The sequence below is a fragment of the Lepeophtheirus salmonis genome, chromosome 9, assembly GCF_016086655.4.
Source record: "Lepeophtheirus salmonis chromosome 9, UVic_Lsal_1.4, whole genome shotgun sequence".
NCBI classification, from domain to species: domain Eukaryota; kingdom Metazoa; phylum Arthropoda; class Copepoda; order Siphonostomatoida; family Caligidae; genus Lepeophtheirus; species Lepeophtheirus salmonis.
The window spans coordinates 21,967,285-22,102,255 of NC_052139.2; the positions used below are offsets into that span (position 1 = coordinate 21,967,285).

Below are 134,971 nucleotides of genomic sequence, written 5' to 3' on the forward strand. Positions count from 1 at the left end.
CTCTTCCAATGGTGAGGGTTAACACATTATTTTTCAAATTGTTTTATTTTGACATACCGGTGATATTTTATACAACTCTACGTATATTGTCCATGCGGAATGCCCCTCCCCCAAACACCCCCCTTAACAAAGTCAGAGGAACATTTTCATTCTTATTACTTTGTACAACGTATAAATTATTGATGTGTATAATATGGTGTTGTTTTCTATTTTTTCTTCGTCATGGATGTCGAAATGTCTTGACAGATAAGAACTATATATTATTATGAATATATTACCTAGTATATATACTGGGTGTGCAAGCTATCTCTACCGCCAAAATGTTTTTTTACACACAATTGTCTCTCCAACCCGTTATCAGATTAAAAACCGATTTTGATTTATTATATTAAATAAAATCCCCTCCTGTCTCAACTATAGTCCATATACGAGGCTGAAAGCGCGAGCAAAGCTTCGCCACTTGGTCCACTGGGAAAACCTGGAATTCCTTCTTGATCCCACAGATAAGTTCGTCTTTGGTGTTGCATGGGTTTTTTTTAGGTTGTCGTTCGATCGCACCCTACATGCAAAAAAAAAAAAAAAAAATAATCCTGCTAGTTTGGAGAACAAAAGTCAGGAGAAATGAAATATTCTTGTAGCCTTTTGATACTTTTTTTTTCTACTCGTGACAAGGAAAGCGGGTCCTGCTGCCGTATGTAAGGCCTTCCATTGGCAGTTATGTAGTTCCAGGGACTCACCTTTGTTTCTAGCACGTCCCGGTAGGCATGAGTGTTTACTCTGATGTCTTGTCAGAAAACCTGACGAGGCATAATTAATCACCCCAAACACCATGAAATTGGCTGAGAACTTCTTCTGCATGCCAACAGACATACCAAATTACCTCCTAGCTTTTTGGGCTGCTTTAAGATATTTTCTTTTTGTCAAGAACGGGCCCTTCCTCAACTTCTATGAGGAAGGAAGGTTTTAATTAATATATAGCTGAATCCATAGACTCTGGCCTACCGGCTTCTTGAGCAATTACCCTGATGGAATTTTCTGGTCCCTATTGACGATTTGCTGGATTCTGGAAACGAAGTCCAGTGTCCGGACACAGTCACTTCGACATCAAGCCACATTGGTGTTACCTAAAATTAGCTTTAGATGCATCAAATTTCCTCCCAACCTTACGAACAAAAGTCTCAGTGAGCCCCAGAATTCAGACAAATAAAATCTCCCTTTGTGGATTATAAGGAGGATTCCATGTCTTTCCAAATATTTGAGACAAATGGATTCGTCATCTGATTTCATTTTTTTTAACTGGTGCAGGTTTGAACAAGCTATCTAACAAAACAAAAAAATCAGCTGTCTCAGTATCTGCGTTTGCCCAAGAGAGTACTGCAAGGTAGCAGCGTAGATAGCTTGCACACTCTGTATATGTTTGGCTTTGTATAAGGAAAGTATTTAAAAATGAATAAAATCTCGCAGGTGCTTAGATCAACTAGTATTTGATACAAGGCTATACTACAAAATATGTATTGATGGCTCATTTTAACAACAAGCAGTTTTAGCTAAGGGCCAACCAGTTAGCACTTTAGAGCAAGTATGGTCAACTTCCATGATCAAGAGGCCCAATTTTTTTCGAGTACTATCATTGTAAGGTTATAATCATTTAAAAAAAAATATTATAGATCTATTTGCAGGCCGCCAGTTGCCCATCTCTAATGTACTCCCTGACTCATCAGCACTGATGCGTAAAATTTGTCATGTCGGTATGTAAAAACTTTAAAATTAATTTACTAATCCTGACAATTTTAAGAACGTTTGAAAGAAGTAAAATAAACACAATCCCACTCCATATCAAGCAAGTATATAGTTAAGAATAACTCAGATATCCATTTTTATCTGCAACAACTCAATTCCTAACAATAACATGAGTCAAAAGATTTTCCAAGAGGAATTAACTATTGTGCACCTTGTATAATCTATGGCTTGTAGCTAATACTGAAAATTATGCATACAAAATCCTAATCTAAAGGGAAAGGAGGAACGAAAGAAAATTATGTTTTTGACGAGGACCAAAATATTTTTCACAGATTTATTTTCTTCTCCCTTTTTTTCTAATGGAGATGTCAAAAATATGATGGTTTTTGTGTAAGGAACAAGAAATTGTTGATAATGATGATAAGATTCAAATTATTTTTTATTATTATTTTCTTGAGTGAGTCAAAATAAACCCCTTTTATAGATAAAGAGTTCATTTTCAAAAAAAAATTATTTTCATGTTTCCGTTTTATTACATTTATTTAGCAGTTTGATGGTATAAGTATACATCATAACCCATTTTTTATATTTCAATGTCAGCTACTATTAGCGGGTGGTCAATAAAAAAATAAAATAAATAAAACTTAGTAATACAATAATTGATAAAGATTGAAGGATTAAAATTAATTCATATTTCGATGTATATTAGAGCATAAACAATTAGTTAAAAAACAAAACTAACCCAAACTCTTTAGGTTACGTACAAGTCGAGAAAATGACACTTGAACGTGATTGACTAAATTCCATTCGCGCAATCCTTGCAGTTAAGTGTCTCTAGAGCCACATTCTACACTGTTAGTTACCCCAAAGTGTTGCAGAATTGACACCTAGCTTCAGCAGGGCCAGACAACCTCGTGCAGATCCAGCTTTGCCATTTACTGATTTTGCACGTTCAATTTACTCTCGCTGGATGGATGAGTGGTACAAGGAAGAAGTTACACCTTCCAACAAGACAATACATCAGCCCACAATCCCAAAAAGTGCAGGATGTCTTGGCGGCTAAATATCTACACTTTTGAAGCCCAGATTTTTGGCCTGCAAACTTCCCAGACCTGAACCCAGGCCATTTTTATCTCAGTAGGAATGTGCCAACTATCATTCGTCTGAAGGTTTTGAAGAAGTCCATTATCCAAACAATGGCAAAGGTAGATCTTCTCGAGGACATTTGGGCCTGCCAAGGCTTCTGGCGACGTGTTGCAGAGGTTATAAAGAGAGAAATATTTTATTATGAATAATTGAATTGCATTAAATGTATCTTTCTAATAATAATATAAGGATGGTTCTATTTCATCTATTTCGTTCGTTATAAGCCTTTAAAGATTTTCTTAGTTTATCAAGACCACCTTTTACACTTTGCAGTTTTGTATACACTCATACATACATAAAAACCAACCTTACTTTGTTAATATGGATGTATGATAGAATATTTTAATTTAATTTAAAATAATATTATAATTTATTAGTACAGTTCTTAATTTTTTACCCTAACTAATTTACTATAGATCAATTCTATGTTTCAGGTCATTTAGATTCATTAATAGAGTACTCCTTTGGAGAATGATATTTTTTGTTAATTCTATAGGTACATTAATGATTATTACAGACACACAACGAGGTTCGAATCTCTAACTGTTGTTGTCAAAGTTGTGCCTTTATCCGTGTAGCGGTTCGTATTCTTGAACCGCTAGAACCAAAACCGACAAAGTCAAAACCAAGGTTCCAATATTTTGCTTTTCGGTCTCGGTTCTTGTGTTTTTGTGCTTCTGATTGTATCTTGAAAAGTGGTTTTAGGCATTTTGCGGTGTAAATAAAAGAGGGAAGGGGTGGGTAGATTATGGATCCAGGTACGCTACTAAGCATGACGAGCACTCTGTAATATGATAACTATAATATATTTTAAGCCCCCGCCCTAGTCTCCCTAACGGCCTCACTTTGAAAACCATGTTCTTAATAAACTTTAGTTTTCGCGGTGGAATCAAGACCAAAACCGTTGAAATGAAAGAACCAGGACGGATATAACCACTGAACTTGAACAAGGCACAACTTTGATAGTAATACTTTAAATAGAGCGTTACATTCACAGTCTAACCTGAAACACACAAAAAATATACCTTGTCTTTTGTTGTCCGCTTCTTTCCCCCGTATCAATGTTTCAAATGTTGATTGGTTGAATTAGAATAAGTTGGCGTAAATCATTGCTAGTCTCGGAGTAGCGTTGAGGATTGAGATTGGAGTAATTCCAGTTAATATGTCCTTGCTATCATTTTCTCGAAACTCCTCAGATATTCCAAAGTAGATAGATTAAAACCCATTGTTTGCTCTATATATATATATATATAAGTAAAATAAATTACATTTTTGTCAAAAAATAAAGCAAATTTTGCATTTCCCTAATAGCAATTCGTACATACTTTTGCAAACTAATTAGAATTGCAGTTTAATTATATATATTAGAATGTCTCTCTCTCTCTCTTTCTCCATTTTTTCCTATCTGCTCCTAGACCTATCCTGTTTGAGACAATCAAAAAACTGACTTTGGGAAAGTTACAAGTCTCTCAAGCAGGATTACGGAGTCGGTACATAAAATGTACCGACTCCAACTCCCACTCCAGTATTTTAAATACTACCTACTCCAAATCCAAGACACAGTTTTATGATAATACATAGCCTATATAAGCACTATTGCGTCATTTGATTGTAGAGACTATATATAGATTTGATTTGTGGGATACTTGTTAGTGAAATGAGGCAAATAATTGTGTCAGGTATAAAAGAAATAAACAATGACATTTTCTATTCTCAGTTCCATTGTTTAGGTATGAGCATTATCCGAATTGAGCATTCTCACTAACACCATTCGGACCTAAGTTGGGTCTTGTACCAAGGGGTTAACCTAAAGTAATTAAAAAACGACATATTTTTGGGCCGAAATTTCAGAGAATACTCATCTCCAAATTCCTACCACCCCATTTATTTACCCATAAAATACTATACAATAATTGTACAATAATATATATAAATTAATATTTGGTAATTATGAACAAGCTCAATAAAATCAAATCAACATATATATGTAATTTTTGAGCCGGACATTCTACAGCACTAATATTTACATCTTTGAATCAGAATATATTGATTCAATGTGTTAATTTGATTTGACCAATTCCAACACACTTTTATATTAATATATTTAGAACATCATGTTTATCAAATCACAGACGTTACACCCTTGCACTCCTCAGCCCACTTGCAGCTATTGTGGGTGAGAAGAAGAGATAACAATGTGCAGCCATATTATATAGGTGACTACAAGTGTTGGGTTTCGGTTTGGAAATCCTGGACAGTTATGGGAACGTTATAGTTTTTGTGGACCGAATTAGTTCGGTCCAACAAAACAGGTCTTATATAAAAATTTAGTTTAGATTGTTCCAAAGGAAAAGTTCGGTCTAGAACGATCCAAAGGAAAGATTTGTTCTGGTTTGATTCATTAAAATTAAGGATAGTCGTATTTCTACTTCCGTGGATTTGTATGTCAACGAGGGACCGACAAATAAATGGACTTAAACCTAAAGTTGAAGAAAATATAAATTAGGGGTACATTAAAATAAAAAAATAGAAAAATGAGGAATTTTAGAAACATAAATCAAGGTTTTGTGAATACAGTAAAATTGTTCCAGTCAAATAAACAAGAAATGAAATAAGGTTTTGTGAATGTAGTGAAATTGTTCCGGTCAAAAGATCAAGAAATCAAATAAGGTTTTGTGAATGCGGTAAAATTGTTCCAGTCAAAGAAACAAGATTATTGGTTGATATAAATTAATATAAAATCGTCCCATCAAATATCAGTTTAAGGACAGTTGAATTGATAATTTTGAATAAAAAAGAGGAGCATTATCTTGGATTGTGTTTGATAAAACAGGGGCACTAAAAATAATTGAGCGCATCGTAGACCCCTAAATTATGATCAACAATCGTGGCGAATAATTATGTCTGATAACCAACGGTACACAGTTATAAAAATAGTCTATATTGACCCAAAAATACAACACCTTTTTTCGAAACTAAAATGGCCTGTTCCATACCATAAATAGCTTTAGAGGCATGATACTTTACCAAACTCTGTGTTTTTATTGTTCCTAGCAGAAACGGTATTTGTGCAGTTAGGAAAAAATAGGGGTTCTAGAACAATTTGACAAAGGACCATTTTGGACTTTTGCTAGAAAAATGATTATTAAAAATACTAATATAGTGAATTGCATTGTTGCATTCTATGTAAAATGATAGTATGGAGAATAGGAGCAAAAATAATTGTTAGAATCTTACGGTCTTTATTTTTTGTTGTATATAAAGCAGAAGAGTTCCGAATTAATTTTGATTTCTTAATGTCTCGGGCAAACCTACTCCAGTATTCATTAATTATCATTAAATAAACACTGCACAGGAGCATGTTATTCAATGACAAATGATGTTGGTAAGGGTACATAGGCAATAAGGAGGTATCTTACAAATAAATATCTATCAAATATTTCCCTTTTAAACCTGTTTTTTATAATAGATTATGGTAAAAAAACCATTTCGATTTCAAAATTATGTCTATAGCTTCAATATTAAGGAACCTTTGTCCAATTTATCTTTGGAATATCCTCACTTTTTTGCCTACACCAAAATGTTTGATCTAATGTGATAATTCTATAAAAAACACAACTTTTTTAAGCATCAAAATACATTTTCAGGAGTTACAGAGTACATTATTGTATCAAAGATGTTACTTTTAAATACCTCCAATTCAAAATAAAAAGATGACAAACTACTTTTATAAAGCGAAGTAATAAAGATTGAAGGTGCTAACATCGTGTTAATTTTTTTGTTTTTCGCATCAACAAATTTACAAGATGCTAGAAAAATATATTAGTTAACGTCCATTATATCTTTTATTAGATCCATAACAGTTTATTAATGATTTTGATGGCTATTTTAAGATGACTTATTTTCCAGCAGTTGGTGCAATTAAACAAAGCAACGTTTGGCTTTTTTTTTTAAAACTGAGTGAAAGATCGAGTATTTATCTAGACTAAATATAAATGAGGTCAACTTGACTTCTCTCATTTAAATAATGAAAATTCAGCACTTCTATGTGTAATTTTTGATGTTAAACTTTTGCATGACCCGGTTTGTATAAGTGTCTTTTTCTTTTATGTTATTGTTTTAATTATAAATGTACAATTAATTACCTTTGTTTGACGTAATTGTAATTAGATTACATGTCTTAAGGTTCTATGTAAAAATAATGAGACAACTCAAAAACAGAAGGAAAATGATAATGAATTGTTGCCTTGACCACTTGTCTTGGGTATTATCTGTGTGCATGAAGATGTAGAATGCTCCTAGAATCTACATTTTACGTGCCAGCTGTAAACTAAACATTTACACACTTTACTGTTTAGACTGATTTGAAAAAGTACAATACTAGATAGTATCTGTAAAATATACAGGGTGTGCAAGCTATATGTATGTTCTGACAAAAAGGATTTTTTTCAAACACAATTTTCTCTCCAACCGGTTATCAGATTTAAAAAAAAAGATTATCTGAAAGTTGATAGATTCTAATTTATTTTATGCAATAAAATCACTTCCAGCCTCAATTAAAAAGTACGACAGGGATATTTTCTGTGGAATTAAATTTTTGTTGTTGTGTTAATGAAGGTTTCAGGTGACATTTCAAGCAATGTTCCGATACATACGTTGTTCTTCAGTGTCAGCGTGACTGTAAGGACAGCCCGGAACATCAGGGTGACCAAGGAGAATTGGAAGGAATCAAAAGGACGGCAGCAAGTGGAGGAAATGGCTTGAAGCGAGATGACACATTTCTCAAGTCCATGGAGACAAGATCAAGGAAGGTCCAACACTGCTTGGTTGACAAGTTCAACGTGGACAAGAATGCCATTAGGAGGGCACTCCAAGATGACCTCGTCCTTACGAGCTTTGTCATGACTCCAAACCATCTCATCACCGACAGCATAAATGGGTTAAGGCTTGAGAGATTCAAAATATTCCTTAATTACCTGAAGAGTGACCCGTCAACTATGAAGATTTTCTCACACAAGAAAATCTTCACAGTCACAATCTTCGAAATCAAATTGCGAAGCCGCCTTAATGACCTTGAATCTAATTTCTGCTGCTCCAATTCAAAAGTAGAACCGAACATTGAGACATTTGTCATGGCAAAACAAATTCATCAGTTCCATTAACTTGTATACGTCTAGTGTTGCATATTTTGTAGGCTTTTTTTCGAGGGCCAAATATTTTGAAAATCTTTTAAAATATATTTTATTTCTATATAATATTAAACTAAAATATCACAAAAAAGCAAGGCGTATATTTACGTAAACACTTTATGGGTTGGATTCGAATTTGTCAATGACAAAATAATGCGATGTAAGTTTGGTAAAGGACTCTATGCAAAGAATGGACACTCGAGGCAAGGAATGTAGGATTAAGTGGTTCTCAACTCTGATTGGCTTAAATTTAGAAGCTATTAAATGTTCTTCCAGGCAGGCAGCCAGTTTGAACAGGATGTCTTCCCCTTGTGAAACGAGAAGAATAGGACGGCTACGTCACAACAATAATACGATATCTTAGGTCGTTGTCAGAAATATAGTCTTCCTTGTTTTTCCCTTGAATTGTTTATTTTTCCGTAGAGTACTTTACCTTTGGATATTTTGCTCACTCATTATGAAAAGATTTTATTATAGTATGTCTATGAACAAGGCATGGCTGAAACAAAAATTAATCACTAAACCTTCCTATATTAACGAGAAAATTAACATTAATTAACAGTCCACATTTTGCTGCTCCGATCCTGTACCTTCCTTCTGAAGGAAGAAAGATGTCCTTTTTGGCTCACATCTCTTCTTTAGGAACAGAAAAACATATTTATTTCATCTAATACCACTAATACTAGAGTATTTTTCGTGTAATTCAATCAAGTCATGAATTGATGTTTTGCTCCACCCAACGGGGGAAAGGTACGTACCTTACACATAAAATATATATATTTATTGTTGATCCAAGTGTGAAAAAGACACAAACATACTTGTTTACTCTTTTTATTTTATCTATGGCATTGATTAGATTACTGATGCAATTCAATCAAATTCCGTGATTATTATCATACATACATAAATTGTAAAGGATTTCACGGTGTGAACTAAAGAGACTATAACTAGGGAAAGAGGCGTGACATAAAAATCAATGTGGAACAACAATGATCCCCTTGAATATTAGTAAAGTAAATAATAGGATCTACTTACATGCTTGAAAAAAACCTCGAAAAATAACATTGTCATCATGAGTTTTTGAGGAATGTTTGGGAGGTGAGGAGCCTAGCTGTCAAAACTTTACGAGGGTCGTTTGAAAAGTCCGTGCAAAGTCCGATAGATGGCACTACTAGCACGAATCCAAGCTATGTTTAGTTAGTAGCATCTCTTGGAAAAACACACACCAATGTTTAGGATAATCCCTATATTTCTTTCTGTTTGGCATTTGTTTGAATCGATGAAGTAGAATAATTTTCAAAAAATGGACGAAAAATAACCTTGTTTGTTGATTATTGAACATTACTTTATGTAAGGTAAAACGCCTCAGTGGACTAAAAAGAAGCATGATAAACATATTTTGGAGACTCTGAACCTTCGATTAGAACAGTTTATAAGTGGTTTCAAAATTTTCGGAGTGGCCATATTGGCACAAGTGACGCTTAATGTTCAGAACGCCCTGTTGAGATTACTCCTATAGAAATCATTAATAAAACCCATCATAGGGCGATGGATGGCATAAGAGTGAAGGTTTTTTTGTAGTCCAATCTTTGGCTTTTTTCTTGTAGCTCGGTTTTCAAATGGTCAATAACGATGAATAATATGCTCCTGTAATGATTTTAACCTCTTCTAGATAGTCATTGAGAATTATTCCTTGCAAATCCAAAATTAAGTTGCCATAATCTTTCCGGCCAATTCCTCAATTCAAATGAATGCCAAAAAGAAAGAAAGAGAAATATCTCATAGAACGGCTTGGGTTTTAGCTGTGCAATGACAGGGAGCTCCGTCTTGAGTGAAGAACAAAGTTGTTCCTGAACTTTTTACTGGGTCAAGGGAATGTATTCTGATCCAGAAGTTCGATGAAAGCATCTGCATTGAGCCTGTCCTTCTTCTCCACAAAAATCGGAGAACAAAACCCAAAGACTGAGGTTCCCTCTCGATTGTTTGTTCTGAAGACACGTTTCACTGAAGCTGAGACATTGGATGATTTTTTATGTAAATAACCTTTCACTTGCATAGAAGACTGATTTAAACAGTTATTTTGTGCTTCAGTACACAAAAATCTTAAAGAAAAAACCAGAAAAGGAGAAAATCCCAGTGTGTTTTTATTCATACAGGGTTGATCTTATCTTGTTCTAAACATTTTATTTTAAAGGAGAATTTAAAGGGGAAGTTTTTTTAGTAGAATTATTTTACAAAATCCTTTGAAATAGTGCTTGGCGCAACTTTTTTTCCAATATGTGAGCCCTCACATCTAATAATTCCTCAAATACGAGGCCTAAATCCCTGGCAGAGCAAGCTTATGTTTTACGAATCGAGCTTAGGACACTCCTTCTTGATGGAAGCCCCTAGAGACTGGATATTCCTGTGAGAAGTAGTACACGCACTCTCTTCCAGACTAGATAGAGTAGCCCAAATGGTTCACGAATGGAAAGGAGGGTGGCCACATGTTGAGGTTCCACAAGTACAGAAATTTGTCTTTCAGGAAGGCCTGGGTCTTAGCACCAGAATGACACAGAGCTCCGTCTTGAGTGAAAACAAAGTTGCCCCCCAACTTTTCTCCAACAAATGTATTATTCAGGATTTCGATGTAAGCTCCTTCTTCTCCACAAAAATGGAAAGGCAGACTCCGCAACATCCAAGACTAAGGTTCCAGCTGGATTTTTTGTTCTGAAGACATGAATCACAGAAGCTGTTCTGGTTATTCACAATGGTAATAAAACTGAAAAAAAAATCATTAGAAAAGAGAAAAATGTTTCCGAATTTTTGTTGGCCTTGAGAAAATTTAGAGACTTCTTTACTCTTTCCAACAGTCTCAGCTTGCTCTGTTTAGAGAAGTCTTCTTGTCCTCCTCTGTGATTTCGCACCAATGTCATTCCGAATTGAAAATAATAAAAAATAAGATCAATCCTGTACTCATCATCTTAAATATCCCAAGCACGCTCGATTTTACATGGCAAAATGCCTCCAAGATTTCCTTCATATGACTACATTGTTATTTCTTAAATAAAAAATAAGATTATGTGTTACATACAAACATACCCACAGAGGTTTATAGATTTTTATATGCATTTAATAGTCAATAAATAATCAAAATATTCAACCAAACTTCTTTAAGAGACCGAATCCGGATTTTAAGACTGGCACCATAACTACTACAACGTATAAAATCTAATCATCGATTGATTTTAAATATTTATTCTCCATTTCTTTTTCATTCCTACCTCCCTTTTTGACATGATTTAAAATATAATTCATTTAAGCACCTAAATCACTGGGGTGGAAAATGTTTTATATATATACAAAAATTATTTTTTCCTCTTGTTGATGCTGAGAGTTATTAATAAAAGATTTTGGCTTTTTTTAATTTATATAAAAATAAATATTAGGCTTCAAAGTTGTTTGTTTATTTTTGTTATCAAGGTGAGTGCGTCTCCATTTATACAAAAAAAAAAATGAGAATATATGTATTTGAGGACATTATTTATGTACCGAGTGGTTCATTAACATCTGAACACTTTGAATTTCAAATTTCAACAAGATATAATATATTAATTAACTATTAATATATGTGTGTCTGAGCTCTCTTAATCATTAATGTAGGCGCCCCTAGTGGCTATATGGCTTCTAGGAGGCGGCAGAATCTCCGTCACTCGCTATTGATGTAGTTATATGCCATGACATTCCAATGCTGGTTGACAATGGCTTTGAGGGCCTCGGTGTTTGGATTATAGACACTTCAGGCCTTTCCCTTGACATGCAGGTTTAGTCAAGGGGATTGTCATCAGGACACTAAGGGGCTCCAAAAATGTCAAAAAGAATTCAAAAGACTCTTACAAAGGAGGAGAAGGATTTCTTTTATTCTGGTGTCAAAAGTGGCATCTCCACAATGATCTCCAATCTTCACAAGGCTTCTTTCATCTGCTTTTTGATAGCTCTTTGGACAGACCCGTGTGAAACCCCAAGATTTATTACATGGGCAAGAATGGGCTTAAAGGATTTGAGAGGTTGGTCCTGTAGGCCCACAAATGCTTGGAATGCGCGAATGGAAATTCGTTCGGTAAAAATTTCTTGACTTCCACGTAAGTTACAGACCTTAAGTTTTTTTTTGTAAGTAATTGTTTATGCTTAAATATATCAGACTATGAATTAATTTGAATCCCTCAAACTTCATTATTTCTTGAATTAGTAGGTTTTCAGGTTTCAAAACAGACTATCCAGAGAGCTAACAAAAATGTGGCGCACAAGATCCTTGTGAAGTTGGAGAGTCTTCTTTTGACAACAACAGTAAAGAAACCCCATTTTCCCCCTATTTTGGCCTCCTTCAGCCCTATTGACATCCCCCTCGATTACACCTTCTGGGTTCATCTGAGACAAAGTCTGGCATTGTCCATCTTCCAAACACCTAGGCCCTCAGATCCACTGTAAATCAGTACAGGGACGCCATGATAGTGGACTATATCCGCTGCGGATTTCGAACTTGCTGACAGAGTCGACGGAGGTCTAGGAAATGCCCAACTGCTTGCAGTGCGTGAATGTAAATTCGAAGATCATCATCATTTTCTCGACTTGTACCTTAGCTAGACAGTTTTTTTTTTTTTTTTTTTTTTTTTTGGTTTTTTTTTTTGTTAACTAATTGTTTATGCTTTAATATATCGAAAAATGTATTAACCTCAATCACTCAACTTTCATTAATTATTGAATTAGTAACGGTTCAGAATTCAATAGACAACATGGTATACTTAGGTATATATTTACTAGCAAAGGGTAAATTAGGAAATCAATTTGACAATGGTCAATTCAGTTCCCTTAATATTTAGATTCCTTCGATGCAGGTGAAGGTTAGGGTATCCCGAAGAATTAAACTGAATGCCCTAAAAATCCAATGCCTAAGGTGTAAACACGAGTACGTAAAATTCTTGGACAATGAAGTGGACCTAGAACGAACTCAAACACATTTACAGAAAAAAGCTCTTTATGTCTGTCATCAGTCCAGAGATGATGGACAACATATTGAGAGAAACAAATCAAAAAGTTAAAACAATTTTTGTGAAGCTTTCAACAATAGCCTCATCCCAAGATACTCCAATGCTTCTGAACGGACAACACTAATACCATTCGAGCCATTTACTAATGTTGAGCTCAATACAGTTTTTGTCTTTCTTATTGCTCCTAGTAAACATCAAAATAATAAAAAGAATCTTGAAAATATGTAGAAAATCGATATTCTACTTCTTATTCACGCAGCTATGTCTCATGACGGCTTCAAGATGATCCCCAGAGTTATTAGATTTGACAGCGAAAACACCCGTACAGATCGTGCCCACAGGGATACAACTACAACAATAAGAGTCCCTTGGCTTCTGATAAATAAACATTTAGAGAGCCGTCAACCCAGAATAATGTAATACAATTATAGAATAATTATTTCGAGGCCATAAAATTTTTACTCGATATACACCATCTTAACAGGGTAAGTATGGTATTAAGATTTATTGGGCTTGTGATATCGGAAAACCAGTAGATGACCCCCAACATGGGAATGTTGGGGAAAAACAGTTTTGGATCAGTATACATCTATAAAGGCTCTGGAACCACCAACAATTTATTTGCAAGTACGGAGCTGGCTAAAGTATTGAACATCTGGGATATGACTCTAGTTGGAAGAGTCAGAAAAAAACTAAAATTTCTGCCAAGTAATATGGTATCAAAAAAGGAAAAGGAAGTTTACTCTACAAATTTTGCACACCATAAAGAGGCAATTTTAGGTTTCACAACAACTTAAGATGAACAAATAAGTTATTAAAAATATATAAAGATGTCTAGAAAAAAAGTTCGACATTCTTTAATATTAGAATGGGTACAATTGTGCCCATAAAGTGCGACGAAAGTTAAAATATTAAAGAATTGGCATTGGAAATGTTTTTTAGAATTGCATCGGAATCGGGATTTTTTCTAGGGATCGTCCCATCACTAATAAATAAACAATATATGTCTTCCCTTACTTTTAACTATTATTTTTACTTTAAAAAACATTTAAAGTATTTGCTTTGTTTTATTGTTATTACGATTACCTTCTTAAGGATTAGGGATTGAAAAGTTAGGAGGAGTTGAAATTGCTTTCTGTTTCTTTCTCTCGCTCTCTTTTTTGGATATAATTTCTAACAATATGTAGAATTAAATATAGATTAAATAGTTTATGTTTTTATTAGCTATATGTTTCTATAAAGAAATACATACTTTTGAACACAATATAATTCAAACGCAAAAAAATACTTTACTTCGTTTTCAATTCATTACATATATTTTGTACGTATTAAGTTATATACAAATACGATTGCCTTTCCAGAGATGAGCGACATTCATTCCCTCATCTTTTGTCCAATCTTTTGTTCTTTGTGAAACTTTTCTCATCTATGCATGTTTACAACATATTTCCATTGTTCTCCTCTGCACAAAGCTGACCCCTCAAACCTTCAGTAAGGTGTATGCTATTTGGTGAAGTTGACCAAATTCAAAACTATTATGAAACACAAGATGATGTGCTTAGGTGAATGTAATGACCTCCTCAATTATTTTTTTCTGTGCCATCAAAAACCGTTACCCTCGAACCAGTCAAAGTTCCAGTGTATCGGAAATACTTCAAAATGAGGCCAAATTGAAAAAAGAAAAAAAAATCTAATTACAATTCAGGCATAAGAAAAGAAACAATTACATATATATATATATATATATTTAATTTGTGAGTAATTTTTTTGAGTTTATTATGTAGTACAGAAATTTATACTATTAATTTTTTTCAAGAACAAATGGGCATAAACACACAAAGTTTTTAAATCTTTCAAAACTCAGTAAATTAATTCATGAAATCAGACTTTTGAAAGGTTTTATTCAATTTTGATCTTGCGTGATTTGTAATAATTGAATTTTTGGGTCTTGATCATATTTTTTCATGGATTCCTTTCTTGTTTCTTTGTTAACTTCACATCAGAAGGATCTAAATGAGGGCTTGACATTCACTCTTGAATTAAAGGCTATAAAGGAACAGCCACCGTTTTTGTATTAAAAGGGAATTAAAAAACTCAAATAATAATTATAAAATTGTGTGTTGACCTAAATAAAAAAGGCTTGCCGTGAAGAAATTTCGCTCCAATGTTGAGGGTATGGCTGAAACTGAAGAATCTTTTGAGGCAAAATATAAAGCGTTTTACAAAAGTGGCGTTGAAAAGTTAGAGCGGTGCTGGAATACTTTGCCTTGCTCTGATGGAGTTAATACTTATGAAGTAAATCGATTTTGAACGAAATAAAACGTGCACTCTATGTTAACCCTGGGACTTCAGCCAATGTATTATTCTAGTCGAAGTAAAAATGCGTGAGCGCTTTTTTTTGCTTTACTTTGACAATAAAATTAATATATATAGGATCCTATGTAAATGGTTCCAAATGGCTAATCTTCAGTTCTTATGCAATGGAATAAGTACTCACATGCCGGTCCAACTCAACCTTTTTCATTATTCTATCGACGTTTTCGACATCCATATTATCAGAACGGAATCATGGAACCATCACTTTGCTGTTGCGTTCGATACTGTATTGGGTCCTTAAAGAGCACATTTTATTAAAATATTTGGTTCCTTCATATTAATATATATATATATATATATATACCGGGCCATGCAGAATTATTTACCGATTTTTGTTCAGAACATATCACGGACAATAATGATATTTCGAATGACTTGAGAAACAATTTATTCATACATTTTTAGAATAATAAAATAGTTTGTGATCAAATTTAATCAATGTAGCCACCATTTGACTCAATGACACTGGTCAGGCCACGTCTGAAGCTGCCACAGACTTGCTGGATCTAATCAGCGTCCATGGAGGTCCAGGCCTTGTTGACAGCAGCCTTTAAGGCATTTATGTTCTTGTGTCGTTTTTTGCAGGCCTTGGTCTCCACGTGCGCCTAGATAGAGAAGTCTAGGTGGTTCAGATCTGAGCTCTGAGGGAGCCAGTAGTCCTTGGCCAAAAGTTCATGCTGTCCTTGAGCCAGTCCTGAGCTTTCTTGGAAGCGTGGGCGGGTGCTTCATCTTGTTGAAAACCCCAACGAGAGTTGCCAATTATGGATTTGATCTACGGAAGGACCTTCGACGCCAGAACCTTCACATAATCCTCTGCTGTTAATCTGAGCCAGTGGGGAACCATACCGGCTTTATGGCCTTCCCGTTGGATCTCCAAAGATCACAATACGGTCATTTTGCCTGTTGAAAACAGGATCGACCGTAAAAGTTTTCTCATCTGAAAAAATGATGATGCGTCCAGATGAGCTTTTGATATCATTCAAGATTTTCTTGCCAGGCTCAAGTCTGACTTCTCGCTGACGTTTAGTTAGCAGAGGGTGTTTAGTACGCCTCAGGGACTTTCCTCCAGCCCTTTTCAATGCCCTTGAAACAGTTGATCTCGACGTTCCCATCTTTTTGGCCATGTGGGCAATGGACCTGTTGGGAGTCCTCTTGAACACTGTCTTTACTTGCCTTGTTGAGACAGTGGGCTTCCTGCCAGCCCCAGGGGGGTGCTTGATATCACCCCCAGCCTCCAAGGGCTTGTAAACGTTGTAAATTGTCTTCAACGAGGCCCCAACCTGTTCCTTAATGTTCTTATGATGCACTCCCGCTCGGAGGAGGGCTGCAATTTCGATCTTCTTTGTTTCCCGATTGGACATGGTCTCACGTGTGGAAGTTGTTACGCTCTCACAGGAAGTATTTTTGTTTATTTTATCAGTAAAAATACGAAACAATCAGATTGGTTTCCATAAAACCTCTTAAAAAGTATATTTACATCATCGGGAAATAATTTTGCACGGCCCGGTATATATATCAACAAAAAGGTAATACAAATATAACACTAATAAAGTCAATGGCAATTATGTACAGAAATTGCCAAAAAAACTAAATTATAGTTTAATGCTCTGGAGTTGAATCAAATCTACTATAACTATACATGCAGAACAAATTCATGAGCATGAAATAAAACCACCAAATTAAATGCAATACGTAAAATCAAAACCGTAAAATAGGATACTATGACAAGCTTTTCCTAAACTTATTGATTATTCAGTTAAAAACTCTTCCTTTGTTGCATCCCATAGATGGAATAAACTTAATCAATTCTGATGCTTTGGACCATGTATCCCTTTCTATGTTCGGAATTTTCAGCAATAAGGTCACATATCTTGTAGACGCAGCCAACATTATACCCCTCACTTTATCCACAACAATCATTTCATATGACGTCAGCCTGCTCGCAATATGAGCTTTTGAGTTTAGCCGAGTCAATTGTTTTGGTTTCGGGGGAAGCTCCTTTTGTCCTTCGTGAAAGTCTAAGCAGCAGAATTGCTTTCTGAAATTTTTCATTTCCACCCATCAAACATTTTTCATTTAATTTTACAAATTACTTTTTTATTGGTTAAAGATGGGCAATCTACAAATCCATGAACTGTGTCATCTTACCAAAGTCCTTACATGACCTCAAGTAAAAAAATACAATTAGTATTCTTATAGACTGCCTACTCGGCCTTTTCACCTTTGTCGTTGTGATTGGCACAACTTTTATTTAGTATATGACCTCTTAGCCAAATAATTGCTTCAATAAGAGTCCTAAATCCTTGGTTGAACTTTATTATGTAGGTAGACTCGAGCTTGGTCCACTCCTTCTCAATGGAAGTCTCTAGAGACTGAACACTCCACAACTCTATATGCGCCTAGATAGAGTAGTCCAAGTGTTTCGTGTCTGAAGATGAAGGGAGCCACATGTTGATGTTCGAAAAGCTCAGAAAGTTGTCTCTTAGAAAGGCATGGGTCTTAGCGGTGCAATGACACGGAACTCCGTCTTGGGTCAAAAAATGTTGTCCCCGAACTTTTTTAAGGCCCAAAGTAGAACTTTCTTGTTTAAAAGTTCGATGTAAGCATCTGCATTAAGCCCCTCCTTCCTCTCCACAAAAATGGGAAGTCAGACTTTGCATGTGTTAGCAACTCCACAACGGCCAAGACCATGGTTGCAGAAAGATTTGTTGTTCGGAAGCTGATTCTGGTGTAGCGGCTGTTCCACTTATTCACAGTGGCATCAATGGTGGAAAAAAAATAAACATCAGAATAGAGCAAATTTTTTCACGAATTTTTGTATACCTTAGGAAAAGTTTAGAATTTTCAGCTTCCTCTGTTCAGTGATAAGATGTCTTGTTGTTTTCCTCCGTGATGTTTCGACAATGTCATTACAGATTGAAAATAATAAACATGTACCACTAGATAGGATCAACCATTTATTCTCAAATATTTATATCTCAAAAATTAAACAATATAGGTCTAAGTTTCCAACGGCATCGTTCTTATCACATATTTTTGTACTAGGAGAGGTTAGGTGATGTCACACAATGAATAGTTATGAATAGTTGACAATCGAACCATTTCTATCTATCACTACTCTTGCTGCTACAAATAAAGACACCTGATTTTCGCTCCTACTTCTTTATCCTGTACATGCTTGGCAAGACAGTTAACGAGATCCCCACATACCTTGTCTGTACCTTCCATAACACCTGCCCTGGCCTCTCCACTATCAAGAGATGGAGGAAGGACTTCGATAGTGGGAGTTTAGCCCTTGAGAAGAGGACACACCCTGGACGTCCTCAGGAGACAAGGGCAGAGGAGAACAACCGGAAGACCCTAATAAAGTACCTGAAATCGACCGGAAAACGCTTCAACAACCTCAAATAGCACAGGATTCACCTAAAGGAGTGTCTCCTGATGTGGTACAACGCCCGTTCTCACGCTGCCGCTGAAACACAGGAGTTTCGGACCCGAAGCGACGTGGAACCGGTCAAACAGAGCCCCTACAGCCCAGATTTGAACCTTTGTGACTGGTTCCTGTTCTATAAGTTTAAGGATCTGCTCTGGAATGACAAGTTTGTGGGACATGAGGAAGCCACAATTGCCGTGCAGCGGGCGATGAAGAGGGAGAGCGAATACAAGCTGTTCGACCAACTCAGTAAGCTACAAGAGCACTGCCACGGAGGGTTTATATATGTGTTTTTATGAATTTGATGAAAATCCTGAATTATAATGGGTCAGGCTCAATATTTATTGTACAACCTCATGCATTTACATTTATACCTCCACAACAAATTCTTCAGTCTAACTTTTTCTCATACACGCTCTTGAGATTTTCAAGAGTTAAATCAAATCTTCAATCTAAGAAAGGTTGTAGTGTGAAGTCTATTCACCATTGATATTCACCATGTTGGGAGCATTTTTACGTCGAACTGGATTCAAAAAGGAAGTACCATGATCAACGGATGGTTTAAAATAGGGTTCCTCTAGGATTGAACTGGGATAGCTTGAACTCTGTCATGCCCCTCTTTAGAGCTATGGGGACTGTAGGAATAATCATTCTGTCTTATTATTTTTCTATCTCCATATGAACAAGAGTTGACCAGCAATATTCAATTCGAACTCATGTCTGAGGAGTGTGGTTTTTCATTAATTTCTAGCATAAAAATAGAAATATATGTAGTTCAGAACGAGATACTGAATCAATAAAAACACTTAACATTAGTTTTATTATTCCTAATTTTAATTTTGGGATTGTTTTTTTAGGGTAAACGATAATAGTCCTAAATGGCTATAATCCCAGATGACTGAGAGAAAAACTGAGATTTGTTTTGGTTTCTGCACTCATAGATAAATTTGTTGTTACAGCTAAGTCCCCTGACTAGAACACTTTTTGAAAAAAGAAAAGCAGGGCAGAGCGATCACCCTAATGGGTATATTAACAGAAACAGCAATAACATCTTAGTATGTCAAATGTATTTATTTTCCATTTTGTTATAAAAACAACTCCAACAACATGAGAGTAACTATCAAAAAATTATGTTTATTTTTATTACATTACATAATCGTCTAGAAACATAAATTGAGATTATTGATAGGAGGACAGTTCCTTCCAATCATAATAGACAGTTTATCTTTAAACGCATCATATAATCAGACATAGCCAGGTGAAAGAGGATCAATAGACAAACTAAACACTCCATGTCCTAAAAAAACACAATCATACATTTTAAGGGGCATCAACATAATTATGTGAACCTTTTTTATTCACTCTCGACCTCAACTGTCAAAAGGGAAAGGAAAAATATGAAAAGTCATAGGGTAGCTACCTATCTTTGTTTTTACTTCTTACCAGCTGTTAATTATTATTTAAGGAATTGTTATTAATCATTATACAAGGTCGTACAGGTAAATTCGAAGGAAAACATAACATAACTTGGTTATTTCAATTTTAAAATGAAAAGTTAAGTGTTAGCTTTAAGTTAATTGCACAACGTTAGTTTCAAAACAATTATTGACAACTGAGTGGATCCGGAACGTCATCATCGAATTGGATTGAGCGGGACACAACTCAGCGTTCATCAAGAAGCTGCTTGGGCCAAATAGGACAAGTTTACGACGTCTAAAACCACTGGAAGTAGGAAGGGTCATATAATGGAAAGCCTGAAAGTGATAAATAACACACTCCCAGACTCCTCGTAGGCCTTAAACTGCCCAAAAAGACATCTACTGGGACTCTGATGGATATATTGAATTGATGCCAAAGAGGAACAAGGAATTTATACCAATGATTTGAAGCCAAGAATATAATTTAGCTTTGAGTGCAGAATCCAAAACGATCTCACTTCTTATTTGGACCATAGTAATTCGGGGCTATTATCGTTCTGAGTCGAGTTTTACGATTAAGTCCATCACTGAAGTAAAGGCCGATGAATATAACTGACATAAAATAGTTTTTTATGATAATAAAATACTTTTTAATTTATTCTATAATTATAAATATAAAAAAATATATTTTATTACCCTTTTACAAATCCAGGTTTGCCACGGTAAAGGTTTTGGTCTTGCATTTTTAATTTACCTCTCCCGGATTACCAACAGAATTATATGAAAATTAATACTTTAGATAGACATGTATGAGTCTGAGCTCTCTTAATCATTAATGTAGCCACTATTTGAGGCAATGATGGCTTCCACGCGGTAGTGGAAGGCCTGGTATCCACTGCAAGTGTAGCCCTCTATCATGGCGTCCCAGTGCTGGCTGACAGTGATTTTTAAGTGAGTCATATTGATTGTAATTTAATTTGATGATCGTCTTACCAGTAAAATTCAACTCTGAACGATAATAGTCTCGAAATACTATAATCTCAGATTTGTTTTAACCCAGATAATCCAAATAAAAACTGAGATCCGTTTTGGATTCTGCACTAAAAGGTCAAGAATGCTCTTGGCTTCATTGCATCGGTAGAAATTTTCATCCTCATTTTGTTCCCCCATGGCATTCCAACAAAAAAACAAACAATTGCTGCATATTATAGTTATCAATTTTACATATTTTGATTTAGAAAGTTCAAAGGGAACGTCAATTTTAATCAAAAATAAACAATAACAACGTATAAACCTCATTAATTTTTATATTAAGGTGAAACATCACCATAAAGCAAAATGGCTTTACGGCAAAATATCCTAAGGCAAAATAGCTTAAGGCAAGATGTCCTGAGGCAATAGTTTAAGACAAAGTTACCCTCGTACAAGGGCAAACCATCCATCCTAGAATCGTTCTTTACAAGTGTCAAGCGAACAGTGTAATGTTTTCATGTTTAATGATTTTCTGCAAATAATATTTTAGAAAATATATCTTTCGGTATAAATATATGCATAACCCCCCCTTACCAAAACCCATAGGAGAAGGGGGAAAAAAAGCACTTGAGAAGGTCCCTAGAAAGCCTTCACTTTTATTGTTATAATATAAAAGTACTTATGAAAAAGGAATTTGTCAAAGTATAGACATAAGTTAAAATGAATGTCTCTATAGCTCCCCATTTCCCCTTCATTTAATCCACTTAATTAATCTTTTAATAAAATTCGAATCCGACAAATAAGTAAAGCTTATTTACAAAATATATATTTTATTCTTTTTAATTTCATTTAATGAGGTTTTATTCTCCTTATTGAGTCATTTTCCTTCAATCACAAGTCTGCCTCTTTTATCTATCTATAACAACAATGGGGTTGTTTACTTCCCCCATGTCGTCAAGGCTCATTAAAATATCTTCCTTCACAAAGGATTTCCCATATTTATAATTATCATGTAGGTAAGTAGGGTTTTTATAGGCTTAAAAAGGATAAATGTCTTACGTCAACATACAACAATTTTGAGCAAACATCAAAATAAAAGGAAATCCTGAATTAAGTTTTTTTTTATACACTTTTGATATATATATTTGAGTCAATTATAGGCATATTATTCAAATTTCTGGGGTGATTTAAAATATTCCAGAATAATAGCTATAGGTAAAAATCTTTATTTTAAAAGACTTATATTAGCTCTGATATAGTCGCTGAAACAAAATACAACCATTTCTAATTCTTTGATTTTGACCATCAGTTTTGGCCACTTTAAGTGTGATTTGGGACTCATTTTAAAGGGTTATTTAGAATAATTTGTTAATAGAAATTGACGATAACTACATAACACAACATTATTTTTACATGCATTTCTAAAATACACATTTAATAACCTTATTTAAGCAATAAAGTCATTAAACCATTAAGATTTTCTATTGTAATAATTATTTACTTTAAAGCCTTTTTTTTAATCAGATTTTCGAGTATAATTTCGATTCAGAGCCATATTTTCAAGTCAAACAACTATGTAAAAGAAAATTTAAAGTAATAAAAACTGATAAAAAACATTCTAGCATTCGCAAAATACATTATTTATTAAGCTGTCCTGAATGCAGTTTCTTCAAAATGTGTCTAAGGATTCACAAATCCAGTAAAATTAAGTATCAAATAAGGAAGCCAATATTTTTTTAATTTCCTTATAGAATATTTAATAAATAATTCATGTAAGGTTGCGTGGAAATGTTTCAAATTAAATACAATTACGTTGATTATCTGACTAATTGTTATAAGTTACTAATAATAGGCTGAGGAAAAAGTAATTTCGGATTTTTCACTTTATTCCAATGATCCATATGAAGTGTTACAATCATCAAATTTAAGCAGAGTATGCCCCGTTCTGTTCCATAACTTGTTGGCAAAGAGTGTACAACTTCCTAATGTCCTTCTCTTAGAAGCCCTTATTGGTAAAAAAAAAAACTCGTACAACCAATTTTCACAGGCCTCTATTGAGTCCGAATTTGTACTCAAAAGTACGATGGCCATAGACATTAAAATGGTATAAGTAACTTGGTGCTAGGTACTGATTGAAGAGTGGATGCATAAAAACTTTCCATCCGAACTCTCAGACCTTCTGGCGAGTCATCCAATATGTGTCCACCCTTGCGTTGTCTTGAGGATGTCATGTTGTCTCCTATTCACTATTGCTGGTGCTTCAATCCGATCGCCAGCTTCAAAGTCTCAAGTTGTTAATGGTAGAGGGCACAATTGAGGGGGGATCGCTATAAACCAATGTTGTACTACACGAATACGAATCCCCGTAAACATTGTCAATTTTCCTTTTCACGTAGTACAATTGTGAAATATGGTGAATTTCTTCCTTTGAGTTCTCTCTACTGGACGCACGATAACTCACGACTAAAAGGGTCAAGTGCAAACCTCTCCAAAAAAGCGTTCATATCATTTGCATATATACTTTTTACTCTGGAGCGAACCCTCATCGTTACTCTCTATTTTTCCTATGCCCACGCCCTAGTTATTGATGCAGTAATGATTACGGTAGCATTTGTCTAGCTCGCCTGTTCTTTTTGTTACTTGCCAAACTAAAGAATGAATCATCTCTTTCTAAGCCGTTCTCATTATTACTTGATTCCTGAAAAGTTAAGTTTCTTGTCTTTTAAATACAACATATCATTGATGAATACGAAGCTGGGTACGTGTACTCATAAAAAAAAAAAGAGTTGCCCTGAAGATTTGTTCAGGAGTTATAATAGTAAGCCCTTGTTGGACTGGGAGACGTCATGATAGCTACGCCTCTATGAAACACTTTTCATTTTGTCAGGGTTACCATGTTGATTTTTGGTTGTTATTCCATCAACATTCGAGCAGTTCATATTATTTTCAACGATAGTAATCACTATAAAAAATGTCTTACTGGGATTTAAACATAGGATAAACAGAAAGTTAAAATTGTATTCCTGATAATTCAGAAAATGTTTAGAAGGAGAACAGCTACGTTGTCATGGTGTTTCATTCGATTAGCTCCAAGCTGCTAAAGATGAAGGAAAATTATACAAATTCCACTCCGTATCTAGTAAAGATGTAGGCAGAAATGGCTACAATGCCGCTCCTCAGCTCTACTCCGAGTCCTTTAATAACTTACATTCGAAACTCTTCAGGGTTACTCTAATTTTTACACACCCTGGGGATTACTTTACCCAGTGCTTTATTTTTAAATTGACGCTTAAAGAATTGCTCACAGCTCTCATTTTATTTGAACTACAACAAAAAACAGGTTGTATTATATTTTAATAATCATTGCAATTTTTTTTATAAAAAAATATTGGCTGTATCTTCAAAGACGACAAAATGGAGCCAAAAATAACAATTATGCTGGCGATAATTGCGGGCCAGAAACCCCCGACCGAGATTACTAATGAATTCAAAATCAGCAAGACGGCCATGTGTATCATTAAAAGTGATTTGTAATCCAAGGAACAGTCGCCATAAAGTCTAAGCAAGGTCGAAAATGAACACTAAGAACAAAGTCTATGATGACAAAAATTGCCTTGCTAAAAATCCAGTGAGGATGATTCGCAGTATACCCAAGTTCATCTTACCTCCCAGATAAACGATTTTTATCCTTTGTATAATTCCTTTCAGGGACAGGTCGAGTAAGCTGCCTGCAACAAGCCTCGTGGGTCTGTGAGATCTTTGAAGTCCGCCATCAAGGCTACATAGGCTGACTTGTAATAAGACTTCATCTATAAGGTTTGTACAGTCTTTAGGAAGAGGCTCTCATTGAGGCTGAGGGAGGATATATTGAAGAAAAAATATCTATTTTAGTTATAGTTCACCAGAATTATACATAATTTTTCTTTTGACTGACTTCACGAACTAGTTTTTTAAACAAAGGGGTATACTTACATGTAAATTGTGCAAATATTTAAAGGCTTATATTAAATGAATTGTATAGGGTAGATCCATAATTTTTTTATTTATTAGAAGCCATATTTAATGAAATCCAATTATCTATAATGAGATCCTTCTCTCTGGTTAACCATAGCATCACGGTGCTGAAAGCTTTGGCCGGTCCGACAGATAACCAACATTGCCGTTGTATAGGTAATGGAGGGGTCCATGACCTTCACAGACGAATGATACTTGATGCAGGCTTCATGCTCGACCTTCTCCCAGAGACTTATTGTATGTCCAAAATCCAGGCTTAAAAACGGAGCACTTTTGTGGTCAATACATCCTGCACTTTTTTGCCTGCACTGTCCTTTTGAAGGCTTTATCTCTTCATTGGGCTACTCCATCCATCCAGCGAATGTAAATCATAAGTGCAACCCCAGAACCAGTACATTGGCAATGCTGGATCTGCACAAGGTGATCCGAGAATACCAAAGCTTCCGGGTATGGGTGTCTGAAGTTATCAAAAAAGGCTGATCTCATTATGAATAATTGAATCCCATTAAATGTAGCTTTCAAATAAGACAAAATTTATTATTCTACCCTTTTAAAGAGTTGCCCAATTTATCTGGGCCAGGGTGTATATGTTCCATTCTCAAGAATGATAATTATAAGAGCTTTAGAAAATCAAAAAGGTTGATATAATTTCTAGCTAGAAAAAGCCGCTACTAGGGTACATTTTATGCATCTCTAGTCTTTCATTACTCACTTTTTCTGTAGGCAGGGAGGAGTCCAGGACGTTCATCAATTTTTGGAGCATGCCTTTGTTTCTTTGACTTGCGACTTTTTCTTTTTTATTCTTGTTTTTAAAATAAATCCATGCAGCTTTTTAATATTAAATATTATTTTTCTCCGTTGTTAAGTATGTTTAGTTCTCCGGAAAATATTAATATGATGTTCATTTACAAACAATACAGAAAAAATGCAAAAAAAACCCTTAAGGATTCGTGCACATGGATGTAATAACATTATATGTACATTAGAATATTTATGAGTAATGTCTCTTTGACCATATGAGGAAGAGATATGAGAGGAATTATGAGTACATATCCTTGTGCTTTTTCTCTTCATCTTTGGGTATTTAAAAAGCCTATGATGCTATTTCTATTTATTTTAATGATGTGTAAGAGAGACAATATCCTATTCAGGGGCGTCAGCAGGGTGTGGGCTAGAAGGGCTGTAACCCCTCCCTTCCCCCCTAAATTAATGAATTTTTGCTTTTTACTATAATTTTTTTTCCATAAAATTTAATAAATGAATTTTTTTCCAAAAATAATTAAATTTTCCAAATTTTTTTCCAAAGAATTTAGTATTTGAAATTTTTCCAATAAACTTAGTTTTTTTTTTAAAATGACTATGAATTTTTGGAAAAAATAAATCTAAAAATATAATAATTGAAAAATAATTTTGGAAATTTTGAAAAAAGAAATATAATTTTTCTTTTTTTTCCAAAAGTTATCATTTTTGGCGAATATCTATGGCTTTGGGATTTAAAAAAATATATAATTGATTTTTTTTTTTTCAATAACATTAATTTTTTGTGTTTAGCTTTGGATTTTTGAAACATATTAAAAAAATATTTTTTAGGATTATAAATATATATATATATATTTATAATCCTCTGAACGCCCCTGTAATTTGCTTTTAATTGAGTATACAAAATGAGTATTTACAAACGAATAAAAAAAAATAAAGTAATAATTTTTTCAAAAACAAAATTGAACACAAATCAAAAAATAGATAAAGTTTCAATTATTCAAATGCATGTGATGAATTCAGATGCCCAAGAATAAAAACTTTAGTCTAGAATCTCTCTTTTATGTAATAGACTTATATATGCCTAATAAGGTCCTCTCCAAATAAAATCTGTTATGTCTCATTATTAAATTTTGATTTTCAATTTTGTCTACTTAAAGGGCAATTTACGGGGCCTTTAATGAGTGAATAGGAATGATTTGTTTATAGAAATTGACTATAAGTCATCACGGATTACGAAAGTAATAGAAACATTATTCTAGCTTACTTTTGTGTTGACAGTCCCCATATAAATACTAGTCAACCTTTCATGACATGCAGAGTTGATCTTATCCAGTGGTACACATTTATTATTCTCAATCTGGAATGAAATTGGTGCAAAATCACGGAGAAGGACAACAAGACCTCTTATCTCTGAACAAAGCAAGTTGCAACGGTTGGAATGAGGGGAAAAGAATCTTCTCTTTAGTGACAAAAAAATTGTCACCGTTGTTACATTATAATGAATGATAAATTAATATATATATATTTTTTTTTTTCAAATAAGGCATATCAGAAACTAATATTAGCTTCTTAAAGTAAATAAAGGTTTGAAACTCTAGCTCCAATTCTTGGATATCTTAACCCATTCAACAAAATTGAATAGTAAGTCAGTAATTGACGCAATTATATCTATTAAATATTGGAAGTAAAATAATAATGAGTGTTTTCTACTTTTTTAGATTTATATTCAAGATTTTTTTATGTTGACACAAAACATTCTGTGAAATGTTATTGAAATATCTTAATATTTACCTCAAGCATAAAGACGATGATTTTTTTTTCTTTTAAATTTTCTCATATATGTAAGTATTATTTTGGTGCCGGATTTTAAATTAGTCTATATTACATCTGTACATATCTAATTTAAAAAACATAGAGTCAAAATGAAATGCACAGATATGTTCATAAAGTATTTAATAAGATTAAGCTTTTCGGAAATCAAGATGGCCCTAATACATATTTACAAGTCTCAACATTAAAACAAGTTTCATCACAACTTATTCAAATTCATGACTTTTGGCTATATGTGTGTACCCAGTCCATATATTTGTGTGTTTATGTTTTTCCAAACGAATTATTAAGGTCACCTTAATTTTATCACACAATTATTGACAATTCTTCCAACAGAGTCTTCCACATGGGGTGGGATGAAAGCGTTGTAGGCCTTCCTCCAAATATCTAAATTTCAAAAAAAAAAAAAAAAAAAAAATTCTTCAATTTTTTGTGAAAAGCTATAGATTTTTGAATTATTTTTTTCCCCCCTAAAATTATATATTAAAATTTTTTTTGTAGTAATATTAATATTGCTATTTTTTATTAATGATTTTAATATTTGAATTTTTTTTCGCAATAATTTTAATTTCTTATGAACAGTTGTAAATTGGTGAAATTCCAAAAAATATAATTTTGTATGAATAGCTTAGATTTTTTAAATTTTTTTTTTCTCCAAAGAAAAATAATTTCATTGTGAACTACCGTAGAGTTTTCAAATTTTACGTAAAAATTCATTTTTTTGTGAAATGTTATAGATTTTTGAACTTTTTCCCATAAAACACAATATTTGCATTTTTTTTGGTTTTTTTCAAAAAATTCAATTTATTGTGCACAACTGTGGGTTTGTCGAATTTTTTTCCGAAAAAAATTAATATTTGATTATTAATTTTTAATTTTGTTTGTGTGTGTAAATAGCTACGGATTTAAAAAAAAATATTAATTTGTGAATTTTTCTTTTACTTAAAATAATATATTAATTGAATTATTGTCTTTTGGCGGGAAAAGAAATAAAGTGCCTTTTGCCAAATTCCTGACATCATTTAAAGCCTTTGAAAAAGATTCTAAGACAATCTAAAATGTAAATTTGAGGCTTGTTTTTAGTATTTTCATCAATTCTCTTAGTTTTATAGTAAATGTTGGGGATTTTTTCCTCCGATAGCATTGATTTTATAAGTTTGACATATATATTTTTTCCCGTAAACTTTGGTAACATTGTGATGTTATCTTACTCTGAAGCTTTAAATTTATACGAAAATGCTTTTTTAATTATATATTTTTTACATAACTGATTTGGTATTAGAGTGTAAGAACAAAATACTATTAAAATTCGGGACCTTATCTACATCATTCTTTTTAAAAGCAAAAACCAATCCGTTTTCTAGGCGTACATACAACAGGTCATGACCTACATTTATATCTTCCCCCTTTTATAAACGATAAGGTCATTTGCATGGTGCGATTGGTTTTATTTTTGCAAAAGCACTGCGAGTGCTTATACACATAAGGAGCACACTAATCTATGTGTCATTGATATTATCATTCTATAAACACGAAAGAGGAGGCAAAAAAAAAAAAAAAAGAACAGATGGGGAAAGAAAATATAAGTCTGCTGGAGTTGCGCCAGAGAAATGGGTTCTTCTTTTCTTTTTTATAAGAAAAAAGGAAGAAACATACATACAAATAAAAAAATCGGCAGTAAGTGAAATTCATTAGAAGTGAAAGCATCTCTCTTCCCTTTTTTGAAAGGAAGGAGGAAAAAAAAAAAAAGGGAAATAGAAAAGAAAAAAGGAAAAATTAAATAAAAAGGAGAAGAGTAAACGTACGATCACTGCTACTTTATTTGAAAAAAAACAACAGGCAATTGACATTGAAGATGGAGTGTCCTGGATGAAAAACGACGTGCTCAGTATGTGAATACGCGTGTCTCTGTGTGTGACTCTCTCTCTTTCTGCCTTTAGTTACTGTACGACAACCCCTAAAGTAGTATATCAAATAAGGAAGAAAAGGGAAAATGTAATTAATAATTAATTTGATTTGCCAATTTTGTAAAAGTCATTTTATTTGGAAAAATCTTTTTATTTACTTGGGAGTGTTTTGGTGGATTTTTTATCCTTTTTGGTGGCGTATAGAAGGACACATGAGGACTAGACATCATGTGGATGGATAGGGACATGGAGGAAACTCACATCTATGACCACAAAACCTCCTCTGCATCATCATCCAATAACCACCATAATAATAACAACAACGGGTCCTCCCTCCATCAAGCTGCCCACACCCACGAATCAGACCCCTTCAACGACCTCCCTCCACCCCCTCCACCCGAATCCAATAGCTTCTCTCTAGCAGATAACTTTAGTGCCACACTTCCCCTAGGAGATCATAGCTATGCAGAGACATCCATGATGGTTGGTGGCTCATTGGTGGGTATTGTGACGGATGGTGGAAGTGGTGGTGACTACTATCGCCACCGCTCTGGGAGTGAAGTCCATATGAACAGTAGTAGTAACATGAACAATAATAATGGAGGTCTTCTTGTGCCGCTTACGTCAACAGATGACATTAAACTCCCTTCTGGGAAGAATGCTAAAAAGAACTATTTGAAGAAACTTGCCGGAAAGTTGGGGGTGAATGATCGTGGCTGTTATTTGGCCTGTGCTCTCCTTATCATCACATTTTTTCTACTCATCATTATTATAGCCATGGGAGCGAGTTGGCCAGGTAAGGGATCTACTAAATTTGATTTTAAAAAAGTTACAAATTGTTCGTTCATACAGTCCTATTTAATGACTACAATACCAGTCATTTCAAGTAACAACCAATCATTTCATGTTGATCTAATAAAATTAGGCATTTATGGTCGTTCGTTATTTAGGACCACAGTCCAGTCCCATTTGTCGGTCCACACTGAAGAAAAATTGATCTCTCGTGTCGTCATTGAGGGTGTTTTTTTTTTGGGGTTTTTTTGTAATTATTCAGTTATATATTCGAATAAATTATAGAACTAAGTAACAATATAATATAATATGTTCCCATTATATTATATTATAATAAAAAAAAAAGAATATTTTTTGCAAGATATATACAATAATCTTAATACATGCCCCATGAATCTGATTCGCCTTAATAAACCATCTACATTTTTACGGAAAAACCGAACCGATCCCAATGACCAATAGTCCTATAGACCGCTTGTAAGGGCTGATAGTCCTAAGGATCTGTAGTAAATGTCGTAAGAATGGACTGAACCGAATAAATAAGTACTGACACAACAATAGTGGGTATCCAAACTTAACAATCTACTACAGAATACTTTTATTTATTTTTTTAAGTAAAAAAATATGTAACTCATTTATTGATTGACCTATGCCCATCCATAGAATATTCCATTATTGCATTAACCTTTTACAGGGTCGTCCGGGTACATTTGTACTACTATTAACTAAATCCTGATAATTAAGGAAAGCGAGTAGAGGTTTGAAATTTTATTTACAAAGTCCAATAATTCAATGTGTTTTCCATCTTCCCCGTTCATTCAGTCAATACAAGGCCTAAATGGTTTGCAGGTCTTGACCATGTCCGTGGGGGAGACTTTGTCCCAGTGCTTGATGATGGAGGCATTCAAGGAGTCGATTCTGTTTTGTGAATTGGTAGATATTTTCCTCACTAACTATCCCTAAAAGATGTAATCCGTGGGATTCATATCAGAGGAGTTAGAGAGCCGGGTCTGGGGTCCCAAAATGGTAACTTCTCTTCTTTCAAAATGTTCTTGGTCTTGTGGGCCTTGTAAGAGGGGGCTGAGTCTTGTTGAAATAGGAATCCGATACCATGACACTTGGTTAGATGGACGTTCAGATTACCTGTCGGGACACAACCTCTCTTTTGGCTAAAAGGGAGGGTGTGAATGGCACTGCCGTTGCTTCTAATGACCCAATGCTCCCGGTTGCTACTAGAGAAGGAAATACACTTTACGTATATTGACTTCAAAGAAGATTCCTTAGTCAGATGGAGTAAAAGTAATTCTATAATGTTTATTTAAACTTAATCACTGCAACTCTATATGACCAAATAAAACAGAGGCTGGCAACGTTTTTGAGAGTAGAGGCCAAACAGTTTTGTAGTGTTCTCCAACAGGTCCAAACAACTGCAGAGTGCTGGGGGGGATTAGAATGGCTATATTAAGATGATAGTCAATGATAACAGGGCGGGCCAGTCAAAATTTACTCCGGGCCCAGGAATTGCCGACCTCTGAAATAAAAGAATTCAAAAGCAAAACTCACAATTTACATAAAGGATAATGTGGTCCGTCAACAAAAAAGTTACCTAGAATCATCAAAATAAAGTCTTAATTTCATTGGTATTCTTCGACAAATTAACGTTCATTTTCAACCAACAAATTAGTCCGATTAACCCTTATGGTTTGCTGCAAATTGATCGTCACAATAAAAGGATGAGAAAGTGATAGATTCTATTAGAAAGGGACCATATTGGGGACAATATAAGTCTTTTAAATCTAATATAGATTCTTTAAAATATATAAAATTATTTGTTATCTTAACCCATCCCACAAATTTGAATACAAGCTTATTATTGACTCAAATATGTCCATGAAATATTAGGCTGTGTGTACATATGACATGGTTAAATATTTGACCCAAGGTTTCACTACCAAAAGTGTGAAAAAAAAAAATATGAGGTTGAAAATAAGAATCGAGAAATATTTAATAAGTCATTTCTAGGCTAAACATGTATGTAGATTATGATTTTTTACGTTTCAATCCTGCATTTTATGTCGTTAAGCCAAGAAATTTGAATTTGTCACCAATTTTCCCCAAAAGATGTCTGTTTTACGTGACAAATTTTTGAAATCCCAACTTTTTAGACCTGTAGAATCTACATTGTTCATTTAAAAGACTATTATTTATGATAAAATGATAAATAGTGACTAGAACTTTGAAATAAAACTGTTTGTTCAGTTATCTCTTCCATAACTTTTGTGCAATGACCATTTAAACGATATGTCTCAAGTGACTACCCAAAATCGAAAAATCACACTTTTCAATAAATGCCTGGCTTTCAATGGCCATATCTACCAATAGGAAACCCCTAAAGGCTTTATTTACCTATTTAATAACCTTTAAATTGATAATAATTTATACTATTTCTTGTACGTTTAAAAATAAATATAAATATTACAGTCATTAAAATGGATCGTACAAAAAAACGTTAGGAGCTATATACTATAACTTTTTAATGTTTTTACCTGAAATAGTATCCTTTATGATGATCTTTTTATTTTTAAATTAGCATATGAAATATATTCTTTTTTTATTTACAATAAAAGTATTTAAAATTTTACGCAAAATTTCGAATTACGAGAGGCCGCAATAAGAATAACAAATGAGGGATATACGTGAAAAGTGAATCGATTATGCTCGGGATATACTTCTCTATGAAAATGATACCTAATTTGAATCAAACTACTTATTATTTCCTAGAACGATTGGTTTATGAAACAGAAAATACTCAATTTTTGAGCCAAATATCCATGTTTCGGAACATGTCGAGCAGCTAATTGATATTGACTACATCAAGGTAAAATTTGCCTTAAAAAACTCCAAGTACTCAAAACCACAGTACTTTTACTAATTGATAGCATTTGTAGAACATGATAATGCTGAAGGATATTTTTAGGGTCCGTCACATTAGCCGTACCTTTACAAAAATGAGAATATCTAAAAAACAAAGCAAAAAAACATTGCATATTTTGTTTTCTGACTTCAAATTTTAATTGTACATAAAAACTTTATTAAGAAAAAATATATGTCTTTTAGGAATCCGAAACTTTATATTCTCCCAATTTTAACACTGAAACCAGGGTAGAATCTCAAATTTATCATGACGTTATCAAAGAAAAAAAAGGATTTTCCCCATTTCTTATATTTTTATGTTACTCCTTTCCATATTTGGATTCATCATCAATCATCCTCCATTTCCATAAACAAATAGTTCGTATTAACCCTTTGACTGCGCTTCAAATTGCACTCAAAGTATCCAAAATTAATCATCAAAATAAGATAAAAATGATAGATATTATGATTGAGAGGGATCATATTGAGGCCAACTTAAGTCACTAAGATCAAATGAAGGATTTAAAGTATATATCTAAAATTCTTAAATATCTTAATTGTAACTCATCCACCAAATTGGAATACTGAGCCTGTAATTGACTTAAATATGTCGATGATATATTGAGCTCTATGTATATAGGGTTGATCTTATCTATTGGTACACAATTTACTATTTTCAATCCGGAATGACATTGGCGCAAAATCATGGAGGAAGACAACAATACATTTGATCTCTGAACAGAGCAAGCTGAGACGGTTGGAAAGCCGAAAGAAGATTCTAAATTTTCTCAAGGCCATCAAAAAGTAGGACAAAGTTTTGCTCTTTTCTGGTGAAATTTTTTAACCCTTGAGACGTATACTAATCAGTAGAACAGCAGCTACATCATAATCCAACGTGGACATTTTTGTGGATAGGAAGCATCGGTTCAATACAGATAGTTACATCGAAATTCCGGATAAAGTGTTACCTGGGACCCGAGAAAATTTCAAGGAGAACTTTATTTACACTCAAGCCAGACTTCCAGTAATTGCACCGCTAAGACCAAGGGCTGTTCGGAGAGACGACTTTCTGCCATTTTGGGATCTCAACATGTAGCTCCCCTCAACTACAGACGCAAACCCCTTGGAATACTATATCTAGGCGCGTCTGGAGGAGATGAGGTGTGCAACTCCTCACATGACTCTCTATTTCATAGAGGCTTTCATCAAGAAGGAGTGACCAAAGCTAGAGTTAAAGTGCATAGCTAAGGTCTACAAAAGATTTAGGCCTTGTATTCAGGCAATTATTGGAACCACGCTGTGCTGGGTACTATTTTTAAATGATTTTGTATAATAGATGTCCTCACAAAATCTTCAGTTCAAATTTTACTCTTGCAAAATTGAAAAAAAATTAATGTGTACCATGCTCTAAGATGAGCCCTGTATGAATTAAAAAGCATATATTGGAATTGTCTCCTTTTCTTGAAGATTTTTATTATGGTGACGAACAGCCTATCTGTTTAAATCAATCTCCTAAGTAAGTTATGAAAGGAAGTATTTTAATTTTCAAATGAATAAATAACTTGTCAATGGTTAACATATCTTGAGTCCTACAAATATACACTTTTTTTTTTTTTTTAAAGTCTTTTGATGATACATGTTCATTTTGAAATAAAATATATTTGGGGGAAAAAAAAAAAAGTAGCGAAAACTATTTTCTAATCTTTATGTATTTGTATCATACTAGTTCATCCCTATATTTGTGGTGTGTTAACAAAAAAACAATCTTGAACAAAAATCAAGAAAAAGAGAAAATCCTAATTTGTGTGGGTTAGTTTTAACTTCATATACGGGGTTGATCTTATCCAATGGTGCACATTTTATTTTTTTTAACCTTTCACAATTGCCAAAAGAATAGATTTTTTGTTCTGAAGACATGTATCAGGAAAGCTGAGACATTGTCGTAATGTAGCGACTGGGTTGCTTATTCACAGTGGCATCAACGCTGGAAAAATGTGTACCACTAGATAAAATCAACCCTATATATATTAGGTCGTGCAAAAATTTTGTGTGGGAATTGATATTCGTTATATGACAATGATGTTTAGGTTTGTGTTCTTTTAATATCCAAAAGAGTATTATTTAAAATAAGGATAATTAATATTGAATATGAAGCCCGTAGGCAGGAATAGGTAACGGCTTCCAGGCTGTGGTGGAACTTACCACATGTACTTTTGATGTTGGCCTCTGATTCATGTGTCCACTGTACAATGACAGAATCCTTTAAGGCCTCAACATTTGGCTCAGCTGATTCTAAAGACTCTACTTACCACCAAATGCTATCCATCACTGGATTCAGATATGCTAATGGGGAGGTCAAGAGTTCAGCAAAAAAATCTGGAACAGATCTGTTGGTTCCCTTGCTGTCAGAAGTATGTAGTACTTTTTTTGCTCGTAGAGAGACACCAACAGCCTTAAAACGCCTTGATACATTGACGTCCATTGTCATATCCGTCTTTGAAAGATCCAACTTATCTGTAAAGGGATTTGCTACAGTTTTAATTGTCATTTTCTTAGACAACTGCTTCTCTGAACTTTTTCGAAATTCCCACCCTTATCCAGGAGCTCATTGACACAGTAGATGCTTGCTATTGAGCCATTTTTGGCCGCAATAACTGCTTTGGGGACATTTTCACCTTTGTTGTTCTTACGACATGATGACAAATTTTAATGCCATTTAGTTTGACGCAGACAAAAAGAAGAGACTCTGGGCTCTCTGAAAAGAGAAATAAGGTAAAATTGTTTAAGTGTACGCCATGTGATTCAGCTTTGACAATTATCTCAAAACTTTTGTAATACCTGGTACATACAACCCAAAAGTTCATAGACATACTGGAGGTAATTCTAGTCTCATTATTCAAATTAAGTAGTGTTTAAGTAGGTTCATTTGAGGTGCCTTCAAAGTGTTGATAATAATAATCATTTGTTGATATGAATTAATGATACTTTGTAGAAGAATACAAATGTGTACCAAAAAATAATTTTAGCTTGTTTTTGTTTTGACTGGCAACATATACATTTACCTAAAGGGTCGGTCAGGTAAATTTAAACCACCTAACTGTATCCTTATCAATAATAAAAGCAATAAAAAGTATTCAAGTCATATTTTTTTCTCAGTACTTGAATATAGAGGCCTTCAAAGTGTTGAGGTTCTTGTGTGACTTGTCAGAGACCTCTAACTCCCCTTAAAAGAAATATAGTCCCTGGGATTCATATGGAAAGTTTAGAGGACCAAATGCGAGGGTGTCAAAATGACACCTTCTCTTCTTTCAACAAGTCTTGGATCTTGTAGGCCTTGTGAGAGGCGGAGGAGTCTTGTTGAAGTAGGAGCTCGAAACTATTGGGCTCAGCTTTCATGTAAGGTCAGGAAGGAGTTCACAGTATCTGTCGGCAACCATGCTCTCTTTTGGCTCGCTCGAAGAAGATGGGGGTTATGATACCACCATTACTACAAATGACCCCATGGGTCATGATACTGGCTGGAAACTTGGTTTTAAAGAACTGGGGGACACTAACGTTGATCAAATTCTTTACTACTTGCTTTTGTGTTGTGTTGTGCACATATATATATAGACAATTGTGTAAATATATTTGGTGTTTTTGAACTGAAAATATATTTTTAAGCTTTTTTTCAAATAACAATAAACATGGAGTTGTACCCTGAATTATGGGTAGCGAAAGCTGAGTATATGGAAGGCTTTAAAGTCATGACATACCAAACATATAACGGAGCTCATTCCATCATCGTTTGTTCAGAAATAAAATATTTACAATATTTACACTTAAAACTCCTTGTCTATCCACCCAGAAGCCATTTCACTCTTTCAGTTAGTGTTGTGTTTTTTGATGGATGGGTTTGTTGTTCGTTTTGTTCAGATTCTGTGTATATATTTTGTTTTTGTTGTTTTAAAAAGAAAGAAGTTGAAAAAAAAAAAAAAAAAAAACATGAAAAAAACTCTCTCTTTGATACAAAGTGAATGAATAATTAACAATTGCTTGAGCTGTTAATCCTAACACAAATGAAACAGAAAATCAACATGGTATTTTGAAGAAGTTTGGGAAACGTGGAGCTTAGCTGTCATGACGTTCCATTAGATTAGCAGCGTGCTGACGTCAACTGGCAGACGGGAATGACTAATAGGACCTTCTACAATGTTAAGAAGAGGCTAGACCACAACGAAACCATAGATTAGAAGGAGGCGTAGTAATCCATCATTAATGTGGATGCTCTTAAGGACACCCCTGATTTTGTTCCTGGTGAGTTACAGGCTCACATCAGCAACGTTTTCAAAGCCTACCTGATCCCCTGGGCCCAGGTAAATTTCCCGACGGCAACATGATGACAATCGTAGCATTTTGGGTGTGTTAGGAAGAAAGAACCCGTAAATCAACATGGTAGCCATGAATATATAAGTAATGTTTTGAAGGAGTTGCCTTTGCAGGCATGACGTTTCATTGGATTAGCTGCATGCAGCTAATCCAAAACAAAAGTCCACTCCGTATCAAGTAATGATATTAATTCCGTCTTTCGATCTACTCTGAGTCCCAAAAGAATTATATTTAGAGATGTAAATTGGTTGCATTTTGGTCATATTAAACAAAAGAACCCATAAATGAACATAGAAGCCCTGACAATTTGAATAAAGTTCGATATAAGCCTTTAAATATCTGGATCACCCTGTAGCTACGAGTATTAGCCTACTGCAAAACATCAAAAGAATAAGTTTTTATACATCTGAGTACATGCTTGAAGAAGCGAAAGTTTATTTGTACAAAAATGACTCTACCTTCCACTAAGGTAGCTAAAGTCTTTGAGGGATCATTCAAAACAATTTACAATTTTATTTTATTTTGAAAAATTAGGATTTTAACCTTAGAGAAAAATATGTTGGGGATAAAGTAATTTCGTATTCCTTACTTTTTTTATTTTTTTATCTAAGTATATCTTGTTCATTATTGGTCACATCGGATCATAGGATAAGACGTTGTAAAGGTATGAGTATATAATACTTCACACGCTTTTGGATACTCGTGAATCATCGTGGGTCGAGTATGGAAGTCTCAAAGGAAGAAATTCGTAATATTTTACATTTTTACTACCTGAATGGGAATAACGCGTCGAAGGCAACCAAGAAAATTTGTGATGTATACAAGGTTCACACTCTTTTGTTTCGTGGTGCACAACAGTGGTTCAAGTATTTTTTTTCCCCCTCTCGACACTCCCCTCTACTATGAACATCTCTACCGTTAGAAGATGGCAATCGAACAGAAGCAGAATAGGAGAAACAATACATCAACAAGACAACATCAGTCTACAAACATCTTTGATGGCACGCCAGAAGCTGCAGGAGCTGGGATACGAGGTTTGTATACATACACTCAACAGAGCATGTCACCAAGTGGCTACCACCTGTTTCTGTCTATGGCCAAAGCACTTGGGGCTACAAAATTTGCCTCAATAAATACCTGTGAAAATTGGTTGTCCGAGTTGTTGTTTTTTTGCAAATAAGGAGAAGGCCTTCTTTCGATAGGGGCAGTCTGAAGTTGAATTCTCGTTGGCAACGCTTTATTGAACAAAAAGGTGCATATTTGGCTTAAATTAGATAATTGTAAAACGTCTTATAAAGTATTGAAATATAGCGAAAAATACGAAATTACTTTTCACCGGCATCGTATTTAATGACAATGTTAAATTGCTTTCAAAAATGATACTTTTGTCTGATTATCAGTTGATTTTGTTCTATAAAATCTCAAATATATTTTATACTTGATAATCATGTCGTTACAATTATTTTCCCGAAAGGAAATACAAAAAAAGGCCCAAAATCAGTTTGTACATAGGTAATTCTTCTCAATTATGGAACTATTGTTATATTATTGTGAGAATTGCAGATAATTTAACAAGAGCTCATTCTAATTCGATCAATCAACGTTCAGAACACTGATTAGGTTGAGGGGGGGTGGGGGAGAGAAACATCTATAGCTCACTTACAAAATATATATTGTTACATTAAAAAGAATGACGAAATTGATACATATACAATTTGAAAGGGGCATCATTCTTAACAAAACAGGTATCTTAAATCAAATAAGGGTTCTTAACTATACCTAAATTATTAGGCATCTAACTCAATCCGCAAATTTGAATAGTTCCAAGTCATATTGATCTGACTGTATAAGTATATAACGATGTAATCGATGCCTTTATCATTGTAAGGGTAATAGACTTCTTCAGGGCCTCCAATGAGGATTAATGACATTTGTTTGATTCTCCATCTGAGAAAAAAATCGGAAGGTCCAATCTGTTTGCAGGCCAAAAATCCATACCCCAAAAATGAGGACATTAGTTGGCCAAGACATTCAGCACTTTTTTGGCCTTCTGTGCCGGTGCACTGTCTTGTTGGAAAGTGTAATTTCTTCCTTGGGCTACTCCATCCATTCAGGGAATGTAAATTGAAAGAGCAAAACCAGTACAATGGCAATGCTGGATCTGCACGAGGTCATCCAGACTTGCCAAAGCTTCTGGCATCATGTTGTCGATATTATCAAAAGAGAAAGTTAGGCTTCTACCACATCTGGTTTTTTCGTTGTAAGCCTTTAAAGATTTTCCCTATTTATCTGGACCACCCCATTATAGACAATTATTTCTTATTGACCTTTGGGGTGTGCTGCAAATTGCACTCCTTAAAATAGTCGCCATTACTCGTCGGAATATAAAATTAAAAAATTGAAACATTTTATAGTTAAAATATTGGGGTCTAATGAGGCATCAAACCGTGTTTTAAAATATTGTTATTTTTTGGGGGTTTCTTAACTCATTCCACCAATTTAACGCCAAAGCCTATAATAGGCATAAATATTTGGACTTACCCCTATGTGTGATATTTGTTCAGGATTATTTTTATATAGACGCATCACAATTGTTTAGTAGGTGTAGGTTTCTCAATGGAGTCAACGCACGGTTGTGTATGTTAAATAAAGTCGGAGAGAATCTTTACTTAAGACCAAATATATATATATATATATATATATTAGTGATACAATGTACTTCATTTATTTATAGGACAAAATATTCAGAAAAAAAAAAGAAGTCTAATTTACTTTTATTGCTGTTTTGCATACATGTTTTTTTTTTTGTTTTTATATATACATAATATACATACTTGTTTTACAAGTATATCGGTAGAGCTTTATTGTATACACACTTTAAAGACAAAAGAAGTCACGAAACATGAGGAATTATTATTTCCAAGTTCCTTCTCCCCCCCAATTTTCTTACACCAACAGCTGTCTAACTAACCATAATCAATCAGAAATGAAAATAAGTAATATTTTGACAAATTTTAATTTGTATATTCATTACGTAACTAGCTTTTTTTATCGACTCTCAACTAAAGTTGAGTTCGGTACAGACCCGAGCCTGAAAGCCACTCGTCTGAATCTCATTTTGCACAGCTCAAAGAGCCTCACATTTATTTTGAATGTAAAATCATTCCTTTACAACTATGTCATCGATTTCATACCTAATAAAAAATAACTTGACGATGAGGTTATTGATTATTTGTAAGAAGTGTTGGATCGGTCGAAGTAAACTAATAAGACGTCAGTCATTCCGGTACCCATTTCTTTCTTTTTCAATCCTAGTACCGGCCCTTATTGTTTTTTTTTTTTTGTGATAACTACAACTGCTGAAATTACGTAGTTACTACTAACTACGTCACACGAGTCGCTGAAGTTACTTCATAATTAATAATCTCTTTCAAAGAGACAAGATACCCGTAGGAGAAATTTGACTACAACGTATTATTATACAAAAAATTATCGCTCATTTTCATTTATTGCGCAATGAATTGATTTATTTTATATCACGACAGGCCTATTGCTCGGCCTAAAAAATATGGGGTTTCGTTCTAATTCGGGATACGAGGTGTAGGACCTGTCTGTTGGCTTTCAGGTCAAAATGTGAGAATCTATACTGTTAACTGTTTAAAAGATTTTTCAGCGTAGGTTGACTAGATTTTTCCTTAGATCTCTCCAGTTCTTTAGTATGTTCTTTCTTGGCATGTCTCCATAGTGTGGACGTATTTCCCTATTGATATGATATTCCCTGGAGTATATTTTACATTTCTCTGTTCCATTGATCCCGGCAACTTTCTCAAAAATTTTACATGAATACCAGATGAAAAGAGAATTGCTAAAATATAAAATGTTTCGTACCGACTTCTGTGCAAGATAGGCAGATTTTGACAAAACGCCCAACCACCCATAGTCTATGGTGTGACTACTTTAAAAGCGTGGTGGAAGTCAAACATCAGTAGTACACGTGTTATGGTATAGATTAGCCTTGCCTCCCCCCTCAAATTTCGATGTCCAACCATTTCCATAGAATTACCCAAATTTTTACCCATAGATGAAAAGTTTAGATGGTTTGTGTTGTTCCAGAGAGAATAAGAGTCCTCGAGAACCATTATAATGTAATATAAAAATGAAAACACCGTTCTACCGTTTTATTTCTTCCCAATTTTTCGTCCTTTCCGGAGGACATTAATGTTTGTATGTTATCAATTGTCATTTATATTTATAAGTGTAACACTTACAAATAGTGTTGGATCAGTCTAAGGACTGATCCCCTCATCAGTCCTTTTCTCCCACCTCTTTCAGTCCGATCTTTTTTACCATTCAACGGTCCTAAGGACTGATACACCCGTCTTTCAGTCCTACAGCCCAAGCTATCTTTTTATTTCCTTCCCTCATAGCTAGCATTTAAGAATATAAGAACTAGGAAAGTAATTAATTATAGGTAGAACGTACAATACGTTCTAGTCACACATCTCTTATGGTCTCTTTGAAAGAGGATATGAATTATGATGTAACTTTAGCGACTCAAGTGAAGTAGTTAGTAGTAACTACATACTTTCAGCATTTGTAGTTGTCATAAAAGACCAATAAGGACCGGTATTAGGAGTTTTTTAAGACGGATTCAACACCAAGTATGATAGACAACGGACGGGTAATTGAATCAGAGAGCCTGAAGGAATTCCATTGTTTCTAGTTGTGGTTAGAGCTGAGAAGAAAGGTAAAAAAACATCTCTATAGCTCTCTCAGATCCTTTAAGCTCTCTGTGAAGAGGAACATGTCCCGATTCAACAAAAAAGATAAAATAAAGCCTTAATATCCCGTTTACAGTAGGGGATCAATGCTGAGGGGGATTATATTGAAGGATACAACAGCTAATTGTTCTCTTTTAATTTCATATTTGATAAGTTTTGTCATAATTACCATCTACTATTATTTAAGCTTAGTTGAAGAAATTGTCCGAATACTTCTGCCACTCCCCTGTTTAAATAAAGTAAAACAAAAAATTAATAAGAATTTTCTCTCCTTTTTTGATTTTTCGTCAAGATGTTTTTTATGTTCACATACATAAATATAAAAGTCGGATTTAAAAAAAAAACACAAAAGAGAATATACACTACAGACAGTAATATACAAAAAAGACGAAACAAATAATCAATGGAATTCATCTCTGATTTGTTCACGAGATTTGATTAACTTTTGCTTACATATATTTATTTTTTATTTTGTAAATGAGAAATATAATAGTGGGGACGAAAAGGAGGAAAATAAAAACTCAATTAAAAGTTTTTTGTATTTTGTGTGTCTTTGTTTCTCTTTCTTTATCGTTATAAATATGTAGGGGAGCCGAATGGGTTTTTAGCCAACATCAAAAAAGCTACAGACATAAAATTAACGATTCAACGTAATTTTTGTTGCCGAAATTTGACCCTGATAAAGTGTTAGTTAACTCATAATCATCCTGAGCAAAAAAATCAAGGAAAAGAGAAATACTCGATTTTTTCCCCTCAGTAACTAATGTTGTATATAATATGACATGGAACGCGTGTGATACTTTTTTCCGTGGTGGTCCATTAAAATCTGAACACTTACTAATTCAATAATTAATGAAGTTTGAGTGATTGAAATGATTCATATATCGATATGTTAAAGCATAAGTAATTGGTTACGAAACAAAACAAACCCGTACAAAATGGCACTTGAACATGTTTGACGAATTTCCATTCGCACACTCCATGCAGTCTCCAGGACCAATGTCTACGCCGTCAGCAAGTACGAAACATTGCAAAGGAAAAGGGCTCTGTCAAAACTGGATCTGGAAGAGTTAAAGAGAACAGCCCAGGCCAATCCCCTCAAGTCCAAGGGTCCCATACAACATATCTCAGGGTTTCATACAAGACTGTCCAGAGAGCTATCAAAAAAGTTAGTGGTAGAATGTGCCTTGTAAGGGTGAAGAGGCCACTTTTGACACCAGCAATGAAAGAAACCCATCTTCTCTGTTGCAAGACTCTTTGAGTTCTTTAGAACTACACCTTTTTGGTGCATGTCGAGACGAAGTCATTCAAGTCCCTCAATGCAACTATCAGCCAGCACTGGCACGCTATGACACAGGACTACATCCGCAGTTAGTTTCAGGCCTTTCACCATCGCCGCCTCGAAGCCATCATTGCTGCTAAGGGCGGTTGTATTAATGATTATGAGAGCTCAGACATAAATAATCTATTTGAAGTATTAATTTTCTTGAAATTCTATTGTGAATTAATAAATTATGTAGTGTTGAAGTTTAAAATTCAAAATTTTTTGCTTTTTAATGGACCACTTGGTATTATTTTCATTCATAATTATAAGCGTAAGTCCCTATTGGAGAGATGACATCCAAGTATAAAGTAGTAACGAAACCGTGTGTTCAAGAAAGACGGATAATTTGCTCGGGAGTTTGAAAAGTAAGCATTTGTAGAACTCAAAGTAGAATTGAGGATTAACATCGGAGTAATTCCTCCCCATATCATTTTTTGATACGGAGTGGGGTTTTGTGTTTATGTCCTTTCCTTCACATCGTGAGACCTACACTTGAGGATTAGGTCGTTCATTTTCGGTTTCTGGCAGATCATAGAATTTTCATCACTGCGTATGGGAAGTTAAACAATATTATTCTTAAAAAAAACAAAAACGAACGACCTCGTGGTGATACAAGCCCTATATGTTTTCCTCAAAAAAAAAATACATTTCCGACTCCAACTCTTCCCCCATCTATCCTACTCCATATAATATTTGCATGATCTTATCAGTACGAGCATTATTTTATGAATAAATCTCTAATCAATTTCCTATTTATTTTTTTATGCTCCACTTTGGAACAAAGTTTATGTTGTATAACAAATTAAAAGAATGTTTATATATGTATACAATAATAACTACTCATCCTAATTCAATTTTCGCCTTGAGGCAAAGACAAGCAAAAACCCTTTAGGGGCCATTAATTTTCACATTTCTTATTTTTAAATATTTATTCATTAAATGAAAAACTTCTTTGTATTTGTTTCTCTCTTCCTTTCTTATTAAAGTCAATAGTCATCATAAAAGCGCGTTTATCTTTCCATCTATGAGTCTATACATACCATATATTCGACTACACAAACGGGAGAGGAATCTCATTATGTGAATGATTTTGAAAGTAAATAAATAAACCAACTAAAGATTAATTTTTATATCTTTTATCATTTCCCATAAAATATTTATACTCTTCATCATCATCAAAAATAAATACATAAAAACAACATAATTCCCCACAGAAAGAGACGGAGAGAGTTATGTCGTTCTCATATATTCACCATTCATTTGGTCTATACGTGCCCTAAAGTATTTGCGTGCCTTGACCACGTCCTTGCTTGGAGAATTTGTCCCAGAACTTGATGATGAGGCCTTCAAGGAGTCGATGCTGTTGTGTGAATTGTCAGAGACCTTCCTCTCTAACTCTTCCGAAAAGAAGTAATCCATGGGATTCACATAGGAAGAGTTAGAGGGACAGTTGTGGGGGATGTTAAAATGACAATTTATCTCCTATCAACAAGTGTTGGGTCTTGCGGGCCTTGTGAGAGGGGGATGATGCTTATTGAAACTGGAAATCAACACTGTTGGACTCAGCTTTCATCCTAGGTATCGCTTGCTCCGACAGGAGTACCTGTCGGACCCACCCTTCACTTTTGACTCAAAAAAGATGGTAGGCATCACACTGTCATTACTTCTAATTACCCCAAGGTTCATGATGTTGGACGGAAAATTGCTTTTAAAGATGTGGGGACATTAAATATCTGTCTGTGGCCAACCATATGTTGTTGCTGATGTTGTGGGGCCAGTCGATTATCCATTGTTTCTCAAAGGAATGAAAGATAATTTGGTTACCATGGGTCTTCAAATTGTTCAGGAAATTCCTTTCATAGGCGCCCTGGATGACCTTCATTTTGTATGTAGAGGGGCATGACTTCATTCTCAGTTAAGTGTTTATGGCCCTGGAGACTATTGCACGGCTTCTTTGGCACTTTTTGGCAGGAAAATTAATCAGAGTCTCAGGAGATGCCTTCACGGACCGTTTTAGCCCTACGAAGAATCTGAGAGGGTGTGTTTTTATCATTCTGGTACCCGTGGGATTGTCTCTTATATGTTCCTCCTTCTTCCAGTGATCTTAGATGTCATAGACTGTTTACTTTGGATATTTGAGTATTTTCTTGATAAAGGCTGGGCTGTGTCCCATACAAGACCATTAGATTATGGTGTTCCTCTAGGTCTCCTCCATCGTAAATACAAAAGTGTATGGCGAGAGGAAATAAATGATATCGATGAAGAAAGTATTTATTCCTCAATCGTGGATATTGTCTCATCCACGCCGGATGAGACAATATTGAGATTGAAAACTTCTTAGGTCTGTACAAATCCCTTTTCTGGAGAGCCAAGATGTAACTGGATGATTCAGGAGGTTATTATTAATCAACATAAAAGCATTCTGATCACAAGATGAGGTCAGATTTTTTATGACTTTGTTAGACTCCGTATTTGACCTTCAAGCTCACCGGACCTCAAGCCATTGTCTGGGGCACAGTTGAGTGACATACCAACAGATCCTCCTACAACTCAAAATTGGAGCTGATCTCCAGGATTTGTGAGGAGGTCCTGAATTTGCCAAAGGAGACTATCTTAAAGGCGACTATATTGTGTATTTTTTTTTGTTGGGCACTAGGGCATTCAGTTTTATTCAAGAATTTTCTTATACAGATTACATTGATAGAATAATTGAGCAAATAAAATATATCAGCTTAAATATGCAATTAAAGGAGTAGTTGTAGATTGTGCGAGACATCTTCTCAGGAACCAGGTGGAAAAAATACTGATCTTGATTCTAAGAGGAAGTATGAGTTCCTGTACTAGTAAAAAATGTCCAAAGAATATATTGAATAATGATACCTTCTTTTTTTTATTCAGCTTTCAATTTAAAATTGGGTATTATTCAAATCGGATGATAATTTTAGGAGCAAATCCATTTAAATAAACCTATCGGTTGTTAAATAGAGGTTGCACCCGATCCAAGCACTTAATAAACCGAATTTGCTATATTAATACTTTGTCCTTTTTTTTAAATTTTTGGTTTATCTTTAAATAACTTTTCAAAGAGAGGTTTTATAGGAATGGTTGTAAAACACAAAAAGATGCAAAATTAATTAGCAGCAAAATATAGATATTTTTTTTGTAGATTGAGTGCGTCACAAAAAAAAACAATCCTCAACAAAAATCAAGAAAAATAGCCCAAAATTTCATTGACTTATTTAGTCGATCATAGCTTTCTATTCCAATATGTGGGATGATTGTAGATACCCACAAATTTTATCTATAGTTTACAACCATAATTTAATATGAGCGACTTAATATAGATTTATGTTTGTAAATATTGTTTATAGATATTGATGCTCATTCATCAAAGAACACAATTGTAATCCTCACTCAATTATGATAAAGATCCTTCTAGATTGATTTTGTGTTCACGAGATACATATTTGATTGAACGTCAAAACTCTACTGAGTGTAAAATATTTATGAATCAAACTTTCAATGCCTTGTATTTAGCTCACTCGTTGTGGAAACTAATTTGCTAAAGTATGTTAATTAGTGTTGTGATGATCCTTATTTAGGAATCAAACTCTCAAGGCCTTTCATTTAGCTCATTCTTTCTACAAACTAATGTGATATAGAGTATTTTAATTCGTGTTGTGTTATTTAGAACTGCAGTTCCGTACCGTTCAACCCTGCATATCAGTCCTAAAACTTATACAGTTCGATGTCTAATGACGTCGTCACTCAAATTTATTTATTTCTTTTAAACAGTTCTACCGGGCCAACCGTTATTATTTATCCATTTTGAAAGTATTGAAGCCCAATACAGGATCCAGGATGAATAGAGAAACAAGTTCATTAACTATTAATTTAAACTCAAAAACATGTTTTAGTCAATGAATCCACCCTCAGAATTGATGGTGAGCTCCAGGTAGTTGTAGAAGCTGATGCAGGCCCTCTAAATGTACTCGGCATCCTTGGAGGCCCATCCCTTGTTGATGTAGGTATTGAGGAAGCAGGTGCTGTTGTTGTGTGCCCTGCAAGCCTTAGACTCCACGTGCGCCTAGATGGAATAGTCTAGGGGGTTGAGGTCTGGGCTTTGTGACAAAAAGAAGTCATTTATATGAAGACACTGTAAGTCGTCTTCCTCGAGGCGCCAGTTTTCTACCAGATGACTTTCTGAGACAATCCCGTGCGGTGGATAGTTGTGATCTCAATCCTCTTCTCGTATTATGTACTCATGGTGTCGCCTAGGACAGTGCTTTTCTAAACAATTGATAGCTAATTAGGGGTCCCACAACATTGCTCATTGGAATATTTAAAAAAAGTCTCTTGACCTCTCAAAATTTGTATAATAAATATGAGTAAATAATAACGGTTGTCCCGGCAGAAACGAAAGCCTGAAGGGCATGCCCAAAGACTGGACTGAATAAGTAACAACTGACACAATACTAATGTCAATTAATATAATTAATTTTTTGAATGATAATAATCTTTGTTTGTATAATTCAATTCGTAAGATGTTAATCAGCATCAAGTATGAAACCTCAACTCCCACTTGGGATAAAGAAAATTGATATTAGAAGGAAATATAGATGTCAATCCATCATCTTGCAAGATATACAAATATCTGGAAGGGATCTATCTATTTGAATATGGTTTTTGTTTTATTATAACTCAAAGTCATAGTAGTTTATAAAAACCCCTATAAAGTTAAAAAATACCTACCTAATTCTCAAGAAAAAAAAATGAATCCTTCAAAATATAGGCACATTATAATCAATCAATAACAGAGTTTTGTATTATCATATCAAAAATATGAAAACGTTATCTTCATATTTAAAGAGATGCTTAGTCTCAATATTCCCTCACAAGAGTTTAAATCCTAAACATTGTTTGGTTGTAATCTAACCGAATTAAAGTATTAAATTTACTCTATCTCACCTAGGAATCTTCTTCGCGTATTGAGTACAAGATAGTAATTTCTCCCAATTACGTTGTCCATTGAGCTACGTTGTTCCATGTTCTTATTATTTCGTATAGATGCTATCATTATCAAGTCTAATTATGGGCATGTGTGCTCAAGAATGAGGGAGAGTAGTACTGAGGTGTTATAAATGGTCAACTCAGAGTAGAATTGAGGATTGACTTCGTTATAGAAAGATATCAATATAATATAGATATCTGTTCTCGTCATTCGTCCTTAGTGTTTTGTATGTATGTAGGTTATGACACATAAATGCTTAAATATCCCAAGTTATAAGAGTCTTTTTTGAATTACTAAATTAACACTTTCTCCGTTCATCCGTTCATTTTTTTAAACAAAACTAATTGTTTATGCTTAAATATATCGAAATAAGAATTAATTTCAATCACTCAAGCTTCATTAAGTATTTAATTAGTAAGTGTTCCGATTTCAAGGGACCACCCAGTATTTTTGTTCTTACCGAACTTCCCATGACATAAATCATAACATATTTAATTCAAAACATGTCTTTCTACCTATTTTGTTATTATAAAAAGGCATAGTACTTCCTGAGATAGTAGTCAATTTAAAGTTATGTTATATCTACATATATGCAAATACCTTTCTTTCTAAAAAAAAAAATCTTTTTACAAGAAATCGTCTTATTTTTTTATTCTTTAAAGACACTCTGATTGATACATAAATATAAAGTGTAAATAGACTTTTAAAATCGTCAATTGCTTCTTTAAATTTACAATTTTTTATTTATTCATTTTATATTTTGTTAAAATACATACATCAGAAATACATACATATATGAATATGATTATAAGCTTCACAAGGGAGTATGATGAAGGAGCTGAGAGGAGCATGACTTCTTTTTTTTCTTCTTTTTGGGTGCTCAACAACATATCTAGTAGTGTTGGCTCACTGTCTGAAAAACCTAGACCGGTTTGAGAACGTCAATATTTTTAGTAGACCGAACTCATTTTGCTCTTTATAGACTTTTTGTTATAACAGTCTCAGAGAATAATTATGTCTAGATCCGTTTCACGAAAAAATTGGCCTTCAGTCTAAGATCGCTATCTGGGCCAAATTATCGGTCCAAATTAGTCTAAAAAAAAAGCATTTTATACCTAACCGAAAAAAAATCGGTCTTGGACCGAGTCTCAACACTAATACATCCATACAATAAGGGGGGAGAAAAAATATCTGTATCTACGGCACAACATATCCTTGAATATAAAATAAACAAACATAAGACGATCATCATATATATATATGAAGATATTATTATTTGAAAAGAGAAGAAAACACAACCCGGGACATCATCAATCACACAGTTCGCTTGTAGTTAGAATGAGTTCCTTCATTTTCTATTTATTTTATTTTTTAAATATATATACATACGGGGTGGAAACTAACAAATTAACACAATCATACAATTCAAAATTATGTGGTTGTGAGTAGGCATAGCCATATAATTATTGATTAAAATCCTGTATATTTTGCGTGTATTAAAAAAAACAAAAATCAACATTTGAATAATGTTTTGAAAGATATCATCTACAATCAGCTGTGGCAAGGGAGGAGCTGGAAAAGTTGATAAACAAGAATATGTAGAAGAATTACTCCGATGTACATCCCCAATTCTAATCTGAGTCCAACAAGGGCTTTCTATTAGAACTCCACAAAAAAATCTTTGTGTTTCAAGAGTACAAACAAATGTTTAATCAAGCTTGGAATATAATTAAATCTATTTTGGAAAGGAAATTCACTACTCAGGAATTAAATAATAATGACAACTGTTGAGGAACAGAAAATTCATTCTTCAGATTACCTATAAATAAAAAAACACGTAAAAGTTACACACGATTTACATCATTAGCAATATACTACTAGAAACCTGTCAGCAAAGGTTCAGGTACGTTAGCTACAAATGGGTTAGAAACATTGAGGAATTGCATAAATGACATAACAAAAGTTCAAAAGGCCAAATTATTAAATTATCTCATTCCAATATTAAGTATATCAATCATTTTTAAAAGTATTTTAAACAAGAAACTAATTAACTAATTTCCATAGAATTACCAACAACAAATGGGCAATATGTAGAGCACCTGCCTAAAATCAAATTGAGTTGTGTTTCTCAATTTGTTCCCAAGTTATGGTTGATATTGTATTTTCTACACTTTCACTCATTTCATAATATAATTTTTGCAATTATTACAAAATGAAGTAATTACGATGGGTTATTTTTTCGATGATATTATTCTCCATAACTTTTTTAGTTTTGCAAGTACGAAAAAAGTCTCAGTAGGTTCGTGCTCACATTACAATTCCAATAAATGATATTAATTACTTCTTCTTTTTTTGTCAAATTAGTGCAAAAAGGTTTTTTTTACAATTTTCTTCTCAAATTTCGATTTGACAATTTTTTGACGGAAAAAAAAAGATGGACTTCTCATCTAGACATTTTTTTTATACAAATATGTTGGTATGTTATTTAAACATTTCGAATGAATAATATTGACCATCGTTAATGTTATTTACCGCTCCCTCATTGGCCCGAGCAATGCCGGGAAAACCTTTGCTAGGAATGAAATATAATACGGACATCTAATATTTTTACTTTGTAATTTATTATATTTTAGAGTAGAATAATTACAAAAAATGAACCAGCCACTCAATGACGGCACGAAAGATGGATTTTATCTTCTTCAAGGACTGACAAGTAGGGCTAAACTGGTATAGCCTACAGTCCTACTTTCTAAAGAATATTTTCTACATTTATAGAACTTAAAACGTTCTTATTTAAATTAAATCTAGATTGCGGACCAGTAAGTTAGAAACAAGGATTCCATGATTATTTCAAGAGAACAATTACGTCCTCTTAATTGGATGACAAAACGATTCATTTTTGCAGATTCATCTCAAATATTGCTGATTAACGGAATACTTTTATCTTTTAAAAGCGTTGTAATATACTCTATTCATTTTTATTTTTGAATTTGATTACGTATTGTATGTAGGTTGAGTATATTTCCAAAATATTTCATGTTTCACATGAAGGGAAAAAAATCCCATTTTGCCCAAACTCCAAAGCTACCTTTGCTAGTTTCATGGATATTATTAATCGTGTTTTGATTATCAATAATTATTCAACCTGTTGCTCCGGTTCTTTGACAAATTATAACAACATATATGCACAGTTGGCCATTTTTAGATTATCAAATGGAAAAATCAGGGTATGATGTACGCATACTGATGGTAATATCTACTGCAATTCATTAAGAACTGTTTGGCAAAATACTGGGGAACTGAGCTGAAATTAATATTAGTTCACAGTATATACTGATTTGAAAATTTTGATTGCTACATTTTGGTCTGTGAACAAAAAAACAAAAAAATCATACTATGGTACTTTTAATTAATAACTATTGTTTAATTGTATCTGAAAAATGCCATGATACCGAAATAACCTTACTGGATTGGATATAGACGGAGTAATTACAATTTTTCTGGGTAAAAAAATAAAACTTTTTATCACTCGCAATCGTCACACTCTTTATGAGAGTTTATTTGTTTAATCTATTTGAGCACTATATGGCGCATCGAATTTCGAAATATTATCATTACTAGTGATAAAAATCCTATGTACAATGGGCAAAAACCCAAAAATCAACATGGCAACTCCGACAATTTGAGGAATGTTTTGGAGGAGTGAAAGAACTATACTCATGACGTTTCATTAGATCAGCTGCAATCAGCTGTGGCCAGAAAGGAAGGAGAAAAGGACATATGCTAGAATTACTCAAATGTCGATTCTCCATTCTAATTCCAGTCCAAGAAGGACTTGCAATTATAACTCCGCAACAAATCCTCAGGGTTACGCTCCTCCGTCTTTTATGAGTACATCCGAACGTTCAATCAGGTTTTGCATATAATTTAATCTATTTAGGAAAGGAATTTCATTACTCAGGAATCGAATGATAATTACAACTACTAAGGTAATGAGAAACAATTCTTTAAATTATAAATTCCAAAAAACAGGCCAGCTAAAAAATTCAACGGATTTACATCACTGGTGATAACTAACTTATACTAACGCATACTTATTAATACTAAAGATTTTATCCTTTACTTGAAATTATGATTATTCCCACTAAGTTTGTCATCATAGAATTTGGCCATTTAATAGATAAAATACTATAATTTACCTTAGATGTATTCAAATATTCCCTACATCAACCAGAGAGACTTGGATGTTGAAAAATATGAAACATATCGTGGACAAAAATTTGAAAACAGAATATTAATGACGAAATAAAGTAGTTATTAAATTTGCTGGAAAGTATAGGGGGGTTAGTTTTTTACCATTAAATTGGGGAAAAAAACTCAAAAATTATCATTATTATTATTATTTTTTTCAAGAGGTGTATTCAAATCATTAAACTTTATGGAAAAAAAAATTAAAAAACTCTAGAGCAGTTTACAAAAAATTTCAAAAATTTAATTTCTAATATTTTATTTTTTGGAAGAAATTTCAAAGATTAAACATTCGGGGAAAATGTTATAAATTAATTTTTTTTGGAAAAGATGTCAAAAATTTAAAGCTATTCACTAAAAATTTAATTTTTTGTGAAAAAAATTCAAAAATTAAATGTTTTGGAAAAAAAATTCAAAAATTTAACTTCAAATATTAAATTTATTTTTGGGGAAAAGATAAAAGAAATTTCCGGTTATTCAGAAAAAAAAAATTTTTTTGGAAAAAAAAATTAAAATTCACAGCTTGTCTCAATTATTCAATTTTTTGAGGAAAATTTTCCAAAATTAAATTTCAAATGTTAAATTATTTGAATAAAAAAGTATAATTGCTGGTTAAAAGCAAAAAAGCTGTAATTTGGGGGATACAGCCCCTCCATCAATCCCCCTGTGGACGACCTGGTTATTGGGAATAGTTTTATAATGAATAATATTATGCAAATATATACATAAACCATTCAAGAATAATATGCAAACTCTGTGAATTCTTAGTTTCCACCTCGTATATATATAAGCTTGAAGGGATGTTCTTGTATTACCCATTCTTTTTGTATGTTCGGTAAATTATATAATATTTTGAAAATTAATAATTTGTTACTTCACAACACTTATAATGGTGAAAGGGAAGGGAAAAAAAGAAAGGAAGAGAAAAGAAAAAAGAAGCAGAAATAAACAAACAAACACACGTGACCTTCCCACATTTTTTAATGAATTTTTCAATATTTTTGTCATCGTGTTAATACATATTATGTTATTATATATCCATGGTCAGTACATTTTATTTTTTTTAAACCAAAATGGTAGAACGCACTATGTAACATATGGAGGTGTTTAATTCAAAAACCATCTTCAAAAAAAAAGTAAAAAGAGAAAAAACGTTCAAATTTATATTTGGTATATCGTGTGTATAGAATATTCCATAGTCATATTTCTGTTGGTTCTAGGTAATTTTAGCGGTTACTTTTTTGTCTGCTGGACATAATCGTCCTCCCTTCTTATGTTCTTTTGCAGGCAATCAGTAGACTTGGGATTTAAAAGCAATTTTTTTTCGCCCAAAATGAGCACAGAGAATATAATGTATCCCTATAAGGATAATTTGAAGTCATTAGGATATTTTATATTTATCCTAATTTATTGATAAACTCGCAATCAAGATTTTAGAAAGATTTTCTTCCGTTCATTTTTACATTCGTTCGGTATTAGTAGTTTTAAATATACTAAAGAACACTTCTACGTGTGTATTAGTAGTTGGAGCAGCAATTTTAAAGGTGGTGAGATCTTCAGGACTCTAGTTAGACGGATACATCTCTTCATCTTTACTACTGATATATGTAGGTTCAACCTTTTGCAAAATAGATGATCAGGAGTTATGTGAATCAAGAAAGTTATTATTCATTTAAGTATTTATTCTTCTTTCTATCTCTTCACAAATTGTTTTAATCTTTTTTTTTTTTGGATTATGAATGTATGTGTAAATTCATCATATATCATCAGTATTCTTTCTGTTTTAAGTTTTGTAATAGAGCCCCATAAAATGACAAATTAACTTAGATGAAAGACACATGACTTCCAAGGGATGGATCTTCAAAAACTAGGTGAGTAACTCTACAAAATATATTGTCCAATACATGGGAGTCAAGCCTCCTAATAGATTCAAATTAAATTGCAGAACATCAATTCAGAGTAAAGAAAAATTTGGCGTAGAAATATTTATCCTTCCTTGCAAGATTCAAAGGGGATTATTCAAAAGTAAATTTGGCGCCAAATTGACCGTTCACCGAATTGGTTGTTGTCAGAAAGAGTGATCTTCGCATATCCGATCATGTAGTCATAAGCCTGATTGCAATATATACATAGTTTTCCCTCCAAAAAGATAGAGGGTTCTTTATATTGGTTTCCCTTCCAATGAAGGCGGGTTTGTGGGGCAAGTGGATTTTCCCCACAAAAATATCATCAAAGAATCAACAAATTATTGTGTTAACTAACTAGAATCAAATTTTTATTTACTCATTTCATACCAAATTTGAAAATTGAGCAATTTCTACACAAAAAAGGGAGAAAATGAGAGATTTTACATTAAACTTGTCAAAATGTTCAATTTTGTGAGCGATCCCGTGGTTTCATTCTAGAGGCGAGGTTCTAAAGTTTTCTTGGAAATACAATCAGTCGCTACCATGCGTTGTAATAGTAAGAAACGTGCGTTTGCTATTGGAAATCAATATAGCACAAAATTGTTTGACATAATATTTTATTAAATTAAACTAATTATAATTTAGTTTCTATTGGTTCAATTCATAAAGATCCATTAATTACTTAAATTTCTAATCCATAAAAAAACTTTTTTTTTTTAATTCTTTGAACGCAAGTAACTCCAGAGATAATGCCATAAGATTTGGCCCTCTGCGATTTGTTCAAATCGGGTAATTGGAATCTGATTTACTCCGTAAAACAAACATTTTTAAGAGTTTTATAGAATCGTCAAAAACTAATTAATTATCTATTCTACTAATTCTTTGCAACTATAAAATAAAATATATGTTGCTTACTAAATAGTAGGTTTTTTTTGTATTAAATTATCATTCCTCTTAAGTCAAGGATGTCTAAATTTTTAATATAATGGTCCGAATTGTCACTTGAAATATTTTGATTGGGCACAAAACCTATTAAATTTAATTTAATGAAAAGTAGTTTCATAAAATAAATCCATTAAATGCATATTTATTTCAAATTTAGGGCAAATATAAGAAAAGACCCAATCTAATTTGTCAAGCCCAGGGCGTCTGCATAACTATATATGTGGTGGGGCTAGGTTTTTGGGAAAAAATGAAAATGTTTGCTCTACTTTGTTATAAGTGAAGAAAACAAAGAGATAATATTTTTCCTGAGCGATAATTTTTCAAAAATTCCTTTATTTCGGGAGGTACTAGGTATTATGCGCATTCTACGCATTTAGATGATATTGTGACAATTATGCTAAAAATACTAATTGAAGAGAAAATGGGTAGTGGGCTGTACTTAAACATTAAGCGAGCTGTAATGCAACCCTGCATACCAAAGTTGGACATCCCACATTTTTTTCCCATTCGGCAAAATCTCGTCGCACCTATATATAACATCTTGGTGAATCCGAATGATTAGTACACCCCCAATATTATTCCTATATAAATTGACTATTTGTAAAAAAATATATAAAATATTTAGCTCAGGTATCTATCAAACTCCTTCTACGAATACAGACAAATCCATCATTTTATTATATTTTTTGGAAAAAAACAACTTGATATCGATAAAGTTAAAATGAAAAGAATAAGTTTAAATGATGATGTTATGAACTATATTCATTTCAATAAATTATATCTACTTTTTTATGACTTATACTCCTATATAAATATATATTGTGTGCAAAAATACATGTGATTTTTTATTATGTGCAAAAGATTTTGAGCCTGCAATGTATTTATGAGGATCGGAAAGAAAAAAAAATCAAACGTAAATTGGCTATATAAAATTTTCTTCGTTTTAATTTTTTTAAAGTAACAAAAAATAAAATATACAGGGTGAAAAATAAAAAATAAATAAAGGCCGTTTTCACGTCTCCATATTTTTATTTTGTACCTTTTTTTAATGGCAAACTTTTGATGTGAAAGTTGTTAGTTCAACAATTAATACACTTTTTATTTAATATGTCCCCTACCATTAAGAATAATGGATTCAATACGGGGACAAACCAAAGCACAGCTGACATTGGACAAGTTGTTCCACTCCTTCGTGATCACAGCCTTCCGGGCACTGGAATTGGGGATGGAAGTTTGTTCGTCTTGCCCGACAAGACACTCCAAACAGTGAAGTCCAGGATATTCAAGTCGAATAAAGACGAATGCCAGAATTTTCCTGGTCAGAAGGTATCCATATTCTGCAATGCTGCACCTTCTTGTATGTGTTTGCCAACGCACTGTTTAACCATAGTAAGACATGGTAACTGAGGACCTTGTAGTAGACATCTGTGATGACTTTCTCGGTAGCCTTCAAGAAGTAGGAGCCATCTTACTACCGTAGGACACCACAAAATCTAGGACAATGGATTAAGCTGAATGTATGGTCCTGAAGATTCCCTCAACCTAAGCTCTTGATTCAGCCAAGAAGTAATCATTTATTTTGTTCAGAGCAGCGTCCACTATTAAAAATCTTCTTGTCGGAGATCGACTTGTGCGCGGGGGAGTTCGCACACCCTCTGCCTTTGCTTGTTGCTCGCACTTTTTTGATCGAACAAACACAAAACACACATCAATTGTAGATTTTTTTCAGTTCTTTCGAATGGTCTCAAGGTCAAAATGGTCCTACTTTTCGGACTGAAGCTAGACGGCCTCAAAGAGAATTCTAATTTTCGAGACCTCACCCTGTATATATGGCCCATCAATATAAAAGCAGGCTAGAATGATCAAAATTAAACATAGATTTCATTTGTATGCATATAAAAATAGTTTGCTGATTTACCCTTTCCTTCTTCTACCTATAAATTGATCGTCACAATAAATAATGACAAATGGATATATTTCATTTAAAGTGGGCCATATCAGAGCTAATATAGGTCCATTATGTCAAATAAAGTTTTTGGGGTGTCTAAGTTCGTACTTTTTCATACGCCACAAAACAGTGTCTGAGATACACACCGACCTCACAATCGTTTATCCTGCCCTAGTTGTGGAATCATCTTTTGATGTGTTGGTGAGATCCGTGATGGAACCTATAAGGTCGAGATAGGTGTCTCATAAGGACGTCCCCCGGAGACAAGGACACCCAAGAACTTGGTAACGAAAAACCCCCCGATTGAGCGATCAAGAGATATCAGTAGAGTTTTCCCTAACACCCACAGTGGTTTGTAGAATCCTGACTGATTATCTCCGCTTTCGATCGTAGGTTTTGTCCACGACCCATTTGATTAGGAGAGTATCCACACTCGCAGAGTGTATTTCTATACTCTAATAACCCGTTTCTAAACTCTTCCGAATCGATTGTTTTTGTTCCATAGTAAATATGGCGGTTCTTCATATTTTTATCAGCTGCATCGGCCATTCTGTTAGTTTGAGAATTGATGGAGATCAAACAATGACATTCTTTTCATATATTAGTTGAGGTATATCATCAGGTTTCAAACTTTCTTGGCATTTTGAAGGTTCTTTTCTTTGACAAGTTTCATGGTTCTCAATAATCATGTTAATTTCATTGTTCATTCCAGGTCAGAATATTGACTCTCTTGCTCTTATTTTGGTTTTAGTCATTTCTTGATGCGACAAATGTAGTTTAGCAAGGATGTCTCTCTGACACGATCTAGGCACAACAATTTGTTCCTTTTAATACTAAAATATCCTTCAAAATTTGGTAGAAAAACAAAACAAAACGAAATGTTTGGTCGTGGACCAAGTCTCTACAGTATAGATATGAGCTGAGTGCAAAGAGAATACTTGAGTGTAAACATTGAGGGATTCTATTATTGACAAACAATTACCTATACATAAACAAAACTCAAAACGAGCAAACACTTTTCCTCCACATTATTTGTCATTAAAGAAAGGTAAAGTCCTGTTCAAATATAATAAACAGAATGTTTATTAATAGATAAACATTTATTGTCCAATTTGATGCACAGATTTTATATAATATATATTTATACTAATACTATTAAGAGTAGAAAGAGTTTTAATTACTTTTTATTGAGTTTGTCCCTTATTTAAAGAAAGGTAAAACTTGGTGAAACTTGTTCAAATTAAAAGAAAAAAAGACAAAAACAAAAAAAAATATTTGATTCAATATAAAAACATTTCTTGAACAAATTTGAAAACCCCAAATTATTTTTTTATAATATATATTTTACTAATACTTCAGAAGTCTATAAAAAAGTGATCAATCATGACAGAAACCTCTCTTCCGATTTCAGATAGTGTCAAAAACATTCGAGTTTGTCCCTTATTGGAGAACTCAGAAAGTCATACCCGCTGAACCCTGCGTGGTGAGATCTTCAAAAGGCTCAAAAGACAAAAACCTCCGCTCGCTCTTGTCCCAGAAGAACGTCAATATAAAAACAATCTTGAACAAAAAGGAGAAAATATCTCTTGATCGCTCAATCGGGGGGTTTTTCGTTACCAAGTTCTTGGGTGTCCTTGTCTCCGGGGGACGTCCTTATGAGACACCTATCTCGACCTTATAGGTTCCATCACGGATCTCACCAGCACATCATAAGATGATTGCACAACTAGGGCAGGCATCAGGATAAACGATTGTGAGGTCGGTGTGGATCTCAGACACTGTTTTGTGGCGTATGAAAAAGTACGAACTTAGATACCCCCAAAACTTTATTTGACATAATGGACCTATATTAGCTCTGATATGGCCCACTTTAAATGAAATATATCCATTTGTCATTATTTATTGTGACGATCAATTTATAGGTAGAAAAACGAAAGGGTAAATCAGCAAACTATTTTTATATGCATACAAATGAAATCTATGTTTGATTTTGATCATTCTAGCCTGCTTTTATATTGATTGGCCATATATACTCGAAAATTTAAAAAAGGAAGGAAGCTAGCTCCCTCTTCCAGATTTATATATAAGTAAGATAATATATATTTACATAGAAATGTACTCATTGAAGATTAAACAAAAAAGAAAAAGTGTGATAATGGAGGTTTTATGAAGCTATGTACATAAAGATTATGGTCATAATATGTATCATAGTATTATATGTATTTTTTTCATAGAGCAAGGAGAAAAATATGACTCACGCAACTTCCCCCATATTACTTTGTCATATATTTTTATCTAATTATTTATATGAATCATTAAGGAATTAATGAATGTACCTAAATAGATATTGCTTTTCCCTTGTTTATATAAATATATATTTTAATATTTATTTCAAAAAAAAAAAAATATTCACTCATTCCCAAGAGTTTCTCCCTTTTCTGATGGAGAAAAGAAAAATATTTCTTATTCTTATATATATTTTTTTTTCATCCCCTCCCTCTCTTAAAAATGTGTGTTTTCAACTTTCTTTATTATTCTTTGTGCTCAGAAGATTTTTTTTTTGTTTCCTTCTTTAATATTGAGCTGGTTGAAATGCATTGTGCCTAATTATTTTTAGGTGGGTTGCTTTAATAATTATAACTTTGTATTTCCCTCTCAAAGTCATTTGTCATCTTTGCTAGTTAGTTTGTAGTGTTCTATCGACTTGAATCGAGTCCATAAATTAGAAGAGGAAAAAAAAAAGATTTATATTCCATGATTAAATACTATCCGTGGAGTTGCATAAAATATGACCATGATCCGTGCAAAAATTTCCTTTTTTTTTTTTTAAATCCGATCTGAATTGTGGATTACATCAGTTGTATAAGGAGTACATTAAAATTTGAATATTTTGAATTTTAAACTTTAATAAAATATTAATTAATTTTAGAATTTCATCAAAATTAATACTATAAATAACTGTGTGTCTGTGCTCTATTAATCATTAATGTGGCCGCCCTTAGCGACGATGATGGCTTCCGGGTGGCTGTGGAAGGGCTGAAACGAATGGGGATGTATTCCTCTGTCATGGCGTTTCAGTACTAGCTGACAGTGGCTTTGAGGCCATCGGCGTTTGGATGAAGGACGCTGCAGGCCTTCTCCTCGACATGCACCCAAAATGTGTAGTAGAGGGGGTTTGAATCAGGGCTGTTCGGGGGGGATAAAAATGTCAAAAAAGAGTTAAAAAGAACTCAAAAGCCTCGTTCAAAAGAGTCTTCTTACGGAGGAAATGTTTTTCTTTCCTTCCTGGTTTTAAAAGTTCCTCTCCACCCCACAAGGCCCTTTCCACCCTCTTTTTGATAACTCTCTAGACACCGATATGGGCCGTCTGGTACTTGAGAGGATTGGCCTGGTCTTTTTTTTTTTTTTTTTTTTTTTTTTTTTTTACTTCTCCGGATCCAGTTTGGTTTTTTAACAGAAACCTTCTTCCTCTCTAACGTTTCATTCTTGATGACGGCATAGACTGTGGTCCTGGAGACGTCCAACTGTTTGAAGTGCCCGCCGAATGGAAGTTCTTTGACCACGTTCAAGCGTCATTTTCTTGACTTGAACCTAAGCTGGAGAGTTCAGGTTTGTTTTGTTTTGTAACACATTGTTTTTGCTTTAACATATCGAAATATGAATTAACTCAACCTCTATTAATTAATAAGACTTCATATTTCAATGGACCCACCGGTATAGAGAGTGAGGAGACAACACTTGCTGTATCATGAATAAACTATCTGTTGTTTAATCTATATATTAATGTATACTCAATAATTGAATATAATCAGTAGATGTGTATAAAATATAACCATAATGCGTACAAAATTTATTCGTGGTTTGGGAAACTGAGCAGGGTTTTGTTATATTTGTCAAAGCTTTAATAAAATGTTATTATTTCATTCTTGAAGAGATTTTATGTAAATATATAGTAATTACTCGTGTGTGTGTGCTCATAAATGACGGAAAGTAATTTTTGAGGAGTTTTAAACGGTTATGGTTGTTTAAAATATGATTTAGAATGCCAGCGTGATTATTTTGTAGTTTGCATCCTTTTGAGGGTTTTTTATAGCAATGCTGTTATCAAATTTCTGGGTTTTTTATGAAGAAAAAAACTTTGTTTTTATGTTATTACCTTTCATTTTCATATTATTTCACTTTTAAATATGATTTGAATCGAAATTATAAGCTGAAAACGTGATTGTTAAAAAAATAGAGTCTTCTAATGTCAAACCTATTAAGTGTGGGTTTTAGAAGGTGGGCGTTTAAGACCCAAATTTTGTTGTAACGTGTTATTATTTTATTCTTAAAGAGATTAAATCTAAATATCAAGTGATGATGAATGTCGGAGAAACGACATCAAACATTATAAACGAAGGTCCTTGATTTATACAAAATAGTAGTACAAATATCCCTAAGATCCACAAAACATATCCCACCATTATGTTAAAACAGGCTAGTATCCGTTCACCCTTTTTCCGTTCAATCGTTCATTTTGTAAAAACTTTCCATTCACCGTTCATTTGCTCCTTTTTACCACCTTCATTTTTCCGTTCAATCGTTAATTTTTGAAGTCCAACCTACAAAATACTCATTAATATACAAAGCTCTTTTTATCTCTCAATACATAAAAATGAGCCTCAGACGTGTAGTTTACTAAAAGAAACCCCCAAGGTGTCCTGAAATGTACAGGGCTCCAATAAACTGGTAAAAATCATGGCATCATTTTTGTATAAAATGGTATCCAATTTATTCAAATTGTTTTATTTTTTTCAACAGCCTCAAAATAGTATCGGGGCAGTTTATGGGAGGAGCCTCGAAAAACTTCTAGAGGCAACCTTTTTATACAAGACGCCTCCAAATTATTTTCAACAGCTTCCCTCCTTTAAGAAACAGTTGAAAAGTCATATTTTTTCAGAGTAACCTTATTTACTAGCAAGACCGATCCGTGACGTAGACAATCTAGGCATACGCTAAGGATGCAGCTCATTCAGGGAGTGGCATAATGGAAGCGAAGAGAAAAAAAGGTGAGCCCGAACCTAGTCCAACTTTTGGGTCGGGCTCAATTTATCCCAAGTCATAAACCTCACAAATTTGAAATATTTTGGAGGAGAACAGAATAGCGTTCATGACGCTTCATTAGATCAGCAGCTACAATCAGCTGTGATAAGGGAAGAGGAAGAAAATCGAAATAAAAGAGTGGCATTGGCAAGAATTAGTCTGATCTGGATCCTGAATTATACTCTGAGTCCAAAGAGGACATACAATTATAACTCAACAAAAAATACTCAATACAATGTAGTAGAAAATAAAACTACCAATTTTAAAAAAATAACAAAAAAAAAACGGGCTGGCTAAAAAATATATTGGATTTTCATCATTAGAAATGATAAAAGGAGGAATTACTCCAATCTCCATTCTCAATTATACTGCAGGTCCAAATAGGCCTTACACTTATAACTCCATAGCAAATCCTTAATTTTTATTCAGCGTCTTTCCAGTTATTGTTCCATACGGGGATGCTCCTTCTCAAGAATTAAAAAAATAAGGAGCAGCTTATTATCTTTTTATGAGACAAGTCTTGGAAAATAAAAAAGCTTGTTCAAATTACAAACTAGAAAAAGTTGCTTCCCGCTTTCCAGGACTTATTTTAATCAAATCCGTCCATTTCTTCAGCTTTCTACATATTTTGCATTCATACGCATGATAAATACAGCTGAACCTAGATACACATGCACTTTTTTACAACATCAAATGAATCGCTTTTTGATTACAAGTTATCTTCCTTCTTTTTATTTGGAATTGTTTGCTCCCCCTGTCTAAGATCCCCTTATTGATAGTAAAAGACAACGCTCACAGGGGAGACTCAATGAGGTCATCATTTTTTGTCATTAGGGTGGCCCTTAAAGATCAACGTTTTACTTTGACTTTTATCACTCTTTCATTTTGTTTACTTTAAAATAAAACTTGCCCGTGCAAAATATGTATGAATACAATTTTAATTGAAAAATTAGAGGGAGTACTCCGCATTGCTCGGAGTTATTAGGCATCAGCGAACAAGCAATCCTTGCTTTTTATTAATATAGAAGGTGACTCCCCAAAGAATCCTTAGTGTGGCTCTCCTTTTTTCATAAGCACACTCACACGTAGCTACACAATGCATAGATGTTCTCTCCTCAAGAACAGCTTGATATATACATATATATTTTTTAATATGAAAAGATGAGCCAGGGTAAGGTTAATAGAAACACTAGGCCAGACCATCATGTAGTGGGGCATGCTAGAATTTTCAATCTGATGTATTGTACCGACTGCCAGTCAAGATAGGGTGATTTTGAAAAAACACTCAACCACTCATCTACTATGACGTTAATATTGCTAGAATTTTCAATTTAATGTATCGTACCTACTCCTGGGCAAGAAATACAGATTTTGACAAAGCACGCAACCACTCCTCCACTATGACGTCACTATTAAATGCCCGGTGGAAGTCAAACATCAGCCGTACACACGTTATGGTATAACCTTGTATTTCTATTTACCTAGAGGGAGGGGTTACTTTACTATTGAGACTAAAGTACTCCTAAACGCTTGCGAGATATCATTTTCTTTTTACATACCTATTTTACAATACTACGTATAAACTATCTTTCTTCATTTCTTTTTAATTTAAAACGCTTGCTCTAGATTAAAAGTGTCGTATAAAATACAAGGAAAACTATCCTGCGCAAAGTTGCACTGGAGGAAATTGCCCGTATTTTCTTCAAACTTCATTATGAAATAATACATTAAAAATTTCTATTCATATTATTTATGACAAATATCTGAACATATTTTTTTATTCCATCCCCCAAGGGAGTATCTTGAGTAATATTATTGCTATTCAATATCCTTGCAATAGGTGTAAATTTAATTCAATCTTAATTCTTTTTTGTTTTCTTTTTTTTTATGAATGCTACGTTATATGCAAATAGCATTATTTGTAATTCAACATCTAAGTGATTTCTGTTGGAAATAATTTATCTCTTCCTGTGTGTAAATGGTAAATAGATAAAAAACTTAATAATTATAATTTTGTTTAAACAAATATCTATATTCTATAAATTCCTACATTTCACAATACAATAAATTTCTTATAATAATTTTTAAAACACCAAAATTAGAGGGAAGTTATATGATAAATCTTTGGAAAACACATAAATGATAAATAAATAATATTAAGCAAATCATGAAGTTTGAAGAAAATACGAAAATTTTCTCACGGTCAGTTTTCCGGACACAATAAAATTTGAGTTGACCTAAACGCTTGCAAGATTTCATTGATTTTACATACCGTTTTTATTATATTCTATACATAATAAGTTAAGGAAAAAGTACATTTGTATTTTCCGCTTTTTTTTAAAGCTAAGTATATCGTGTGCGTTAATGGTCACATCGGATTATACTATAAGGCACGATACGGAATTTTCCCTTTCTTTACTTCCATTTTGGAACACTGTAACACATAACCGGCTTCACCAAACACAAAACTGTAAACGAACTGTCGACTTAAACTTTAAACATTCTTTAAGCTTTTTTTGAAGAAATAGATTAATCGTTAGATATAGCTCACAAAAGATTTCTCACGTTGACAGTTACTCACCAAAGATTCCACTCCTTTTGGACGTGCAGCTGCTATGTAACAGTCGTTTGAAGATACACGATTATATGGCTGAAACAAAAATACACTCCAAACAGTGGAAAGATTTTCGTCAAATGAAGAGTTCCTTCGGGAACGATTATTTTGCAGAGAAAAATGCAAAGTACTATTTGGACCACTTACAGGGATGGGAATATTACTTGTACAAATGTGTAGAGGTTTGGCCGGAAAATTTCAGACCACCCTGGTAAAGTGTAATTGTACTATTAATTACCCATTTCAAAAAAGATTAAGCCCTGATGCTACAAATGATTTAAGAGCGTCACTTTATTTTTTAAATGATGATAACACTATGAACCGAGAGGAAATGAGAGAGAGAGAGATGATGGTGAGATAAGAGTCTATATATTTAAACGCATATGGGTATATGTTAATAATAGGTAGATGAAATGATCAGTTGACTCAATGTAAGAATGGGAGCATAGAAAGTTATAATTTATGTTTGGATTATTTTTCTATGATTTTTCCCCCTTGTGTTTCGTACATATTGTATACAATTTATATACTACTTAAGGATGTAAAACAGTGCGATCAACCAACCGTCCCTTTCCCCCGCACATGTCCTTTCTTTACATTCTCATTGAATCGTCCAGGAATTATATTTTGAGGTATGGTTTACAAATTTCTCTACATGTCATGCTCTATCTTCCTGTCTCGTAATTGAAGACAGTGTGAGTGAAAAAGTGAAGTTTTACCATCGCAACCCTATAACTAAAGTAAAGTAGGGCAGAAAGTATTGATAAATAACTATTTTGAGATTAGGAAAGGCAAAACAGTTTGCTCATTTTTTTCTAATTGGGACTGTTTGATGTGGTATAATAGCCACTAGAGCTCTCTCTATCTCATCAAATCTTTGCACAATCTCATACTATAAACATTAAGAAGAAGTCAAATTTCTGTCAATTAATTTACATTACTCCACGGGATTTATTTGTTTTATTTTTTTCTGTGATATAAACTTTGCTTGAATTTGTCAAATTTTATAATATTTTCAGCTATACTTATATTTTAAAATTATATTCAATTGTGCAGTGATATTAGAGCCGTGTCTCTGCTGACAAGTAATACCTGATGTTCAACAGTGCCTATAAAAAAATGTATAGTTTGCCGCTTATCCTTGTGCAGTATAATTAGTACTAGCAAAGTCTATCTAAATGTAGGCTTGGATGTTTTAATATTTGAAAAAAATGGATTTTTTATCTTAAAAATAATAACGTAGTCATATTAGTGACATCTCCTAGGCGTTTTGCATTAGTATCAAGTGTGTATACAGGGATTACTGTAAATAGTGCTCCCTCATGTATATCATATACAAATATTGTAATTCTACATACTTCTCCGAGTGAAGTCAAAGAGGAGGGCAGGTTACAGAGATGGGAGCATCACCAGGAGAAGTGTGTGTAGTTAATGGAGACTATATTATAAAATGAAAAATAAATTCATAATTTTTTCCACAAAAAAAAATCACGCAAACGACATTTACATAAAAACTACTCTTCCAAAATGGCGTAAACTTTAGTGAATAACTGTCAACAGATACTTGATAGATGTGACTCACTTATATTTACGAGTGCTACAATCTTCAAGTTGAGGCCATAAGCTTTTGGGATCACCCTGGCATATAAAGAAAAGAAAACTTTGGGATTTTCTGTTGTTCTGGAGTTTCATTCAAGATTGTTTTTATGTTGACGTACGACATTTATAGTGGTTTTTTTTGTTGTCTTTTTTGTTATTTTTTCATAAAAACTAAAGGACTTCATCAACATCATAACTTCAAAGCACAACAAAAAATAACTCAAAACGAAAAGATAATTTAAGAAGAAAAAGTATCAACACATACTTTTTAGGAGTGAGAATCATTAGTCAACAAAAGTTTGTGTCATTGTATTTCTTTATGGGACATGTTGGGGAGAAAATAGGCAGAAAATTCCTTGAAAAAAAAAGCAAAGATATTATTATTATGATTTAAGTAAAATGAACAACAAAATAAAAAGTGCGAACGTCTTTCTTTTTTCCTAGATTTCCTTATCAAAAAGTTCATAAATTACAGCATCAAGACAATGTCATCATAAAGGATGATAAAAATAGCAAAAATATCAGAAAATTGAGAGAGTTTATTTACATATACATATATAAAGTATATTATTTATGGTTATCAAAAGGAACAAAGAGAGAAGGCGGGAGAAATTGTACTTTAAATCCCTATAACTTATTCATAAGACATAGTGATGAGTAGACTTATGATTTTCGAGCAATTTTTTAGACCAAAATGAGCATTAAAAAAAAAAGGCCTAAAATTTTGAAAATGAGCACCCAAAATATCAAAATTTAGTAGTTTCTAAGAAGAATGTAAATTAATTAATATTGCTCCATATTTATCATTATATATTCATACATCATTTGGCTATTTTACATCGACAAATCAAGATTTTAGAAAGCTTTTTTAGTTAATTTGTGTCTTCCATCAGTAAGGTATAGTTTTAAACATACTAAAAGACGACCAAATTAGTAGTTGAAACAAATTGGAAGTTGTCGAGGTCTTCAGGAGTCTTGTTAGATGGGTGCGTCTTTTCATCACTACCACTGATATTACGCCCAAACTTTTGCATAAATGGAAGATTGGTGTAAAAGTGTTACTCATTTGTTGCAAGTTTCAATGGTGATTATTTAACAGTCAATTTTGCGCCAAATTTATCCTTCCCCTAATTGCCCCTTCTCGGTTTGCTCACATATTCGATCAGTTAATCATAATGCATATCTTTACATTCAAAAGGAGTGCATCATAGAAAAGGGTATGAGAAGGGGGATTTTCCCTCTAAAAGTATTATCAAATAATCATAATAAGCTGTTTTGTAATCTTACTAGAATCCAAGCCTTCTATATTTATGTCATAGCAGTTTAGAGAAATGAGCCATTTTTATATATAAATGGAAAAATTAGTAGTTTTTCCAAAATGAGGTCTAAGGGAGCGATTGAGTGATTTCTCACAAATCCTAGGCCTAGTGATGAGGAATAAGGTAGAAAAATAATCAATGGAAAAAAAAAATTAAATTATTTAAAAAATATGCATATTCAAAGATTTTTGCTGGTTTTTTTAATTTTTTAAGTGACCCAATTTTGAAGTATTAAAATTATCTATTCATCGTGAATGGATCAATTTATTGTTTGGATCCTAATATCTCTTTCCCAAAGAAGAAGTCTACTCTACTCCCCCTTACGAGATCTGGTAGTTTTCCTAGACTGAATTCTTCTCCCCTTGTCCGCCAATCAATTCAAAATCTGAATTCGAACATCTCGTGAGATGGATGATCAAGTTAGAAGTATCTTCCTTCGATTGCCTCGATTTTCCTTTTACGAGGCATGACGTTGTAAAATGGGCATTGAAAAAAGTAGGACGATAATGTTGACTATTTGCTAGTACACCCCCATACAACAAAGGATCACTACAAAATGGAAAACAAATCCTTAAAATCCATATAAATCCATAAAAAACGTTTGGGATTGTTTTAGGGGTAAAAATGACAATGAACGAATATAGTTCCGAATTTCTATAATCCCAGATATTTTAGAGTTTAGATTACTGATATAAAAACTGAGATCGGTTTTGGGGTCTGCTCTCATGGATGTATTCGATTATTGACTTTAATTCAAGTAGGTATCAAAAATATTGCACCCCCAAGTGTTCTCCTTTGTTATATAAAATGAACGTAAACAAATAGCACTTTTCATAGTTCTTAGTAGCCCAATGGTACGTTTAGAATACGTAATAACAACATTCTTTTTTCGTATGTACGAGTTTTCTCAAAAGAAAACTAAAAAAATAAGTACTTTATTACTCTAAGTTTGACACAATTGTGACCTTTTAAAGGCATTTTCTCAGTTGGGAAGACAAGAAGCACATTTATCATTAACTTAAAGTTCAGTTTAAATATGATTTTTTGATGGACCTTTTGTACCATGAGTCGTCCTATTGAAACATTTTCTTGTAAAGATTCCATATGGAGTCTACGGGGACGGACAGCAAAACGTGGAGTGGAATCCTTACTTTAGAAATCCTTAAATATTTTTTTTATTTACAAAAATAAAAATAAATAATATTAACGACTTTTTTCCAACTTGGATACTCAACATGGCAAATTTTTGAGCCTCCTGAACTTCCTGACCTTGTCCAAAAGTGGCGTGGAGTCCTTCTACAATAGAACAATCACAAATTGGCCATCACCGTCCTCCTGACGATCCTTATTCATTCGCCCAGTCAAGTCTTAGGACCGGTCCTTAACTGTTGGTTCTTGGAATTTAAAAGTTCGATAGTTTATTCAGCCAGAAAAGGTATATGAAATTTGTATTTAGATTAGTGCACATTAGTGTTGGGTTTCGTTCTGCAAATCGGAGACCGGTCTGAGGTCGTAATATTCTTTATTGGACCGAATTAGTCCATTACAATGGAAAAGTTCAGACATTACCGGTCTCATATAAAAATTTGGTCTAGGCTAATGCAAAGGAAAAGTTCGGTCAAGATTGGTCCAAAGGAAAAAATTCGGTCAGTTTGTCAAAAAAAAAAATCGGTCTACACCGATTTTACGGATAAAATGTACTTGACATCATATGTCTTTTCAAGTACAATGACGTTATACAAAGTTTAAACAAAGATTATTTTTGATCCCACCATATTGTATTTTGTTTTAGAACATATCGTGGTGTACTTTTTATTTTTTTTTTGAAAAAAATTAATTACAGTTGATCTATAAAATCAAAAAACAACACAATGTTGGTCTCTCATAATATATGAGACAGAAAAAATCGGTCCATAAATTGTTACCCACAAAAAAATCGGTCCATAAATTGTTACCCACAAAAAATCGGTCCATAAAGTGAGACCGAATCAAAATCTGTCTACAATGTGAGACCAAAAAAAATTGGTCCAAATCGGTCTAGAAAAATCACTAAAGACGGAACCAAAAAAAAAAAAACGGTGCTAGACCGAGTCTCAACACTAGTGCGAATATCTTCCAAAAATATGATTTTTTAAATTATAATACGAGCATATTTTATTATTAATTAAATATGGATAATTTATTCAATTACCCATATTTAAAAAAAAAGAAATAACAATCTCATTGACGTCACGAGCGAATTTTACCTTCTTTTATGAACGACAAGTAGAACTAGACTGGACTGCACAACAATAGTCCAAGCAGCCACGGACAAGTCGTTGGTGAAGCGATTCATCTATATGGTGGGGTCCTCCTTGCTCTTCTTCTCTAAGCAGCACATGAGTTCTGGATCCCTCTTTAAATTGTACTTTCTGCTTTAAAGGAGAGGTCTTTTCTTTCATTCAAATTCTTGGCAAACTTGACCGCCAGACTTCTGTAGCACTTTACAATGTCAATAATCCTTGCAACCTCAACTTTACATCTTAGAGATCTGATATGCGCTGCATATTGTATTTTTTCTCTCTCAGAATTCAATTCAATATGTTTTTAAATTGAATTAAAAAGAATTCAATTTACAATTTTTTTTTTAATATCTAGTTAAAAAAGAACTGAATTTACTTTTTAAATATTAAATATTTAAGTGAATTCTAAACTATACACTTCAATAATATTATTAGGCAATAATACATAAAAAATGTTAATTATAATTCAATATGACCATTAATCGAGACATGTGTTGCACAAGTTCATGCATAATTACACTTTTACTAGTCCAAAAATTGTTTCACATTCTACCTTTCTCTGTTTGTCTCTTTCAAGAAAGTGTTTCGTGCATCTTAACACGAACTTGTCAATATTTTTTAATAGTTTTTATCTTAATATTATGATAATCGTTTAGGGATATATGTATATGTAGTTTCTTTTTCAAGTAAATCTAGCAAGACTTTGGCTATATTTCTTAAATCATTACATTTTTGAGTAATGATAAGGTTGCAAAATCGCTTCTTCATTGTAATGAACTAATTTTTGAAGACTTGATTGATACAGCGAAATAAAGATTGGCTGGTATAATCCTTGAGATTAAGAAATTGGAATATGTGCCAATGTCACAACTTTTCAAAATAACAGGTGACACCCTTATAAAACAATCCATTAATTTAATTCTCACACCCCTGATATAGTAAAGAATAGTTGATTAAATTATTTGGCAAACTCTTGTCCAATTTGCCCGTTTGATGGCACAACTTCCTAAGAGTGATGTCTTTTGGAAAATTAAATATTTTCATACCAATAAGCCTGTAGACTTTTTACTCGAAGTTGATCTATTATTACAATACACTACATTACAGGTTACCACTATGAAAAATGTATTACAATTATTAAATATTGCCTAATTATGATAAATAATTAAATCAAGTCCACAAAGTAGTAGCTAAATTGCCTTTCAGACCTTTAAAATAGACCTTATGACAGCATAAAATTCTAAGCCAATCAGTAACGTGAAGGAATAAATATGTTTTTCTCCTACAGAGTGTCCACTCTTTATTCAAGATTAAAAGACTCTAAGGAAAAATAAAGAATCCAATCAAAAGACAAGGAAGACTATGTTCCTAAACCAACCTATAATATCGTGTTATTGTTGTGACGTTGTCTCCCTTATTCTTCTCTTTTCACTAGGGGAAACGGCCTGTTCAAACTAGCTGCGTACCTGGAGGAACATGTAGCAGCTTCTAATTTTAAGCCAATCAGAATCAAGAACTAATAAATCCTACCTTCCTTGCCTTGAGTGTCCACTCTTTGCCTAGAGTCCTTTAGTCAAGATTAATAATAATTAGGGGTGTACCGATGCATCAGATGCGGTATTATAACCCGCGAGAATTGACCTTGTTTGAAGTTGGTTATAATCAGAAGAATACAAATGTACTCTAAACTAAATTTTGAGAAAGATCATTTTAGCTTACTTTTGATTTGACAAGCCAGAGCAATTGTAATCCCAAAAAATGACTTTAAAATTTTAACTTGCTTTTCTTATGAATAAGAGATATTAGAACGTATATTGATTTATCAAACCACGATTGACAGTTGAGTTCAATAAGATATATTTATGGTATGTATATTATATATTTTTTCCTTTTAATTCGTTTTATTTATGGTACTTCCTCCAGGAAAAGTACTTTTTCTAATTTCCCCCTCCTTTCATTTCTCTATTTCCTTGAATGAGCATTCACAAATATATATTTGGAACGACAGGATCTAAGGAATATTTATAATAAGATGAAGAAAATAAATGTTGGGGAATCAGCCTTATTTAGATCTTTATAATCATGATCAACCAAGGAACCAACAACACTCAATCCAGTACGTCATCAAAGAGATCAATTTTTTTGATGTAATCAAATCCTGTTTTCCATATTTACTCTGTTTTTTATTCGCTTTAAAAGAAACGAATCAGAATTGGGAGATCATTTTAAATTATAATGTAAAGGGCCCCTTTTTTCATTTTGGAAGAAAACACCCACATAATTTAAAAAAAAGTTTTTATGAAACGTACTCATTATTGTTTGCAGCCATTTTGGGGGACTAAACAACCATCTTTTATGTATATCTACTGGGTAGAAACTTGAAACTTACACCATTGTAATATATTGATTCCAGAGCTTCTTTGTGAGGAAATTAGAACTGTCTTTAATTTTATAGTTAGGGCCATGTATCTCAAAAACCTGCTGCTTTTTGATTTTTTTACAAATTAGACGATAAAGATCATGCCTCAGAGCATTAACTATTCTTCGTGCTAGTCACACTCCAACAGAGGTAGCCAGACTGACAGAAATGGATATTAAGAACATATACAATATTAAGAAGAGGCTAGACCACAACGAGACCATAGAGTGGAAAAAGGGTTCTGAGGGGGGAAACCCGGTCATTAATATGGATGCCCTGCGCCCCTGACCTGATTCCCAGAAGGTTACGGGCTTACAGCAGCTATGTACATCGACGTCTTCAAAGGCAACCTGCTCCTCTGGTTCTACACAAATTTCCCTGACGGGAATGTTGTCTTTCAGCAGGATGGGTCCCCTGCTCACACTGTGAAAATCAATCTCTCCTTCTTAGCTTACAATATCGCTTTCTGGGACTAGAGGATGTGGACAATATACATTCTGGATGTTAATCTCCTTAACTTTTTTTTCTGGTCGAACATGGAGAGCATCCGTCTCCCGAACGTTGAAGCCATAAAGCCATCCGTCAACGAGGAGTGGGCTATCATCGACCCGAGCTTCATTTGCAATACTCGTAACTCTTTTTGCAAGAGACTGGTCACCATCTGTGATGTACATGACAATTTGGCATTGTCAATGCTTCAGAAGAAGATTAATAAAATGTTTGCTAAATGTATAATTAAAGAATGGCAGTTTATTTTATATTTTCTTTCCAAGTGTGTAGGTTTCAAGTGTCAACCCAGTATGTAAACTCTTTTTTCATTAATATTAAGGAAAATAGTCATCTATTAGATGTAAAAAATGGGTAAACAAATAAAAGGACTTAAACCTTACTCGGTATCAAAAATCTATTTCTCTACTGCTTGATTTTTGATTGAATCTGGCCCTAAAATGTACCCTTAATACTGCACTGAAGTACGTTTTGAAATAGAGGATTGTATATAAAATAAGGCTGGAATTACTCTTCATCATCTTTCATGGGCACATGAACTAGTTATTACCTAATACTTGGATATTCTGTCTTCAATGCAGCAGCCCAGATCGTAACCAAGCCAAGATTGACTCCCAGGAACGTGTTGCTGTGTGTTTGAGCTGTTCCCCTATGACTAAAAGCTCGAATCTGCCCTCTACTGTTAGCAACTCGACTGTTTGAACCTGGCGATTGAACAGAAGCGGCCAACATTGGTGAATAAGAGAGGAATTGCGCTTTTTCAATAAAACCCCAGGCCGCACTCATCTTTGATGATGTCCCAGAAATTCCGGAAGCTCAGATTGGAAGTTATTATATATCCACCCTACAGTCTGGTCCTTTCACCAAGTGACTACCATCTGTTCCTGTCTATGCCCAACGCGCTTAAGGGTACAAATTTGGCATCAATAGAGGCTTGGAAAAATTGGTTGGTCAAGTTTTTTGCTAATAGGGACAAGGGCTTCTTTTATTTATAAAACAGAACGGGGCATACTTGGCTTAAATCGGATGGCCGTATACCTTCTTATAAAGCATTGAAATTAAGGGGAAAATACGTTATTATTTTTCCGTAGCCTGATGTAACATATATGAATGCACTAAATATTAAATTCCATCAAATTCAACACAATTCACATTGCTCAATTTAACATCTAGAAGAAAAAAAAAAATTATTTTGAAAAAATGTCAATATACGCAGGAGGGTTGGGCTCTACAGAGTCCCCATTCCAGTCTGTATTATTTTGAAGCCCACAAACAGAATTTGCTTTTCTAAAAAGAATAAAGGAGTGTGGAATCAATCAATCAATATTATCGAATGGTATTCTTAAATCTTCCTCTCTAGGTGGAATATAGTAAATTGAACATTTATCAAAGGCTTAAAGTTTCAGCTATCAAATGCTCTATTAAGGCTTTAAAAATAGATGTGAACCCCTAAGAGAGAAATGAAACTATGCTTAACTCTGAATATACAAACGAAATGGAAGAATATGGAAGCAATGAAATGGAAGAGAATAAATACTCATTTTTATAATCAATTCATTTTTATTCTTTTATTTATGGTAAACGATGCCTTTTGGGGACTTTTTTTATTTTTTAAATGTCTATATTTAATAATAATAATGGTAAAAAATGAACACAAAATCTTTGAGGGGGCGAGAGGAAATCAATTTCGTGGTATCCTTGATTAAAAAAATATGAATAAAAATATAATCATAATGAAGAAAAAAAAAAGATTTTTTTTTGTAGGATGAAGCCTTTATTTGGGACGTTTGGGGTTCGTTCGTTCGTTCATGAAAGGAAAGTAGTGGGAGAGAAAATCATCTGGCATTGACCCAAAAAGGATATAAAATAATAACAAAATGGCTACTATTTTTATTGTTGTTGTTAACGCAGTTCTATTGTAAATTGGGTTTTTGTGGTTTCTTAATTCATTTACAATTGGACACTCTGTCAGGAATATAAAACAGAAGTCAATATTGTACAGTGCATATATGCATATGGACATTTGATTGCAGGCAATTCCAAGTTTTTAAACATTCGTTAGTCGATGAAATTTCTACTATAAAAGGGTATTTCTCATCTACATAATTTGTTGTACGTCAACATATATAAAATCGTGAACAAAATCAAGACAAGCAAAAATCATACATGCAGTGTTCTCCAGATAAATTGAGAAAATCTTTAAATGGTGATAACGAACAAACTAGATGAGGTACGACCCTATTTTTAATGAGATTCAATTATTTATAATGAGATACGCCTCTTTTGATAAACTTAGCCACATGATACTGGAAGCCTTGACAGGCTCGGTCGTTCTCGTGCAGAACCACCTTTGCCCTTTTCAGAGCCTCCACAGACGAATGAAACTTAACCCCGTCCTCATAAACGTCCCATCTCTCAGAGATAGAAATAATATTGTGTCAGGTCTGGGCTATTTATAGACCCAAAATTCGGACTTTAAATTTTTTATGGCCAAGACATCCAGCACTTTTTTGTGCATCTGGGTCAGTGGACGGTCATGTTGAAAGGTGTAATTTCTCCCTGGGGCTACTCCATCCATCCAGGGAATATAAATGAAAAGTACAAAACCAGAAGCTGTACAATGACCAGTCTGGATCGCACGATCGTTTTGGACGATTAACCACTAAGGAAATTCATTCGCTGTTGACAAACGTTTAAAGGGACTCTCTGTCTTCCTTGTCAACTATTAAATGTGAGCAGCTTCATTTCATCATCCCCGTGAAGTAGGACCAGAAACTGGAGCCACTCCAGAGACCATTTAAAAAGTACTTCGATATCGAGTGAACTAGCTGAAGCTGTGTGATATCAGAACAAAAGACTACGAAATATCTTGCAGGAATAATTAGAGATGCGAAAGTTCTGTGCAAGATGGGTTCTGCATTTGCTGAATGCTCATAAAATCAAAGGTGCAGACGATTTTTACAGTAAACTTTCCACAAGTTCAATAGGGATCCAACTATTTTGGTACGGCGATTTGTTACCATGGATAATACGGCGCCTTTTATTTAGTAATGTTGCCTCTGAAGGTTTCGCCTTAATCCCATTTTGTTTCAAGGATATTTTTCCTTAGAATATAAATAAATAAAGATGAAAAATGTAATGATTATGCCCAAATTTTCAATACATACTTACAATCGAAATTTTACTATGTTATGAGTTCGAATCTGAGACAAAATAGTTTATAGAATTAGTATAATAACAAAAATAAACGAATAAGACAAATTCGAACACAAGAAGTTCTAGTTACTACTCTGTTATTAGACATGATAATATTCTGTCTAATAATATGATAATATAACCAGCATAAAATGAGGCATTAGGATAATTCCGTCAAAATTTCAAAAGGAAAAAAACATTGAAAACGTTTTATAGTAATACACGTTAGATAAATTGATTTGATTTGGAACATCAATTAAAACCAAAAATTACAGTAACGACGTATAAATCTCATTTACTTATAATTCTTATAAATTAATAAAGGAATATCCTTTTAATGAGACTTAATTTACTTTTTCGTATAATATGATTTTTAATAGTCAAATATTTTATTATAATACATAAGGGTTTGCAGTTACGATCATATACCTAAAGTGTATCCCTGGAGGAAACGCGCTCCTTCGGACAAAGTGGTGTAGATTTATTGGAGAACAATGGGAGCAAATATACATATCAAAGAAAACCCAAAAGTCTAAATATCTCTCTCAAGGAAGATAAGATATGACATAAAAAGCGAAAGAATTTGAGAAACGAGAAATTGTAAGATATTAACGAGAGAAATCTAAGCAATCGAATCCAAGGCAATTTTGGAACTACACCCGGACAGCAGGTTTTTGAAAGATCCTTGGCAACCACAGCTCTTAAAGAAAAATGACTTTATGACAAAAGGGCTTAATACAAAATGTCCTGTGGCGAAGTACCGGATGAGACTTTGTCAAAAATAAAAGAAATAATTGTTTTTGTTTTTCTGGCTGGATCAACTGTGTGGATGTCCAGGGAAATTAACTGCATTTTTAACTGAAACTGGTAGTCTTTCACTGTCAGACCAAGAACTGTTCACTTTACGCTGGTATACAATACGGATAATGAGTTGCTAGTTTAAACTTCCAGACATTATTCGCCTTATATTCTTCATAAATAACTCTGGTTTATGAAGGAAACAGCCATGGTCCCAAAGGTATTTCAACAGTCCCTATCATCACGTGAATAATATATGTATGTTGTAGGTACATAATAAGTAATTACCATGTGGAATATATGCTGAGGAGAGGGAGGCAGTGCTCATTAGGGCAAAAAGGTTTTTAAGACTATAAATAGAGTTGTTAAAATGTAATAATAATTCTAAAAGAAATCTGGGAGTGTGTTCATAAATATAACGTTCCTTTTCCTTATTCTTCCCTTTTCCTCCTCTTCATCATGATAAAGATCTCATTAGCTATTTCTATGAATATTACCGTTGTACATACTTCAAAGAGAATGATTAGGCATATTATATTTATTTATACAGGGTGCACACTGTACAAGTTATCTATGCATACACTTTGGTGCACTCTTTTGGGTAAACACGGGCATTTAGGGAGCTCATTATTGTTTTGTTACATAGCTTGTTAAAACTTAGACCAGTTAGAAAAATTAATAAATCAATTAGCAAATTGGTTGTTCCAAATATTTGTTTAAGACACATAGCTGGTGTTGTGTTGGTCCTTATTTTTTCGATCCAGTCCAGTCTTAGGACTGGTCCAATCGGTACTTAGGACCGTCGGTCCTTAGGACTGGTTCTTAACTGTCGGTCCTTAGAATGTTTCATACAAATATCGATGGTTTATTAAGCGATATAAGATATAATATGTATATATATTAAAATTATTCCACATATCCTGCAAAAAGTATCATTTATAATGGAATATAATAGTAACAAATTATATTGTTAATTAGTTACATAATTTATTCTATTATATAACTGAATAATTAAAAAAGGGAAACACCATCATTGACATCACGAAAGATCAATTTTACCTTTTGTAAGGATCGACAAATAGGACTGGACTGTACTGGATGGTAATGGACTGGGCTGAACCATGGTCCTCGCTTCTAAAAAAGGATCTACACAATACTAAACACAGACCTCCTTCGAATCGGCGCCGAAAAACTTCTACCAGCATCAGAAGGTCAACCAACAGAACAACCTCATAGTTTTTTGGATGGTTATCTCCACATCATGCCTCCTCATATATGCCCCACCGGTATCAGGGGCATTACTGATGCCTACCTGTACGTGCTAAAGACCAAGGTTAAGCCTGGATCGATATGGTTGCCAATACAAAAAAAAAGTATCGAATGTCTTCTAGACTATTTTGACGACTTCCTCTTACCTAATTTTTGGCCTCCAAACTAGTCGGATCTGAATCCGATGGACTTTTATGTGTGTGTGGGGGGGTAGAACGGCAAACTAACCGAACTCCCTGCAACACCAAAGCCAGTCAGATGAAGAAGGGATTCCGGGATTTGCATGAGGACCAAGCAGCAAAGGCCTGCTCGTTTTTTTCGTTCTCAAGTAGAGAGTGGAATTAATGCTGTATGTGATTTTATTAAATTAAATGAATCAAAATCTATCAAGCTTTCAGAATCTGTTTTTATTTTGTTAATCTGATTACTGGTTACAGAGAAAATTACGTTTAAAAATAAATCATTTATGACTTACGCACCCTGTTTTTATATTTGTATTATGAATACGCCATCTACTGGTGGGTAAGGATAGTAGAAGAATAATTATAATTCTCCTTTTCTTTCCCTTTTTTATTTTTTTATTTTTCTTCTCTTTGATTATTATAATAACCCATTAATTCTTTATTATCATTTTATAGAGAGTAGAAAAAAAGAGGAAAAAAATAATATTATATATATATAAGAAAAATGGGAAGGGAAATATTTACTTTATATTAAGTGAAACTTTCAAATATTTGCTTAGTAATTGTCTTAGAAATAAATTAGATAATAAATTTTGACAGAAAATTAATATATATATATAAACCTAACTCAAAACTAGGTGATGACGTATGTAGACATAATAAATACGTGAGCTGTCATAACAATAGAAATAACTAATTATGAAATCACAAAAACAGCCTGAAAAATAAAGATCCCCCCTCTTTGATTAATTGAAAATATAAGAACAACACAACAAAATAAGTGCATTGCTATAAAACACACAAAAACACTTTAAAGCACCACATAAAACTTTTCTGTTTGTCTGTCTACTCCCTCTCGTCATTTGACAGAGTGGAAATAACAAACAAACCAAAAGAAAATGCATTGTTTGCGAGGAGTGATGACAAATATTTATGAATAATATTATTCTATAAATTCAAATAGAAATTTGTTATTTCGGGAATAAATAATTATTCCTTTTTTTCAAAAATTAAGGGAGGGAAAAATGAAAAGGTGAAAAAGGAAAAGGGAGGACAAAAAGAACAGAAAAAAAGGAAGAAGATGAACGAACACGTGTAATCTCCTTAGAAATTATAACCCATGAAATCTCCTTTCTTCTCCTTCTTATTATAGCAATATTAACAACGATGGTATTCGGATATATTAACCTTAATTTGACAAGTTTTTTTATTCATTTTTTTGTTCTTCTTCTTGTTCACTAAGAATAGGATTAAGACTTTGTTTGATATTGAGAAAGAGGGAACGAATTAACGAACAAACGAAAAAGAGAGTTTTATCATATTTTGTTCTTACAAAAATATAATAGGTTTTGTCAAAATAAATCCATTATTTTCCTCATTAAATGATTTTAAAGTGTCAACATTGGCATAAGTGACTGTGTTCATGAATGAAGGAGAGTAACACAGAGGAATTGCCTGGGTGGACCATTGAAATCTAAACACTTACTAATTTAATAATTAATTAAGGTTGAGTGATATAAATTAATTAATGCATCGATATATTACGCATAAACAATTAGTTACAAATCAAACCAAACCTATGCTCTTTTGCTTACGTACAAGTCGAGATAATGACACTTGACCGTGATCAACAAATTTCCATCTGCGCACTTCTTGACACCGGTTGCCTCCAGGATCACGATCTATTCGTTTTTAGCAAATCCAAAACGTTGGAAAGGAAGAAGGGCTCTATCAAAAAGGCCAAACTGGACCCGTAGGGATGAAAGAAAACAGCCTAGGGCAATCCCTTCAAGGACCCATGTACAAGATCTCGGGGTTTCAGTGCAGACTGACTTGAATGCTATCAAAAAAGGGGGTAAAAAGAGCTTTGTGAGGGTGGTGGAGAGGCAAATTTTGACAACAGCAATGAAAAACCCCATCTCCTCCGTTTTAAGGCTCTTTTGAATGAGTCTTTTGAACTCTTTTTTAGTGTCCTGATGCCAACCCCCTCGACTACACCTTCTAGGTGCTTGCAGAGAAGAAGACCTGCAGTGCCCGTTATCCAAACACCGAGGACCTCAAAGCCACTATCAGCCAGAATTGGGACGCCATGACAAAGAACTACATCATAAGTGGGTACCCCAGGCCTTTGGTCGCGACTGGAAGTCATCATTGCAGTTAAGGATAGCTACATTAATTATAAAGAGAGCTCTGACAACCATCTATTTATTGTACTAATTTTGTTGAAATTTTATTTTTAATTAATAAATTATATATTGTTGAAGTTTAAAATTCAAAATGTTTTGTTTTTTAATGCACCACTTGGTTTAATGTATATCCTTTATCTATATTTTTGCATCTCTATGTTTTCGTCTTAATCATTAATCTAATGCAAGGGTTATCATATTCATTTTTGGGTTTCTTTACATAGCGAAAATCCTTACGATTTACAACCCTACTGATTGCATTATAATACACAATATTGCTTCTCCAAAAAAGTACTTTACAACCTTAAAATTAGTTTGTATCCATTATCTGAAAGAAAAAACGACAATAATCTTATATCGCAATAGATGTCGTAAAGAGAAATCTATTGTTTTTCCAATAGATGTCCTTAGTAATGTGTATCTCCTGTTCTATAAGGGCGTTAAAAAGATAAGTTTTTTTTCCTGAAAAAAATATCTAGTCAGTTATGTGATTATTTGACTCATTATTGTTTGAGCGCTCGTCAAAAATGGACACCAATACATAGAAAATACGCAACTTGTGCCTTTTTCTTCGATACAGGGTAAAAAACAAGTCAAATGTGAATAGTGGTTATGGTCCTGATACAGTAACATCCAATCACGTGGTATTTTGGTTTTATTGATTCCGTTTCAGTAATTTTGATGACAAATATTACACCAGAAGGGAAGGTCAATTGTCGAAAATGTGGATAAAATAATGGAGATTGTCGAGTCCAACCTTCACGTAAGAACTATTTTGATTGCCAGGGAGATTAATGATAAAAAATTAAAAACTCTATTAAAAATGATGGATTTCTTTGACTATAATTACAAGAAAGCTCTGGGTTTGTAACAGTAATTAAGCAATAAACCAAATATAATTCTCCCCAGCCTTCCAAATTCAGTACATATTGCGGAAATAGACGTTGATTCAAATCCCTGATTCTACATCGATGTAGAAACGGTATATCCATCCATCATCCCAATGTATTTATGTATTATTGAAGAATGGAGACTGCCAAAAAATTAACGACTACAGCCAAATAATCATGTACAGCGTAAGTGATTTATTGGATTAAATAATTAAAGAGGGGAAGGGAGGGAGTGGAACGTCATTCAATGGGAAACCCGGTTTATTGGTTGGTTGCGTGATGTTATAACTAACCATAAGCAATACGAAAAATATTCTCCCAAGAAATCTTTTGAAATCATCAAACTATAATATTCTTAATATAATGTAAATGTAATCTTAGTTGGATTATTTATTTCCTGTTGTTTATAACTAAGTCGCTATGTTAACCAAGATTTTGTATCATTTCATAAGAGATGCTGTTCCTTAACCAAGCTCATCTAAACAGCAAAACCTATGAGCAGATGGGATTTATTAGAAAGGAACACCCTATATAAAATATGTTTGACATGGTGTTGTGTGTCGGTCTTATGTAAGACCACAGCCCCGTCCGGTCCCACTTGTTGATCCTTAACAAAAGGTAAAATCGATCCTTTGTGCCGTAATTGAGTGGGTTTTTTTTATGAGAGGTGGGACAAACATCTATTTGAAGTAAACTATTTTTGTTGATATTCTATTGATAATTAATGAACTACATCTTCTTGAAGTTTAGAATTCAAGTCCTTGGAATTTGCTGGACCACTCTGTCGGCTATTTTTTCGTTCAAAATTGGCTTTTTCTATATTATAATTTAATTTTATTTGCTTTATGAACAGAGTCCCCTTTACACTTTTCAAGTCATATGTTAGCTTTTCAGGGATTATTTTTGATCCATTGTTTAAGAATTAACATAAATTGAGTCTTATTTAGCACAATAACTCACAAACTAGAGAACAAAGAGCCATCTATGTGTAATCACTGGGACTTTTCATCCCATGTGTTAATTAAATAAATTACATAACTAATTAAAAATATAATTTAATAACAAAGATATGCGCATTGACGCTCTAGATACATACCTTATATATATATTGGCCTGAATACATTATCGACATTTTTAGGAATAACTCCAAGGACCGACAGTTCTAAGGATCGGTCCTAAAACTGGACATTACCAACACAACACAACTTGAGATTCAGTTCTAGAATTTTTTTTTTTTTCGATCAAGTCTTATATGATTTTTTTAGAACGATTTCGACCACTATTTTGGTGGTCCAGAACGCGATCTCAGACATAGACCAAAAATCAATCGTTTTCCAAACGTGTCAATTTTTTCCCTAATCCTGATTAGTAGTAACTACGTCATTTCAGCTGTTGTAGTTTCTGCAAAAGACTATTTAACAAGATGCACAACAAATGAAATTAATCACAATCTATCTATTGTAAATACATTCACAAGTTACTGAACATAATTTATGTGCTAGTAACCAATACACAGAGCCCATTACTGAAACGAGACAATTTACACTGATTAAATTGACTATTCAATAAACTAAGTATTTGGCTAGTGGCTATGCTCTACCCAACATAACAATTTAAACTTTATAGATGTTCAGGAATTGTGAGTGAAAAAACACTCAAAAGCACGTTTGAAGTTTGTGAAGTAAACTTATAAATGAGTTAACTTTCAAGTTTCATAAATTAAAAGTCTTAATATCTATCAACTAAATAACCATTCATGAAAAAACTTTACTAACACTCAATGTAAACCTTAGATTATAAATGAGTTTTATTTACATAAATTATAATAATTTTTGTAGTCGGGGTCGAATTATCCGACTCTTGACTCCAACTCTACCAAAACAGGCACCGACTCCGCAGTCCTGGGATAAACACAAAAGTCTGTGGAGGAAACAGTCAAAATAATTGAAGAAACGAAAGAGTTCTCCACTTTAAAGATAATTATTGATATCACTAATTAAGAAGGCTACTTCGACGAAAAATGCACAAAAATTTATTGAAAACTTAACATATTAGCTGTTAAAATATCAATGGATAAATTATCGTTTAAAGATAGTTTCAAAAAAAATAGAATAAAAATGAAAGAGTGAATCTGCCAGGCACACTCATCTTATTGGAAGAAATTCACTTCCAATGAATCCATTTTTAGAACTCTTCCATTCTTCCAAAAGTGTTACATCCTTTAATAATTTGAAATTTAAATAAAAATTTACTAACAAAACAAAAGAATTGTGTCATAATCTATTTATTAAATGTATGTTTGTGCTTCTCCGGGAATCACACGCAAACCAAAGAATGTATTTTGTCCAAATTTTTCATGTAGGTTTTTAAAGCCTAAGAAATGTTTCTGGTAATTTTGCCTTCAAGGCCATGGCGACCTTTAAATAGTATATTTCTAAAAACTAATGATTCTTGTTGCAGCCTGTTATGTATCTTTGCACACTTTAAAAAAAAAATAAGATTATAAGGCTTAGAGAAGAAAACAAAGGATTTTTGACAATAATATGAAAGATGAACGAACGATTGTTCAACTTGAATATTTTCTCTTCTTTGAACCTTATAATCTCCGTTTAAACAAAGGAACAGAGTTCAGAATTAATTTTAATTTCATTACGTCCCAGGATACGCCCAATAAACCTACTTTTTCTCATAAATAAAGGTTCAAAGATCCATACCAAACCAAAATGCAGCGATAATAATTTCTAAAATTTTACGGCCTTCATTTTTTTTTTTTATATTAAGCAGAATAATTCATAAACAATTTTAATTTAATTATGATATAGCGCAACGCTAGACAAACCTACTCTGGTTCATATTAGATATGAAAACAAGACTCATATTAATTGAGTGATGATATCTCATAAATCTTACGTGGGTTAATAACAATGAGATTTTTAGAAAAAAAAATTAAGGACCTGTCCCAATAACTGACTGTTCTGAGGACCTACAGGACCGTTTCTGAAACTGGACTGGACTGAATAAATAGGAACCGACATAACATTTCTTAAGAGTCGGTCTAAGACATATTTTTTTTTTTTTTTTCGTTTAAGTCTTTTGTGATTTTTTCTAGAATGGATTTGTACCAATATTTCATTTTCAAATCTTGGATTGATTTCCTTCTCAATCCTGATTTATGCACTGTGCAAATAGGATTTAATGAAGTGATGTATTTTAAGACGATGTAATTGCAACTAGTATGCAACTTTTATATTTAATGGTTGTTGACTTTCTTTTTTTATATCCTTCATATTTTATTATATGGTATCTCTGTGTACTGCATAATATATTTTTAATTTCTACATTAAGATTATATTAAATAAAGCAGAAAATGATGTATTATCGTATGTAAATGTCAGAATGGACTACTCCTCGTTATTAAATCATATGTTCAATGTTCATACATTAAGACTGAGGAACAATAAACGCATCAAACATGCTCCAAATACGGGACAATTCCTTTAATAAAAAATGGCTTTCGAACAAAAACTATACACTTAAAATTAATATATGCTCGACTCAACAATACGTTGAACATTATACTATATAATTAAAATAATTTATGTGTGCGTCACATTTCCGTTCGTCCGCTTGGAAAAATAATGTTGAAAACTTTAAAAGCCTAGATAGATACAGACTTTGGACATACAGTAAAAGTTGCTCATAATTTTAACATAGGCCTATGTTTCATTCTGATCAGAACAAATTTCGGGGATCTGGAGGGAAAATTTGTTTTTTCAATAATAAGCTGATTTTTTTTAATAAAACAAGATCGATTCCCCTTATCTCAGAGTATTTTTTAAGGTATGGGTTGTCGATCCAAAAATTCACCAAAAAATATTAAAAATCCAAAATATGTTTTTTATAATTATTGTACTAACGGAAAAAGGGAGAACGTATAGTAAATATGAATTTTAAAAAAAGGAATTAGGTAAATGAAGGAAGAAGGGGATTAGCGAGTTAATATTAGTATGCATCTTCAATCTTCATTATGATTAAAAAAGGAACGTGGCAAGTTACCAAGGTCAAACATTTGAAAAAATTGCTTTATATTTACCAAAATTAATATTTTCACATGGTCAATTACATGTTGTATTTTCAAGAGTCTCAAAAGAGGGGTGCAAGTTTGATTATATTTGCGTCAAATGTATAGAAGGAGGTTTTACAATAGAAATTTACCTATGATATAGCTATAGTTTATAGTAAATGGATCGTTTAACTTGAAAATTGAACATAAATAAGCTACATAAACAAAAAAAAATCTTTTTAATTTATTTGAGATGGCATGTTCACGCTTCTACATATCTAATCATTTTCTTTCTTTTTCTTCTCTAGTTTCAAGACTACGTCACAGTGGACCCCTCTCCTACTGCACAACTCCATCCTGTCTCCAAGCTGCAGCCTCCATCCTCGCATCTCAAAACGCATCCTACTCCCCATGCTCAGAGTTCTGGCAATACGCATGTGGCTCCTGGCTCTCAACTCATTCCATCCCCGCTTCCAAATCCTACTGGAGCGTTCTGGAGGAAGCCAAGGCAGGGAGTCGAGAGGATAAGTCCCGTCTTATTACCACTTCGAGTCATGAGCCTTCGCAGTTTAATTCCCTTGAGTGGAAAGTCTCCAACTTTTATCATTCCTGCATGAGCCTCAGCTTCATAGAGAGTGATAAAGAAAAACCTCTCCTTAAAATTATCAATTCTCTTGGAGGATGGCATGTCCTTCGATCCTTCAATCTTTACTCATGGGACTCTCGGCGTGTACTAAGAGAGCTCCATTCTGAATTCGCAGTACATGCTCTTTTCCGTATAGGGGTTGTGCCAGACGTGCAGGATCCCGACTATAATATCATTGCTATTTATCCAGACGGTCTCGGTATGTCAGACAAGTCCTACTATCATCGTTTACCGGATGACCCTGCTGTTGTTGCCTATCAAACCTATCTCAAAGATAGCGCTATGCTCTTCGGCGCCTCTAGTCCTGAGGCCCACAAGTTCTCTATTGATATGTTCAACTTTGAGAAACGTATTTCCGAGATCACTCCTAGCGGTGAATATCTAAGTGATCCCCGGAAGATCAATAATAAAATGACTGTCAAGGATCTTCATACCATGAGTATGACGGTGCCATGGCTGGAAATCCTCAAGGCAGCTTTTTCAGATGCTTCTACAACGGAGGAAACGGGGATCATTGTTGTGAGTCCTCAGTATGTCGCTGATATTGCTGTTATTATGTCCACAACTGACCGTGGCTCATTAAATAATTACCTCATGTGGAGGCTAGCGGAGACTTACATGCCTTATTTATCTAAAAACTACAGGGAAGTGGTTGATGTATACCGCAAATCTATTAGTGGGGCTCAGAAACCACTTGAGAGATGGGAGTTTTGTCAAGAAACGACGGATAGATTTTTTGGACATTACTTAAATGCCATCTACTCTCAGCGAGATAACATCCCTGACAGCGTTGTCAAAAAGGTTTTTGATTACATAAAGCACACTGTGGCCAAAACGGTATCTGTCTCAAGTCATTTCGAAGACTATGAGTCCCGGAGAGCCACTGTGGGAAAGCTCAAAAATATGTCAATTCAAATCGGAACTCCAGACTTTTTGAGGGATCGTAAGAATTTGAAAACCCTCTATAAAGACCTTTTAGTTCAAACAAATGACTTCTTTCAAAACATTTTGTATGGTGTATCATTTCTACGAAAGAGACAAGAGGCTCTACTCCTTCATTCCTCCGAGTCAGTGTCCCAACTAGAGAATGAATACTGGTTAGAGTCCCTGAATCAGGAGTCCGAAATAGTGTATGTTCCCTCAAGGAACAAAGTCGTTGTGCCTGAGTTGTTTCTACGATCCCCGTTTGTGGACCCGGGTTATCCAAATTCCATCAATATGGGTGGAATTGGAGTGAGATTAACAGAAGCTGTGATAAATGGAATTATTGGCATTGGCCTATACTTTGACTCCAAGGGACGGTTTGTTGACGAAGAGAATAATAACAACAAGGCCCACAAGTAAGTTGAATCATCTATGTACTATTTAGAGAGGTCCTTAAATTTTGTTTTTCCAAATGTGTATGTGGGGTAGGGGGAGAGGATGATATTCAAAAAATGATCCTCATGATAAAAAATGGACAAACTGTTATAGATTGAGCAAATGTCGTATGGGGCATTCCATGTCAAATGAACGAAAACATGTAAAAAATGTCATCCGACTCCCTTAGATTTTGATGATTTTTGCCACACAAGCTCAAAGTCATGAATAAATTAAGTGTGCCCAATTTCAGCACATAACTCTGAGCCGTTTTTTGACAGAGTTATACCCTATTTATAAGGAACATGTTGCCAAAGTTTCATATTCATCAGAGTTGGGCAAATTTTTTTACTGTTGATCAAGTACTTGCAAGTTTATTTCAAATTTTTTTTAAATCAAATTTGAGCTCATAAGAAATTTAAATCTACCACTACAAAATAGTTAAGCGCCAAATTTCATGGGGGTAACTAACTCTTTGGGATAAAAAAATATACAAGAAAAAGGAGTGTCTGGTAAAAAGACATTAAAGCGACGCTGAAAATTTATGTCTGAGTCTAGGATCTAGAAACCCATCCCCTCCATTGCAATACTCTTTAGATCTTCGTTTGACAATTTTGCCAACCCTACAACCATGATATCAACCCTATCGGGGAAATGAATTAAAGCTATAAATAGAGATAGGACGGGTCTTGGATCCCAAGTATCCGTACAGTTTAAATAAACTTGTATTCTCAGAAAAGATCCAAGACCCTAGCTGGCTTCGAGTACTTCAACTTTTGCGGATCATAAAAAAGATCACACGGATTTTCCAGATCTTAAAAACCTCAATATATTGATTCATACATCATCCTAGAACTAAAAAACCAAATGTACATTCAATATCAAACGTAGCATCTCTATTCATTTGTATAGGTGCTTGGACCCACATCTACTTAAACAGTTGCATGGCCTGGTTATTCCGCACAGTGTTACCTCAATATCACAAAAATGTATTAAGTTCCCAGCTGTTTCTTCTTCTTTTTGTCCAATCAGTGTTCTGAACATTGATTGATTGGATACGAATTAGTTTTTATGAAGCAGTGAACAATTACACTATGCAACAAAATTCAGATCTTTGGACACCTTCCGACCAAAACCAAAGCTGTTTTTGAAATCAAATGTGAGAATTCGAACAGAAACAACTGAGGCTCTGTTCTGATTTCTTCTTAAATCTGTAAGTTTCATTTGAGGGATGAATCCTCACAACTTGTTGAGTGATATGGTATTCAAACACTTTGATTGATGTGTCCTCGTGGTGTAGGATCTTTAAAAAAGGATGTTTATTTTCTGATCATTTTTCTTGACCAATGTTATGACGGCCACATTTAGTTAATAATATTTCAGTTTTTTTGTTTTGTTTTTAAAAAAAAAAGGTTATACGGTAATTATGAGGGATCGTTTTTGGGGTCGTCTCCTTTATCACTCAATTAGCCTCATTGAATGAAGAAATATTTATCATTTTTCGTTTTTAACACCGCTTATGTGAGTGATGTCGTTTAATAGTGACGACAATTTTTCAATTATGTGATTACTAATAAATTTGAATAAAATGAGCGTTGAATGTATTGTGTTTAATCTTTCTAATATGGTAGTGCATTAAAATTTTACCAGAGATTGGTTTTCTTCACATTTTTTTCTATTAGAATTTTTAATGTTATATTTAATTTAACAAAAAGTGTATACGAAAAATAATTATTTACCACAGTTATCGTTTAATTTGTTTAATTTCAAAGAATGAGCAACGAAAAATGTATGAAAAATATCAATTATTACTCAAGTGGGAAAAAAGGACGTATATAGACTTCCATCAATATTGATCCAACTTTAAGTATATTTATTTAATTTTTTATCAAGAGAAACATTTTTGAACCATGTTCCCCTCTCTAAAACAAATTTAAGGACCCTTTAAACGTTCATTCATCCTTTGATTTTATTGTATATTTTAATCAACTTTCTATATATCTAATTTTGCCCTCTCCATATTTCAGCAAACAAAGTCTTTGGATAGAAATGTCAGCGGAGCGGCTCATGAAGTCTTATTCCAGCAATCGTATCGACACACCAGACTATCTTAAAAAATGTCGTAGTGACACGGTTCTGAGTCTCATTGCACTTCAACAAAGCTTATTTGCTCTCGAAGATATTCTCTCTGTTGAGAAAGGACTTATTTTACCAGCTCTAGAGATGCTCGATCCCCAGTCTTTGTTTTTTCTGGCCTATGGTCAGAGTCTATGTGCCTCAAGGACGTTCAAACGAAGGGACATTGATCGGACTTCTGGACATTCCTTGTTGAATCAAGAAAAATTAAAAGGTGCTCTTCTTCACTTGAACGAATTTAGTCATTTTTATTTTTGTGGTGATAATTCATTATCTTCCTCCTCTTCCAAGTTTGATCGAAGAAAAATCCTTTAAGGAAAACAAATTCAGTCTCTATTCCTCTTTTTCAATTTCAAGAATTAAAAAAATAAAAAAAAGTACTAGGAAGATTGTCCTAGGGAATTCTGTCATCAAAACATTCCTCTCAGGAAAGATGTCACTTGTGGCAAATCGCCGCAATTATACTCTACATATATGTAGTCATTCATCTATAAATCTGCACCATATAAGACTCACCCGTGGGGTGTCTGCTGGGGGTGGGCTGGAGGGACTCTACACCCCCTGCCCAAATTAAGGAATTTTGGCTTTTAACTAGACAATTCAATATTTTCAAAAAAATTAATTTTCTAGGAAAAACTATAGATTTTTGAAATTTTTCTTATAAAAATTTAATATTTGATTTTTTTTTCAAAATATTTTATTTATGAAATATTATTCTTCAATTTTTTTCCCAAAAAGAAATAAACTATTTATGACCTACTTTTGAAATTTTTTTCAAAAATTTTTTATATTTTCAATTTATTCATTCATTGTTTTTCTTAATTCTGGGATTTTTGTTGACAAAAGTTTCTAACTCAGGCCCTCCCCCCTCCAACCAAAATATAATCATGTGGACACCCCTGAGCCCATTTGCAGAAAAATCATTGTACCTAGATAGTGGGAGTCAAGACTGCCATTAAAAAAAAGTATTGGGAAATTATAAGGGGGATTTAGGGTTTCTTAAAGCGGCGGTGGTGGTTTTTAATCTCCCTCGAGACCACAAGTTAATACTGCAAAAATCTGTTGACCTGGAGTAAAGGTGATTCTATGAGGGATTATTTTAAGTAATGGCGGTGGTTTTTAAACTGTTTTGAGGTCCCACAGTTATGCTGCACCAATTTATTGGGCTTGGAGTGCAAGTGGAGAAAATATGAGTGTTATTTCATCGTCACCTACCTGATATCAACACATCCTTACTTGAGCCATCGTCATCTGTTGATGGAATAGATCGGTAGAGGAATAACTATAAATGTTTAATAATCGGAGGTAATTATTCTATCTACTGGTGGCAATTTACCTGCTGGCAATCCTCTGTGTACGAAATAACATATTTGTAACATGACCGGTTTTACATGCACGGGGTCCTTTTTTTCATTTTTGGAAATTGGAACTTAATTTCATATCTTTTTTTTTATTATTATATAAATAACTTTACATATTTTTTTATAAAAAATTATAATCATAACATGTGGTCCCGACCTTAGTCTTATGGGGTATTCGAAAAGGATTGAAAAGTCATCCTATAGAAAACCAGCACTATTCAATTTCGACCATCTACGATCCAATATTTATAAGAATAATAAATAATTTCGAATAGACCTTTATTTTTATAATATCTTCTTTTCTTGTACATAAAAGATACTCTGTTCGTAAACAGAAATACTTAACTAAGAAATGGTCCGAAAAGTACCAGATCTACCAAAGAAAACAATTTTTTTCTCATCAATAAGCAGTGTAAAATTTAAAAACTAAATTTTTTTGATCCATGGTTTTGGAAATAACTTAAATAGGTTCACACTTAGCGCAATAGCGCACAAAATAAAGAAAAGATTATCATGAAATTTGGATATCAGTCTTTGGTACGAACTAAAAATGAGGTGATTTTTTTAAATTAATAAAGCATTGTAATAGAGGACAGTTCAAAATTTGGAAAAGTATTCAGGGACTATTGACACTAGAACGGAATCGATTTTATTTTATTTCCATTATTAAGGGCCGATATAACCCTAGAAAATAATATGGGCCCCTTTGGATTTTTTATTTTTCCAATGGCCTTTTCTAAAAAAAATATATTTTTTGTCAATGATCTTTTTTTTAGATCAAATAAGAAACATCAAATTTGTCTCCTTACATGATCTTGTCTTTTAAAAATAAATTTATATTTTTTCTCAAAAATTGACCTTTTTTATATATTATTAAACAGTATCCATTGTTTTTTCAAATGATCTTTCCTTCTTAAAGAATATGTACTTCTCAGTTAGAATAATCATTAATTTAAGAGATTCGCCGGACTTTGACCTGTGACTACGTGGGGTTGGGGATAATGACTTGTTTTGTAAATTAATTTTTGTTAATGTCACACTTTTGAATTTTTTTTACAGCCCAATTTTCGATAAAAAAAAAAAAAGCTGGCAAATCCGTTGAGTTTATCCTTGAAAAAATAAATTTTAACTTCCAAAAATTATAAAAAAAGTTTTTGACAAATTTGTAGTCTTCGATAAGTTTTTAGGACTGATTGTGTAATCAGGTTTTTTCTTTTCTCAGTCTGACCATTTTAATTGTTCAAAAGTCCAAAGAACTGATGCGTCGGTTCTTTAATAGAATCGTCCTAGCTTTCGTTATAGCTATTTTTCAGGATTGAATAATATAAAAACAAAAAAAGGATAGCTAAAACGTATAATAATTAGTTCTAACCATATACCTCCTACTCTAAATTTCAAGTCTCTCAAGGTGGCATCAAAGATATATGCTGTTATTATACCGTTGGTATAACCAATGCCTTGAAAATCTGTTGTCATACACAGCACTTGGTAGAGTATACATCAAATTGAAAATTCTGGAAAGCCCTATTACATGATGGACTAACCTTGTTTTCATATTAACCTTGAGGGATCATATTTCTTGAAAGAGGTTATGTTGAATAACTAAAGGGACATAATTACATCGTTTCAGCTGTTACTATAAAAGACCAGTCCTAGGACTGACAAATTTAATCTGGATTGTAGTCTTTTTAGACCGATTCTACACTATGAATTTCCCATGAATAAAGAAAAAATCAAACCATTTTGTCAAAGTTTTCATTGATTTAGTCTTTAAAAAAACATCTCCTCCCCCCTTCACAAAAAACTCATAGTAGCGGCTCAAATGCTCTCTTTACCCGAAATCCTACCCCCCCCATAAAACCGGTACTTTGTTTCTATGAAATATAACAAAAATTTGCATTCTCTTATTGTACCACACTTTTGTTGTTCACGCATTATATAATTTATGATTTAGAAGAAGGCTCCCAGCATTGGGCACTGATGATTTGTAAATCCGACAATTCCAATAACTTGGAGTAAAATACATGATAAATATATTTAAACGTTAGATAATATGTACTCTATTGCTAATAATATCCTATTTCGCATTTTTAAAATAAAATAAAAGTTTATTTACATGTTTTTTTCGTTTTGTGTTATTTTTCTCAAATTATGTACCTTTCATATAGTGTGGCTGTCAAAACTATGCATTCATTTTCATATCTATTAGAGCTGGGACAGTACGGTAAACCCACGATTAGGTAATAACTGAGATATACCCCTTGCAGTTCGGTACAATACGGTGTTGTCCATTGAAATCAGAACACTTACTAGTTCAATAATTAATTAAGGTTGAGTGATTGAAATTAATCCATTTACGAATTTTCATTCTTGCACTCCAAGAAGTCAACACCTTCAGCAAGTCCAAAGTGTTGGAGTGAAAAAAGGCCTCAGTCTAAAAGGCTGAACTGGACCCGGAAGAGCTTTAAAAAAACCAGGCCAATCCCTTAAAATTCCATGAGCGCCTATGCAAGAGATTTTGGGGTTTCCCACTAGATTGTCCAGAGAGCTATCGAAAAAGTGGGTGGAAAGAACCTTGTGTGAGTGGAAAAGCCACTTTCGACAACAACAACATCCAGGTATTTGTTCTTTAGCCATGGCAAGATGGTGTACCTAAGCACCTTATATATTGGGTGTGGTAAACCCCTTGGATCTCTTCTCTTGTTTCCGCAAGCCAGCGGTCGTTCTGGTGGTTGTGAAATTGATCCACTGTGAAAATCTTCTTGTCCGAGATAAATTTCAGAATTGACCCGTTTGCCTTGATCCATATAAAGATGATTTTCTTGCACCTCTCGAGCCTCCGGGATTCCATGCCCTTTGTCAAAAAATGATATGGGGTCCTTGTCAAAGAAACTAATCCCAAGTTGTGTTTTATAGTCCCATGATGGTCCTTCGAGCCACAAAGAAGTTGTTGGAGAGGGAATTCATCGACTTAGTGGGATCCTTCTTTATATTCTTCTCCAAACTTAACAAGAACTTCGTATTCCTTTTTAAATTATGGCCTCCACTTCCTGACACCCTGGACAGGTTTTTCCATTTTTTTTATCTTTGCCAACTTAAAAACCAGGCTCCTAGAACACTATGAATGTCTGTAATCTTCATCATCTCAACTACAATATCTAGGAAATCTGAGATGCACTGCCTCTTTCCTTGTTGCTCGCTCATGATTATGAAATTACTACATGTTTAGTAAAGTTGGTTTATGTAAAAAGGACGATGGAAACAGAATATCAAAAAATAATCACTAAACCTTTTTATGTTAATGAGAAAATAAACCTTAATAGTCCACGTTTTGCTACGCTACCCTGTATATATAAATTGTACAAGATCCTGGACTACAATTGGAACACACTTTGACCACATCAATATCTTAAACAAATACATTGCGGCAGTTATTTTGGTTGTATTTAGTAGCATGGAAGGTAGTAGCATATTTATTCCCAACATTACCCCCATTGGCCTCAATCACTGCTCCAATTTTCCTATGGAATGCTCGATAGGCTTTGATGATGTCCGCAAAGGGAAGCATTGTGATTGATGATGCCCTTAAAAGATTTTGTGTTGTTGTGTGATGCTGCACAGTCGTGCCTCTCCAACTTCTATTAGACGTAAAAGTCCAAGGGGTTCAGGTCAGATTGATGGATTTCTTCAGCCTTACCTTGAAGGTAGGAGTTGCCTTCTTCACCTGAGACTGTCCTAGACTTTCTTGGTGATGTAGCCCAAAGCTTTAAGCTTCTTAAAGACACTCCAGACTGTGTTTTTGGGGTACTCAGTGAGTTCAGCGTTAACTTTTGCTTCATGGCTCGCTTAAGGTAAGCTGGTTATTTTACTTTTTTTTCTAAGCTGCTCATTCTCGACAACCGACTCAAAATGAAAACAAACTTAAATTTACCCATATTATTTCCTTCTGTTTGCCATTGTCATTGTGTGCCTGTCTAAACTATGCATTTATTTACATACCTATCTATATAACAGTTGTGGATCAACTTTCATCATTATCCTAAGTCCTTCCCGACTATAATTCTCATATTATTTATCAACCATTTTTAAAATAAAATTACCCCTAAAAATAAATATTAAAATCCTACCTAGTATTTTTATTCGATACTGTATTATAATTTTACTTAGTAATACTATAATAAAAGCCTATTAATATATAATAGCCAAAATTTCTTCATACCAAAAATAGGATGGCCAATTTATATATAGAAAGGGTTGTCCAGATAAATTGGGAAATTCTTTAAAGGCTTATAATGAACGAACTATAGGGGGTTGTACCATACATTTTGTATTATTTGAATGACATACAGTCCCAGAAACTTTGCCAGGCCCAAATGACCTCATACAGATCCAACTTAGCCAAGATACTAGTTCTGGTCTGTTAATTTAAATTTACATTGCCTGTATGGATAGGGTAGCCCAAGGAAGAAATTACTCCATTCCAAAAGAGATTTCTTGTATTATATACTTCAGGGAGTTGTAGTCCCTTAAATAATGAATTATTGTTTTTTTGTTTTTTTTACATTCCTTCAAATTGCCCGGTCGTCCTTGAAGATACCTTCTGTGAAAAAGAGCTGAGACCAGATATGATATTTCTAGTACTTCTGTTTTGGCTTGAAGATAGGATCCCAAACACAAAAAAGATTAATTCAAAAGAGTATTGAAACGGAGGAGATATCTTCTTTCATTGCTGCTGTAAAAAGTGGGCTCTCACCATCAAAAGGCTCAACACACCCACTTTTTTGATAGCTGGGATTGGCCTGGGGTTTTTTTCTTTAACTCCTCCGTATCTAGTTTGGTCTTTTTGACAGAGTCTTTCTTCCTTTCCAACGTTTCGGACTTTCTGACGGTGTAGACAGTGGTACTGGAGACACCAAACTTCTTGCTTGGTGTGCAAGAATGGAAATTCGTCGATCACGTGCAAGTGTCATTTCCTTGACTAGTATGTGCGCTACGTAGCTTATCTTTGTTTTGTTTTGAAACTAATTGTGTATGCTTGACTATATCGAAATATGAATTATTTCAATTACTCAACCTTCACCAATTATTACATTAGTAAGTGTTCAGAAACAAACGGACCAACCGGTATTTCAATGATTTAGTTCATTGTTGAATTGATCTAAAAAGAGAATGAATTTATTAGTAGCCATAGGAAGAAAATGGAAGATAAACTGACGGACAGCAAGAGAGTGAGGAGTCGGTAGAACTTTAAAAGTGTCAAAGTAGATTCATCTTGAGAGTGAAATCCCGAATTTGGATCTGTGGTTCTCATTGAAGAAGTTTGTGCGTGTGGGATTTGAAGTGTCAACTTGAAATGGGTATGTGTTCATACTTCAAGTGACGAATGTATTTGATTCATTGTTCTATCCTTTACATAATATAGGTGTATAAGCTATCAACAGTTTTACATACATACATATATTGTAGGTATACAATTCATATACACAACACATTTATCACAATCTTCAAGTACCTTCTTGAAACATAATAAATACGTATCTGTTCCCATCACAACCATCCTCGACATAACAAAACCCAGGTGAGTTTTCATATATATTCGACGTGTACACTGTAAATAGTTATGTATAGGTCTTATTTAGAACTACAATCCATCTCAATTCTGTTAACTCCGTTACTGTCATAAAGAGGTAATGATGAAAATCCAGTGTGCAATGGGCATTTTAAAAATTAAAACCGAAAAAAAAATTTCAATGGGAGGGGGGAGGCTACAGCCCCTCCAACCCCTTCCCCCGGACCGCCCCTTTTAGTGAATATTATTAATTATTATACACATTTAACTTCTTTTTTTAATCCGTACACCTAATTTTTTTCTCTACAAATATCCCTTCCTTATTCAACTATGGAGCGTAAAAATTTTTCCACTAAATACAACAGGCAAGCTATTATTGATATATACAGAACCAGATTACATTCCTGTGGGCTCATAAAAGAGAGAGAGGAACGTTGAGGATTTGTTGACGAGTTATAATTGCAATTTGGACTCACAGACGAATTGAAGATCGATAGTGAAATAATTCCTGCCAATACTCCTGTATTTTTCCTTCTCACCCTCTCCCTTGTCACTGCTGATTATAGTTGATCTTATCAGACGTTTTGATAGTTAAGTTTCTCTCCTCCAAAATATTCCTCAAATTGTTAGGGCATCATGTTGATTTTTGTTTATAGTAGGCCCAAAAGACACATGATTTTTATCACAAGGTATTCACAAACCCCAAGGTAACTTAGGGAGAAGAGGATCTGGCCTCCAACCACATCTATCCTCGCTAAGGGATGAAACAATTTTAAATTAAAACCACATATGTAAATTTGAATAATATGACAAGATGACATAATTGACTTCATAGGGAACCTAAATTAATAAAATAGAGTTTTATTTTTAAACAAAATCCTATTGAATGAAATATGGAACAATAGTTTAAAAGATTCTACAAGTCTTGCCAAGCAGTCAGTGAAATACATCTGACTGAAAATTCTAGCAACCCCGATTACATGATAGTATTTTTCTATTAACATTAGCATAATACTTGGGAGGGTGGGGATTACAAAAAAACAAAACAACACTTGCTTCTTGGGAGGGCTGAATAATTATGTGAAAAATAATAAGGTAAAAAATTGTAATCAGAAATTCACTGCGATATAACGATCAGGATCGTTTGTAATCAGCAATCCCATCAATTGAATTGCAATCATATTCAAATATACAATTTTTTACAGCTGTAACTAAAATTATATATGTATGTAAATTTACCTTTTAACTTGAGTAAACGATTTATACATCTTTTTCAAAAGTATTTATTTACAACATAAGATTACCTATAAGTAAGAAATACATTAAGAGGAACAGTTTCTCAAAGTTGTTGTCTCTCATCCTCTGAAAAATGGTAATTTTAAGTAAATCTATTACTATAAGCCCTTCTTCCTCTCTTTAGTAATTGCAAGCCACAAATCATATTCATAAATATCGGCCGAAACCAGTTCCTACGACATATATAAGGATGCAGACCAAGTCAAGACAGAGGTTATAAAATTTGAGACGAAAATCAAGACTTGTATTTTTAGTTTCAGACACAGGCCGAGTCTATGTGACCCGATACCAAGACCTAGACTTTGATGTGTCAAGACCAAGACAAGAATCGCCAATTTTTTGCTATTTCTGTTCTGATATAGCAATATAAAGGTCAGAACCGATTGAGATACTACAATCAGCGATATAATATCACAATTGATTGACGATCCAAAAAAAACTCCGATCATAAACCGGAGTATAACCACGTGGTTTATGAATGGTTCATTTTTTAGAGTAGAATATTTATTAAATGAAGGAGGGAATTAAATTAAAACAATTGTTTAATAAATGTCTTAAGGAATTAAAACTTATTATTTGGTTTGTCAGAAGAATAATGAAATCATCATTATTATTATTTTTTTTTTTAATTACTTAAGACTTTCATACGACAATTGTTAAAACTCAATTCCCATTTCATTTCATAAATATGAGCTAATGAAAAATTGTCTTATGTGAGCATTTTTATGCATGAAGAATTCATTTAATTGACTTATAAAGGGTAAAGTGTCGGTCCGAATGTTGAACTGAAGACTACAGTTATGTCCCCCGTTCAATCTCAGTCCAGCACAGTTCAGTTCTGAATATCAGGCCTACCAACGTATGCTGGATTGATCTTATTTAGTGATAAATGTTGTATTTTTTTAATCCGGAGTTAAACTGGTACAAAACCACGGAGGAAGACAACAAAACATCTTTTTTCTGAACAGAGCAAGCTACGACAGTTGAAACGAGCAATGAAGATCCTTAATTTTCTCACGGTCAATAAAAATTCCGGTAAAGTGTTTGCTCTTTTCTGATGAAAAAGTTTTCAGTGATGATGCAACTGTAAATAATCAGACCCCAACATACAGACTTCAGTGGGAAATGTCTTCCGAACAAAAACCCGACCAGAACCATGATCTTGGCGTTGTGGAGTCTGAATTCCCATTTTTGTGGAGATGAAAATGTGTCCCAATGCAGATGCTACCATTGAACTTCGTGATACTCAAGACGGAGTTCCGTGTCCTTGCATCACTAAGACCAAGGCCGCCCTGAAAGACAACTTGTCCGATTTTTGAGACCACAACATGTGGCTTCCCTCCTCTCCAGACGATAACCCCTTGGAATCCTCTATATACATCCGGGAGGAGGAGAGGGTGTTTACTGCCCCTCAAAGTAGTGGCGAGTCTCTAGAGGCTTCCATCAAGAAGGAGTGGACCAAGTTCGAGTCTGACAACATAGTCAAGGTCTGAAAGGGACTTATGCATCGTATTGTTGTATAAGAAGGTAGGGCTCACATATTGAATATAAATTGTGCCGAGCACTTTTTTTAGATAATTTGTTTAAATAAAGATCCTCACAAAATCACAAGAATTTTACTTCTGAAAAATTGAAAAAAAGATTAATGTGTACTACTAGATAAGATCAACCCTTTAAAGTTCTGTCCTTTGTCAGTTCAATCAACGTATTGGTTTGTTTAATCCGTTCTTGTAAAGAAAGTCCTAAGGACTGAAAGGGGACCGGTTCCAAGACTGGTCGAATAAATATGAAGTGACAAAACACTACCTATTGTGAAAATGTAATTTAGAAAACTATTATTTTTGTGATTTTAAAAAACATGATGATAATGGATATATATTATATTAGGTCTTGAAGTTTCATTAAGTCAAATGTGATTAAACTATATCCACAAGACAAAAAATGTTTTGCGTTAAATATAACAATTACTGAAAGCTGTTAAGGCCAATGCCAAAAAAGAGTTCAAAAGGGTTTGGCAGATCGGTTATTTTCATTACTGGGGTCAAAAGTGGCCTCTCCACACTCACAAGGCTCTTTCCACGCCTTTTTTATAGCTCTCTGAACAGTCTGGTATCAAAGCCCCTTAATTTCTTATATTGGTCCTGATTTACTTGAAGGGATGTACCAGGGTTGTTTCCTTTAACTCCTCTGTGTCTAGTTTTGAAATTACAGACGACTGGAGACGCCCAACTCCTTGGAGTACGTGATTGGAAAATCTATCGATTACGTTTAAGTATCAGTTAGTGTTATTAAGTAATAAAATAAACCTTCTAATTTTCGCAATTGCATCTCAAGCACATAAGATTTGTAAATATTTAATAATTCAAGTATCTCATTGTCTCTTTTGTCACTGTAATGAGACGCGGATATTAGAGCACAACTTCAAGAAGTACAAAAGAATAGAAAACCCGGTGGGTAGCGGGGAAATCCATATAAATAATTTATTTTTCCTTCTCGATGATCCACCGAGGTTCGAACCTACACAAGAGAATGATTTCTCCCGAACGTATTGACCATTAAGATTGTTTTTATGTTAACCCATCACATATATGTTATCACAAATGAATTATACACATTTAAGCACATGTAACCGGTTAGCAAAAAAAAAAGATATGTTAAACAAAAGTTAAAATTTGATTATCTGATTTTAAAAAAACATATTAACATTTTTTTTTTTTGGCAAATCCCAAAAGCTGCATCTTATTAGATGCAATGTCTTGGGACGTATGCAAGGGGTGGGCTGGAGGGGATGTAGCTCTACCCAAATTCAGGATTTTTTTCTTTTTACTATATATATATATAATTTTTATCATGATGAAAAAATTAACGCTAAAATAGAGAAAACCTTTAATATTTGAATTTTTTGTTATGAATAGCTATGGATTTTTGAAATTTTTTTCTAAGAATTTAATATATGATACTTAATTTCGATTTTTTTTACCAAAAATTCAATACTATCAATTAAATTTAATTTAGAGTAAATAATTATAGATTTTGGTATGTTTTTTCTAAAAATTTAATTTTCTGTAAATAACTATAACTTTTTGGATTTTTTGCCCAAAAAATTTGGAATTTTATTTTATTTTTGCAAAAAATTGTATTTTTTTTTTTTAATTTTGTGAAAAGCCATTGATTTTTGGAATTTCAAAAAAAAATCCAAATACCAAGTCCCGCTCAAATTATAATCATAGGGACATACCTGAATGACAGTTTCAATACGATGCCTGAAGCTCCTGAGACCCTGACGATTTTTTCCTCAGCGTAGTTGGTCCAGATTTTGAAGATGGTGGACTTCATATGATCCACATTTTGGTATAAAATAGCTTTTGAAATACCCTTGATGGCCCCTTTGGCCATAAATCAGCAAATCATTGGGTGTAGAACTCCTCTTATTGGAGCTCTGGATGCCCCAATATTCTTGGCATGCTGGATATTACAAACAGTCCTCACATTGACCAAAATCCCCTTTGGGCTATATGTAAGTCAAGCAAGTTGAATACACGACACTTTTTTGCCTCCCGTTGACTGAATTGGTGGCCGAATCAATACAAAAAATGAATCAAACAAGGCATATTTATTACACAATCACATGATAAAAAATCAGGTAACATCTAACTCCAAAATACATTATAAATCGATTAAATCAACCAAAAAAAATACAGCTCCCAATACCCTGTATCTGGCTCTCCAACACAAAAAGGAATTACATTTGAATTATTTGACGAACTATAGTAACTTTCTTTCAACAAATGATTCTAATGAACTATTTGAAAACGTCGCAAATTGTACTTACAGGCGGCGAAATCGATAATAAAATATGTGTTTGAAAGTGGTCATATCAATGCCAAATTAAGCTTCTTAAATCCAAAAAAAGATTCTATTAATATTTTATATTATATACCCTGTGGTCTATTAAAATCTGAATATTTTGAATATAAAACTTCAAAAAGATATAGTTTATTACTTAACAATAGAATTTCAACAAAAGATGTGTGTCTGAGCTTTCTTAATCATTAATATAGCCATCCTTAGTGGCAATAATGGGTTTCAGGCAGCGGTGGGAGGTCTGACACACGTTGTGGACTTATTCCTCTATCATGGCGTTCCAGTAATGGTTTATAGTGGCTTTGCGGGCCTCGGTGTTTCGATGACAGACACAGGAGGTCTTCTCCTTCATTTGCACATAAAATTATGTGCTGGAAGAAGCCGGAATCAGGGCTGTGAGGGAGCCAAATAGTCTCTAAAAAGATTTCAAAAGATTTTTGCAACGAAGGAGATGGGGTTCTCTCATTGATCTCTCCACCCACCTTTTTTTATAGCTCTTGGACAGGCGGGAGTGAAACCTCGAGATCTCTTATATGGGCCCTCGTGAACTTGAGGGGATTGGCCTGGGCTGTTGTCTTTAACTCCACCGGTTCCAGTTTGGCCTCCTTGACAGAGTCCTTCTTCCTCTCCAACGTTTCGGATTTGCTGACGGCGTAGACACGCCCAACTGTCTGGAGTGCACGAGTGGAAATTCGTACATCACGTTCAAGTGTCATTTTATAGACTTGTACGTAAGCTAGTTATATCAGGTTCATTTTGTTTTGTTATTAATTACTTATGCTTAAATTGATTGGAATATGAAATGATTTCAATCACTCAACTTTAATTAATTATTGAATTAGTTAATGTTCAGATTTGAATGGATCACCCGGTATACGTGGACTAAAGAATATAAATATTAGGATTGTCTCTTTTTCTTGATTTTTGTTCAAAATTGTTTTTATGTTGATGCGCCATACATTTAATATACATTTATATTACAAAAAAGTCTAAAAGTATTGATACATATTTTTTTCCAATTTTTGTGAAAAAGTTGCTCATTTTGATAGTTTTGCTTATTATAAAAACTTTGTTCGTTATGGAAAATTGAATAAAATATAATCCTTGGTTATGTTCTGTTGAAACTTCATACATATGTATATACAATATAACCTCGTATCACGAGTAATATATTTTAAACTACGATTAGAGTTGCAAAAGGTTGGAACATTTACGGTAAAATTTCAATGAAAACTAAAAATGTGGGAATCTTGATAATTTTTAAATCAGTAGGTCTTTAATTTTAAAATCTACAGAAGACATTTTTGACAATATTTTAGAATTGTTCATACTCAGCTCTAGGATGTTTCACTTCATATATACAAGGGCGTTCACGGCGCAGGATTATATTTTAGGAGGGGCCTTGGTTTTGGGAGTTTTTTTGTTTTTGAACAAATTTCAAAATCAATAGCAATTTCATCCAATGTCTAGCTACAATGTAAAATTTAACTAACAAAAAAAGAAGAACAAGACAAGTAACACTCAATTAAATTGAGGTGCTAACACTTCCTCGATTAGGATGACTAAAAATACAATTGGTTCCCTATCACCAATGTTAATGGTGTCTGTAGGTGTTCTCTAAAAATTGATTTCTCAAAAGTTTCCAAAGTCCGACACCCGGATTCCCTTTTACTATTAAATGTATAGTTAATTGATGTTTTGAGCTATTCATACTTCTCATATATTTTTCCTTCTTGCAAATCAACAAAATCATTTTTATCAAACACAAAAGGATCCTCCCCGAAGCTGATCTGTTACCCTTTTACATTGGTCCAAATAGGAAAGTTCACGTTTTCTCCTCCAATCCTAATTTTAATAAAATTTTCGACACTAACTCCCTTAATATTTTTGTCTTATGACATGAAGTAAACATATCAAATTGGGTGTCAATTTCTCTACATTAAAAAAAAGCAGGTTTTATAGAGATTTCCTTGTAAACTAGTTGAAATTAATTCATATTTCGATATATTAAAGCATAAGCAATTAGTTACAAAACAAAGCAAACCTGAGCAAAGTAAACTTAATCCAGATCCATAATGTGGATATTTGGGGTTAAATCATACTAATATAAAAGGTTGCGTTAACAATACACTATAACTTCCCCCACAATTGTTTTGACAACAAACAATAGTCATCATGGAACAAGCAAGGAGAGACACCATCCTCGAATTGGCTCGTGCGGGACACAAGCCCTCTGCTATCTACAAGCTTCTTAACTGCCCCGAGACCACGGTGTACCGGGTCTTCAATGCCTGGGAGGTTGAGGGGAAGGTCTGCTGCAAGAACCACAACATGAGAAGTGACCGAATCCCACTCCCCGCTTCCTTGACGGTCTCCGGAAGTCATCAAGGCTTCGCTGGGGACTCCCTTGTCCAGGTTGGCCAAGAAACGTGGAAAGAGCAAGCAGCTGGTCTCCAAGGCTGTGAATAAGTACCTCGGATACAGGTCATACCGAATGGCCAAACAACCCATCCTCACGGCATCCATGAAGAGCCATGGAGGAAGAATCATCTTCTTCTCCGACGAGAAGAACTGGACTGTCGACAGAAGCTACAACGTCCAGAATGACAGGTGGGTTGCCAAGGAGAGAGAAGAGGTCCCTGCCGTCTTCACTACAAAGTTCCCGACCTCCATGATGACCCTGGGTGTCCTCTGCAGCACCGGTGAGGTGATGCCTCCTTTCTTCTTCAATCCCAAGGAAAGAAATAACGCGATAAGATACTGCGAAGTCATGGAGGAGTTCATATTCCAACAAGACTCAGCGCCCGCACACATTGCCATGAGGACCACTAACCTCTTCAACTCCCACGACCTGGCCCTCCAACTTACCCGGCCTCAATCCGTGTGATTACTACTGGTATGGGAAGTTGGAGAGGGAGGTGTGCAAGGTCAGCCACAAGAGCATCGCGGCCCTGAAGGGCTCCATTACGAGGGAGTGGAACGCAGTCGATTCCACGGAAGTCATCAGGGCATGCAAATCCTTTAGGGTAGGATGGAGAAGATGGTGGCTGCTGAGGGAGGACATGTTGAGAAATTAATTGTTTAATATCATGTCTAACTTTTTCATTTAAAACAAATACACTCCAAATTCCATTTTTATCAAGCAGGTTGAATTTTAAAATAGTTCCAATTTATCGTGGACACCCTGTAATGTTTACAATATATTCCAAAATCATTTTTATAATGTATTTATCATGTTTCAACTTAAATTATATTTGTTTGATTAAGAAAATTAATGGGAGGTTTTTTATTGAGACTAATAGCTCTATGAAAAATCAATCAAGAAAGTGTAAAAATTCATTAATTTGATTGATGAAAGTTAGAACTTTAATTTTATACTAAATGTAAAAATACCTTTTCAAAAACGCTATTATAAAAAAGGTATATATATATTTATGCATATATACAAAAAGCGTGCGTCTTAGCGTTAAAGTTTTTAAATATTTATTTTTAAAAATTAATGTCAAAGTAATATATGAATTTCGTCAACATAAAAGCAATAATAAACAAAACTCAAGAAAAGTTCAAGTTGATCGCTTTTCTTTCTTTATGTTCATGTTATTTTTGATGATATGGAACATACTTAGCAGATATTTGAACCTCAAATACTTTACATATACCTCTTTACTAAACAAAATCAAAACCCATATTTGTCTTTTAACATGGAAACGTCATTAGTGTATTCATCAGCACCCTAGTCTGAAGTATCTTCTGTATCCACTTTTGTAACCTCCTTTACTCTCTCTGCCCCTTCTACAATCTTGTCCACATCGAGGACCTCCTCCGTTCCGCAAAATGAACCATAGATAAGTAATTAATGGCAGCTAGAACGTAAAATAAGTTCTCGACAAACACTTACTACCGAAAGTGAAACTTGAAACGTAAACACTTGGAAAGAAAAAAGAAATAGCCTACCATTCTCGAATTAGTAATTTAACAAAAACCTTCCTTTTTTTACACATAGCCAACGTCAAGTTGATTTATTTAACAAAGTCTTCTAAAAATAGTGCTTTGCACAACTTTGATTTAATTTCTTAGCCCTCAGCTCTAATAATTTTCTCAAGAAGATGCCTACGTCCCTTGCATACCTTGACTATGTAGTCAGACTCAAGGTTGGCCTACTCCTTCCTGATAGAAGCCTCTAGAGACTGAACACTCTGTTGAGGATTAGTACACACCCTCTTCTCCAGACTGAGACATTGTCTGGATTGTGATGTAGCGGCTGTTCTGCTTATTCACAGTGGCATCATTTGTGAAAAAAATTTCACCCCAAAAGAGCAAAAACTTTGGCCGAATTTTTTATGGGACTGAGAAAGTTTAGAATCTTCTTTGCTCTTTCCAAAAACAAAATTCCAAGATCTAAGACCTCTGACATGTTAGAGGTCTTGAAACTTTTTGGATAAAAAAAAAATTCTGAAAAAATATTCAAATGTTAATTTTTTTTGTGAAAAATTTCAAAAATACTTAGTTACTCAAAGAATATTTTTATTTTATTTTTTTAAATTTAAATATTAATATTTAGACAAAAAAAAATCAAATATTAAAAGTTTCTAGTAAAAAGCAAAAAAAAATTTTTTTTTTTGGGGGGAGAGTCTTTTTTTTTTTTTTTTTTCATAACTTAGAGAAGTAACTAATAGTTAAATACCGGAACTGCAACTTAAACATTATTTCCCAGATAATGATTCCAGAAAAAAACAATTCTCCGATTCTGATTAACCATCCTATTACTAATTTTATGTATCACCTATATTCGAAGTATATGAATGTTTGTTTTTTTAAAGTATAGGATATGAGTACGACTATTTCTCATTAATAAGGCGTACCGGTGCATCGGAATCGGTAAGATTCCCCCCATTTTGAACTATCGGAATTGGTTCAATAATACCGATTTCACCAATACCTTTGCGCAATAATCATTTACATGAATAATATGCTTATTTCTGGAGATAAAATTAAGGTTAAAAATCAATAAATGGCTACACTTAACGACATAGTTCCGAAACATTAAAAAAAAGAAAAGATATGGAGGGAACGTACATAGAAATATTACACAAATTTGCAGTTTTGAACAACAAATTAACTTGAAAGTAACCATTTAAAAATTGCCACCTTTTTAGTTCCCCATACATTTCTATGGTATAATGAGTAGTTCAAAAAGTTTTTAACGGGGGGAGTTGGATTAAAAAGTTCACCCTGAGTCCATTCAAAAACTTTTTCACTTAATATTTCTTTTTGTATGTATGTTTGTTGAATAATAATGTTTATAACAGAACTGGAGTCGAGTCTATATACTCTTTGTCAAGTTCAATTCAACAGTATCCGTCTGGTGCCCATTAAAAAACGAGTCATGATTTGAGTATTGATATTTCAATCTCTTGGGCAAGCATATAAAAATCAGTTACGAACTGGAGACGGTTCAAGACATTTGATCTCATGTGGGCCGAACTAGTAAAATATTAGAAAATAGCCTTTTGTTAATGCTGCATGTTTTATTTTTCTTTTATAGGAGTGAGGCAGTTGAAATTAGATAAGAGGCCAAAGAACGAACTCCCTCATATGAGCCAACCAGAAATGAACTTCTGAGTACGGAGAGTAATTTAATTTTTAAAATTAAAATTTTATTTAATAACAACTAATTATGATTTGAAAAATGAATGTATTTTTTTCCCTATCCGTAATAAATACAAATTTAAACATTAAAAAAAATAAACAACTTTGTCATTTGTTTGGGAAATTCTTATATACATAATAAAGAATCAGAATCCTCCAAAAAGATGCTATTGGAACCGGAATTAGGTGTTGGTATATCCCAATTTTTTAATATGAGTAATCATTGTATAATGTAGGTCGTATCTATGGAGTTATTTAGCATATACGGAAAGAAAAGAAGGATTCAAAATTCGTAATTATTATCAAAACCTTAGAAATTAAGTGTTTTTAATGTTGTTTGTTATTATTGGGAATAGCCTTAAGGGGGAAGGAACATGAAATATGAAGGGAAGCACTAGAAGAAGACAAACCTTACAATGGAGTTAAACCCTCTATTGTGTATCCGAGCATTTGTAGTGTGTCCACAAAAATACAATCTTGAACAAAAATCCAGATAAGGTGAAAACTTCATACTTTCGGAGCCTCCTGGTAAGGTCACCCAACACGTTCAAGAGATTCAGAACATGATAGACGGCCATTCTGATGTAACCAGTATAATCCATTTAGTTTTTTGCACGAGTTAATTCCACAATAGCCACTTTTTGCGTCGCTTCCAAGGTTGCGTTTGATATTTTCGAGTAAAAATGGGGTCCAAATGGTTGCTTAGACTCTCAACCCTTTCATATATGGCCTTAAACTTGACTGCAAGGCACTCACTATTCATATTGATGAATTCAAACTTTGTCAGGATTTATCTGTATACATTGTCCAATACGATGGTCATTTGAAAAGTACGGTCAAAGTCCAAGAGATGACGCTACTGACACCTATCGAGATTATGTTTAGTTAGTAGCATCTCACTGGAAGAATATATGCCAACTTTGAGCCTAATTGGTCTATTTCTTTCTCTTTGCCATTTGTTTGAATCGAGGAAGTGGAGTGATTTTCCAAAATGGCCCAAAAAGAATTTCGTCTGTTGATTAAACATTACTTTATGAGAGCCATGAGACTAAAAAAAAACTTGATAAACATTATGGGGACTCTGCACCTTCGATTAGAGCAGTTTATAAATGGTTTCTAAATTTTCTGAGTGGTCATATGAGCACAAATGAGGCTGAACTTTCTGGACACCCTGTTGAGATTACTACTTTAGAAATCATTAATAAAATCCATATGTTTATGGAAGACAGAAGAGTGAAGGTGCGTGAGATTGCTAGTGCATTGGGAATCTCGAGTTGGAATTCTATTTCCATTAATTTTGCGTCCACAACTGCTGAATTATTAGGGGGGGGGAGTATTTTTGAGGGCCAATTGTAGGCATTTTCTTGCAGTTCGGAATTTAAACAGTGCAATAACGATGAATAATATGCACCTGTAATTGTTTTACCCTATTCCAGATAGTCCATATGGATTATTCCTTGCAAATCCAAAAGAGAGTCACCATAATCTTTCGGGTCGATTCCTTGATTGAAATTAGTTAATTATTGAAATTTGGCAGGGGTTCTTCCAAAAGATACTCATAAGTAACCATAACTTTGATACGCTCAAATACTGCCATCTCTCGAACTTTGCATGGAATTTTCAAACAACCCTCGTAAATTTTAAAGTCAAATTTGAGTCAATTAGAGGCATGTAATCGAAGTTGTGGGATGAGTTAAGATTTGTATCCATAGCTTAGAACAGGGATGGATGTCTAACCCGTCTCTTGGGGGATGCATTACGACTCACTTAATGTTTAAGTACGGCTCACAACTCACTTTCACTTCAAGAAATATTTTTTTTAGAATATTTATAATAATATCATCGAAACACGTAGAACGCCCATATTACGTCCAAACATTGAAAAACATTTCCCAAATTAAGGTATTTTTGAAAAACTATCACTCTGAGAAAAAGTTTTTTTGATGAGGAAACCAAAAAAAATCACCTCAAATTTATTTTTTTTCAAAAAATTAATCATATCAAGCATAAAAACGTCCTGTGGACCCCCTTGAACAGGTCTGTAGATTGACTTTTATTTAATGAAACCATTTTTCATGACATTTTATTTAATTGGCTCTGTGGCCCATTAAAATATTTCAAGTGGGAATGCGGGTCATTATACTAAAAGTTTGGACATCCTTGGCTTAGACCTTTTATTTTGATTTAAGAAACTTATACATGCCCTCATATGGCCCTTTCAAATATATAAAATCTATTAATTTCTCATTATTTTTTTGTAACGATCAATTTTGGCTACATTAAGTGCAATTTAATTATACATTAAAGAGCGCTTTAATGTATAATTGTTCGTTCCAAAATTATAGGCACCGTATTGTTAGAAGTGAATAAAGTTTGTCAAAGAAAGCGGCAGCTGATTTTTCTAATTGGTAATCGGAACATAAATGTTATTTTTGAGAGCTGTTGTCATTATTGTTTAGTTCTTGAAGACAGAACAAAAAGTATAAAGTAATAGCTAATTGCATGTGCTCATGAAAAACTAGGAGGGTTTGCTGGAGAGTGATAGATGTAAGTTTTTGTTGGACTCGGAGTAGAATTGAGGATCGACATTGGACTAATTATTTCCTAAATGTTTTTTTTTCTATTGACAGAGTGGGGTTTGTGTTTACTCATGGTTTCTCACAGCTGATCTAATTAAATGTCATGAAAGTGTGCAAAAGTTTTAGTTATATACTCCACCTTACAGTGAAGGTTCATTCAAAGAAATGGCCTCACAGATTATTTTAATAAAGTACATTTATTTAAATGGACTTATATCGGTTCAAGCAAAGTCTTAGGTCCAAGATATCATGACTTGGACTAATCTTGGAGCATGAGGAAATGGGCTCAAAAGTATGACATAGAAAAAATATGTGCTATGGACATTTAAGGATCTTTATGCTACTTGGATGGAAAAAAGGATGTATTACAATTTGCATGCATCGGAAGAAGTCAATTCGGATGTAAACCGATATTTGTGTGTATATTAAATAACTTATTCTATAGAGTTATATAAAGTTATAGAATATATCCTATATTTCAATTTAAAAAATGTCGTTTTTATTGATTTTTGGTCATTGTAGTTCTTCATATTTATTAAGAATTTAAATATAATAGGCTGGTTAGGTTGCGCAAATATAGATTAAAATAATATTTCGGGAGGAAAATTGAATCATTTATCAGTTTATAATTATCAATTAGTAGATTATTCCGAATAAAAATCATCTATAAGCTTCCCTTAATCCCCTTATATTTAAATTATTAATTATTTAAGTATGAATTTCTAATAAATATTAAAAACTAAGTTGACCAAAAATCAATGAAAAATGACATTTTTTAATTGTATCCATTTTTTTAACTTTGAAATATGCAATCTATACTATAACTTCAGCTAGGATATAAAGTACTTTATTTTGTTTTGTCTATATTTTATTTCGTCATAGAAGGACAAATTTTATTTAAAATACATATTTATTTACATGTTAAATATAAATGTATTTTTTTTTATGTGTTTCTTACGAAGAAGTTGCATTATTATACAATATATGTACATAACCCTTATAGTAACCCGCCAACATAGTTTGGGAGCTCTAGGATACAAATTTTTTTCAAAAAATTAGTTGTTATATTTAGCAAATAGTTGAAAATTAAAACTTTATTTTTCATGACCCTTCAACCACTTCCTCTCTGTGGACAATGAGACGAAGATAAGAAAAATTTTCATTTATTTGTTTCCCCTTGATTTATTTTACTACATTAGATATCGGCTTTATTGGGTCAAGAGGTCTCCTTGCCTCTAAAATATGCATTACATAACTTATTACAATTAGTCAAACAATTGATTCATTTATACATAATTTCTGAGCATTTTCAAGCAACCTTCCTTTGCTTATTTATTAAATATTATATAGGAAAATTATAAGTTAATTAGAATATTATATTAAATTATAATTAAACATCATCAAGAGAGAAAATTTTAAAACAAAATTATTTGATCAAATTATACTGTGCAGGAAAAATTTTCAATGTTCAAAACCAAGACCCTTAATTAATTATTACTTGCTTGTAAATATTGATTTATAAATCATATCAAGTGTCCGAAAACTAGTGATGGGACGAGTAATCGGCATCAGGAAAAAAAAACTTTCATTTGTGATTTTGATTCTTATGGATTGTTGCTTAACTATTCATTCTTTTTCTAAGTTATGAAAAAAAAATTATGAATTATAAGTCTCAAGATACAAAAAAACGACCACACAAATTTGTTTAATGCTCGAAAACTGAGACGAAAAAAAATTGAACTCAAACTAAACGTGAACAAAAGGGTTTCAACACAAGCGGTCGGTGCAGATATGTTTATTGTAGGGGAATAAGTTTTGTAAGAAAGCTTGCCTTTGCAGCATTTGTCGCGGTATTACCCGCATTGGGAAAATTCGCCTTGTAAAAAGCTCTTTGGTCAGAAGAATTGCCTTCCTTTAATAATATTTACATTAAATAAAGGAAGGCGATTTATTGTATCAATTATAATTGATGGAAATCTATAGCAAAATCTTATTTTTAACTATTACTCATATCAAAATCAAGAGGTTCTGTGATTTAAAGTGAATCTTGTTTGGAGAAAATGCCAAAAAAAATATAATTTCCAAGCACTTTAGTCACTCATATGCTTCCAAAATTTAATTTTATATGAAGAATTGTTAAGGTTTGAAGATTATATATGGAAAGTCTTTAAAAATGCATATTCTATTGGTATATTCTATACTTTTATATGTACATATACTTACAAAATTGCAATAGATATGATAACCCACCTTGATTTTTTTATGATTAGGCGCGTTTTGTAGATACTGTTAACCAGATATCTACGTAAATAATTTATTTAATTATTATATTAAACCTTTATATAATTATAAAAATTGTTAAAAGAATAATAAATTATTCTTTTGAGATAATTATCCATTCGACAAGGACTCAGAAATGCATCTCTTTGACCTGGATTGACCCTTCTCCTCTTTTGAAAAAAAAAAAAATCTTTCTTGGAATCGCTTGGGAGTAGTAAAACTACATAAATTCATCCTTTTTGAGCAGGAGATTGATGTTTCTTTTCCATTTAGATCAATTCAATCAGGCTATTTGAGTTTATTTATTATTGTGGTGTTTATGACTGTTTTATCGTTCAATCTTTACTGTATAAAGAGCGTTCATAGAGTTTTGTAGTAGTAGGGAAGACGAGTACAATAATCCCTTATCCCATGCTATAATCACAAATCTAACGCTAAAAATGGAATTTTTTATTACCTATTTTAACAACCAAAGTATCGAAGTCCATGGCAGGATCCTGGGTGAATTAAGAAACAAGTTTATTAACTATCAATAACTAACTGAAAGTTATAGATAATATTATAGTCTATGTGTCCGTCCTCATAATTTATGATGAGCTCCAGATGATACCAGAAGCTCCTGCAGACCTTTTAAATGCACCAGGTGCTCACTGAGGCCCATGCCTTGCTTACCGAATTCTTTAAGACGCAGGTGCCTTTGTAGCGTCTCCTGCAGGCCTCGGACTGCACGTGCGGCAACATTGGATTGTGTACAGGATGAGGTCTGGTCGTCATCATATTTGCCGGGAAAATCCACAAATTTAAATCGGTTAATTGTTGTAATTGGTAGCGATCACCATTAACGGTTTCACCGGATTGTAGAAGGTCATACCATTTGGCACTACACTTGTCCCAGAATATAAACAGCATTGCCTTCTTTCAGAAGGAAATCTGGTCAGTTTAGCCTTGTCGCCATGGTCAACATATGATTATTTTCGTGTTCGATTCTTGAAGTAGAAGCACTTTTCATCGCCAGTTAAGATTTGATACAGAAACGACTTCCTTTTGTGCCGAGGGAGCAGCATTTCACAAGTGGTTTTTCTGTTTTCTTGCTGCCTTTCATTCAGTTCATATGGCACCCATCTACTGATTTTTTTTTAAAAATCAGTGCTTTACCAAGTTTTCCAACGGTCCGACAGTCAACATCCAACTTTATTGCGAGCTGTTCTTGCGTTTGGCCATCAGCTTTATGAAGCAGTGCTTGCAATTCGGAGTCTTCAAACTTCTTCGGTGGGCGGCCGCGCAATTCATTTCTCACGTCAAGATCACCACTTTAGAATTTTTCAAACCACCTGCAGCACTGTACTCTGCTTAGAGCATGCCCACCGTAAGCATCCACAAGTATTTGATGGGATTGAGAACTGTTTTTCTTCAATAAGTAACAGAACGTTAATGATGTTTGCACATCGCAGTTAGACATTTTTACGAGAGAAAGAATTACGTTGTTGAATGAAACTATACAAAAAATGAATTAAATATGGTTGACACATGTCGAAATAAGCATTTAGATTTTTGGACCGGTTTATATTGTCTAACTGGCGACACCTAAGGACCAATACCTGAAAATTTCAACGGCAAATTTTCAAAAAGTAAGCTTTTTTAGATCATGTTACAAAACTTATTCCCCTAAGATAATTGATGTAGTAAATAAAAGATATTCGGGCAAAATCAAAGTTACCTCCCTTCAAAATCATAATTTGTCTGAGTTTAACCAACTCCAGGTAACTGGTCCAAAAACCAAATATTTGTTTGTAAATTTTCCTGTCACCCCTAAACAAATATGTATATTGCTTGTATAATTAGACGCTTAATTAATGCATTAAATATAAAAAGACATTATGAGTGAATGAATGAGTGAATTAGACTCATGTGCAGTAATGGTAGTTTAATTTAATCAATTTATATTTATTTTTGAGAGCAAGGAGAAGAGTTCAATCTGTATTTGATGTCTCTTTAAATCATTTATATTAGATGTGCTATTTATTTGAAAAGCTAAGAACTATTTGGAAAGAGGAGAAGAGCATGAAAGGAGTTTGGTGTGGGAGGATCCATTAGGTTGTACCATAAATATTGAGTCACACACATTATATCTCAGGATTTTCATCAAATTCATAAAAACACATCTAAATTAGAAAATATAATCCCCTCCGGCTGCGATGACATCGTGGCAGTGCTCTCGTAGCTTACTGAGTTGGTCGAACAGCTCGTCTTCGCTCACCCTCTTCATCGCCCGCTGCACAGCAGTAGTGGCTTCCTTATGTCCCAAACTCATCATTCCGAATCAGATTTTTCAACTTCTGGAACAGGAATCGGTCACAGAGGTTCAAATCTAGGCTGTAGGGCTCTGTTTGCCCAGTTCCACGTCCCTTCGGGCCAGAAACTCCCACTATCGAAGTTTCTTGATAATGAAGAGGCCAGGGCAGGGGTCAAGGATGGTACAGACAAGGTCTGTTTGGATCTCATTGACTGTCTTACTGAGCTTGTACTGGATCAATAAGTAGGAGTAAAAATCAAGTGTCTCCATTTGGAGTGGCGAGAGTGGTGATAGATAGAAATGGTGCGATTGTCAACTATATATACGACTAGTGGGACATCACCCAACCTCATATTTAAATCAATTAGAAAATCTCACCTCTTCCCCCCACCTTTAATAGAATTTTAGGTTTGTCTATTTATCTATATTAATAAATAAAAAGTTTGTCTGTATGATTGTGGGGACATATGAAAAAAATATGATATTACTAGAGAGAGCAATTTTTGTAATTACAGCTTGAAAAGTTTTTTTTTCTTTCTTTCTTTTAACCCGTTATCATATCATTATTCGTAAAGAGAGAACATTTAAGTATAAAGTAATAACTAGTGATTTCCTCATGAAAGACAAGAGTAACACTGAGGATTTGTACAGGAGTTATAAATTTAATTCCCTGTTGAGCATGGAGTTAGGATTGTGGATAGACATCGGATAACTTCCAGCCTATATACATGGCTGGCATTATCTAGTGGTACGCTTTTATTAATTTTTCAAGGGTATAACTTAAAGAATCAGTTTTCTGAGGACATTTATTTAAGAAACCCATCTGAAAATAGTACTTGGCACAACTTTTATTCAATATGTGAGGCCTGACATCTTATAATTGCCTCAATACGAGGCATAAACCCTTTGCAACCCTTAATTTTGTTGTCAGACTCCAACTTTGTCCACTGCTTCTTGATGGGAACCACTAGAGACTCCTGTGATTAGTAGCAAAGGCCCTCTCCTCCAAACACGTCTATATAGAGTAGTACAAGAGTTTTGCGTCCAAAGAGGAGGGCAGCTACATGTTGAGGTCCCAAAACTCTGGAAAGATGTCTCTCAGCAATGTCTGGGTCTTAGTGGTCCGATGACACAGAGCTCCAGTTTGAGTGAAAACAAAGTTGTACACAACCTTTGCTCTGGAAAGCAACCAAGAAAAATTTCAATCTATACAGGGCTCATAGTATTTTGTTTCGTGTTGGACAACAGTGGTTCGAGCAATTTTTTCCCCTGCTCAATTCTGCCTTCTATTGGGAACAACTCGGCCGTTTGAAGCTGGTGATTGAACAGAAGTGGCAGGCATTGGTGAATAGGAGACATCACCAAGACAACGACAGGCTGTATACATCTTTGATGAAGTGTCAGAAGCTCCCGAGGATCGATTGGGAAGTTCTTTGCACCCAACCTACAGACCATACCTAGTACCAAGGGATTACTACGTATTCCAGTCTGCGGCCAACACCCTTGGGGTTACAAATTTAGCCTCAAAAGAGGACTGTGAAAATTGGTTGTCCCAGTTTTTTGTCAAATAGGGACAAGGGGTTCTGCGAGAAGGGCATAATGTAGCTGGATTCTCCTTGGCAACAAGTTATCAAACAGAACGGAGCATACTTGGCCTAAATCGGATTATTATAACACTTCTTATAAAGCATCAAAATAAACAGAAAAATAATATATTCGTTTTCCATCAACCTATTACAATCGACGAGGTATCACAAGAAATTGTATTTCAGTCCTTTATTATTACTTTGTTTATTTATCAAAAATAATTAATCATGAAATAGCCGCGACGTATCAAGTGAGATAAGGGAATCGACAGATGAGAACAAAATATATGGGTATTTTTGTGCTAATGAGGTAACAATGGAATATACAGTATGTATGTTCAATATATAAAAAAGTAAATCAAACATAATTATCCTAAAATTTGTGAACCTGTAAATATGTACAGTATTGATTGACCAATAAACGCCTTAAAAGCAGTCTGAAAGGCAGTCATGGATATCAAAATGAAATGCTTGAATTGTTTATTATTTCTCGCATTCAGTTAGAATCAGAGGCGGGAAAAGTTATTACAGCTGCTGCTACAATTAACTTACAGGGTGATCTTATCTAGTGGTACACAGTTTATTATTTTACATTTTTCAAGAGTAAAATTTAGACGAGAGGTTTGTGAGGACATTTATATAACAAAATCTTCTGAAAATAGTGCTTGGCACACTTTTACTCAATATGTGAGTCCTCACCTCAAATAATTGCCTCAATACGATGGCTAAATACCTTGCATACCTTGACTATCTGCTACCTTGAGATCATCAGTGAAATATTTACCCAATTTTTTCTTGGGCTTGAGAAAATTTAGAATCTTCCCTGCTCTTTCCAACCGTCTCAGCTTCTTCTGTTCAGAGATGAGATGTCATGTTGTCCTCGTCCGTTATTTTTCACCAATTTCATTCCAGATTGAAAGTAATGCAATTTGTTCCACTAGATGAGGTCAACCCAGTATTCTATCTTCCTACAAAGCTTTACCAAAATTGATTCGTATGATTTTCCATAACTCTGCTTACAAACATGTTGGCCGGGGGTAATAATTAATCACTTGGAATAAGGCATGAAATTTGTTCACTTATATTAATTTAATATTAATATTAACAACGAAATAGAGTGATTTTATTCTGCTGATCGGAGTTTCTTCTGATCGGATATCAATTGCAATATGGGGATATTATATGACTGATCGCAGTATTGCAATCGGTTCTGATCTTTATATTGCTATATATCAACAATAATAGCAAATAAAAATTTGATACGATCAATTTGTACAAAATTACATATCATGTAATAGTACTGTGTTTCTCAAGACCAGTCTCTGTCTTGAGACTGTTTTTTTATGGATTTGGTCCCGTCTTGGTCTTGACAACACAAAGTATTGGGACTCCCTCAATTTAAAGTAGTTTTTCTAACTGAGGAGACTCCAGAAAAAGCAATACAGTTCCTTCTTGAGGAGACTACCTTATTTGAAGGTAAGCCAGCCAGCCAGCTGTCTCAGTAGAGTAATGTACAGAGAGTAATTTCTTCACCAAACGTCCCAAAAAGATGGATACGGCTAAGCAGGAAGTGGAAAGATGCCTGCTGATGACTCTTCCCAGTAGAGTCAGTAGCGATTATTTGTTCTCTAAGGCCAAACAAATCCTGAGGAGGACTAGCCAGAGGCAGAGAAACGATAGATTGAGAAACTGCTCCGGTTAATGCACAAATAAAGATCTAGAAAGAAATTATTTAATATACAGATATAGTATAATTCGCCGGCAGATTATATTTTAGTTTTTTTCTACATAAATATTATTTATTTATTACAGTAAAATGTTGTAAATAAATACATTTGAAAAGGTGTATAAATCGCTCATTTGAGTTGAAAAGATGTATAAATCCCTCATTTGAGTTAAAAAATTATATATATATTTAAAGAAATTTTATATTTGAATATGATCACACTTCAATTGATCGGATCACTGATAGCAAATGTGCCTGATCGCTACATCGCAACGAATTTCTTATCGCAATCTTTTTCTTGATCGCTCATAAGCCTGATATTATATAATATAAAAAGCAGTTATATGTTCTTTACATAGACGGCGCTTTAAAAATTATTCCTAGCACGGACCATTTTTTTAAAACAACAAACTACTGAATGGTACACCATTTTACGGATTGTAATTCATATTTTTTTAGCATGCTCATAACCTTTTTCCACAACTTAAATAGACGACAAGGCAGCAGGGGCGATTTTATTTTGATTTAGGGGGGCGGGGCTAGGTTTTTTTTTTCATAATGAATGACTTATTTTTCAGAAAAGAATTCCTAAAATTTATTTTTTTTCTTCCACTTTTAAACTTTCTTTTCTTTCTTTTTTGGAAAGAAGTCCTTCAGATTTTTTTTTTACTTCAATGACCTTTTTTTTACAAAAAGAAAATCCAGGAATTCTTTTTCTTAATGACCTTTTTTTTATCATACAAATCGTTAAATAGATTTTTTTTTTTTTTTTTTTTTTTTTTTTTGGGGCTAATTGTTTAAAATTCGTCATAATTTCACTTATAATAGGAGTAAAAGAAGCAGAAAAATCAACAGCTGACCACAAAATAAAATTTCAATGTTTATATTATTGTCGGAATGCCATGATAATAAAGGGTGATTCAAAACGAGCGGTTTTTGGATTGTAGAAATAAAACAAATAAAATATTATATTATGGTCAAAACTTTATTATGAACCGAAAAAACAATCCTTTACAATTATTTCTAGAAAATAATCCCCTTCATATGTTGGCCGCAACTGGCCTTTAAATGGTCCATTCTTTTGCGCCAATTTCCGATGACGTGTTCGAGCATTGTGACCGTAATCTCACGAATAACTCGCTCAATATTTGCTTCCAATGCTTCAATCGTCGCTGGTTTATCCACATATACTTTTGCTTTTACGTATCCCCAAAGAAAAAAGTCCAAAGGTGTGATATCACACGATCTTGGTGGCCAATTCACCGGGCCAAAACGTGAAATTAATTGCTCACCGAAATGATGTCCCAATAAGTCCATTGTTACGCACGCTGTGTGGCAAGTGACACCGTCTTGTTGGAACCAAATATCGTGGAGACCATGTGCTTTAATTTGAGGTACCAAAAAGTCTGTTATCATAGCGCGATAACGTTCTCCGTGTTCTTCACGATCTTCGGCTACAGCCAAAATATTTTCTACACTGCAAGCTGTGCGTGGCCTACCAGACGACGGGACATCCCAGTAAGTTGCTGCCCCTTCAAATTTTTTGATTATACTGCGAATTGTTGATTCTGAAAGTCGATTATGTGGACCATAAGTTGGGCGTAATTTGCGAAAAACTAATTTCACTGAACGCTGATTTTCATAGTACAATTGAACAATTTGTTTACGTTGTTGTAGCGTATATCTTTCCATGAAGAATGGTAAAACAATACTGAGTAAAAATGACGTATGAATTTGACAGAACTCGCCTGCGCCTGTCAAAAAATCCTTACTGGAAAAAACTGCTCGTTTTCAATCACCCTTTATTTAAATATTGTGATTCGTACAATTTCAAAAAAAAAAAAAATTTAAAAATTGCTAGATAAATTTACAAAAATTCCATGCTTTTATTGTTACATTTCTGGAATCTAATTGCTAAGATAGAAGTAGACTCTACTCTCTTATGAGTCTTTACTTTGTTTGGTTGTCTTTCTGGGATAAATATTCATCCCTCTTGGAATACAAAATTCAAGCATCTATTATTTTCCTTCGATCAATTACTGGGCAATGTACCACATCCTGAAATTATTTATTGTTTATTAATAGTAAATAGATCTAGTAATCGTTGTCCTTGACCTCAATTGATTTCAGAGGTGATTATTTTATATAATTAGTACCTAATACGTTTTCATTGCATATATAGATATTTTTTCTATAAAAAAAAAGTAATAAAAAGGTAATTCACGTCATATCTCCTAATATAAAATAATATTATATATTTTAATATCACGTTTTGTACCAATTAAAAAATAATATAATAATAATTTAATTTGAAAAGTTTAAAGCCACTACTGTCCGTGTATGGATCTACTGTTTGTTACCATTCTAGAACCAAATTCCTTAGGAACGAGCCAACTCTACTCTGAATTTTCATCCCGTCGTCCCACGTGGAATACGAAATGATTCGTATATATTCCTTTGCTGCTAACTGTTGGAAAACATAAAGTCAATTTCTTCCGGTCTTCATGATTGAAGAGTGATCTTAGCCAATTTTCAAATTGAAACACATATCAATTTAGAATGTAATATAAATTTTCCGCAATTCTGGTGTTCCAAGCTACATACATATAGGTAAGAAATATCCTCGCTATATAAATAAGCTGATTTGTATGATGTCATATGAAACTGTTAAATGTTTTGATTAGCTAAGTCTCTGATTCCTAAATATGCACAAAATAAAAAACAGGGTTGTTTGATTTAAATTAGCTTGATTTTAATCACTAATTTAAATCGAAAGATTTTTATTTATAAAAATCAATAATTTAAATCCTACTTTTATAATATATACAGGGAGCGGGGATCAGATTGTTGCCTACTTTGAACCTTGATAACTTGAAGACGACATTATCAAATAAAAAACCGGTTACCAGATAGGAAAGCTATTCTCGTCACCTGACGATACGTAGTTCAGTTAGCATCATGCCGTCATCATATGAGGAGATAAAGAGCTATAAGTGGAACGAGAAGCTTTCGAGGTCCGCCGTAGTCATGGCATTGGTTAATAATGGAGGTGAAATCTCCAATTCAACGATTGCTTCAACCTTAGGAGTGAATTTACGGACTGTTCAGCGTATCCGTAAGAAGCTAGAAGACACCTGGGATGTTGATGCCACCGTAAAGAGGCACCCAAGGAGAAGGTGAAGAAGATGGTTGAGGATGACCCTACCAGGTCCATGAAGGCCATGGTGAGGGTGAGGTGTCTGGGCTGCCATGAGAAAACAATAAGGGACTGTGCACCCTGCCATGTGTCCAAAATCTCCATGCAGTGGTTAACCGAGAACTTTTATGATGTCGTAACCAAGGATTTGTGGCCTCCTAACTCTCCCGACCTTAATCCTTTGGACTATTTTGTCTGGGGCTATGTCGAGAGACATACCAACAGACATCCCCATAGCACTAAGGCCAGCCTGATGGACTCCATCAAGGAGGTATTCGGCAACATGGACAATGAGATGGTCAGAAGAGCCTGCGGCTGGTTCAGAGGCCGTTATTGATGCCAACGGTGATTATATCGAATGAATGGCTACTCTATACCTATATGCTCGTCATAGTTTTGATTTTCAATAAAAAAAGTTAAAAAATGTATATTTTGTGTTGTTTTTGTAGAAAAAAAGGTATGACCAATTTATCAACGGAATTTCACGCCATTTGTTCGTAATGTTCAATCTGTTACTAGAATAACCTTCACCAAAATTTGTGATATAACAAAATATGGTATTCCAATAAAACAACACAACTTCCTTAAACATCCAGCGAATTGATTTTTATGAATTACAGAATACAGTACTGTGCAAAAGTTGGTATTTTTAGATACCTACATTTAAAAAAATATTCTAGTTTTTCTTGTAATCTTTTAAATTATTCTTTAACTCTCATAAAACTGAAGAAGTTATACAAATTTATATAAATGGGTGGAAATTCGAGCGATTTTTTCGCTCTTTCAAAGTGGCGAGCGCGCTCTCGCTCAAGTATTCGGAGCGGCGCTTACTAATGCTTTGCACTAGTTAATTAATTAACAATTATATTTTGCGTTTCTGCTCTTAAAATGTGCTTTATAAAAATCGATTTTAATATAAAAAAAATCAACAATCTTTTCATTGAAAATACAACATGTAATACAATTATTTGTACCTTTAGAAGTTTATAATTTATCATATTTTGATATCCATGACGTTTGAAAGATTTTAGAGCTTAGTGTACTCGATCATGACAAATCCTTTAATTCATAGAAATAAAGTAATGTAAAAGCTGGAACAAAGATTTCAAATATTATTATTTTTTTTTTTGAGTTGGCAAACCTATTTAAAGGGAAGCTATTGGCAAAAAAAAAAAACGTGGCAGGATTTTTCAATTACAAATCAATGCTGTCTGGGTGAAAATTATGGTAAGAAATCTAATACTAACATGAATGCATCAAACATTTGAAAAATTTACGAAATTTCTGAAAAGAAATCTACCAAAAAAATAACAAAAAAAGAACAAACAAAAACGCACATGTTTATTTTTTTCTAGTGTATGTAGCTGTTTAAAAAAAAATAATAACACTATCATAGGGTACTGTACATGTGTTTGATATATACACACAAATATAATCAATGCTAATTTGATATTTCAATGAAAACACAACGTATCTATTATTCGAAAAGTTAATTAATATGATGAAACACAGAGGTTCAATATATGATTTAGGAAGTGAGAGACGTCAATTACAATTTTTTATACGTATATTTCATCAATGAAGTGAAGAGGTTGCAATTTGTGTTGGGTGTGGGTCGGAAATCCTAGACCAGTCTGATAATCTTACGATTTTCATTGAACCGAACTAATTCGGTCCTTTAAATATGTTCAGTCTAGATCGGTCTCAAACAAATATTCTGTATAAATGGACTCTATGAATTCATTTTTGATGACTTAATGTTTGTTTCAAAGCTGTTAACATGTGCACAAAACTTCACATTAAATGTTAAAGTGTTGCATAAATCTTATTGTAGATTATTTCTAAACAATATTGACACGTCATTGAACTTATAATTTATGATATATTTATATTGAAAATATTTTTATAGGCTTTCCAGCTTAACAATATAGAATTTAAACAAAAAAAGAAGAAAGAAAAAACCCAAAAAAACAAAACAAACCTTGGCTCAACATTAGTTATTTGAATTCAACACTTTTAGTTATAATATTGTAAATCTTAGAACTGCCCACTTAAAAGTCAGATTTAAAACTGTTAAACTTCACTATAATTTAAAAGATTCAGAAAATAAAAAAAAATATATTTTTTAATATTATTTAGTAAATATAGTCATGTTTTTTTATAAAATTTGCATATAAAAATACTTTTTTTCAAAAAAGGTCATTGCTACACCTCCTAATGTATAGTAATGTCATATAAAGGGGGATTCAAAACGAGCGGTTTTTGGATTGTAGAAATAAAACACATAAAAAACTATATTATGGTCAAAACTTTATTATGAACCGGAAAAAAAATCCTTTACAAGTATTTCTAGAAAATAATTATCTTCATATGTTGGCTGCAACTGGCCTTTAAATGGTCCATTCTTTCGCCCCAATTTTGGATGACACGTTCGAGCATTGTGACTGGAATCTCACGAATAATTCGCTCAATATTTTCTTCCAATGCTTCAATCGTCGCTGGTTTATCCACATAGAATTTTGCCAAACGTGTGATATCACACGATCTTGGTGGCCAATTCACCGGGCCAAAACGTGAAATTAATTGCTCACCAAAATGATGGCCCAATAAGTCCATTGTTACGCACGCTTTGTGGCAAGTTTGTTGGAACCAAATTTATGTGGAGACCATGTGTTTCAATTTTTTGTTGCATACGACAAGCCAAGTTGTTGAAAGCGGTGGCGAATCGATTCTTCACGATCTTCGGCTACGCCCGCAATATTTTCTACGCTGTGTGCTGTACGTGGCCTACCAGACGACGGGGCATCCCAGCAAGTTGCTGCCACTTCAAATTTTTCGATTATTCTGCGAATTGTGGATTCTTAAGGTCGATTATGTGGACCATAAGTTGGGCGTAATTTGTGAAAAATTTCTTTCACAGAACGCTGATTTTCATAGTACAATTGAACAATTTGTTTACGTTGTTGTAGCGTATATCTTTCCATGAAGAATTGTAAAACAATACTGAGTAAAAATGACGTATGAATTTGACAGAACTCGCGCGCGCCAGTCAAAAATCCCTACAGAAAAAAACCGCTTGTTTTAAATCACCCTTAAAAACCTTATATTTAGTGATTAAATGAAGTCGAATCTGTTTTCTTTAACCCTACATAGTATGAAAATAATTTATGTGTGTGTGATGCTTATATAATCAATAATTACTTATTAAATAGGAATTAAGGGTAAACAAAGATGTTCAAGATAAATCTAAAGGGCTAAGAGTGGACAGTCGAGGCAAGGAAGGTAGGATATAGTAGTTCTCAATTCTGATTGGTTTAAAAATAGAAGCTGCTATATGTTCCTCCAGGCATGCAGCCAGTTTGAACAGACCGTCTCCTTCCCATTGAAAAGAGAAGAATAAGGGTGACTATGTCACAACAATAGCACAATATTATAGGTCGGTGCTAGGAACATAGTCTTCCTTGTCTTTTAATTGGTTTCTTTATTTTTCCCTTAATGGCTCTTTTCCGAGAGCCCTTTAGGTTAATCTAAAGAACTCAAGTACGGCGTTATCTCCCAACAAAAAATACCCTTTGTGTTTTGTTGTCAGGTGTTGTTGATCCCCTCGTCTCCCTTGATACGTCATGGCTATTTCATAGTTTATTCTTTTGATAAATACACTGAGTAATAATTTGTTCTATACTTATGCTCAGTTTCTAAAAGAACAGGAATACAATTTCTAGTTGATCCCTCGTCATTTATATATTTGCCAATTTATTAGTTTTATGACGAAATTTTGGCTAATTCTTCATAGAAATAATAGGATAATAACTACTCCTAACTACTCTTTTAATCAAATATTACTTAGCAATATTATAATGCAATATCGAATTTTATTAGAAATAATATGACAGTGATAGTCTGGGAGTATATAAGATATAAATAGTGGTTGACAAGTCTGATTTATTACGGCTATCTGACAGATAATTTTGTGCCTTTCTTCTGTTTCTTTTCAGAGGGAAGGTTGCGTGATACAATAAAAATAACGACTTGCAAGAGAAGGAGTGGACACTCAGGAGAAGAAGAGCATGTTGTTTCCTTCTCTTTTCTGATTGGCTTAAAATTACTACCTTAAAATCTTTTTTAAAGGTCTTGAAAGAGGGAATTTATGTACTAATTGTAGGCTCCATTCAATTGTTTATCATAATTAGCGGATACTTATTAATTACAATATATTTTTCATAATGGTAACGTGTAGTGCAGTGAATTGTAATAATAGATCAACTTCGAGTTAAGAGTCTCCAGGCTTATCCCCCATGAAAATGTTTAATTTTCCAAAATCAATCCATCGAAGGAAGTTGTGGATCAATGACATCATACGTGCGAATGGGTATCCCGCCAAAGACTCAAGAGTTTGCTTAGTAATATAGTCAACTATCTTTTACTATGTGAGGGATGTGAAAATTAAATTAATGAATTGTTTTATAAGGATGTCACTGGACTGCATATTCAATACTTAAATTATTCGATTGAGGCTCTCTTTGAAGAATCAATGTTTCTGCGGAAGTCTCCCGAAGAACACTTAGCGTTTAGTACATAATGCAATTCTTATTTGTTTGAACATTCGAAGATAAAAAATAAACGAAAGCTCCCGTTTAACCGAAACAAAAAAAAGTGGAAGTATACATGCAAATGTGCAACGCATGTCTTGATTATTGGTCACATGTAATTATTTAAATGTATTATTTCCTAATAATAGTATTTAAGTTTATCGTGGTTCTTTTTTAACTTCCTATTTTTTTTTTTTTTAAATTGAATTGAATTCTTTCTTAAAAATATCAACAAGCATTTTAAATCATGAGAGAATATCAGTTGGTACAATAGCTGTAGAGAAAGACCTTATTTGTTCACTTTTCAAGTGTGAACTTTCAAAAAGAGGTGCCCGGACTCATGGAAGGAAAATCTAGTTGATTGAGTTGATCGGAATGATGATTTTGTCACCTCATCCGTCCATATTTTAGAAGAAAATCCCATTCCATTCTGGCAAAACTCCTAGGAATTCAAGAGAATTGTTAATTATAATTGATTAGACATGCCCCGTTTGACAAATGCTCATATTCGGCACTATGTCGTCATTCGTAAGGTGGGAAGTAGAACTCAGAGCCCAGATCTAGATTCAATCTGCAACGGCGTCAAGTTATGTAGCTCAGTAATGGTTATTAGCTTTTTCGAACTTGATGTTGATGCTCTTCATGGTAATCGTAGGAGCCGAAATGAAGAGAGTTTTTTACAATATAAAGCTTGTTGTGGGACAATCAGGTGATATTTTTTTGGGAAACTTTGTCTCTAATGGAACTGTTGACGTACTCAAGTCTTGTATAGTAACTTTTTTTTTTTAATTATAATTTATTTTGGTACAATTTTAACAAGCTAACAAAATAAAAACATTAATAACCTGAAGAATAGTCAGTGATCCTTAATAAATACATGGCGATAAAAAAAAATCATATAAAAACAACCAAATAGGAAACTAGAAGCTTAATATATATATTAAAAGTATGGAGTAAAAATCTAATATAGTCTTTGACAATGTTTTCCAACGGAATATTTGTGGCTCATTGCTTTAAGTGAACAAAGGTAATGTTGCACTTTCGTTATAACGGCATATGATGAAGTCGTCCCTCAGAATTTTTCCTCCAAATGATGGTTCCAACTCATTTGTAACGACGTTAAAAGCTACCCAGAGAGCTTTGCAGTCATATAAGATGTGAGATGTCTTGTACAGTAAAAGTTCATATTCAAATCCGATCTTTTATGCCATTTATCTCTCCTAAGGACCGATACATCAGTCCTTCAGTCGTAGATATCTTTTATCTATTTTTCCCTCACATTCATGGCCATGTTTATAGCTATTTTTCCCTCACATTCATATCTAATATTGAATAACATAATAACGAAGAAAATCTATATATAAAAAGCGAATGTCTGTGTGTGTGTAATGGCAATGTATGTGCTTGTCCGGGAATCATGCCCAAACAAATTAATGAATTTTCCCGAAATTTTTCATGTAGGTTTCTAAGGTTCAAGAAATTATTCTAGTAAACATTTTGTTAGCCTTCAAGGCCATGGCGGCCTTAAAATAACATTACTCAAAAAACGAACTTTTTTACTAATTAACGACTATTTCATATCAAACAAAAATATTATGAAAGATGAGTCAACGATATTTTATCTTAAATATTTTTTTCCCGAAACCTCATAATCTTAGAAGACTTCATAATTAATATTAATTTCTTAATGTTCCGGGCAACGCTGTGCAAAACCTTCTCTTGTAATATATTATGCCTATAGTGGAGAATAATAAGTTCTCGCTACACATCTTTTATTTTAAACTTTAGATATCTTATTTCTTGCTGAAAGAAGCTATGTTGATCAGCTGAAAGGACACAGTAACCATGTCGTTATAATATGTAGTCTTGCATTAAATTTTGAGCGGGCAAGGTAACACACAACCTAAAAAACGGATAACCGATAATAACATTGGGACAAATTGAGATATATAATTTGATTTTAGGCTGGGGTTTTGCACTCTATTGAGTGCCCATTCTATTTTCTCTAAATTTTTTAATCAAAGGTAGTGAAATACAATGAAGCTAATGACTCGAATCTCGAAGTGTTAAATGTCTGATTCATAAAAAGTATTCAATGGGCCGTACACAGAAAATACACATATCATTGATGATCCTTAACGCTCCCTAATGGAGAAAGATTGAGCTAGAATGGGTACTCGATAGACCACAAACCTCCGCCCATTTTTTGAAATATATTTATTTCTTCTACATACATGTTAAAAGTCAAATTGTACGATGTTGAATTTAATTAAATTTAATATCTATGGAATTCATACTTTAATATAAGTTCTATTATATGTACAGTGTGACCCATAAGTCTTAGGACAACTTCAATAGCCAAGAAAGTACATTGCAATTAGCTTGAAATTTCTTCCAAAATAAATACATGTTCATTTTACATGACCACTATTTGAAGTAACTACAGCTCTTAGAAACTTCAAAACTGTTTTACACACTACAAGGATGGTCTCCTCCGACAAATTGTCCCATCCAGACACTATGGCACATGTCAAGCCGTCGACACTGATGTAGAAAGTGATACTAAACTCACTCATCAGAATAGACTATACGGAGAAGTCCATTACGTTGAGGTCTGGAGAAGAAGGGGGACACATGTCCTTGCTTCAAAAGTGCTCGAAGATGGTTCGGCAATACTCTTGCACAGACTTTGTAGTATATTAAGGCGCTTCTTCTTGCTGAAAGCAGTAAGACCCCTCCCAGTGCTGTTCCTGGATCCAGGGAAGTACTTGGGAGTGTAACATGTCCAAATAGAAAAAAGTTCATTGACCTTCACACTATTGGGGATGAAAATCAAGGGCGTCTTGATCCTGCCGGAAGTGACACCAACACAAACCATCACCAATACCGGATTTTGGCCTATGAATACGTTGCACTTGTCCTCCATGCTCTGGCCAAGCACTTGGTCTTTGTGGCTGTTGTAAGCCAACTCCACGATGAAGAACTTCTTTCTAGTCCAAATGATTCAAACGTGCGTACAAGAATAGAGTACTTTCAGTTGGACCTTGATGTTGGGTCAGCCACTTGGCTATTGTGTCCTTGCTGAAAAGCTACCGCTTTTAAAGACGATACGGCTTCATCTTCAAGTCCTCCCTGACCACCCTACATATGGTTTTTCGACACAAACTGTGGTGTTCCTTACTAAATTCATCGCCAGGCCAGGGGGTAGGAAAATCAGAACGTTGGGAACAAAGAATGAGGTTGGAATTGAGATTAAACAAAAGGGGTAATATATTCTATATCAAGATATAATAGACACAAGGACTGGCAACATGCTCGTGGAGATTCACATACTGAAATTGCATATGTAAAATGAAATAATAAGGAAGATAAGGTACACATAATCAAATAAATAAAAGAGTAGATTTATATTGAGGGGTCAAGCGGGTTGAGTGCGCAGTTACTACACACGCCAGCATATATGTACAGGAGGTATTACATTAGGGGCGTCACAGCCTATTTTAAGCCCGACAATACATTTACCGGGTGATTCAAAAAACAAGTATATGTTCAAATTACAAAAAAAATAATTTACCTATTTAAGTATGATCAGTTTTATTGTTGATAAAATCAAAAAAATAATAAGGTTATTATCGTTTACACATTTTTCATACAACACTAAACCACTCAACTAACAGATATCAAGATGCAACTGCTCGCGAGCCTCATTTTGTTTCGCGAATTAGTTATTAGCTACTCCACCTTATTAGCCTCAATAAAATTAGTTATTTCACGTTCAATGTTCAAAATTGCAACTGTTGTGAGACGATTTTCATTAAATCGGTACCTCGTAGTATGATTTTTCTACAACGAAGGGCTTAGAATGATCGTTTTCATGAATAGGAAGCTGCTGAATGAGGCAAGAATATTCCTGCTGCCTTGAACGAAGGAAGAATATTTCCGATCCCATCATCATGTATCGAAAAAAATAATTCAAATATTAGATAAAATTTTAAAAAATCCCAAATCCATAGTTTTTCCCAAAGAAATTCATTTTTTGGAAGAAAATTTATGAAAAATCAACAGGTCTTCAAAAAAATTAATTTTTTGCAATAATTCAAATATTTAATTTTTTTTAAAATTACAATGTCCATAGTTATTCCCAAAAAATAGCATTTTTTGCAAAAATAAAAATCCACAGGTCTTCACCAAAAATTTAATTTTTTTTTGGCAATAAAATTGAAAAATTTAATTTTTTGGGAAACAAATTGGAAAAATTTAATTTTTCCCTAAAAAGTGAAAGAAACAATTTCTTGGATATTTGGGGAGGGCTACATCCCCGCCTGTCGACGCCCCTGAATTAATGTTCTGAACGTTGATTGGTTAAATTCGAATTAACTTCGAACAAATTGCTGTGAACATTTGCCAAAAAGGATTTAATAATAATTGCATAGTTAAGCTCCTTGTTACCTTTATTGCAGGGCAGAAACTTTCCTCCTAAAAGAAACAAAATAAAGGACTTAAATTATCTGATAATTAGCCAAATCGGTCGTCCATCATACCAACTGTTATTTATATCTTAAGCACTCTCAGACCATCATTGTCATATTATTTATCTATAATCCGATACAATATTTTAATATTGCCTTGTAATGTATTCTTAAAGCGTGGTTATACATTTATATATGAGAGTCAAAATGTATTCATGGAAGAAATAAAATGATATTAGCTATGTTACAAAATGCCAATTTATCAAGGTACTGTATAATCAAGGTGTGTCGCTCACAACTTTTATTGACAGAAGTAAGAATCCCATTTTTGACGTCCTTTATATAATGAAGATAAATTCTTAATCTTTCACCCACTCTATTTTTTTCCAATCGGTTGCTTTGTTTAATTACATCATTTGCTAAAAGAGAAGTCATCTTTAAAATCACAAATAAAGTGTAATGGATCAAATAAAAATTATAATGGATTTTAAAACATTTATTTATCTAATATTTTGTACAGTTTTTAATCAATTTGTTAATGCGAGACTTATAAATTTTAACGCGGTATTGGCCCTTTAAGTTTTCCTTTATTTCTACTTAAAATGAAAGTAATTTGTCTTAATTTTTAACATTTCTCTTTTCTCTATTTAAATGATTATCAATCTGGAGAGCGTGATATTCATATACTCAAATTTCATATGATGTTTTACTTAATTATCATATTTATTAGATCACAGATTTTGGTGTAGGTTATAAAATAAACAGTACGAAAAAAGGGCTAGAATTTCGACAATAAATTGGTCATAACTTCCTTCATATTGAAGCTTGAGACATGATTTTTGTATCAAAATGGATATTGTATCATTATCTATTAGATAAAACAGGCTAAAAAGGAAAAAAGTTCAATTTTTTTTTTTCCCGTTACATACCTATAAACATACAACGCCTACTAGGCATCAACAATAAAAGGGATTTCTGTCCTTTTGTAAACGTGTCATAAGTAAAATATAACTTATTACTACCTTTATTTACCGAAAAAATAAATTATGAAATAGCCATCACGTATCATGTGAGACAAGGAAATAGACCGTTCACAACAAAATCCATAGGGTATTTTTGTGTTAGCAAGATAACGCCGTCTGATAAGAATTGGTTAACTAATAGTGTTGAGACTCGGTCCAACACCGATTTTTTTTTTTTTATTCCAGTTCGGTCTTAAGTAATTTTTTCTAGACCGATTGGTACAAATTTTTTTCGGTCTTACTTTATAAACCGATTTTTCGGTCTTATATATTATAAGAGACCATTTTTTTCCAAGATCAACTGTCATTCATTTTTTTGAAAAAAAAATTAAAAAGGACAAAATAAGTTCTAGAACAATTACTGTATACATATAAGAGACGGCGGGATGCAAATTGATCGGAGCTATATCTGTTTAAACATCGTATAACATCATTGTACTTGAAAAAAACATATGATATCATGTTATAAACAATTTATCTGTAAAATCTGTCTAGACCGATTTTTTTGTGAAATTTTCTTCCTGTGGACCGATTTATGCCAAATTTGTATATGAGACCGGACCAGACCAAGCTTTGTGCTGCACCGAACTAATTTGGTCCAACAAAAAATATAACAGTCTTTGACCGGTATAGGATTTCTAGACCGAAACCCAACACTACTAACTAACAACTGTCTTTGGGCCTTTTTTTTGTTTCTTTTAAGAAGAAAGGTTGCGATATACAATAAAGGTAACGATTTGATATTTGTACAGTACACTAATTTACAGCAAGTACATATATTTTTTAAGAATTCGTCAATTTATACATTCAAATGTTATGCAGAATAAAATGTCGCCTAATTTTCTCGTTATCTTTTCTTTTTTTTTCCTTTTTTTTAGAGAGAAAAAAAATAAGTTTTTTTATGTATGTATGTATATTTGGATAAAGAGATTTTTTGTCCTTTTTTTTCTTGAATGAAGATGATTTTCTTTCCTTACTATAAGAATTGTAATTAATTCTATTAATATTTTTTAATAGTTAAGAAAATGTATATTATAAGAGACACAAAAATAAAGACTCCCTTTTCTTCTTTTTCAAGAAGGAACTGCTTATTTTTTTATTATATCCATCGGCTTATAGAGGAAACATGGTTGTGAAATAATAATTATGTATTTTAATATACTACTAATATTATATAATAGTTACATAAATATTAAAAGAATGAGGGAAACAGATATAAATAATAAAATTAATGTTTAGACTTAGGATTTGTGTGTGATCGCTCAATCTCTCAAAAAATTGCTAACTTTGACTAGTTTTTCTGCTTGTTTTAATATGGAAATTGCCCATTTACTAAACTGGTATGAAATGAATAGATCTATTATTTTGGGTTCTAATTAGATTACACTACAGATTTTGATTACATTATTCGAGGAAATATCCATCTAAAAAAATCCTCCTTCATTAAGCTCTCTTTTTGTAAGGAAAATGTTGGACGTATAATCAGTGGAAGCGGTGATGCGACGCCTTCATTAAACAAGACTTCTGAAGATCACACCAACTACTAATCTGGACTTTGAACAGTCTTTTATAACGTTTAAAACTACCAAAATTGATTGAAGGCAAAAATTAAGGGAAGAAAATCTTTCTAAAATCTTGATTTATCAATATAACAGCAAAATTTATGAATTAAGTATGATTAATACATATAAAAAAACCTGAATGCTTTAAATCAACCTTATCAAATTGAATTTTTATTTAAATACAATTTTTTTTATATTTTGGGTTCTCTTTTTTCAAAATTATAGTACATTTTTCCCCCTCATTTTGGTGGAAAAATCGCTCATATATCCTTCGTCTAGTAATGTTCTTTTTGGAATGAAAAAAACATATAAAATTACCCAGTGATGTTGGACTTCATTCTGCAAATCCTATACCCGTGTGAAACAGTTATCTTTTTGTAGTGGACCAAACTCATCCTGTCTTTAATAAAAGTTTGTTTTGCACAAGTATCAATGGAAAATATTGGTTTATATCATTTATCTATACCTTTATTGTATACCGCAGCCTTTCTTTCAAAAAGAAACAGAAAAAAGTCCAGAAATTATCTGGTAGTTAGCCAAATAAGTCAATCATACCAACTGCTATATAGAATTGATAGAAATCGTATGTATAATGGATTTTTTTTTAATGAACAACATGGTAAACCTGACAATTTGAAAAAAAGTTATGGAGGAGATCAGCTACGATCAGAAATGACAAGGGAGGAGGGTAAGAAGGAAATAAATAAGGGCATTGGCAGGATGTCAATCCCCAATTCTACTCTGAGTCCAACCAGGACTGACAATTATAACTCCCCCACAAATCCTCAGGGTTACTCTCCGTCATTTATGGGCACACAAGAATGTTCAATCAGGGGTTTGAATATAATTGAAGGTAGTCTGTAAGGAAGTTCACTACTCAGGAAATAAATAATAATGACAACCGCTAAGGAATAGAAAATTAATTCTTTAGATTATCAAATTCAAAAAAAAAAGCGCCAGAAAAAAAAAATCTTACATCACTAATTATTGGCATATTACAATTTTTTAAATGTATTACATATTTATACGATTATATTTCATGATATTAAAATTCTACATAGTATTTTATTTGAAACTGTAGTATAATTCATATTATTGTTTAGTAATATTTAGTTTAAGTAGCTTACCTATACATTTGAATTTGTTTAAAATAGCCAAAATTTCGTCATGTAAATAACAAAATGGCTAATATATTCATATACATATATACGAGGAGTAGTGCCCTCTTTTGAGTCTTTTTGTTTATTGGTACGATCCTCCGATTTCTTGACACCTACCTAAAATTGAAGAATATAATAACTAAAAAAATAATGAATGATAGACAGAGAGTATA

At 33.5% G+C, this 134,971-nt stretch overlaps 1 protein-coding gene and 1 long non-coding RNA gene across 2 annotated transcripts; both read left to right on the forward strand.

The window, feature by feature from the left end:
• The first annotated feature begins 29,580 nt into the window (after nucleotides 1-29,580).
• Nucleotides 29,581-94,079, forward strand: LOC121124528 (endothelin-converting enzyme homolog). The gene is made up of 3 exons (XM_040719688.2): nucleotides 29,581-30,610; nucleotides 86,765-88,442; nucleotides 90,489-94,079. The coding sequence occupies exons 1-3, from the start codon at nucleotides 30,043-30,045 to the stop codon at nucleotides 90,910-90,912; spliced, it is 2,670 nt and encodes an 889-aa protein (XP_040575622.1). The 5' UTR covers nucleotides 29,581-30,042; the 3' UTR covers nucleotides 90,913-94,079.
• Nucleotides 94,080-126,039: 31,960 nt separating this feature from the next.
• LOC121124801 (uncharacterized) lies at nucleotides 126,040-126,746 on the forward strand. Its single transcript, XR_005866424.2, has 2 exons — nucleotides 126,040-126,396; nucleotides 126,465-126,746. It is a non-coding gene; the product is annotated as an uncharacterized lncRNA (long non-coding RNA).
• The last annotated feature ends 8,225 nt before the right edge of the window (nucleotides 126,747-134,971 follow it).

Excerpts from the sequence above, each read along its gene's own strand:
- LOC121124528 (XM_040719688.2), top strand. The coding sequence starts at position 30,043 with ATGTGGATGGATAGGGACATGGAGGAAACTCACATCTATGACCACAAA. Across the intron at positions 30,611-86,764 it reads CATGGGAGCGAGTTGGCCAG|TTTCAAGACTACGTCACAGT; the intron begins GTAAGGGATCTA and ends TTTCTTCTCTAG. Across the intron at positions 88,443-90,488 it reads AATAACAACAAGGCCCACAA|CAAACAAAGTCTTTGGATAG; the intron begins GTAAGTTGAATC and ends TCCATATTTCAG.